At 45.9% G+C, this 144,179-nt stretch overlaps 2 protein-coding genes and 4 pseudogenes across 2 annotated transcripts; 3 read left to right on the top strand and 3 right to left on the bottom strand.

The window, feature by feature from the left end:
- The first annotated feature begins 17,600 nt into the window (after positions 1–17,600).
- On the top strand, positions 17,601–20,978 carry LOC136502722 (GDP-L-galactose phosphorylase 2-like). Its single transcript, XM_066497970.1, has 6 exons — positions 17,601–18,010; positions 18,665–18,765; positions 19,299–19,604; positions 19,691–19,876; positions 20,039–20,299; positions 20,402–20,978. Exons 1-6 carry the CDS (start codon positions 17,893–17,895, stop codon positions 20,726–20,728), a joined length of 1,299 nt encoding a protein of 432 aa, XP_066354067.1. The 5' UTR covers positions 17,601–17,892; the 3' UTR covers positions 20,729–20,978.
- Positions 20,979–25,706: 4,728 nt separating this feature from the next.
- On the bottom strand, positions 25,707–34,715 carry LOC136506136 (probable LRR receptor-like serine/threonine-protein kinase At3g47570; annotated as a pseudogene).
- Positions 34,716–61,402: 26,687 nt separating this feature from the next.
- Positions 61,403–71,389, top strand: LOC136505684 (serine carboxypeptidase 1-like). The gene is made up of 8 exons (XM_066500835.1): positions 61,403–61,853; positions 63,770–63,877; positions 64,021–64,298; positions 64,461–64,724; positions 65,021–65,127; positions 65,256–65,342; positions 70,750–70,855; positions 70,961–71,389. The coding sequence occupies exons 1-8, from the start codon at positions 61,448–61,450 to the stop codon at positions 71,111–71,113; spliced, it is 1,509 nt and encodes a 502-aa protein (XP_066356932.1). The 5' UTR covers positions 61,403–61,447; the 3' UTR covers positions 71,114–71,389.
- Positions 71,390–101,823: 30,434 nt separating this feature from the next.
- LOC136503270 (mitogen-activated protein kinase kinase 9-like) lies at positions 101,824–108,753 on the top strand (annotated as a pseudogene).
- Positions 108,754–126,127: 17,374 nt separating this feature from the next.
- On the bottom strand, positions 126,128–127,221 carry LOC136505356 (uncharacterized; annotated as a pseudogene).
- Positions 127,222–130,048: 2,827 nt separating this feature from the next.
- On the bottom strand, positions 130,049–131,085 carry LOC136502669 (protein RGF1 INDUCIBLE TRANSCRIPTION FACTOR 1-like; annotated as a pseudogene).
- Between the last annotated feature and the right edge of the window lie 13,094 nt (positions 131,086–144,179).

Raw genomic sequence — 144,179 nt, 5'->3', positions numbered from 1 at the left:
GATATGAGGTGGTTGCCCAACCATAAAGACTTCTCTAGAGTGCCTCATGGCCAAGTGAGTTCTAGATTCTACAATCGTCACGATGTCCAAGATCTTTGTAGAACCATGATCGTTGTTGTCTGCTAGAAGAGTTCTTCCATCCTAATAAGGCAAGAGTTTCACCATGCCAACTAGACAAGATGGATCTATTAAAGAAGTGTCAGGTCGAGCACCCAGCTAATGGATGATGCCTCCTTCGGGTGTGATGGATAGATCCAAACCTCTCTGGGCACCATAAGAGGGATCTCTTGCTTAGACTATACGAGGTAGCTGATCGTATTTTGATAGATTGAAGCTGAATTCTTGAGTCTGAGTGGAAAACAAATTGGGTCTTCATGTTAGACTTCAGATGGGATCTCTAGCCCGGACAAAGGTGACATGTTCGAGTGGGAGTCGTGGTTGATGGTGACCTCCTAAGTTTGAGTTGAATCAAAGATTGAGAGGTGCGAAAATTTCTCGGTGAGTTGATCCAGCGTGGTCATCGACACGTCTGGTGAATCTTGAGGCGCTGGTATCTCCATGAGACAACTTTGGAGCTTGCTGTAGTTGTCTACCTTGTAGATCTAGGAGCCAAAGATGAAAGTGACACCCGCTGAGAAAATCATGTTGTCGCGGTCCGCCGAGCTCTCGATCGTGAAGTCACCAAAAGCCCCTACGTGGCACGCCAGCTGTTAGTGTTTGATGACTAGCAACTCATCATAGGGTTACCTAGGATGATGTTCGAAGGGCTTTGGCGCACGCAAAACTCGATAGTAAACGCAAAGAGACGAACGGTTTATACTGGTTTGGGCCCTATTGTCGAGTAATAGCCTTTACGTCCAGTCGTCGTGTAGCCTTTTGTGTTGGATTGATTGTATGATTGTTAGGGTTATTAGGGGGTGCATCGTACCTCTCTTTATATAGGAGAGAGGGTAAGGGCACATATCTAGTCCTATCACAAAATCTAGCTTTCATAGTAAGCTGACTAAGTTGATCTAGAATAGCTTGAAGTCCACACCACCTTGCCTCGCGTCCTTCAACAGATCATGGGCCATCCTAGGGCCCATCCAAGTTGTACCCCTATGGGGAACCCCTAGGACCCTGGTCCATCATCATTGTGCCTTCGAGTGTGCCCATGTACTATGCTTGTCGATCCATAGAGTCGGAGTCCTGAGAGGATGTGGGTAGTTTCTGTGTAATCAGGTGTGGTGCCCGGGTACACTAGAATAGGTGAATACATTTTCTACTCTCCAGTTGAGGGGTAGGTGGCAGGTGGTGATAACTTTGTCCATCCCTCGTAATCCCCCATGTTTGGGTAGGGTGTAGGAGTCTAAATTGTCACATTAGGTTGCTGGCAGATCAGTACTCGGTGGCCTCCCGACCCAGCTCATGCCTAGTTCTATCTCTAACCATGTAACTTGTATGATCATCAACTGTTATTTGCATGGCTATATTAGAACATGCCTGCTCCGCTTAGGATCATTCTTTTATTCTTTGTTTTCCTTTTATCCTTGAGATTGCCCCAAGTGTGTGTCCACTGTCCTGAATATACCATTTTTACCCCTATCATATACTATTGGTTTACTATGCAAGTATGTAATCTTATTGATACCCATGCTAGACTCTTATACCTTGCCCTCCTTTAGAAAATATAAATAAATGATACCCTGAATACTTTTGGGTGAAATGCAACAACGATAGATCCGTGCACTTGCAAATATTTTTCTATAATCATTAAGAGCTATCATAGTTGGCGTTTCTTGGCAGCGTTGCTAAGGTTTACTAAATCTTAGTGACGGTGCTAAGAAATACCAACATGCATTTCTAGTGCTGTTGCCAGGGATGGATTCTATCTTCAACCTTGGTGATGTCGCTAAGAAATGCCAACAAGTATCTAATGTAAATGTGATTGATCTTGATTCATATGAGGAGCTTCTAGATAGATTTGGTAGCATGATCAAAGCTTTAGAAAAAGAGATGGCTAAAACCAAGAAATTGAAAAATGAAAACTCTTTTCTAAAGAAAACATGTGAACAACAAAAGCATCTACTTTATGTTACTACTTGTTCACATGAGGAGCTAAAATTGTCTCATGAAGAACTTAGTGTTGCTCATGATAACTTGGTACAAGACCATGCTTTTCTCACTAAAGAGCTTTCAAATAAAATATCTAAAACTAGTGAGAGCTCATTACATGGATCAATTGATCAATCACATATTGTTGCTAAATCCTTGTGATGTAGGCAAGAAGAATGTATCCACCTCTTGTGATGAATTATTAGCTATGCCATGTTCTTCACATATAGATGCTTGTTCTACTTCTTTGTCTTGTGAGACTAACCTTTTGAAGGAGAACAATGAGCTAAAAATGAAGTGAAGAATTTGAGCAACAAGCAAGAGAGGTGCTACAACACCAAAATCACCTTCGAGCATATGTTGAGCAACAAAAGAAGTTATGTTGATATGAGTGGCATTGGATTCAACAAGAGCAAGATCAAGGGCAAGAGATGGGGCAAGAAAAGATATGAAAGAGAAATGAAGAAGCAAGAACAAGAAAAGCTCTCTCATTTCTTGTGCTTCAAATGCCATGAAGTGGGACATCTTGCAAATGGTTGACCAATGAAGAAAAGCTCAAGTTAAAGAAAGAAGAAGAGAGGCTAAAGCATGTCAAGTGCTTCAAGTGTCGCACATGGGGTCAGCTCACCTCTATGTGCCCAACTAAGCAATTGATGAAGCAACAAGAAGAGCTTCAACCAAAGCCACAAGTTAAGCAAGAAGAGAAGCCCCAAGTTCAAATCAAGATCAACTATGAAGATGGTGGTGATTTGATGATGATGAAGAAGAAAACAAGAAGGGGTGTGTGGGGGTATGGCCCCTGGTACCCACAAGACAAGACATGGACCGCGCCCCAAAGGTGGCCCAGCCCACAAGATCAAGGCATGCACCGTAAGTACTTGATTTAATTTGGATTGCCAACAAGTGACAAGTACAACATTAGCAAGATAACCCTAACAAGAGGTGTGAAGAAGCTTGTCATTGGTTTAAACCAGACTTGGAAACTTAGGGAAATCAATTTAGTTCAAGTCAAGAATAGAAGCTCATAATAGTGAAAGGAGTACATGAACAAGACAACAATGCAAATAGATATCTAGTTTGTATGTTTCAAGAGGTATATAGACTCAAATAATCTTTCAACAAAAATTCACAAGTGGTGTCTAGATCAACTTACAAGTGATATCCTAAAAGTGGTACTCATAAAGATAGAAAATGTTCAAGAAATGTTTTTATTAACAAAACCAACAAGTGGCTCTATGCTAGAAAATTCTTCCATATGGTATCACATTTCTGCATGTGGTATCAATCATACAAGATGGTGGTTCCACAAGTGATCCTCAACTTTAAGTGATCATCAAGTGAAGCAAGTTTCCTCACATACAAGAGCTCAAGTATATCAAATGGATGACCCATGCTGGGAGGTGCCCCACCGATAGGTATCAAGGTCAAAAGATCCTACAAGAGGTATCTCAAGGGCTATAAGTGGTGTCATTCCAACATATGTAGTGGTTTCCATAAAAAATGCAAGATTCAAGTGTCAACCATCTACCCCAATGCAACCCTTTGTATCAAGAGATGCACACCTTTTTATGAAAATTGATGACAAAGGGCGAGAGATTGAGACAAAGATTGGGGATTTGAAGATGGAAAATGGACAAAGAGGGAACAACATTGAAGAATGGAAAAGGATCAAAATTCTTGGACAAGAGAAGCACACAAGTAGGGAGAGCAAGCTCATGAACTTTGTTGTTTGCATTTGATATGTGCATATTCATGTGCTTGCTTGCATTGCATAAGTTTCTAAATTTGATATGCATGCTTGTGTGTTGTATGCTAGTTATAGAACTTGAATGATGATATGATAACTAGCATGCATAGAATGGTAGCTAGACTTGTGTTTTTAAGCAAAAACTAGAACCTTGCTTATAATGTTGATCTCATGGGGTTTCTAGTGTTTTTGTTGTCTAGCTACTCATGCTGCTAAGGATAATGTCAAAAGTGCAACTCCAATTGGTATCACGCTTCAAAGGTTATTCTATACACCTTAGCATCACTTAGTGGTGGTAACACTCCCACAAACTTCATATTTATGTATATCTGCAAACTTGAAACCAAACCATTTGAGCACACATGTAGGGGGAGTCATCACTACCAAGTCAGGATTTATGGTGCTTATCCAAATTCTAACACAGAGCTTAAATGTTGGATAAGTAGGATAAAGTCCAAATCAAGTTAGCAATTTACACTTGTGTGAAGTGCTAGCTTGAAATGAGCTTAATTTATATATCTTTGTAGAGTTGTCATCAATTACAAAAAAGGAGGAGATTGAAAGGTCCTTGTTTGGTTTTGGAAATTGAATGACAATCTAGATGGACTAATGTGTTTAAATGTGAGATACATAGGTGATTAGTCTACAAGTACATCATGTGTGAGCAACCTATGCCATGGAGGTAAAATGGCTTGGATTTGTTGTAAGGTTCACACATGTGATGAAGGAGCTCATTGCATATGAGACATGACATGGAGTCAAGTGACTAAGGTGCAGAAGATCAAGACAAGACTTGGCTTGATGGACCGGTTGCAAGCGTGAAGGACAAGTTGGAGGCTTTAGAACGATGAGCCATGTGGCGGTGAAGCTTGAGCAAGACATGGCACCGATGGACGAAGGCAACGGTGAAAAGCAAGTGAGGTCAAGATCAATGAACCAATACGGTCACGTGATGATATGAAGTGGATCATATCATTTGTGATCTTGTTGGTGCATGTGTTGCATCGACATTGGAGTAGATGGAATGGAATGCGCAAGGCAAAGGTATAACCTATAGGGAATTTTATTTCACCAGTCATAGGTGTGTAGAGAAGTTTATGACCGGGTTTAGGATAAATGACCGTACTATCAAGACGGGCAAACTTGTTGGCATATCGGTCATCTAGTGCCACTCGAGTGATCTAACTTTGCATCATTGCTAGGATCGAGTGGCGGGTGAATTGAGTGACTAATCGTTTGGAAAACATTTGTGAAAATATAACACACATGCACAAGATGGTGAACACATAGTGGTGTTGGCACATTTGCAAAGGAGGAGTTGTTGGAGGTGATTTGGATCAAGTTGGAAAGGAAAAGGAGATGAAAAGAGCAAGTTTGGGTTGTCCGAGGGTCGGAAAACGCAACCAAACTTGTACCCAATTCACAACCCTTCCTAGGGGGAGGCACCACCCTTTCCGGTGTGCATCGGACCTAGGACGGTGGCACCGCCACCCTAGGCAAGGTGCACCGCCACCCCCTGTAGCGTGCCAATTTCAGCAGCACCACCCTTTCGTATTTTGGGCATAACTCTTAGCTCCGAACTCCGATTTCGATTATTTAGGACTTTTCGGAAGGATAATGAAATGCTCTACAAGATTGATCAGGTGGTTTATGGTTTTTAGCTAAAGAGGGCACCACCATGGTCACCAAACTGTCCGGTAGTGGCACCGCCGCTTTTTTCTAGAGAGTGCAGTTTTGGGGGGTTGGCCTAGGTGGTCACCGCCACCCCTAGGGCAGTGCACCACCACCCTATGTATAGTGTCAGGGGATCAACGGCTAGTTCAAATTAGCCATTGGGACTTGAGCATTGGAGGGGCACCGCATTGTCCGATGCCAGACACCACCATGTCCGGTGCCCTTGCAGAAAAGGAATACTTTGCTCCAACGGCTCTATTTGGCTTGGGGGCTATAAATAGAGGTGGAGCTTAGGCTTGGCTGAGGTTGAGCACCTTGGGGATGTGTTTCCCTTATGTGTGCTTGGTTTGAGAAGCCTCTAACTCACTTGTGCTTGCGAGAAGTGCGAATCCATTGAGAGTGAGTGATTCTAGTGCGTTGCATTGTGAGATTTCATCGAGTGGCACTAGGTGATCGAGTTGCAAGCCGGTGGTGCTTGTTACTCTTGGAGGTTGCCACCTCCTAAACGGCTTCGTGGTGGTCTCCGTTGATGCACGCAAAGAAGATTGTGCGGTGCTCTAGAGAAGTGATTGTGAGGGGCATTGTGCTCGCCCCGCGGGAGCCATAAAGAGCAACTCTTGTTGAGCGTGTCATTGAGCTATCCTCACTTTTGGGGTAGGTTCTTGCAGCACCCAACATGTGGGCTTGGTGAGTGATGCCAATTAGCCGCCGAACAACCAATGAGCGGTGGACACAACAAGGACTATCTTGGTGGCAACCAAGTGAACCTCGGGATAAAAATCACCATGTCATCCTCTTCCCATTGGTTTGTAATCCCCATTCACAAACTTGCATTTACTTTCATATATATTATGCTTGTGTAGTTGCTCTTATAATTATTTAGCTTGTGTAGCTTGCTAGTTACCTTTTTGCTTGTGTAGCATAGAAGTAGATCCCTTGCGTGACTAATTGGCTTGTGTAGCCTTGTTAGTCACATTACTTAGTTTGTGTAGCTAAGTAATTTGCGCTCTCTAATTTGACATTAGTTGCCTTGTTATTGAGCATTGCTAGTGAGCTTAGGCTTTGTGCTTTTGCATACTAGTTGTGTAGGAGCTCCCCCATGCTTGAAGTACTATTGGCATAGGTTTGTGTGACCTTGCTCCTAGAATTGGTTATGTGAGCTCTAACTAGCCCGGCACCTTTGTTGTCTTTTTAGGATCTTTGTAAGATGCTTGAAACTTAGATAGAGGGGTGTAGTCTTGGCTAGACCGTTAGTTTTAATTTCGCATTTGTTTCGATTAGCCAGGGCAATTAATTTTAAAAAAGACTATTCACCCCCTCTAGTCCGCCATCTTGACCCTACAAGTCCGCACCGCTCACCTATGAGCACCAGAGCACCGCGAGCAGCAGTGGACAACATGGTGAAGGTGTGGCGGCGCAAACACCAGGGGAAGGGAACCAAGCACACACCCATGCAAACGCTGCTGAAGCAAGAGCACGCGGTGAACGCGCTCGCCACGAGCGTCGTCGCACTGGTGCTCTACTGTGGCTCCTCCGACGGGCTAGTCAACTTCTGGGAAGGCGACCACCGCCTCGTCCACGGAGGTGTGCTGCGCGGGCACAAGAAGGCCATGTTCTGCCTTGCTCCTGCTCAGCAGCTCCGCCGACAACACCATCTTTGACGGGCTATGCTAGCACTGTTCGCCCCCGGTGTTCTTCCACCCAGGCTCAGCTTACACGTAGCGTGTTCGTGCCGAGGGACAGCGTGCGCGACGCTAGAAGCTCCTGTTGTTCCGTTGAGGCGGCGCTTCGACCTCACGACGACGTTGGGGCAGCAAGAGTCAGCTCGGTGCTTGAGCACAGAGAGAGTGTGTTTGGAGAGAGATGATGGGCTTAGGAGTGAGACCGAGAATTAGAGCAAGGTTTGTTTTGCAAAGTCAGCAATGGGCCCGCGTCCAGTGTCTCCTAGGTGGCATGTCCACGTCAGCTTCTAGCGCATGCATGGCGTGTTTTGGACCTTTGGTGCACAGGAGAGTTAGATTCAGGACCCAGATGGTAATATTTTTAGTTTGAAGACCCAGACGGGAATCGACCTGAAGTTTAAGTACTTACGGTGCAATTTACTCTTTTCTCACAGTATAAATTATCCCAAAACCAATGCTACAGCTACAGATAATATAGTCTTCGATGCTTAAAAAACAAATTCCATGCATGGCTTACAATTGTTCTCTTGGATCCAACATATATAACATAATGTACCATGTGTGAATCCATTTGGAGTTCACATATTTCGGGAGAATAGATTTATCTTTTTCATAACCATTTGGATCAGTTAAAATTGTTTGTGTGTGGATATTGTGCATGAATATGAATCGTCCACCTCACTTCATCTGGTTATCCGATGTGATCATTTGTTAAAGACTTGCCATCAACCTACTCCAGGGAGTAGGCAAATACTCCTGTCGTTCCATATTATGAGTCGTTTTGATTTTTTTTATATATCGAATTTGCTATGTATCTGAACAGAGTTTGGAACTAAAGAAGGAGTAACTAGGAAGCAAAAAGAAAAAGAAATGGCACTCTGCAAATGATCGAAGCAAACCTTCCCTGCCAAGGGGAACAAGGGTGAAAATATGTACACCTCACTGGAAAGTTATTTTTTAAAATTTGATCAAATATATAAAAAGTATTAATATTACTTATGACGCTTGGTAAGCATTATTAGTTAAATCTAAAAAAGTTTAAATTGAAAGACGACCCGTGCATTTTTTTAACGGAGGGAGTGTACAAAATATCATACTACAAAGTTACAAATGACACGTAGCCCCTAGTCCTAGTGAAGACTGAAGAAACGATGACACCAAAAATATATTTCGCTGACACACAGATATTCAGGAATCACTGAGCCGTCCAAGCTATTAGAAAGTCCAGTAGAGACGACGCCGGCCCTATTCACGCCCATGCCGAGGCGACCGACGGCTCGGGAGCACCAGTCGTCCAGTCCGCTAGCTGCGCCGACCAACTTGGGCGCCGTGGAGGGAAAATGACCAAACGATCTCGCGTACTCCCTCCATTCCAAATTTACGAGTCATTTTGACTTTTCGGTTCATCCATTTTGTTATGTATATAGACATATTATTGTATCTACATGCATAGTTAAATAGATATATAAAAAATATTAAAGCGATTTATAATTTAGAATGGAGGGAGTACATGCTGCCACTGTCGGTGGACGGTTGGTTCTTGTCTGCATGCTCAGCCATTTACTCTGCCATATACTCCGTTCTTCTTTGACATGTTTTTTTTGTTTCTCACGCTAGTTTTAGTTGTTCATTAGTTTAATTTTACATAGAACTTGAAAAAACAAAGATCTTTCCATAGAATTTCAATTGTCCACACAACAGTGTGCATCTCCAACAAAGGAACTGAACCTTGCATGCCAACCTCGGCTACATATACACTGGTAATTTTCTGAACCCGAAAATAGTGTACCGACGAAATCAAGCATTGAGATTGTTTCTCATCAAGCCGTGATCATCTGAATATCCGATTCCATGCTGTTCCTGTGACTAACGCCACAACACCTGTAATTCTTGATGTTATTAGTAAATTGCATGCTGACTTTGTTTCATTCTATTTTCCTATCTTCTTTGATTTAATTTTTTAATAGATGCCACCTTTTTGGGGTTCTCATACTCGTAATTATACTTTAATATTGGAAGAATCGGTGGGTTTAATTTCTCTTCATGCTATTGGTATCCAAGTTGGCCTAAGGATAGGCTGGTCGCAGATTAGTCTGTGATCAACTTATATATGATGGATTGGTGTGCTATGTAAATTATGTGTGTTATGAAATCTAAAAGATATTAGGCACTTGCATTCCTAGCCAATTATTTTCTGTTTTTCGATCTTCATCACAACATTTCTTTTGCTTGCTTGAGGATGACATATTACTTCCTCCATCACAAATTATAAGACGTTTGACTTTTTTGACCCCCAGTTTTACCACTCGTCTTATTCAAAAAATTTATGCAAACATAGTTTAATTTAAGTCATTCTTGAAGAACTTTTATTAATAAAGCAAGCCACAACAAAACAAGTGATATTTTGCACAAATTTTTGAATAAGACGAGTGGTCAAACTTGCTGTCAAAAAAGTCAAACGTCTTATAATTTGTGACGAAGGAAGTAGTTCATTTTGTTTAACCTAGAAATTGCCACTACTATAGAACTCATTTTCGCCACAAGTTTTTTACGCTGGTTTTGCCAGAACCGACGGTGATAATGCTTCGCCGAAAGCAGATGAAACACAATTGGTGGTGAAAATTGTTTTCACCACCGGCTTGCCAGATGATTTGGTGGTGAAATTCGTGGTTGTTTTCACCACCAAATCATTAGGTGACCTGCCATAGATTTTTGATCCATTACACCACCTACTAAACAATGGGTAGAGAAAGAGGTTTCACTATAGGTTCAAGGATTGAACCAGTGGTGAAAAGAGCGTGATACAAAACCCCACTTCCTCCTCTTCTTCATCATCACCGGATCAAACCCTGCACTAGCGATCATGTGATGCTCTTCAACACAACCAGATCAAATGTTGTACCGGCGGTGATGTGCTCTTCATCACCATCGTCAGATCAAACGCCGCCCAAGCAATGATGAGCCCTTCATCACCACTAGATTATACATCAGTTGATACGCCAGATCGACGATGATGAACTATTATCACCTCTAGTTTTGAACCAGCAGTAATATCACTGCCCACTTTCACGATGATGAAAACTAGTGGTGATGATGAAGTTTGTGGAGTAGCTACGTTGTTATTTCTTATATATTTTATTGTTCAAATGCACCTTTTGATTTCAATTCATTTGCCCAGGGCAACAATGTGTCTAATCAAGTTGGAAGAATAACTAATCGACTATAAAAATGATATTTTGTTAGTTAGTTCTAGTTATAAATCGGATATGACTACTACAGAATGCTCATCATTGTCGCATCGAGGAATTCTCGCCGACAATGCAGTCAACATATTATGTGCAAGGAATAAGGTGGATAACATATGTGACACATATTTTATACTGGTTGAAGCATGTGGTGGCCTATGTCCAGTGGAGAATCGATCACTTATCTCGTATGCTAAAAAATTACAAGGGCACTGATGTGTTTGTCTAGCCTAGATTGCTATGAAATTACATGGTACCGATTGGGGGCTCCCTATCTCGCATTATATAGTCCAGGAGGTAGGTTTATAGTTAGAGTCCCGATCGGTTTACATATGAGTTTTCTAATTGGTTACAAGAAAATCTACCGGATCCTGTTGGACCTTCGAGTATATGTCAGCCTTCAAGCCTTCCTCTGTTGGTAGCTTGCTTACCAAGTTGATGACGTGCTCCGTCTCGGTTGGGCTTCACCTTCAACAACTTTGTCCCTTCTATGTTAGGTTCTTTTCCCGGTGGTGAGGTATCCTGGGTCCATAACACCGATAGTCGGTTTCGCCCCTCGGTGATGAAAGTGGGTGGTGATAACTAGTGTTATCATCACTGACTCCAATCGGTAGTGATAATGGATTGTCACTGTAGGCTTGTATTACCAACTGGTGGTGATAATGATTTTTAAAATTAGACAAAGATCGGTGAACCATGACAATGAGCCCAGTAGCCCACCAGCCCATCTCCGCTCGCGTCGGGCCACCACACCTTTGTATAGCCCTTGCTGCTCATAGGAGACAGAGAGAGGAAAAGGGAGGGAGGAATAAAGTGGAAGGAGAGAGAGATAGAGTTTGTGACTGGTGGGATAAAAGAAGAACACGGGAGACCAGTGAGTCCATCGATCCGAGCCTCCGCCTGGGTGCCAATCGTGGGTGACACGTGAGCAAGTGGGCCTTGCCTATTAGCATCATGAGGAAGCATATGCGAGGACATGGTGTCACTGATTATAACTGCCAGTTCTTAATACAAATTGATGGTGAAAATGATTCATATTACAAACCATCGGTGAAAATCATTACCTACGATATTTATAAAACCAATGGTGAAAATGTCATTGATGAAAACCATTTTTATAGTAGTGTATGCTCATATGAATTTATACAAAATGAAAGTCCTTACTATGGAACAAACTTAAAAACTATTTCCACAGGTTTGTTTGGTTGGGCGGCGGGATAGAGATGAAGTGGGATATCTCACTTAGTCCCAATGTTTGGTTCTGGGACATGTGGGATGAAACCGCCCCTGGGAAGGAGGGGGGGGGGGGGGGGGGCTGTTGGGTGAGGCTGCCGCACTGGAGAGGGAGGGGCTGCCAGGTCGGCAAGGAAGGGGCGGTTAGGTAGGAGTCTATTGCACTAGCGTGCTGCCAATGAAGGGCGGCCAGGTCGGGACTATAGCCATGGATGTGCTCTTTGCTCTGCTTTGGGAGATGAAAGGAGGAAGAACGAAAAAAGAGTATGACGCATAGGTCCACCTTGATGGTTGGTAACATGCGAAAAACAGTCCTCCATCTCATCCTTCCTCACATTGGCGGAGCTACCCATTGGCCACCTTGGCCGCCCCCCTAATTGCCCAAGAAAATCTTTTGAAGAGTCTAGCATACAAGCTCACTCGATTGATTCATACTTCCAAACATGCAGTAATTTCAGCATGTTCATGGTCCATTTTGAAGTCTAGAACTAGAACCAAACATAGGCCTGCATCTACATGCTCTTGATCATAGAGTGATGTTCCTTCTACAAAACAACACAAGCCGCATCCAATCGCCCCGCAGCAACAGGTTGCTGACCTTCATGCTCAGTCGCTCACCAAATGATGCCACTACTACGCTGTAACCGCAAGTTAAATGCTTGTAGACTGTAGCATCACTCCTAGATTGACGGTAAGCTCCGCCACTGCTTTATCATCCCTCAAACTAAACAAAAAGCAAGGATGACCTTATCCCTACTAAACACCAAACTGGCACCACCCCAACGCACAAATCGGGGAGAGAACCACCCCATCCCCTTCATCCAAAAAACAAACACGTCCTAAGTTCGTTAGTCCCTCAAATTGTGTAATGGTTCTTTAACTGCAACGGACTAGTTTCTGAACTTGATAATATGACATTTCAACCAAGACCATTGCTTTGCACATATGTGTTACAACAACAATGACGACCCAGAGCAAAGGCAGGGCGGATCATACATAATTTATCTTGTTTGGTTGTACTTGTATCCACATTAATTCACGTATATTGGGGCAAATTATGGTGGAAAGCTAACTAATTTCCATTTCAATTCACTTCAATACACATACACGTGGATTGATGTGAATACACGTGCAGCTAAACAAGCCCTTAGACCTTGTTTGGATGCAGTAGTATCTATCTCAATTCATATATATTGGGATAGAAAATTAACTAATTTATACCTAGATCCACTCTAGCACATATGGATCAACGTGAACACGATTGTCTCCAAACAAGACCATAAAATAAATCACATATACTGCCTCTGTTGCAAGTAATTGACGTTTGAGAAACAAGGTTTGAGTCACTTTTTAGATTTTGATTGCAAATAACCTTTAAAAAATTCAGTTCTAGAAACTTGAAGATACATAGCTAGGCTAGTGGAACGATGCATTATATTAATCCATCGCAGCGAATAAGTGATCCGTGATGCCCTCCAAAACACACACACACACACACGCACGCACAACAGTGATCCGTGGAGACGCGTATATATATCGTCCATATATTTTTGTTGATAACTTGTTATAATGTACGGCCTCATCTCATGCACGTCTACGTATATGCATGCATTTCGGCTTTCTTATTCGTGCCAGCGTGGCACTAGCTAATACTAAGTTTTATCAGTACATACGAAAGACAACGAGAAGCAACAAATTTCTTACCAGCAACAAGCAGCCAATAGCACTCCCTATCAGTGAGGACAGCAGCTGCTGAAGCCCCTGCGGTGCAAGTGGGCGGCGACGTGGTCCCGTGGCAGTGCACCATGCCTGTGCGGCCCAAAACAGATGGTGGATGCACGAACTCCCAACTGGCAGCCACACGAAAGCCCGGGGCTGCCGATCTCACCACGTTGGGTCAGCGGAGAGCTCTCGTTTTTACGTGGTTCACAAGCACTGCTGCTGCTCCGTCGTCCACCCGGCCGGCCAGCCGTCGTGTCGGGCCCCGTGGGATCGCCGATTCGCCGTCAAGGTTAGCGTGTTCAATTATGTGTACCCAACATAGACAACGTACTCCGTACGATGGATGAGATCATGTGAACGAACGAACGAACGCGGTGTGCTGCTTCGTAGTACCAGCAGCAGCGGTCGACCTCACTAGCAACTAGCATAGCAACCCGATCAAAAAAAAAAAAAAAGCATAGCAACTGCTCGATGGGGTTCAGACGTTCAGGAATTGCTGCCCCCGTCCACAAAAGAATATAATTCTTGTTTTTTTAAGAAATCGAATAGTTTGAACCTTAACTAAATTTATATTAGAAGCTACTAACATTCATGATACAAAATAAATACTATTAGATTAGCTATAGAATATATTTTTATAATAAATTTATTTGGAGACATAAATGTTAATATTATTTACTATAAATTTAGTCAAACTTAAGTTTATTTGACTAGTACACATCCTATAATTGTATTCTTTTGCAGACGGAGGTAGTAGATGCGAGTCGATTATGGTTTTTCCTTAAACCTCAGTCGACACGTATTGTTCTTTCTTGGCTGTTGGATGCATGTCTACTGCTTCATCGTCCACCTCCAGCCATTTTGCTTACTCCGATGTTTGATCTCTCTCTAAACCACATCCCAACCTACTCCGTTGCCGCATATTAATCGTACCATATTGCGGTTTCTGGCTGTGTGCTACTGGTTGATCTTTCGTCGTCGTCATCCAACTTGCCACCTTTAGTTATCTCAGCCATTCGAAAGCCCACACCATCGAAAAATATAAAGAAAAAAATGTTTATCAGGTGAAAATTGTGGAGGTTTTTAGCCGTTTGATGCATGGCTATATAGATTTCGTAAAAGCAATCATTATTTTCTCTAACCTTACGAGCTATGTATGTACCAGATAGATGCAGTGCCATAACATAATGCTCTAAACACATGAAAGCAGTGAGGTTTTGAGGTGCAAGCTGAGTTCTATTTGTTTGAGTCATAAATTAGATTGATCCACGACTTGTTAAAATAAGCGAAACAACAATTTTTCAGTCACAAGACATTCGAGTGATAGAAGACCAATTTCATCAGCCTATTATTGCAGGATTGTTGATCAACTCTCGTGCGGATTTGTTAACAAGGGCTACCAAAAAGGATATTGGTCAATATATGCAAAGTCTATGCTGGTATACTTGGCTATGGACAAAATGTGTAGGAATATACCTTCCACCTCCGGCAATCAAGGCTATTTACAAAATATGTAGGAATTTTCTTTAGATAGGAAGGGAACATTTGAAAAGTGTCCATTATATATTGCTCCGTGCCTTGAGGGTGAGGTTTGTTGCCTCCAACCATTTTGTTTACTCCGGTGTTTGATCTCTCAACCACACCCCAACCTACTCCATTGCCGCATATTAACCGTACCATATTGCGGCTTCTGTCTGTGTGCTACTGCTTGTTATTTTGTCGTCATCATTCGACTAGACACATGTAGTTATCTCAACCATTCGAAAGCCCACCCCATCGGAAATATGTAGAAAAAATGTTTATCAGGTGAAAATCGCGGGGGTCTTTAGCCATTTGATGCATGGCTAGATTTCGGAAGAGCAATCATTATTATCTCTAACCTTGCGAGCTATATATGTACTAGATAGATAAAGTATCATAACATAATGCTCGAAACACATGAAAGTAGTGAGGTTTTGAGGTGCGAGTTCTATTTGTTTGAGCCATTAATTAGATTGATCCACGACTTGTTAAAATAAGCGAACTAGCAATTTTTCGGTCAAAAGACTTTTAGCCTATTATTGTATAGGATTGTTGATCAACTCTCAAGCTAGAAAAGCGGATTTGCTAAAAAGTGCTAGCAGAAGTATATTGGTCAATATATGCGAAGTCTATGCCGGTATACTTGGCTATGGCCATAGACCTTCCACCTCGGGCAATCAAGGCTATTGACAAAATAAGTAGAAATTTTCTTTAGAGAGGAAGGAAATATTTGAAAAGTGTCCATTATATGGCTCTGTTCGGCAGGTTTTTTTGCTGCTGTGACTGATTTGTAGGGCTGATTTGTTGTAAGACAAAAACACTGTTCCATGGCTAAAAAATTAGGATTGATTCTGACTTATAAGCTCAAGCGAACAGAATGGGATGGTTATAATTGCAAAAAATGGAACCTAAACCGTTAGGAGCATTCTTACAATCAACTCCACTAGAAATGTCATCTAGTCCATCACTAGGCCGTTAGGAGCCAGAAAACTCCAAGAATAACAAGTTTCCAGTCTACACTTAGCCTCCTCTTTTCTCTACCACTGTTTAAGATCTTCTTTGGCAGAACTTCTCCAACAGCTTCATGAGCTATTTAAAACTATTTTATGCTAAACATGTATTTTTGAAACATCTTCACATGTAAAACTACTTAAAACATGCTCTTAAAAAGGGATTGGTTTGGGATAAAACCAAAAATTGTTAGGCCTGGCTGCACTTTAACACGATTGCCGCTGCATTTCTTGTGAAAGTGAAACGCCGTAGGATGGTTGCCGGGGAGGGCTGCACTTCTTCCAGCCTCAACTTGCTCTGGTAGGCCCTGGCATGGGCAGAGGTCCAAGTTGTAAGAGCATGGTTTCAAGAAATTCACATGTAGAATTGTTCTGCTAGATGGTTCATCGAAACAACTTTAACTTGATCGGTAGAGCTGCTTGTGGAGTTGAAGCCAAAACAACTCTATTCGTGAAAGCCGAGTTATGCCGCTATGACCTAAAATAAATGTGATGTGTGTGTATATATTATATTATTTCAAATATATACATGTGAATGTCTGTGCACATAGCGTGTTCTTTTTGAAAAAGAAAACAAACAGGCCCTTTGCTGAGAAATTAGCACACGCTCCTGGTCCCAGGAACCCAAGACGCGAAATGTGAAAGCACCGCTAGGAAGGAAAAACTGAACACAGAACACAACACAGCGAGTATTTGTATTTTGTAGTAACAGAAGACAACGAAAAATAACAGCACGCATAGCGTGGCGCCGTGGCCTGGCCGTCTGGCGCTGCTGCAGAGAGAATCGGGTCGTGACACACACGCACCAGCGGACCAGCCGCGCTTCGCTGAAAAACAAGCCAAATCGAACTGTTGCTACTGATTTGCTGTCAGAAAAATACTGTTCTGTTAAAAAAATAAGTGAAAAATACACATTATAAAAGACGAGCCAACGGCGCCAAATGCGTAAGGATGGCAACGGGTCGGGTTCGGATCGGGTGGAGTCTCCGAAACCCGAAATCGAAACCCGAATCCGTCCCGAAAACCGATTCGGGTGGAAATCCATCACCAAAACCAAACCCGCGGATACCCGAAACCCGAACGAATACCCGAAGCCCGAATGGATACCCGAAACCCGCGGATATATATACACATATTCACATGTATAAACAAGAGGCAACAAATAATAAATATTTTCATGAGTCAACTTTAAATAAATTTAATAATCTAAGTAAACAAATTATTATTAGTATATTATAAAACATGAGTTTTAATTCCAAATAATTTATTTCGGATATCCATTGGATATCCACGAATGGAAAACTAAACCCGAAACCGAACCCGATTGGTTTCGGAGCCCCGAACCCAAAAACCATGGGTAAAAAACCATCCCAAACCCGAACCTACGCAACCCGAAACCGGTGGATATCCGCCCCAGACCCGATCCGTTGCCATCCTTACAAATGCGCCACCGCAATCGCCACCTCCCAAACCAAACCCAGCGCAGGCGCAGCGCACAACCCCCAACGCAACGCACCGCCGCCGGTCGCCGGAGCAGAAGACAGGAGAACCCCGGGGCGCAGGCCGCCTCGGCACCAGCTTCCGCGACCCACCGCCGCGATCCCGCAACAGCCTGCCCCCCCTCCCCTCCCCTCGGGGCGTGGCCGAGTTGTAGGCATCACGGCTAGCGTTGCAGCCCCCCGGCGCGGCCCCCCAGCTGCGCAGGTGGAGCCCACGGGGACCATCGCCTCCGCCGTCGCGGCCAGCCCCGCCCCGCACGGCGGCCGCGGGGCGCTGCCCTCGGCCGGAGGAAGCCCGTCCGATCTCCTCTTCCTCGCCGGCGGCGGTCGGAGCCTCCTCCTCTGAGCCGCTCCTCTCTCTCACCCCCCCTTCCTTTCCTAGCGAATGGTCCCTTTCTCTTAGCTAACCCCCGACCCCGACGAGTTCTCACCCCGAGAGTAACCGACCCACCCACCCACACCGGCATGGAGATGAAGCTCACCATCAAGAGGGTGCCCACCGTCGTCTCCAACTACCAGGACGACGCCGACAAGCCGCGCGCCGGCTGCGGGAGGAACTGCCTCGGCGACTGCTGCCTGCCTGGTGGGCCCCCTACCCCGCCGCTCGCAGGCTTTCGCTTTGTTTTACGGTCAATCTGACGTCGTTTTCGTCCGGAATCCGGTTGAAAATCTTAGAATTATTACGATCTTGGATCCTGTCCCATTTTAAATTGTGCCCCCAAGATTCGTGCATGATTCGTTCAGAAAAATCCCAAACTTTGTACAGTAAAAGGTGCCGTTTGTGCTCCACAAAGTTGGGGGCCTTTGCACCTAAACAATCGCAACAGGGTGTTCCTTTTTTTATCTGCACTATTTTTACCCATCCCTCCGGTTAAAAATTGTTACCGCCAGTGGTTTTGGGTAACAACTGGCTGTTGTTATTACCCCGCCTCGAATTGGGTTGGATTAAATAAGGATATAAATAAACAAACGTCTTAGGCAACTGTAGATATTTATCATAATTCTCAGCCGGAACCCCAGGACATCATAACTGCCCTTTTGTAGTATTATGTGCCTATTGTATGCCTATTGTATGCCTCACTTGAAAATATGGTTTGTTTTATAACTCAGTAGAAACCTCACTGAGACATCAGCTCTGCATGTATAAAAAACTAGTATTATTTGCTTCACCTGACATGAAAGTAGCAAATTATGCTGCACTTTTATTTGACTGACATTTGCATCTTTCTTTGAGCAGCTTCCAAGCTTCCCCTCTACGCGTTCAAGTTGGATCCGGCAAAGCACTTGCAGGAGGATGCTGCTTCAACCAAGTTGCTTGTTGATATCCTCCTTAGTGAGGTAAATAAAAGCTTGTGGCTTTTGTTGGACTTCAACTGTGCTAGTTTTAGGATGTGATATATTAGGAATCAAATTATCTACATCTAGTCTAGTAAGAAATATGCATATCTCTTAAGAAGTTGGGGAAACATATTTGGACCATTCTTGTATTGAGGAGTGGAAAACCTGCCAGGCACAAACCAAACGAGCCCTAAGTCCACTTGAGCAGTAGCAAACGCATGCTTGTACGGCTTGTAAGATGATAGTTGCTGCAAGAACAGTGTCTAATATCTTCAAATATGGACCATTCTTATTTTGATTAATATATACCTTACAATGGCACTAGAACTGGCACTGTGAATCTAAATGTCGAACTCTGGTTTCGAATGAGATATGGACAGTTTTACTTTTTGTTCTGTACCACATTCTATAAAAGTAGGAAATACTTTATTGTGAAAGTTTGCTGAAATAGGTGGATAGTGAAGTCTACTTCTAATATTTATCTTTTCAGGATTCAGATTCTGAGTTTAGTATTTTGCTTTGTATTCTGGCAGTGGGAGGACAGGATGGCCCGAGGCTTATTCCGCTATGATGTCACTGCTTGTGAGACCAAGGTCATCCCTGGCAACCTTGGGTTTGTTGCACAACTCAATGAAGGGCGCCACCTTAAGAAGCGCCCTACTGAGTTTCGTGTGGACCGTGTGCTCCAGCCATTTGACCCTGCCAAGTTCAATTTCACCAAAGTTGGCCAGGAAGAGGTTCTCTTCCAATTTGAGAATGGCGATGGTGATGACAGCTATTTCCTGAATGATGCTCCAATCATTGCTGTTGATCGTGCTCCAAATGTTGTTGCTATCAATGTACATCTCTCATTCAGACTGACAATCCAACTTTTATTCTATCTCTCCTATTCTTGTTTCCAATGACTGTTTGCGATGGTTTGCAGGTGAGCCCAATTGAATATGGACATGTGCTTCTCATTCCTCGTGTTCTGGACCGCCTGCCTCAGAAGATTGATCCAGAGAGCTTCTTGCTTGCACTGCAAATGGCAGCTGAGGCAGCTAGCCCGTACTTCAGGCTTGGTTACAATAGCTTGGGTGCCTTTGCCACCATCAATCACCTCCACTTTCAGGTATTAAACTTCTGATGGTATCTAAATTTACTTCTCAGCACAAAATCCTAACCAAATAGGAGCATATTCAGTATTGTGAAGATAGTGTTATTGTGGTAACTCTTTTTTTTTTTTTGAAAATGTTGTTTAGTACTGAATGATAATTTCTTGTTTTCTGTACAGGCATACTACTTGTCAGTGCCTTTCCCTGTCGAGAAGGCAGCTACCCACAAGATCCCTCTTTCTGAGGACACAATGAAGAATGGAGTGACCGTGTCCAAGCTGATAAATTATCCTGTGAGAGGCCTGGTATTTGAGGGAGGGAACACACTGGAGGACCTGGCAAATGTGGTTTCCAATGCTTGCATTTGGCTGCAGGACAACAATGTGCCTTACAACGTGCTCATTTCTGACTGTGGCAAGAGGATCTTCCTGTTCCCCCAGGTAAAATCATTACACAATTTCGTAGCTTTGTCAAATCTGGACCGAATAGCTGGAAATCTCTTTATCATGTTCTAACAAACTTCTATCTGTTCAATAATGCAGTGCTATGCAGAGAAGCAGGCTCTGGGCGAAGTGAGCCAGGAGCTGCTGGACACTCAGGTGAACCCAGCTGTGTGGGAGATCAGTGGCCACATCGTACTGAAGCGCAGGAGCGACTATGAAGAGGCATATGAAACCTCCGCGTGGAAGCTCCTCGCCGAGGTCTCCCTCTCTGAGGAGCGCTTCGAGGAAGTGAAGGAGTACATCTTCAGCGCTGCTGGCCTGGTTCAGTCTGACGAGGAAGCCAGCGAGGGCGAGGGCACCACCACCTTTGCTCCTGTCCCGGTTACCCCTCTGCCTGTCGCTGAAGGCTGCCTCGTCCGCCAGTGAGTCTATGGACTGGCTGTTGTGTGTTCCTGGTCGCCTATAACTGTGCTGGTAATAAAGCTCTGTTGGTACTGTAAGTGCTTGCGAGCGCTGTGCTCTGCTGCTACTTTGCTCTCGTTTGTGTCCTGCTGCTCTCGTGGTGAACTCGGTAATTCAGTGCTCTGCAATATTAAGCAGAGGCTATTGTATTATTTGGGTCGTTTGTTAATTATTATTACTAGAACTAAATGAAATGTGATAAACATTACTAGTATCCGCTCTCTGTTTCTACCTCGTGGCTCTCTTTGTTATGTGCTGCATTTGTGTCGAATCTGTAGTCGCTTACTCATGTTCATGATGTAACATAACATGAACTGATTCTTGATGGTCCTACTAGAAAATCAGGTGTGGGGTGATACGATGAAACTTTCATAGGTCTTGTTTGGATGCGCATGTATTCATCTTAATCTACATGTGTTGAAGTAGATTGAAGTGGAATTAAACTAAATTTCATTCCATTCCACTCCAACACACGTGGATTGAAGTGAATACACATCCATCTAAACAAGGCCTCAAGAGGATTATAAATTTACTAGAAAATTAGGCGCGGCTTTGTGGAGCTGGTCAGTCCATCTTTACAGGTTGGCTCTTGCAAATGTAGGTAGAAACTGAATTGGAATTGAATTGGCCATTGAACGATAAAAGTTTGTGTTGCTTTGTGCATAACTCACCTGTACTCAATGGTTGAGTGAGGAAGAATGAAATTTGTTAACCTTTTTCGATTTTTTTTTCATCTTCAGTTTTCGTCAGGCTGCATTACATCATGCAGACCGACTGTCTACGTAAGTTGAAGCCTTAATGAAACTATGCAGAACTAACAGGAGCCAAACTACCTTATTGGAGGCTTCAGTTTAACCAGAGCACATAAATTTGGGATGGGTGTATCATGTGTATGTGTGTACTACCTACACTGTTAGAATTGTCGATTGCTAGCTTGTATTGGGGTGGTACTTCACGCTGTAGTCTGGAATTAGGAGCAGCAGACCCGTGACCAGAACCATAATTGCCTTGCTGAAATGGCTGTTCCAGGTGAAGCCAGGCCTGGTAATAGATTGTGTCGGGTTCATAAACCCGGGGTCCCTAATGGATCTACTTCCCAGCAAAAGCTTGGCCCAACAGACGACGTTGCGAACGACGCGCAACTCCTGGGTCGGCCCAAATACCTGATGACAGGCCAGAAGGGCGATCCAGTCTCCGACCGGAAGGCCTGACCAAGGAGGAACGACGCTCGCTTTCGACTCCGGCCCGCCTCTCCGACCGGAAGGCCTGGCCAAGGAGGAACGATGCTCGCTTCCGACTCCGGCCCGCCTCTCCGACCGGAAGGCCTGGCCAAGGAGGAATGACACTCGCTTCCGACTCTGGCCCGCCTCTCCGACCGGAAGGCCTGGCCAACGCCTGCCTCCGACTTCGACCCGCGTCTCCGACCGGGGAAACACCGAACCTCTGCTTATAGCTCTTCTCCGACCGGCGTAGTCAGAGCCGACTGGGGACCAACCGACCAGGTACGCCCGCTCGGTAAGGACCCAGGAAAATGGGCAGAGCAAGTAAGGGTGCTCTGCAACCTTCCAGACATGTCAGACCGTACCCTGCACACCTACAGGACAGTACTGTCAGACCATGTCAGAAGGGTGCTCTGCAACCTTCCAGACATGTTAGAACCCAAACAGTGTTGAGGGCGCCGACATTTGCCCTACAGTGTTGTAGGCGCCATCAATTTCCATATCAGGCAAACGCGGTAAGGCCCCCCACATGCATCTGGGCATCCACAGTGTTGTGGGCGCCGGCATTTACCATACCTGGTGAAACACGGTAAAACCTCCTACATGCGCCTGACATGAACAGTATTATGGGCGCCTACAATCATCTTGTACCCGACAGCGTGGGCAACAAGACTTAGTAGCACACATACACACACTCTCTCTCTCTCACTTGTAAGGCCGTCCCCTTCATCTATAAAAGGGGATGCACTCTCTCCAAAAGAAGAAGGATTCGAACAACGACAACAGACGGATCACTCCGATTCACTCTCTGCTAGCTTTAGACACTCTAAAGCTACACAGAGCACACGCTTGGATACTCAGCTCACGTAGGAGCTCCTGTCACTCTCGGCCCTTCAGACCAGAGTCCGACCGGACCTCTTGCACCCCCCATCTTACTCTACTCATTTGTAACCCCACAGCAAACTTCGAGCACCTGGGTTCAGAAATAAAGTCACCGACCGATTCAAACTGAACATAGAGCACGTTGCCTGAACCAGTATAAACCATGTATCATTGAGTGTTAGGCCACGTCCGATCACAACATACGGCAAAACTACAAATATTTACGTGTTGGTCACTTTCTGCACCGACAGATTGTGATCCAGCTGACCAGCCCTAATCCTACCCAGTCCTAAATATTTTTTTTTTGATCGGCAGTCCTAAATATTTTAGCAGTGGGGAACTTGTTCCTAATCCAAACAGGCCCTTAAATGGGCTGGATTGCTAGGGTTGTGCATTTGTATTGGATGCGTAGAGATTGCGTGCATCGTCAATGGAGATTGGGCAACAGGAAATGTCGGCCCACGATAAGTACCATTCTCTGTTTAACTGTAGAGGGTAATATTTCTCAAAAAAAAAAAAAAAAACTGTAGAGGCTAACATTATTGGCTTTTAAAGTTGGGCTCTATTCTCGCAAGACCAACACTTTAGAAACGAATATGATTTCTCTCTCAAAAAAAAAAAACACACACACATAAGAAACGAATATGAAAACAAGTAACTCACGAAAGACAAAAAAAAAAGTTATTTTTGCTTCCTGAGACATCCTCCACCAACACGCACAACGCAAAAACTACTATGCGCGCACTCGTGGTAGAGCGAGCGATCCCTACCGCCCGTGGGCTTTTGGATTTTTTTGACAGGGTGGACTTTTACATGTAACTTATTTATGGATCATCACGTGGGCTTGTATAGGACTGATATACATGCACAAAATTAATGTCGGTCACATTTTTGCATGGGCATGCGACTTCACCATGTGCCAGGCTACGCGTGCAGTCGCGCTCGTGGTGGAGCGAGCGACCCCTGTCGCCCGCAGCCTTTTGGATTTTTGTAACATGGCCCGTGGACTTTTACATGCAACTTACTCATGGATCGTCACGTGGGTTTATATAGGACCGATACACATACACAAAATTAATCTCACTACGGGTCACGTTTTTGCATGGGCATGCAACTCCATGTGCCATCCTAGTCCAGCCAAGAATATAGGGCTAACACCTTTATGCAAATACTATATAAAAATTTTATTATATTCCCATGATAACAATCTATGTATATACTATGTTACAACTTTAGTATTTTTTAGTAGCAACTTTAGTATTACATGGTAGTAACTAATTTGATAAATCTCCTAACACATAATACATATGCTATTAGAATAAAATTCTTCGAAACATATGCAAGTGGAGTAAGTTTTGTTCGTCTTATCATTAGAACACACCGGTGTAGATGAAATTGAAAACGGATGCTCCATTCAAAAGTTATAGCAATTTAAAGTAAATATTTTGTTTTTTGGCTTACGTCAGCTTGACATCACAAAGAAAGCAACATTTACACATTGTGCCTTGGAGGCTTGGACCACAAGTTGGAAAGGGAAAGTGGCGGCCAGAGTAGCGGGGGCTAGTCGGCACATGCTGGGGCATCGCGTGTGTGGAAAAGTGGGTCGCGCACTCACCAATAGCGTGATGGGTCGCGCATTATCTGCGTTCTTTGGAGATATTCTATTTCCTTGGCCTTTTTCTTAGATACTTCCTAGAATGAGAGGGTACCATGGAACATAGAGTGCCTTGAGTGTGGTTTATGTAGTGGAAACGCTTTACCTTGGAGGTGCATGAATAGGACTGCGGAGATAGTTTAAGGCACACGATGTATTTCACAGCATGTTTGATAACCCTCCTCGGCTCATCATGTTTGTCTTTGTCTTATTGGAATTTATGGTTGGGGGTGTGGGTGGGGAGTGGATTTTATTATTTTCAAATATGAAAAGTCCAAATTACTCTCTCCATATTTGGCCTATGTCCAGATAACCCTTTAAACTAACATTTGGTTCAATTTACGCCGTTCAACTATTTTAGTTTGGTCCAGTTTCCTTCTTAACGTGATTTGTTACTTTTGTTTCTCCAGGTGAGTTTTAATATGAAACCTTTTGAGGTCCTAGAGGACATCATAGGTTATGTTAGAAAAATATATCTTAATTTGTTGTCACTATTTTGAAAGCTTAGGAAATATAATAACACTAGAGATGCAATATCATGCAAGATATAATGATGAAAAAATCATAATGTATTTTTAATACAAAATATGATGTCCTCTATCACCTCACAAAATTTGAAACTAAAACACAATTTGTGCATAGCTAAACAAAATAGAAAAATCTTCTTAAGCTGTGAATTGGACCAATAACAGTTGGAGGGAGTAAATTGTACCATGCATGTTAGTTTAAGGGGTTATCTGGACATAGAACAAATTTAAGAGGAGTAGTTTGGACTTTTTCTTTAAAATAAAGAGGTCCGAGAGTGCTCCTTGGCTGTACTTTTTATTAGAGACGACAACTTGCTAAATTCAGACAATACTTAAGGGTCTCACTCTCACAAGTCCATCATCATGTTACTTGACAGGTACAAAGTAAACAAGCTACACACACTCTAGGATCAACTCTCCATTGGGAGCATCATTGTTAATCGGCGTCTTGCATTTTGTTGCAGGCTAGCTTTTAGGAATTGAATTCAATATATCGCAAATCGAAGCAGCATATTATTTCACCCTCAGTTTATATGGTGCAAAAGTTGAAAGACATGTCCAGAAGTAGCTACACGCACAGGCGAAAACTAGGTGGCAAAGTAGACGTTGCTACAGCTGATGTTTTCCTTAATTAGTTTAGATTAGAATCAGAACAGAAACATAAATATACTATGTTGATCAATCATGCATGATCACTGTGCTGCTGTCTTGAGCGCAGCTGCTACCGATTTGTTGCACTCTGCCAGGATCTTCTTCAGTCTCGTGACCACATCACTCATTGCCAAACTTTGGCCAGGTGAGTCACTGGAGCACAGCAAACCTAACTCGAATACCGGCACAAGAAAGTCTTCCAGATTGCAGCTAGACAACCATGGTAGTAGCTGATCATCAACAACACGGACAAGCTCTGTCGGAAACGCCTCAAAAACCCACTGCCTCAGGGTTAGATTTCCGGCAAAAGCAGCGTCCGTCGGTCTCTTTCTAGTGAAGATTTCCAAGAGCATAACTCCAAAGCTGTACACGTCACTTTACCGTGATGCTTTTCTTTGTGCCCCGTACTCTGGTTAAGAAAAAAAAGACAAGAAAAACAAGCCATGATTGATACATTAACTAATCTAAGTTAATCAATGGTCCAATGAGAAGTAGATTGATCGACTGAGCAAGCAGACAATACCTGGTGCAATGTACCCAATAGTTCCAGGCAGGCTCACAGAGATGGTAGAGCTGTCATCACCTACTAGCAACCTTGCAATGCCGAAGTCAGCCCTGTCATGTCCTGATCGAACAATACATTGCTAGGCTTCAAATCACAATGCAAGACCACATTGCAGTGCTCATAGTGCAGATACTCCATTGCCAATGCCACATCGAGCATGACGCCTAGTCTCTCAAGGAATCCCAGCTGATGTGTTGTCCCTTCTTGAGAGCAGTGCAGAAGCGTCTCTAAACTTCCATTCGGCATGTAGGGAAGCACTAGTGCCCTAAAGTCCAGGTTGGAGCAAGTATTGAGTATCCTAATTAGGTTGCGGTGCCGCGCCATGCGTAGCGCACTTCACTCGGCATCGAAGCTTCTTATGGCCTGCTCTTGTTGCATGTCTAGCACTTTTATGGCAACAATCAAACCACTCCTCAGTTGACCCTTGTAAACTTTTCCAAAGCTCCCAGATCCAAGTAAGTTGCTCTCGTTAAAATTATCGATGGCACGAACAAGCTCATGGTAGGAGACCAACTGATGACTGATCATGTCAACCGAACCGGCAGAAACCGTCGTCATACCTTGCTGCTTCTGATTTCTCTTTGTAATTATTACATATATGCAGAAAGCTACAACTCCAGTTACTACAATGATGGTAGTAGGTAGGAGAACTTTCAGCATGTGACCATTATTTCTTCTAGAGCCTCTTGGACTTGGACATTGTGAAAATCCTAGAGGTGGAGCACCACAAAGCCCTGTGTTCCCAATCAAGGATTGCAGGGTGATGTTTGAGAATACACCACCTTCAGGTATCTGGCCTTGTAGCTCATTGAAAGACAGGTTCAAGCTAGTGAGGATGGAAAAATTGGCCAGATAATTTGGTATTGTACCAGAAAGATCATTATATGTCAGGTCCAGAAATTGCAAGCTGGTTAGATTTATGAAAGACATTGGGATTGATCCGGAGAAGGAATTGTGTGATAGGTTCAAGTAGGCCATCATTTGCAGTTGTGCGATCGAATCCGGGAGACTACCAACCAAGAGGTTTGCAGAGAGATCCATGATATTAATTTGCTTCATATAGCCTATATCAATTGGCAATTCACCTTCCAAGAGGTTTTGAGAAAGATCTAGAAGGATAAGGCTATCAATATGAAATAAACTTGGTGGTATAGTCCAGGATAACCTATTATTAGCCAAACTAAAATCTTCTAACACTGTCAGGTTACCAATGTCCCTTGGTATGGAGCCGGAGAATTCGTTGCTATGAAGATATAGTAATAGTATTACCATATTCTTCAGCATGGCAAGATTTGATGGGATGGGGCCGAACATGTTATTTCTTTGAAGACCAAGCCACTGGAGGCCCTGCAGCATAGCCATAGACTCTGGAATTGCGCTGCGCAGCTGGGTATCTGAAAGTTCTAGCCTAAGGAGACCAGTTAGATTTGAGATTGCAGCTGGAAGCTCACCAACTATCTTGTTTCCAATTGCACGGAATGTCTGCAGGCCACTGGACAAATTTCCCATGTGGTTTGCGGTGAGGCTAGCGACGAAACGATTCATCGAGATGTCAAGGTAAGAAAGTTGCTGGCAGTTGGAAAGAGCTGACAGGAAGCTGAAATCCCCCTGCCGGCAGTTTTCTGAAACACTGATTAAAAACAGAGAGTTCATGTTACAGAGTGCTGGCGGTATTGTACCAACCAACCGGTTTATATCCAGTGCCATGTATCCGAATTCAGACAGGTTTCCAAGAGAAGCTGGGATGGATCCGCTTAGCTGATTGGCAGAGAGCAGCAGCAACGAGAGCTGGCTCATGCGTCCGAGCTCCACAAGAATGGATCCCGTCAGGTTGCAGACCGAGAAGTCCAGGCTACTTATTAACATAGTCAGATTGCCAAGCTCTGCAGGAATCGGGCCAGCAAAGCTGTTCCCACCCAACGAAAGGAAGGTGAGACGCGTTAAACTTCCCAGCCACGTTGGCAGAACGCCCTCGAGCAGATTTTCAGTCATGTCAACACGTTCCAGGAACCTGCACGCCGTGAGCCCCGACGGAATCTGCCCGGTGAAACTATTGGACCCGATGGAGAACGCCTGCAGCATCGGGAGGCTGAAGCTTGCGTTTCCAAGAACCGGGCCGGTTAATCCGTGGTTGTAGGTGAGCGCTAGAATATGAAGAGTGGACATGTTGAAGATGGCTGCAGGCACCGCGCCGGCATGTCTATTCACCTGCAGGTAGAGGTACTCGAGCGATGGCAAGGAGCCAATGCAAGATGGTATCGATCCTGACAAGCTATTGTTGCCAAAGTTTAGGTAGGTTAACAAGGGTGTGTTGTTGAATAGATTGTCTGGGATGGATCCGGTTAGGAAATTTCTCTGGAGGTTTATGCGGTTCAGGCTCTGAAGGTTGTGTAGCTCTGCCGGAATTGGACCGGACAGATGGTTGGACTTTAGGGCAAGAACCTCCAGGCTTGTAAGGTTACCTATGGCGGGAGGGATGCTTCCTGACAGGCCATTGAACGTGAGGTCCATGGTTTTGAGGCGACGCAGCCTTAACAGATCATCTGGGAGTGCTCCTGTAAGGCTGGTGTTGGTGAGGTTGAGGACGGTGAGGAAAGAGAGGTTACCGAGCTGGGGACCGACGGCGCCATGGAGGGGAAGATGCTGCAGCTGCACGGCAGCGACGCGGTTCCTGTGCCGAACGCCACAGGAGACGCCGACCCAGTGGCAGAAGGACACGGCGGTGGTCCAGTTGCCGGAGAGATTGCCGAGAGGGTCGGAGAGCTGTGTTAGGATTGATCTCATCCGACTCAGTCCAACGACTGAGTCGAACCCCTTGACCGCATTCTGATCGGGGACACACAACCGACCACTGGTCGGTGGACCCTTGTCACACAACGCTATAAGAGATAGGTGGGGGCCGGGGCGCTAGATACAAGGTTCGACGCCGCAACCGACTTACTGAAGTAACCCTAGAAGGCCCCTTCGATCATGGGCAGCGTTGCAAGTGACGGGAAGCCCCGCCGGCAGTGCCCCCGTCCTCTGGACTCTACCGCGCCCCGTCCTCTGGACTCTACCCTGCTTCCTCCTCTATCTCCTCTGCCGACCCCATAGGTATGGGTCTCTCTCTTTCTCTATCTCCCTCTCTCGATTCATGTTCTAGATCGATTTGAACCAAATAGAGATGAATCCACCCACGAATCTACACCTAGATGATCCTAAGATTCTATCAATGGTATCAAAGCGATGGTTGCTATTGGGTAGATCCAGTTTGGAGTAGAAAATTGAAAAGAAATCTAAGAGATAGAGAAGCAGAGGGTTCGATCCGGTTCGGATTGAAACCCTAACCATAATCGGGGGAAGAAATAGAGATGCAAAGGGTTCAACCGAACCCTAACCCATCGGGGAAGAAGAACAGTGTCTCAACCCGAACCCTAACCCATCGGGAAAGATGAACAGTAACCCGAACCCTAACCTAACCCGAACCCTAGATCGGACCAGCTCTGAGAAGAAGAGAAAGAAGAATCAAGTAGAAACAATAAGGGGAAAATTTTTAGGGAGGCGGCTTACCTCGCCGGCCTCCACTCATAGGAGCACTCCGGGAAAGACTCTGCGCCGGCGCACCGCGACGCGTGCTAGGGTGCCGCCGCTAGACCGCTTGACGGCAACGCACTCACCCGCTGGGGAGCACACGCCGGCGAGGGGACCGACGACAGCACCACCACCCCTCTGCCGACTCCGGTGGCCGCTGCCGCTCTAGCACTCGGTCGCTGCCGCTGAGAGAGAGAAATGGAGAGAGAGCATGGGGTCAAGGGCAACGATGCAAGGCCGCTCGACGGCGGCGCTCTCAGCGTCGGGTGAGCACGCTCACCGGTGAGGGGCCCCGCGGCGGCGCCACCATCTCCGACCGCTGAAGTTCTAGAGTGAGAAGGGAGAGAGAGTGGGCCATCGCAGGCGAAGAGAGAGAGAAAGGGGAAGAGAATGAGCTAGGGTTCCGATCTGCATCAACGACGTAGGGGCGACGGGCCGGAGGCTGGCCTAGGCGGGCATGAGCGGCGAGTCGCTTTCCCGGCCCAGGCCCAGGTTGCGGCCTGGGAGGGAGCTGCGCGCAAGGCAGGCTGGGCCGGTTTTGCCGTCGGGCCGGGCAATAGTAAAGAATTGAGTCTATTTTTCTTTTTCGTTTTCTTTTTCTAGTAAATTGTTATTTCCTAGAAAATAATTAATGGCTCAAAGAAAATTAGTAAAGAGAATTTTTCCGAGGGTAAAATTCATTAATTATGTTTAAGTGTTCACTGCAAAGTTTAATGTTGATTATCTTCTAATTAAATTTGAACCAACAAGAGAATTTGATTTGAAGAGCAGTTATATTTAGTAAATTATAATTACGTTTATTCTCTAATTAAATTAGAACCAACGGGAAAATTCAATTAGAGGAGTAGTCCATTTTTGTTTATGTAATATTATGGTATTGTCATTTTCTGACCAACGTTGATGATGACAATATTATAATAAATTTAAGTTTGAAGTTTAAATCTCTGGTAAATTTTACACCAACGTGATCAATTTTTTAGAGAGTAGATAAGGACAAAAAAATGCTCCTGAACTAATAGAATGCATTTCATTATCAAGTTTTCGCTGCCATGATGTTGATCGTCTTCCAATTAAATTCGAACCAACGTGAGAATTTAATTTTTAAGAGTAGTTATATGGATTTTAAGTTAATTTATGAGTTTTATGTATTAATTATATTTTCTGCCCAACGATGATGTAGAATTGATGTAGAAGCATATTGTATGTTTTATTTTTTAAACGACGAGATCACTCGACTGCATGCCAACGAGCTGCAATGCTGGGCTATGTCAATGAAAAGGCTTGAGTCAAGCCAGTTCAGGACTGATTTTTTGTTAGTTTACTAATTTTCTGATTAAATTGGAACCAACGGAAAGATTTAATTGAAAAATAAAGAAATAAGTGAATGTTTTAGTCGTCATGACTAAGTTTTTGTTATAGTAAATTGTGTATAGATTTATCCCGCATGGGGAGAAGTTTTGGCATAGTACTTATGCTAGTCAATCCTGCATGGCGGAAATAGTTTTGTGATGATTCACATGTTTTGTATCCCACATAGCAAGGGAAGTTTGGGTAGCTCTTATGTTGTTCTAGTATTGACCGTGGCACAATAGAAATACATCGTCATGTTCAATACTAACCAAAAGATAAAAAAAGATGCAAGCGTGACTTGTAAAAGTACTACTAATGAAAGACCTCGTTGAGTTCTTAAAGTGAAATGAGGAAAGTGTACTCTTAAACGGATCAAGAAATAACTTTGTTTACATGACATAATCATGTGAATGAGGTAAGTTATAAGTGCATCCTCGTTCACATGCTTTCTGAATAGTTCTCGAAATTATAGCAGTAAAGTTCATACCATATTTTGAGAGGGAGAATATTAAGATCAATTAAGAAAAATACTCTTCATTAAGAGTGAGATAAAGATCAAGAAAGATACTCTTCATTAAGAGTGAGATAAAGATTAATTAAGATGAAACCGTTGGAGGAGTACAACAGCCACAATAATGATACCCCTAAGCAGAGAAATAGCTAAATTTCTAGATTTTTAAAGTTTCGACAGGAAGATAACGTAGTCAGCCTCAAAGATGTTAAGGTGGTGCTTAAAGCGCCATATGAGGTTTTAACAAATTAATACCCAAAACAAGATATTTGAAGATACACTATCTTTAGAAAAGATGGGAAGATCTGGGGGAGCATGGTATGTAGAGGTATGTAGAGACCTAAGACTTGAAGAGAAGAGAGACTACATGCCTACTCCAGTAACTCAGGAACAACAAGTTTCTCAATACCTGTTGATGTTGTATGACTAATACAACACCTGTTGTTAGCTCTTCGAAGAAGATGAATAATGTAAACACGGATCTTGTTATACAAGAGCCTGTAGAATCAGTTGCCTCTTGGCAAGATGAATAATGAAAACAAGGATCTTGTTATACAGGAGCCTGTAGAATATATTGCCTCTTGGCAATGAAAAGCAACAACAACCCATATAAAAGTGCCAGTAGCTGAAGCCCTAGAAGGTCTCGAAGAATTAGTAAACCAGTTTTTAGATGACTATGAAGTCTATATTAGTGAAGAAATTCAAATGGAGGATGATCCCATCTCATTTGAAGAAGCCATGAGAAGCATTTACTCGTCTAAATGGCAAGAAGCTATGAAAGTTGAAATGAATTCAATGAATACCAATGATGTTTGGGACTTAGAAGAAATTCCTAATGGAGCCAAAACAGTAGGCTGTGAAACGGTCGACAAGACAAAATGTGACTCCAAAGAGAATGTGGAAAGATATAAAATATGACTTGTAGCAAAAGGCTTTACGCGAAGAGAATGAATAAATTACAATGAGAGTTTTTCTCTAGTCTTATGCAAGAATTCTTTTAGAATTATAATGGTGTTAATGGCACATTACGATTTAGAGTTACATCAGATGGATGTAAAGACGACATTCCTCAATGGAGATTTGTATGAAAACGATTACATGGAACAACCCAAAAGGTTTTGTCGTGGAAGGAAAGAACATATGGTATGCCGCCTGTAGAAATCCATTTATGGGTTAAAAGTAAGTATCTAGATAGCAGTATTTGAAGTTGATCAAAACAATAAGAAAGTTTGGGTTTTAAAGAGAATGAGAAGGACAATAGCGTTTATTCGAAGTTCAAGAATGGAAAGTATATTTTCCATATCCTGTGAATAAATGACATTCTACTCACTAGTAGTGATGTTAATCTGTCATTGGAGAAGAAGTTTTGTTCTTAAGTTTTGATGTGAATGATCTTGGTGAAACATCATTGGTTCTAGGAATCGAAATTCACCGAGATTGAAGAAAATGGGGTATTAGGACTATCGCAAAGGTATACTTAAAAAGATTCTAAAGAAGTAAAGTATACATGCGAGTAAACCTACGTCTGCTTCTATAGTCAAGGGTAATAGATTTGGGAACTTTAAGTGTTCCAGAAACCGATATGAGATCGATCAAATAAACATAGTTCCATATGCTTCAGCTGTTGGAAGCTTGATGAGTGTACAAGTACAAGTAAGTACTTACCCTGACGTAGTTTACGTATCTAGGATATTTTTGGCAGAAGTCCAGTCTAGATATAGATCACTGGAATGGAGTTGAGAATGTCTTGCAATTTAGCAAAGTATCATAGGCCTCATGCTGAGTAAGAAAGAATAAGTACTCTCAAATAGTTGAGGGTACAAAAGTTAAGTCTTGGCAAGATGCGTAGTGAAATCCATAGCAGTTGCTAACACTCGCAGTTGGAGTATTATTGTGAAAAAACTCCAAAGTAACAATTGTGGTGTCATCAGTGATGCATACCATAGTATAGCTTGACATGAGGCTTAAGGAACAGACAAAAGGAGGATAAGGGAATTTGTACTCGGATTTAACAATGGTAGACAACAGCAATAACCATTTAAAATCAGTTAACTCCTAAGACAACAGATCAAGTGTGCTGCCAAATACATTGACACTAAATTATATATTGTGAAGGAGAAAATCCAGAATCATTTTGAAAGCATTGAGCACATAAGCACCGAGTAAGTACTTATGGATCCACTTACTAAAGGCTAACCACCCAGTGCGTTCAGAGAACACACAGTCGATATGGGTTTATGAGAAAGCATATGATTTCTGGATACTAAGGGCCTAGTTGTGTATCTGTTTCAAAATAGAGAGGTGCATTATAGCTGTTAAGTCTAATGGCAGCTGACTGTGATGATGAGGCACGCTCTATGCACTGATCTGTGATGGAATGGAAACAAGATAAAGTAAGTAAGTTAAGTTTAAGTCATAAGGTGAGATCAAGGAGGAGAATGTTAGGATTGATCTCATCCAACTCAGTCCAACGACTGAGTTGGACCCCTTGACCGCATCCTGATCGGGGACACACAACCGACCACTGGCCGGTGGGCTCCTGTCACACTGCGCTATAAGAGATAGGTGGGGGCCGGGACGCTAGATACGAGGTTCGACGCCGCCACCGACTCACCGAAGTAACCCTAGAAGGCCTCTCTGATCATGGGCAGCGCTGCAAGTGACGAGAAGCCCTGCCGACAGGGCCCCCGTCCTCTGGACTCTACCGCGTCCCGTCCTCTGGACTCTACCGTGCTTCCTCCTCTATCTCCTCTGCCGACCCCAAAGGTATGGGTCTCTCTGTTTCTCTGTCTCCCTCTCCCGATTCATATTCTAGATTAATTTGAACCAAATAGAGATGAATGCACCCACGAATCTACACCTAGATGATCCTAAGATTCTATCAAGCTGGGCTTTGAAAGCCAGCAGCGCGGTGAGGTCATTGTCGCTGCTGTTGCTGTTGATCGGAATAGGAAACGATGATGCTACAGGTGCTGATAGAGCAAGTAGTAGGACGATTGAAATGCATGTGGTGGTAGCCATGGATGGAGCTGCTCCTGCTCATCTTCCACGGAATTTCATAGTAGGAACAAAGGTGTACGAGTGTGGACATGGAAACAAAGCTACGACCCGCCTGCTGTATTTGTCAATATCAGGTGGCCATCTGGCAGCCTGTATTGCGCCCGCGTGACCCACACGATGCTATATGATAATTCAACGTACAGTCGTGATTCTGAAGAAATGCTCATGGGTAGTGAGTAGTGACATATCTCTACCACAGACAGTTAGCCAAACCTGATAGCACCACAACGAATTTTCAAATTCGCTGTCAGGTCTCTGCGTTTGAACATTGGACCGAACTGACCATGGTTTGCGTGGCTTCCGAGAAGGCGACAAGCATATACTTCTCCTGTCCCTAAATAAATATATTACTAGAGTTGTCTTAAGTCAAATTTAATAAGTAGAGACAGGTCGTGTCCATGGAGTAGGAGCGGTGAGGGAACGGACGGGTCGTCCATGGAGTAGCCTGTAATGTAGACGTAGGGAACTGTGAATCTCCATTCTGAACTTCTCGACAGCTTTTGGAATCACTTCAGTATATTTTAGGGACGATTTAGTTTGCAGCTCAAGCAAACATGTTGCTTCTTCAAATGAACTTGTTCAGGAGCACTAGGCCAGTCCACTACGCCAGATTATCACACTAGGAACGGGGGCATTTTTACTGTAGGGGCGGCTAGGATTGGGGGCGCCCCTACAGTGGGCGTCCTCGGGTCCCAGCAGCCCAGCCGTCCCTATAGATGGCACTGTAGGGGCGGCTGATAACCTGAGCCGCCCCTACAGTTGGGGCTGATCTGTAGGGGCGGTTCAATCACCAGCCGCCCCTGTAGTGCCCATTTGTAGGGGCGGCTGCCACTAGCCACCCTCGCTGTTCGACTGTAGGGGCGGCTGAATCACTAGCTGCCCCTACTGATGGCGCATGAATAAATAGCAGCTACCTCCTTCTTCCACCTCGGGACACACTCTTCTACACAAAAAGGTTGGGAGGCCTTAGGCTCCTCCTAAAAATTGCTCTATTAAGGGGGGATGTTTTGATCTCAAATCCTTCGGTGGCGAGGCTCTAAAAGGTAAGGAAATGCTTCTCCAACTCTGTATTTGAAGTTTAATTCGTTGGTTAGTGAGTAATTTGATTTTTGTTTTTCTCTCTCTTTTATGGAGCTTGAGCTAGTTATGAGTGAAATTGGATCCTAATTTTCACTATACTAGGGTAAATTAGGTAGAAAGTAAGATTGCACCTTTTGTTAGTACATCTTTGTTGATTTTAGTGTAGTATTAGTGAAGTTTGGTGCATGTGTCATGAAACCCTATATCTATATCTAGGATTTTGTTTTTTTTCTTTTTCAATTTTTTCTTTATGTGACTAGGGTTTGCATGTAGGTGAATGTGTAAGATTTTAATTGTTGCTAATGTGTAAAATATCCTCTACCATGGCTACTAATTATCATTTAATATTTATTTTGATTCCTTTCTATAATGTGTGTTTTTAATTAGTTATGGATAAATAGGCCATTAATTAATTATCCTCTACCATGAAATTGGAATGGAGTTTGCATGAAAGGTAGTGGATGAAATATTAAATGTTGCTAATTGTTTTCTTTGAAATTGTTTATTTGAACCAATTAATTTATATTTTAAAATATTTATGCATTAATAGTCAATTAATTAACTATCCTCTACTACCATGGTGCGTGTCTCAGGTATATACAATTATTCTCGAGTAATATTCTTTCTTTGGTTGTTTTGTTTCTATAAGATGGACTACAGAAACTATTGGATGTATAGTTCGTTAAGACACGACGCTCTTTTTTGTGATGAGGTGGTCAAATTCATCAAAGCCGCAGAGAAGCATGCAACGACGTTGAAAGATAATAGTGACACGATTATTTGTCCCTGCAAAGATTGCAAGAACCTTATTGCATTTTGAGATGTGTGTACCATCAAAGAACATCTGATTAGGAGAGGATTTGTTTCAGACTATACAGTGTGGATTCATCATAGTGAAACAGTGGTTGTTGATGACAGCGACGATGATCTAGCTGATGAAGCTGAAACCCAAGCATACTTGTCCCGATTCACAGACGATCTTGAGCAACAAATAGATCGTGACTATGGCAATCAACAAGGTGGTGGCTTTGGCAATCAATAAGGTGGTGGCTTTGGCAATGAACAAGGTGATGATGATGCTGGTGGTGCCAGCAATGATGGCGAAGCACGTGAGGGGGATGCAGATGACGGTGATAACTTGGACGAAATGCTTGGGGCCTTTGGACCAGAAATATTAGAAAAGAGCAAGAGAGGTCTAGAAAATCTTGAGAGGGTGACAAAAGCATCGAAGAAGACTGTGTATGATGCTGAGAAGGGTTGTCCGACATACTTCACACTGCTACGTTTTGTGCTTGAGCTACTCATCCTGAAGGCTAAGTATGGCTGGTCGGACTGCAGTTTCGATGATCTGTTGTGCCTCATGTCACGGTTGCTCCCACGGCCGAACATAGTTCCCGCCAACACATACCAAGCGAAGAAGGTTATAAGTCCACTCACATTGGAGGTTGAAAAAACCATGCATGCCCCAACCACTGTATCCTTTTTCGGCGTGACACATCGTTCGAGACTTTAGATACATGTCCTAGGTGTGGGGCTAGTCGGTACAAGAACAATGACCTTCAAAGTGGGGTGGAAGCCTCCATAGGAAAGAGGAAGAAGGGTGGGAAGAAGGTGGTGCAAGAATCTTAGCCCCTAGAGAAAACTCCATTAGGCAATGATGCAAATAAGAGAAGAATTCAGTGATGACCCACGGAATGTACGGTTCGGCTTGAGCACCGATGGAATGAATCCCTTCAATGAGAGGATGACCGACCATAGCACATGGCCAGTCATCTTGACCATGTACAACATCCCAACGTATTTGTGTCAGAAGAGGAAGTACCTTCTCCTCACCATTCTTATCTCTGGCCCCAAACAACCAGGTATTGATATAGACGTGTTCTTGGAGCCTCTGATGCAAGAAATGGAGAGGCTATAGAGGTATGGGGAGCCGATGTACGATGCATTCCGGCGGGAGGACTTCATATGCAAAGCAATAATATTTGTTACTACCAATGATTACCTCGCGCTGTTTGCCCTATCTGGATAGTTCAAAGGCAAGACTAGATGCTTAGTCTATTTGTATGGTACTAAATGGGTGTTCCTAGATGGATCTAGGAAGATAGTTTACATAAGGAACCAACGCTTCTTAAAGACAGGTCACAAGTACCACAGCAAATTGTACCTAAGATACTATAGCAACATCCCGGAGGATGAACCCCCTCTAGAGAGACGTCATAATGGAGAACATGTGTTCAGAATGGTCCAAAACATACACGTCGTCTATGGAAAGAAGAATCTAGATGGAACGATCAGCGATAGAAGCACACCTCCCATCGAAGGCGTACCATTCAAGAAGCAATCGATCTTCTTTCAGTACCTACCTTATTGGCCAGACTTGGAGGTCCCCCATGCCATTGATGCGATGCACGTGCAGAAGAAAAGGTGTCAAGGGGAAAGTTGTCACGGTGGGCAAGCTAGTTTATGTAAGTGTGTCAGTGTTCGTAAGACTACATTCATGTATGTGTGTGTGAGACTACATTTATGTATGTGTGTGTGAGACTACATTCATGTATGTGTGTGTGAGACTACATTCATGTATGTGAGACTACATTTATGTATGTGAGTTTGAAACTACATTTATGTGCGTGTGTGTTTGAGACTACATTCACGTATGTTTGTGTGAACAATATGTACTAATAATTTATCAAATTATAAAATTACCAAAATAAAATTTGTATATCTCCATGAGTTATTCAACTTTGGTATTCATTACTTTTTCAGTTGAAATGATTTGGGGTTCCAAATTATGGTTTCAACTTGTCTTTTTTCAAATTAAAAAAATTTAAAGGTTCAAATTTAGTCAAATGACAAGATAACCAAAATAAAAGTTGTAGATCTTGATGAGTTGAACAACTTTTGTATTCATCACTTTTACATCTGAAATCATTTAGGGTTTTAAATTTTGGTTTGAACTTGTCAAATTTCAAATTTTAAAATGTGTAAAACATTGTCACATCCAAGTTTGATCAAACTTAAATGCTGAAGCATGATTTTAGAAATTTTTAGGAAAAAAACCATCACATTTGGAGTTAGTATGAAGGAGAACAACTAGTTACAAAGTTTACCCATAGATTAAAAAGAGAAATCACACTGTTCTAGCCTTACATGATTATAGTGAACAGTGTGATTTTTTTTAATTTATGGGCCAACTTTGTAACTAGTTTTTCTTCCTCATACTAACTCCAAATCGGATGATTTTTTTTCCTAAAATTTTCTAAAATCATTCTCTATCAATTTATTTTGTTGGTTTTGTCAATATATACATATGAAAAGTTTGAGCAATTTAAATTTTGAATTTAAAAAATATGCAACTTCAGACAAGATTTTGGTACCCCAAATGATTTCAGCTGAAAAAGTGATAAATACCAAAGTTGAATAACTCATCAAGATCTACAACTTTTGTATTGGTTATTTCTTCATATGATAAAGTGGTAATGACATTGTTCACAAATGTGACACATCTCTCGTAAGGTTTTATAAACTATATGAAACATGTGTAAGATTAGTGAACAATGTGTGCTAAGAATTTGTTAAATGAAGAAATGACCAAAATAAAAGTTGTAGATATTCATGAGTTGAACAACTTTGGTATTCATCACTTTTTATGTTGAAATCAATTTGGGTCTCAAATTTTGGTTCGAACTTGTCGTTTTCAAAATTTTAAATTTGAAAGGTTCAAATTTTGTCAAATGATAAGATGACTAAAATAAAAGTTGTAGACATTAATGAGTTGAACAACTTTGGTATTCATCACTTTTTATGTTGAAATCATTTTGGGTCTCAAATTTTGGTTCGAACTTGTTATTTTTTAAAATTTAAAATTTGAAAGGTTCAAATTTTGTCAAATGACAAGATGACCAAAATAAAAGTTGTAGATCTTCATGACCTCTACAACTTTGATGTTTATAAAATTTTCATTTGAGATCATTTGGTGTCTCAAATAATTTTAGTAGTTTTGATTTTAATTTTTTAAAATTTTAATTTTTTTCCCATTTTTAAAGGTTCAATTTTGTAATTTTAAACTGTTGTAGTTGTTTTAGTTATTGTATATGTAAATATATCTATAAAAAAATAATTATAAAATTTTGTACTTTATTATTTATTATTTACACGTGAATAATTCATTTTGATTTAGAATTTTGAAAAAAATTTAACTGTAGGGGCGGCTTATAACCTCAACCGCCCCTACAGTGGCTCTGAGGTATATTACAGTGACCGTCGCTGTGGTCTCAAAGTGTTGGGCGAAATCGGGCTGTGGACGCCGTCAGGCTGCTCAATTTCGCCGCCGGCGCCGCCTGCACCGCCACACCTGCACCGCCGTCGCCTGCCCCTCCCTGACCCCTCCACCGCCTCCTCCACCGTCTCCCTGACCCCCACCGCCGCCCCCGCCCCATCCACCGCCGTTCCCCAGGCCGCGATGGCGGCTAGGGTTTGGAAGCGCTCGCCCGCGGCATGCGACCGCATACAGTACACCATCCTCACCGTCCAGCCCCACTCCCACTCAAATCCTGTTTCACTCCTTCGGTTCTTCCTTGTGCATTCCCACGTTTCAGGCTTGCGGCGTCTCCATCTTGTTTTCTTGGATCTTTTTATGTTTTCCCCATCTGTTCTTTTGTTGCAATCCGGCCGCCGGATATCCTCCGGCCGTTTCACATTGACGCCATTATCTTTTTTTCTCATATATAGTGCCCAACTCTTGTTTCTGTAATCCGGCCACCGGTTCCCCGTCGTTTCCCCCTGCATCCTTTCGGTTCTAGCTTTTCCTACATCCAGTTATCCCAAAAGCTTTTCCTCATGCTCATCTAGTTCTCTTCCTGCATGTTCTCATGCTCATCTCATATTTTGCATACAGATTACGCCGTTGTATTTCATCAATTTGTCCAGTCTGCCGTTTTTGCATACAGATTAGGTGGTCAACGCAGTTTCTACTTTTCAATCACAGGTGAGCTACTGCTTAGTTTTTGGTAGCACGTTATCTTTCTACAAGTTTTTTCATTTTGGATAATGCGAATTAACTTTGTAACAGTTTTTAAATCGTGGATAATACGAATTAACTTTGTCCTACTTTTATAGAACATGTTAGCTTATGATAATATTTTGTTCATCACGAACATCGTAATTAATCATTTTTAGCAATTTTTTCCAACTTGAATATTTTAAATTATAATTGTCACATAGGAATTAATTTATCTTCACTGCAATTTGCTTTCAAATAACAAAAAAAACTTTTTTAATTAGACGTCTCAGGTAGGAATAAGATCTTTATTAATGGCATCATGTGCAAGCACTATCACTTTAGCAATAAGAGCTTGAAGATTTTTAATTGGACCTGCCATATAGGAATAGTTATATATGCATAGCTCTGACTAGTAGAAGGTTATATACGTAGCTCTGTTTACCGATTACCTTTTATTTTACCTTTGTCCCTTTTTATCTCTATGCATCTCAGTGACACTTGAATACCTCTCATCAGAGAAATCACATGAATATTCTATTTTTATCTTCATGTTGTATTTGTTAAATTTAGTCAATGCAACAATTCATGTCGTATTTGTATAATTTAATCAATGCATCAATAAAAATGGAAAACCAGTTTAAACGACTTCTCTATGAAGGTTTGGGAACATTCCCAATCATTTCCTTTGTAATAATTTATCCTATCTTGTTAGGTATGTAACAATAACCAGGACTGTATAGTTCTTAATTAGTTTGTTTTCCTTTTCTGATTTCATATCATTTTAGCTTCATGCATATACACCCTGTTTTTCCTTCAGTGTCCTAAAATGAAGGTTCACATCAACTTGATTGCTTTGCTAATTAAAAAGGCTGACGGATGGAATTGGAGGCCCTGTCCCAACGATCATTTTAGACCTGAATGTCGCGGTGAAGATAACAGTGTAGTTCGCTAGTGAAAAAATAACTTGAGTCAACCATGGCATGGAAATACATGACATCAGCCCACATGTGAGTTTAGGTGCAATGAGGTCTTAGCTAGCATAAATGACTTCGTTGGCAGTACCCTAACCAATTCTGGAAAGAAGGTCTAATAATATAATTTGTCCAATATTGAACTCCCTAACTGATTAAAAAAAATCCAAAAAAAGCCATTGACAAGTTTGGAATCTTTTTTTTGAATTAGGCTGCAAAAACAGCCAAATTCCATATTGAGAAGTGTATAACCATTTGCCCAGAACCCAATTAAGGTTAATTGCTTCCCTTAATATGATGAAGATTCAGAATTTAATTTTTCTAAATACCATTAATTTCTTACATATCATTTTATTTATTGCATTCTCTGAGAAGGACATTCTTTGTGATATTTTAAGATATCTTGATACTAAACCAGCTAAATATAGCACTACCCTCACCCAAAATGATCTTTTCATGGCCTATGTTGGGCTTATATTTCTGTCAATCAACATACGAAGTAGCAAAATTTTTTCAAGATTGCAATTCTTGTAATTTCAGCAACATATGGAATTTGGCTGTTTATGCAGCTGCTACCTGCTTATAAAAGAGGAAAAGATGCAACCTTCAATCTTTGTGTAGTTCTTTGAAAGTCCAGTGCACTATAGTATCTGTGTTGATACTTCACTTTTTTTGTTGGGGTTTGGAAATGGTGTCATATGTTTAGATACCTCATTGGATCACAGCAGGCAAGTTTGTTTGAGCACAACTTTCTGCATCAGTAGTATTTTAAGAAAGCCAGTAATCCTATACCGTTTGGCACTGTCATGTAAACTTCTTCAGTCACATAGTTCAGTTTCCATGGTCTGTACAGAAAGTTGATTATGACCAACCTTTTTAATTAGATGATAAATGTATATAAGGACATTTGTACATCAGGAATGAAGGACCCAACAGATAAGAAATGGACCTTTGTACGTTAGGAATGCATATTTACGTCAGGAATGCATTTAGTTGGTGCTATTTATTTAGTTCGATTGCAACATTCCATCTCCTCTCCTCTGTTATGATGCCATAGAAGCTCCAAGTGTATGATCAAAGTACCTGAATATAGGACTGCTGTGTGTCTAAAAAAGCAGTTTAAATTAGTTATGATGTATCTTCTATTATGGATAAGTGGAATTTAAAGAGCTGTGGGTGTCATGTTCTACATTTTCATCTCTGGCACAAATGATGAACTGTACCATCTTGTAGTAGGCATATATTTGTCTATGTCCATCCTTGTCCATCTTGTTTGAGTCATACAGCATATGCAGTGGTTGGCCTAACTGTGAATTTTTTGCTTATCTTTTCTTCTGTCCATCTTGTTTGAGTCATACAGCATATGCAGTGGGCTAGTCCTGCTTTCTCTTTGTTTGACTACTACTACTACAAGTACTACTACTACTACTACTACAAGTACTACTACTACTACTACTACTAGTACTACTACAAGTACTACTACTACTACTACTACTACTACTACTACTACTACTACTACTACTACTACTACTACTACTACAACAACTACTACTACTACTACTACTACTACTACTACTACTACTACTACAAGTACTACTACTACTAGTACTACTACAAGTACTACTACTACTAGTAGTACTACTACTAGTACTAGTACTACTACTTGTACTACTAGTACTACTAGTACTACTACTTCTACCACTAGTACTACTACTTCTACTACTTATACTACTTTTTTTCTTGCATCTCTTAGAACAAGGCACGAAATGTCGCGAACATCAAAGAGTGCATCCCGATGCCCCGTGAATGATGAGCAGCCATCCCATGGAGAGCAAGAACTAGATGACCAGTGTCGGGTTCATAAACCCGGGGTCCCTCGAGGACCGGCTTCCACATCCGGGCTCGGCCCAGGAAAACAAACATATATTTCATGGGACGGCCCAAAAAACTAAAACACAGCAGGCCAGAAGGGCAGTCCGGTCGTCGACTGGAAGGTCTACCCATAAGAACAGGCGCCCGCTCATCAGCTTCTTCGGCCCACCTCTCCGACCGGAGCACTTGCTTCAGGCACCAGCCGTCTCCAAGCAGTCTCTCCAAACGGAAGGCTTGGCCCAAAACACTGCTTCCTACTCTGACCCCGTGACTCCGACCCCACGACCGGGGCTCGCGGGAAGCCTGCTCACCGCTCTTCTCCGACCGACGCACTAAGGGCCGACTGGAGCCATCCGACCGGGGGCTCCCCGTTCGGAAGGAACCAGAAGACATGCGGAGAAAGGCAAGGCATGGCTCATAGGTCAAAACCACTGTACCAGGGACCATACCCTGCGCGAAACAGTGCTCTGCAGCCACCCTGACACAAAGTATTGTAGGGGCCGCTAGAAACTCCCATACGGTAAGCCCCCCATGTGTCTCTGGACATCGATCGCAGTATGGGCTCTAGGATCTGCCATACCGAGTGAACATAGCGCGGCTCCTCACATGCCACCAGGACATCCAGAAGTATTTGCAGGTACCAGCGTCCATCCTTCCTGAAGAAGATATCTCGACCCCCCGTGCACATCCTGACATCCTACAGCGACATCGACAGTATTGGGAGGCTTCAACCATTATCCAGTTTTCATCACCGTAGGCAGCAAGGCTTAGAAATATCTGTACTCTCTCCCTCTCACCTGTAAAGAGCCATCCCCTTCATCTATAAAAGGGGATGCGCTCCCTCCAACCAGGGGAGATCGACTTCTTCAAGCTCAGGACTCACTAGACTGACACCAACCCCTTACAACCACAGCACCTCCGAGTTCTGACCGCAACCCTTTCGGTCGGAGCCTTCCGAACCTCTTGTATATCCCCTTCCTTTCTCCTTCTCGTTTGTAACCCCACTACAGACTTCGAGCACCTGGGCTCAGGAATAAAGTCGCCGACTGACCCCGACTGGACGTAGGACACGTTGCCTGAACCAGTATAAATCCTGTGTCATTGAGTGCTAGGCCACCTCTAATCACAACGTACAACAAAATTACAAATATTTACTAGTTGGTCACTTTTTGCACCGATAGTTGGCGCCGTCCATGGGGAGGACGCTGTACGTTCAACACTCTTTTGGTCATCGGTTGGCCCATTTTTCCGCCACCCCTGCCGTGGCGGGCTCAGACGATACGATTTGTTTTGGCTCGCTGGAGTTCCCCGCACCCTCGCCTGTCGGGATGCGGGTTTCACTCGTCTTCGAGCCAGCCCAGGCCTTCCGCTTCGGGAGCCTGAACTTCGTCGTCGACCAACTCGGCGTACTCCACCTCCGCGAGGAGGCTCGTGACCCGGCACCCGTAGGAGGGACATCCTCCATCGACTCCGGGACGCGCAACTTCAACGGCGCGGCATCTGCGCTTCTTTCCAAGCAAACTCTCTGCTCAAACCTCGCTGTAAGTAATATGCATACTACTCGCTCTTTATTCGCTATCTCTCACCAGTCACCTGGAGGAAATGTACCGCTCACGCCACAAACGCCATACGATTGGTTCCCCCACGGCCTTGCGTCCTCCGTGGATGCCTACGCTCGGGGGCTCCATAGGATGCTGGCACCGTCCCCCTCACGTCCGAGTTTGTGGGAGTGGCGGGCTTCGTTCCTGCCATTTCCCACAAACTCCCAGATGGTGATGGCGAGAGCGACGGTTCAAGCATCGGTGACGTGGCACCCCGCCACTGTCCATCCCGGGATTGCGCTATGGCAGACGCTCCGCGACAACCGCCAATGGTTGCGGAGTCTGTGCAAACTCACACCCCTCCGGACCCACATGTAGGAGCCCTCACGTCTACGCAAGCACACGCTAAGGAATTACGAAAACGACAGCAGAATCAGCCACCGCCTGCACCGGCACCGTCGGTGCAGCACGTTGCGCCCCACGCGCCTAGCCTGGCGGGTGGCGCCCAGGGTCACGCTCGTCAGGTTCAGCACGACATCGTGAGCGAGGGGAACGATGTCCCACAATTCGCCTGGGTCGGCCAGAATATCGCTGCTGCAGCAATGCTTCTCCGTGGTGTTCCCGAGCCCGTCGACCCTCAGGAGCTGGACAGTCTACCGGAACCTCCAGGTTCTAGGAGAGGCCGCCGCCACCGAACAGGCGGAAAGCTCCGCACCACGACTCCGACCCACGCCCTCTCTCCCCACCGGAGGGACGGGGATGCACTAGCCGGATCGATCCATTCGCTCGCCGCCACAGCCGGCAGGCTTGGCTCGGGGAGCGGCAGCCGCGCCACAGTCCAACCAGGCGTCTGTCCCACACCAACCGCACCAGGACGCTTGTAGCATCGCTGGCAACCATCATCGGGCCCAACACGGCAACGACATCCGCCCTACGACAGCATGCGACATGGACCCTGGCCGAACCATCGAGGGAAGTGGTGAAACGCGCCCCAGGCGCGATCGCCGGCCGGATAATCGGAGCCCCAGCCCTAAGGGCCCTAGGCCATGGGCCTTCAGCCGGCGCATCCGGAGAGCACCATTTCCACAGCGTTTTCGGCCTCCCGCCAACATCACCAAATACACCAGGGAGACGAACCCAGGCATCTGGCTCGAAGACTTCCGGCTCGCCTGTTGAGCCGGAGGGGTGGAATGATGACTTTTTCATCATCCAATATCTTCCCATTTGCGTGGGGGAACACGTTCGGGCATGGCTCGAATTCCTTCCACACGATAGCATCCGCGACTGGGCAGACCTCAAGAGGGTCTTCGTCGGGAATTTCTAGGGGATGTATGTCCGCTTGGGAAACTCATGGGACCTCAAAAGCTGCTAGTAGGAGCCCAGCGAATCCCTGTGAGATTACATCTATAGGTTTTCCCAACGTTGTAACTCCCTCCCTGATGTCGTCGATGCTGACGTCATCAGTGCTTTCCTCTCCGGGACAAACTGCAAGTCCCTGATCCACAAGCTTGGCTGCCTAAAACCCCGCACCACCCACGATCTGCTCGACGTCGCCACCAACCATGCCTCTAGCGAGGAGGCGGTCGGAGCGGTCTTCAGCGGAGGCCGGGACAAAGGCAAGCCCAAGCGCGCGGATCCAGACGAAGGCCCCTCCACTCAGAGGGGCAAGAAGAACAGGAAGGACCGGCGCCGGTCGGACGACACCGCGTTGATCGCCGTAGCTGAACGCGTGCCCAGACAGCCCCAACAGGGACTGCCTGACCACTTCAACAAACTCATGGATGGTCCATGCCCCAATCACGCCTATCCGTCAAGCACCTCTACAAGGAGTGTGAGCTCCTCAAACATTTCCTCCGACAGGCCGACGCGCCAAAGGAGGGGGACGGCAAGGAGCCGACAGTCAGGAGGGGTGGCGCAGCAGGCAAGGACGGGGATGGTTTCCCTGAACCTGAGGAGTGCATCATGATCTTCGGCGGGTCCGACGCCATCTGTTCCAAACGCCAGCATAAGGTACGCTATAGGGAGGCATGCGCCGCCGAAACGGCCGTCCCCTCCTTCCTCAGCTAGTCGGAGTCTCCAATCACCTACGATCAGAGGGACCATCCCTCCCACATCACAAGACCAGGACGCTATCCGCTCATCATCGACCCCATCGTCCACAATAAGCGGCTTACAAGGGTGCTGATGGACGGCGGCAGCGACCTCAACATCCTGTACATCGACACCCTCGATTCCATGCACATCCCCCGATCGGAACTCCACCTGGCGGGCTCCCCCTTCCACGGGGTAATCCCGGGAGCACAGGCATACCCGCTCGGGTAGATCGATCTGCCCGTCACATTCGGCAGCCGAACTAACTTCCGCTCGGAGGTTCTCACCTTCGAGGTGGTGGACTTTCTAGGGTCCTACCACGCCATCTTGGGGCGGCCATGCTACGCAAGATTCATGGCAATCCCCAACTACACCTACCTCAAACTCAAGATGCCAGGACTGAACGACGTCATCACTGTGAGCAGCGTGTTCTCGCACGCCTTCACGTGCGACCGCGAACACTACGAGCTCGCCACTGCGATCGTCAACTCGTCCGAGCTCCCACGGCTCGGGGAGTCATCGGTCTCGGCAGCCCCAGACTGTAACCAACCAACTTCCTCATTGGCCTTTCACCCGCTCGAAGAAACCAGGGCGGTGGAAATCGACCCCACCAACCCAACCAAGACAGTTTGGGTTGGGACCCAGCTTCCAGCCAAATAGGAAAGTGAGCTCGTTGACTTCCTACACGACAACCGCGATGTCTTCGCATGGCAGGCGTCTGACATGCCGGGGATACCCCGGGAGGTCGCCGAGCATGCACTACACCTTACCCCAGGCTCTAAACCCACCAAACAACACCTACGTTGCTTCGATGACAAAAGGCGCAGGGCCATCGGTGAGGAAATCGCCAAACTCCTGGCAGCCGGGTTCATCAGGGAGGTCTTTCATTCCGACTGGCTTGCCAATCCCGTCCTGGTCAGAAAAAAGATCGGGAAGTGGAGAATGTGCGTCGATTATACTGGACTTAACAAAGCGTGCCCAAAAGATCATTTCCCATTACCACGCATAGACCAGATAATTGACTCCACCTCGGGTTGCGAAATCCTCTCCTTTCTGGATGCTTACTCAGGCTATCATCAGATCGCGATGAAATCCTCTCCGATCAGCTCGCAACCTTGTTCATCACCCCTGTATGGTGTGTACTGCTACGTAAACATGCCTTTTGGCCTGAAGAACACTGACGCCACCTACCAAAGGTGCATGCAGCAATGCTTCGCTGACCAAATCGACCCGCTCGACCAGCCCGATCAGGCCGAGCAGCCAAAACCAACGATCGCCATCTATGTTGATGACATAGTGGTCAAAACAGCTCAAGCTTGCGACCTGATCGCAAACCTGGCCGCGACGTTCGCAAACCTCCGAAGGTTCAACATCAAGCTGAATCCCGAAAAGTGTGTTTTCGGGGTTCCAAAGGGGAAACTGCTTGGATACATCATATCCGAGCGCGGCATCGAAGCCAACCCCAAAAAGATCACGGCCATCTCCAACATGGGCCCCATACGCAATGTCAAGGGCGTGCAGAGACTCACCGGTTGCGTGGCTGCCTTAAGCCACTTCATCTCCCGGCTCGATGAACGGGGGATGCCGCTCTACAAGCTCCTCAAAGGACGAACGCCTTCGTCTGGACTGAGGAAGCCCAGCAGGCTCTCGAAAGCCTCAAGATGTCCCTAATGTCGGCCCCAATCCTCGTTGCTCCCAAGCAGGGAGAACCCCTCCTCCTTTACATCGTGGCAAGTAACCATGTGGTGAGCGCCGCCCTGGTCGTAGAGAGGGAGGAACCGGGACACCAGCTCAAAGTGCAGCGACCCATATACTTCATCGGGGAAGTGCTTACCGACCCTAAGGTCCGGTACTCCCAGGTGTAGAAACTCCTATACGCCGTACTAATGGCGACTAGGAAGCTCCTACACTACTTCACCAACCACGAAGTCACAGTCAGTCACTTCATACCCGCTCGGAGACATCATCCGCAACCATGATGCCGCGGGACGAATCTCTAAGTGGGCCCTTGAACTCATGGGCCATGACATCAGGTATACCCCCCGCACCACAATAAAGTCTCAGGCTCTCGTGGATTTTGTCAGCCAAATGGACGGAGGTCCAGCTACTGGCCCAGGACGTCTCCCACGAGTACTGACAATGTACTTCGACTGGATCCGTAATGGCACCCGGCTCAGGGGCTGAAGTGGTTCTGATCTCCCCAGATGGGAGTAGGCTACTGCTACGCCATCCGCCTCCACTTTCCAGCTTCAAACAACACCATGGAATACGAGGCCCTTATCAACGGACTACGCATCGCCATCGAGCTCGGCGCTACGCGACTCTACGTCCACGGCGACTCGGAACTAGTCGTTGATCAAGTCATGAAGGAGTCCTCCTGCAAAAGTCCCCTCATGACAGCATACTGCCAAGAGGTGCGCAAGCTCGAGGACAAATTCCAGGGAATCGAACTGCATCACGTCCCTCGAAGGGACAACGACGCCGCCGATTTCCTCGCAAAACTGGCCACTAGGCGAGATCCGTCCCCTGAGCGGAGTCTTCATCAACGACGTCCACGAGCCATCCGTCCGCATCCTGGAAGATCCGACCCAAGACACCCCCCTGACGGCCAGCCAGGCGCTCGGGGGTTCTGATCCCAGTACCTCTATAATGACGTCACCCACGGACGTCGCCGTATTGGTACTCGATCAAACAGATTGGCGAGTACCACTGCTCGCCTACCTCCTCGAGGAGGTTCTCCCACCTGAAAGAACTGAAGCCCGATGAATCGCTCGACGCGCCAAGACCTACGTCGTGCTCGGTAACGAACTCTACAAATGAAGTCCGTCAGGAGTACTCATGAAGTGCGTTCCCGCCAGCCGAGGAAAACAGATCCTCCTCGAGGTCCATTCCGAGATCTGCGGACATCATGCGGCCCCAAGGTCCCTGGTCGGAAAAACATTTCGCTAAGGTTTTTACTAGCCCACCGCGCTACAAGATGCAGAGGAGGTCATCCGCAGGTGCGAAGGATGCCAGTTCTACGCTCGGCAAACCCATTTACCAGCACAAGAGCTCCAAACCATCCCAATCACCTAGCCATTCGTGGTCTGGGGCCTCGACATGGTGGGACCTCTCAAGAAAGGTCCAGGCGGTTTTACCCACCTACTCAGTAGCAATCGATAAGTTCACCAAATGGATAGAGGCCAAGCCCATCACCAGCCTCCGCTCGGAAGAGGCGGTCAAATTCTTCCTCGACATCATCTATCGATTCGGCGTTCCTAACTGTATCATCACTGACCACGGGACTAACTTCACCGGGAAGAAGTTCCAAGACTTCAGCAATGGATACGGCATCAGAATCGATTGGGCTTCGGTCGGACATCCACGAACTAACGGTCAGGTCGAACGCGCCAATGGCATGGTCCTCCAAGGACTCAAGACGCGCATCTTCGATCGACTCAACAAACACAGCGGGCGGTGGGTTGCAGAGGTCCCAGCAATCCTCTGGAGCCTACGAACGACCCAAACCGATCCACGGGATTCACACCTTTCTTCCTAGCCTACGGAGCGGAAGCGGTGTTGCCCTCCGACCTCGACCACGGCGCACCAAGAGTAAAAGCTTTCGACCGCAACCAAGCCGCAACGGCTCAACAAGACGCAGTCGGCCTGCTCGAAGAGGCCCGCGAGACAACCATCATCCGCTCCGCCCGCTATCAACAAACCCTCCGTAGGTACCACGAAAGGAAGATCAGAGGAAGGATTCTCGAAGTCGGTGATCTCGTGCTACGAAGGACCCAATCGACGAAGGAAAAACACAAGCTATCTCCACCCTAGGAAGGACCCTATACGGTAACCGAGGTAATCCGACCAGGCACCTATCGACTGGAGGACAACAACGGCAATGTTCTCAACAACACTTGGAACATTGAACAGCTACATCATTTTTTCCCTTAGAACCGGTTTAAACACCTTCGGTTCCTGTAAGAGCGCCCCCGCCCGAACACTTTCAACCCGGGTCGCTCGGGGGCTCCATAAATATACAAATATTGAGTACTACCTCTCTGTTTTGGTTACTGTTGTATGGAGAAATTCCTTCCTACCCTAACGAAAGGGTAGTTCGTTCCTTTAAATTTACCTTACGTAACTTTGCTTTAGAACATTCCGACTGATCACACCCCGCCTTTTCCTACGGTTACGACCGACCGAGCCTCACGGGCCATGCCCCGAGCTCGTGAAGTTGCGACCTACGGAACAAATGGGCAGGTACGAGAAAGAAGGAAATTTAAAACAAAATTATGCTAAGGAGAAACTAAGGAATGGAAGGGAACAAGCTTCCCCGAACGGAATAACTCCATCATAGAAAACAAAATACCATTATAGCTGTTAAGCACACGAACGTTTTATACGAGGGCTTCCCCCACAAATTTAAAACTGCTACGGCCACTCAACAACTTCACTTAAACGCCAGAAGAGACAACCAGACCTCCCTGAGTAGATCGAGTCACCCAGGATAGATCCACCGGCCTCCTGAGCCGATCGATTCACCCAGGATAAGCACCTGAGATACAGGTAGGAAGCAAAGGGGCACCCCATGCGGGCCATGCCGACTCCGTCTCGAACGATGAGCACGGGTCCCGGTCAGACATTTCTGACTAAAGCTCTCTGGACCCTGTCTCTCAGGTCATCAAGGTAAGCATATGTTCATTAAATACAAAACTGTTCACACGAGGGCTAACCCACGATTGACAAGCGCAGGTCCCGGATGGATGTTTTCCGACTGGAGCCCGACAAACCCCGTCTCTCCAGTCTTCAAGGTAAAACACTATCAAAGCCCCTCTATTTCAATTTAAAACATTCATACATCCATACGCGCATTTCATAAAACATTCATACATCCATACGCGCATTTCATAAAACATTCATACATCCATACGCGCATTTCATTCCATACGCCTGAAACCCCCAGGACGGTTAGGGCATGAACCGCCCGGGGGCTCAGGAACTAAGCATCGCACATGCAGCGAAATGCACCAGAACGCTTCGTGTTGCGCCACGAAGCGGCGGCTTGCCTCATTCGATATGAGCAACCGAACAGAGCCAGGGGAGAAAACCGTAGATGAGCACCGTGCGGCCTTTGCCTGGTCTGGCAAACCTGGGTCATCTCAACCTTCTCGTTCGATCCTGAACCTCTCGCCAAGCCCACAGAATCTCCATCGAGGGGAGGCAGTCAGGCCACCCGGGTCGCTCTGCGGAGCGACCTAGGCATCTGCTAGGTTGTAGGTAAAGGAGTAGTGGAATGCCATAAGAGGGCTATGCCGACCCCGTCGCGAACGACGGACTCGGATTCCACTCGATCACACCCGTTAGCGAGCTCACCGAGCTAGTCTTCGAGCCCGAGCGATCGGGACAGGCGACGAAACTCAGCCCCTCCGGTTGTGAGGAACCGGATGGGGTAGCGCAAAACAACTCACAACCCCCACGAAGGTCCGACAGGGCTCGGGGGCTTAAATGCCATGGGACCGCGACTCCAAACTCAGCGTCGACGGGATAGGCGACATCCGGCTACGGCTCTTGGGACCGCGACTCCTAAACTCGCATCGACAGGATCGGCGACATCCTGGCTACGGCTCCTGGGACCGCGACTCCTAAACTCGCGTAACGGCTTCAGACGGCTTCACTAACTAAAACTAACTCTCTCGATCCACAGGCGAGCACCGACGCCTGGGTCTACTCGCGACTCCACCTTACCCGATCCCACTGGCGCGCACCGACTGCCAAAGATCGAACTCTGTTACATCCAAAAACTAAAACTCCTTGCCCGATCCTCGGCGCGCACCGACGCCGGGATCAATAAGTTCTGTCTCAATCCAATCCCCGCGCTTAAAAACACCTCGGCTGCACAACGACGCCATGGTTAAACAAAATCATGTCTTAAAACTCAAAACACGCGCACCCACAGACACAACACAAAGACCCCCCCAGCCGGTTCCGCCCGAACCACCCGGGGGCTCGGGGGCTACACCCGCAGGTGTGCTCGCGCGCACCCGCCAACAAGACAAAAATCCCCGGGATGATTCGGCTCAAATCACCCGGGGGCTTGGGGGCTCCTGTTGGGTTCATAAACCCAGGGTCCCTCGAGGACCGGCTTCCACGTCCGGGCTTGGCCCAGGAAAACAAACATATATTTCATAGGACGGCCCAAAAAACTAAAACACACCAGGCCGGAAGGGCAGTCCGGTCGTCGACCAGAAGGTCTACCCGTAAGAACAGGCACCCGTTCGTCAGCTTCTTTGGCCCACCTCTCCGACCAGAGCACTCGCTTCAGGCACTAGCCGTCTCCAAGCAGTCTCTCCAAACGGAAGGCTTGGCCCAAAACGCTGCTTCCTACTCTGACCCCATGACTCCAACCCCGCGACCGGGGCTCGCGGGAAGCCTACTCACCGCTCTTCTCCAACCAGCGCACTAAGGGCTGACTGGAGCCATCCGACTAGGGGCTCCCCGTTCAGAAGGAACCAGAAGACATGTGGAGAAAGGCAAGGCATGGCTCACAGGTCAAAACCACTGTACCAGGGACCATACCCTACGCGAAACAGTGCTCTACAGCCACCCTGACACAAAGTATTGTAGGGGCCGCTAGAAACTCCCATATGGTAAGCCCCCCACGTGTCTCTAGACATCGATCGCAGTATGGGCTCCATGATCTACCATACCGAGTGAACATAGCGTGGCTCCTCACATGCCACCAGGCATCCAGAAGTATTTGCAGGTACCGGTGTCCATCCTTCCTAAAGAAGATATCTCGACCCCCCATGCACATCTGACATCCTACAGCGACATCGACAGTATTGGGAGGCTTCAACCATTATCCAGTTTTCATCACCGTAGGCAGCAAGGCTTAGAAATATCTGTACTCTCTCCCTCTCATCTGTAAAGAGCCATCCCCTTCATCTATAAAAGGGGATGCGCTCCCTCTAACCAGGGGAGATCGACTTCTTCAAGCTCAGACTCACTAGACCAACACGAACCCCTTACAACCACAGCACCTCCGAGTTCCGACCGCAACCCTTCCGGCCGGAGCCTTCCGAACCTCTTGTATATACCCTCCTTTCTCCTTCTCGTTTGTAACCCCACTACATACTTTGAGCACCTGGGCTCAAAAATAAAGTCGCCGACCGACCCCGACTGGACGTAGGGCACGTTGCCTGAACTAGTATAAATCCTGTGTCATTGAGTGCTAGGCCACCTCCGATCACAACGTACAGCAAAACTATAAATATTTACTAGTTGGTCACTTTCTGCATCAACAACCAACTTACTCAGGAGCAGTTCAATAATGAGTTAGAAAAGGGTCTAGAAGTGATGCTTACTCAGGAGGACCTTGTCGATGATGAGGATCCAGTGGGGGGAGCCCAGGGAAGAGAAGGCAGAGAGGATGCCCAAGGCGAAGAAGGGGATGATGATGAGGATGAGGATGATGACACCTCATCAGGGGGATATGTAAGTCCCAAGGATCCTTTCCCATGAGAACCTAGACGGAGGCCAACGGAGGACGAGTTGGACAAGGATTTTGATCCGAACGATGAGGTACGGATAAAGCCTTACAAGCTTGTAAATTTGGCTAATGCTATGGCTATATGTTACCTCTGCTAACACTTTTGACCTGCCGTATACATAGGTCGTCCCTACTCAACCTCTGAAAAGACGACATCGACCTCTGGCTCGTCTTGCCGGACAATACATAGTGGGGCAAAGGAGATCAGAGGAAGGAGCCACAGATACTCACAATGAGGCCTCCGCTCCACAACCTCAGGACACAACCACGACTGAGACTGCCCAGCCAAAGAGGAAATGAGGGGGGATTAGAAAGCCAAACCAATATCAAAACAAGGCATGCTATGTGATAACGGAGGTCGGGCCAGATGGGCAGATCCTTGAGCCATATACATACAGGGCGAAATTCTGTAATCACATTGGGTTTGTAGTTAGAGATAAGTTGAACCCAAGTATCCGTGGCTAGAATCTTGTACCTATGAGCCAAAAGGTAGACCTATGGGAGAAGCTGAAGTAGAACTTCAGGTTTCCAGAGGGAACGCACAAGTTGGTACAAGAAAATGCTTTTAAGATAATGGAGCAGAACTTCCGACATTGGCGGTCGGATCTGAACAAGAACTTTATCCAACAGAAGTTAACTCCTTTCCATGAGTATGGCAACATAACTCCTAGTCAATGGGAGGAGCTCGTGGCTGAGAAGTCTTTAGAGGCATCATTGGCCCTCAGTGCCCGTAATAGCGAGCAGGCGAAGAAGAACCAACACTACCCTCGTCTAGGCCCTGGTGGCTACGCTGGCAAGCAAGAGGTCTTTAGGAAGATGGACGCAGAGGCCGAAGCTGCCGGGAATATGGAAGTGCCAAAGTTGAAGCCATGCCTCAAATAGTGGATATACACGAGTGTGGATTCATCCGGTAGTATCCTCAAGTTTGCTAAGCCAGAGACCGGAGAGGTAGTATCAAAGATACTGAAACTTGCTGAAGACAAGGAGAAGGGCGCATTCAACCATTCTAGAGAGAGGGATGAGCTTACCATTGCCTTGGGAAACTCCGAGCACACAGGACGCACCAGGGGGCTAGGGAAGAGGATGTCCTGGAAGCACAGATTCGTAGAGGAGAGGCACATGTACAAGAAACATGGTAGAGACCGAGAGTCTAATATTGAGCGCCAAGTGAAGGCTCTAGTTGAAAAGATGTTGGTGGAGAAAGGACTATCTACGATGGAGCCACAGACACTAATGAGGCCGCCCAGAGAACTGGTGGTAGTTGGCAGCCCTTCGGATGTTCCCAGCAGTCAAGGTTCCAATACAACCAGAACCCCTATTGATCGCATATGGGCGCCAACCAGTTGCAAATTGGTGGTTCCGATGGGCAGGCAAAACGTGATCATTGAGGTGGCAACGGGTGTGGCACATCCTCCGAGCGGCACGTGGCACAATAGGGACATCCCACAGGACTACACTCGGGTTGAGGTGCATACCGTGAAGCTCGAGTTCATAACTTGGAAGATAGAACACCCTACTCCCGAGGGGCTCATGTTACTCAGAGACGTCATGAACCAGTTCATCCTCTGGCACAGACGGGACATTGTATTGACCGAGTCTTCGCCAACTCCGACTGAAGTTTATCCTCTGGAGCGACCCGTCGAGGATGGGGAGGTATACTCACCGGCCCATGACCATGACCACCACACGCTAGAGGCTTCTCCACCTCGTACCGAGCAAGGGCATGATGACATGCCACATCCTTTTCCACCTCGTACCGAGCATGGGCATGATGACATGCCACGTCCTTCTCCAGCTCATACCGAGCAAAGGCATGATGAGATGCAACATCCTTCTCAACAAGCGCAGCCGATACATGAACAACAAGTGTCTTATGAACAGCAATTGCCTCGTGAACAGCCGATACATGAAGAACAAGTGGCCCCTAGAGCAGGTGATGCACAAGTTGACAAGGACATGCCCGAATGGGAAGCTCGAAACAAAATCCCAATCAAGATAAGGCCATCATATGTGGGCATTAATGACGTCTTGTCGGTGCACAAGTGGATGGCCCATGGCTAGTTCAAGCCTAAGAACCAAGTAAAAGAATTCAGAGCACCAGCTTCTGAGGAGGGCACCACTAGCAAACTGCACAAAGGGTTTAACAAGTATCCAGCTGTTGATAACCTCAAATGGTCAAATGATTGCCCGGATAAATATAAAAAAGGCAAGAACTTCCTACCAAACCGAGTCATACAGTGCTTGCCACGTGGAATGAGAAAGTTCCACGATTGGTACTTGCGTGCTCAGATAACAGAACTAGAAATCTTACAAGCATGGATCCCTGCCGGCACATTTGGAGCCCCAGGTGGGCAAATTGCCATTGAGTTTAAGGATATCCAGGCATGCTTCCACCTTGGACGAATGGAAATGAATCTAATTCGCATGTGGTGCCTGTAAGTCCTTGCCCTCCCGATATGATATGAATGTAATCTTTTGATTTTGTTGTAACTAACCCGCGCCGTGATTTGTAGAATGCAAGCGGACTTTGTGAGAAAGAGGCCAGATCTGAAACACGGGTATATAGACCCTTCACCTATAGCATCAACAAATTTTAATTACCCTAAAGAGTGGAAACTAGATTGCAAAGAACTAGGAGCTAGAAAGACACTTAAGGAGAAAGAGGACATCAGAAACAAGAAAATATTGGAAGAGTCCCTCAAGGTTGCGGCATACATTGCCCTATGTTTTAAAAATCTCCAACAACACGATACTATATGGATACCATACCACTTCAAGTAAGTTTGACTGTATACTTAGCTTTGTTCAATATACTTTGTTCGATGCAAAAGAGCTTATGTGTTCCTTCTATGACTAAATTCATGCAGCGATCACTGGATTTGCATAGGCGTCTGGCTCTCACATAGCATGGCATGGGTCTTTGATTCAACGGATTTCCCAGTCGATACATACAAAGACTTCATAGCTATTGTCAAGACGTATACATATCGACAATCCTCATTTTAGCTACTATGTTTGTATACATACTTGTAAGGTTCAATGTGGGATACTAACAAGTTGCATTTGCTAAAATCATTGGAACAGGGCATTCAGGCACTATGTCCAGGAACATAAGGGGAGGCATCATCCAAATAGGAAGGAAAAGTTGTATGTCAAAACTCTATGTGCGGTAAGTATCATTTACTTTGATAGTTCATATATTACGTGTCTATCAACAGCATTACTTAACATCTCCATATGCAAAACACACAGTGCCCCAAGCAGAAGCTTGGGAGTCTACATTGTGGATACTACACATGTATTATGATGAGTACCATCGGTGGCTACAACAGAAACCCCAATCTGATAAGTTTGAACCTCTTCGCTCGTAGTATGAAAAGTTCGCATATGTTGTGATATACTAAACCTAAACTTGTTCTCTTGTAGTTGGAGAAAGATAAAGACACGAGAAGGAACCCATACAAGGATGATGAGCTCTTAGAGATGGTCGACGACCTGTGCAACTTCATAATGGACCAGATTGTGTACCATAAAGGCACTTACCATCATCTTCTTTCCGACTTAGGTAGTAATCCTCTATACCAACACCTTCGTGAGACTGATAGGCTAGCCCTAGGCCATTGATGACAATGTAGACTTGTGGTATGGTTTGGATCAGACTTTGGAACGGTTTGGACTTTGTTTTGTATGTGGACTTGTGGATTTCTTAATGGACTATGTTATAATGATGAACTTCATAATGGACTATGTTGTAATGATGGACTTTTGTGAATTATGACTTGTGATGATGTTCTAAATAATGGTCTTGTGTTTGTGAATGTATATATGTATATTTGTGGTGGTCAGATTCGAATTTGAATTATATATATGTGGTAAGATTTGAATTTGAATTATTTTTTTTTGCTGGAAAATCCACTGTAGGGGCGGTTCTTGATTGAACCGCCCTTACAAATGCACACAACAAGAGTGGTTGGTGATACAACCGCCCTTATAGAAGTCCACTATAGGGGCGGCTGATATTACCAGCCACCCTTATAGAGGGCACTGTAGGGGCGGCTGAAAACACTAGCCGCCCCTACAGAGGGCACTGCAGGGGCAGTCAGGAAACCGCCCCTACAGAGGCACCCTATGTAGGAACACCCTGGGAAGGGCGGCTGGCGCAGCCGCCCCTACAGAGGCTCTAGAGCCGCCCCTACAGTGGCTTGTTCCTAATCCAAACAGGCCCTTAAATGGGCTGGATTGCTAGGGTGGAGACACGTGCATTGTCAATGGATATTGGGCCACAGGAGATGTCGGCCCACTGCTTACTGTAGAGGCTAACATTGGCTTTTAAAGTTGGGCTCTATCCTCACAAGGCTAACACATAAAAAAACGAATATGAAGAATAAGTAACTTACGAAAGACAAAAAAGAGTTATTTTTGCCTCCAGAGACATCCTCCACCGACACGCACGACCCCTACTCGGGAACATCAACATTGATGGCTTTGACATTCATTTTGAATCATAGTTTACCGTGGTAACACGTACACTTCCGTCATAATGATGAAACTTTAGTAAAAGAAAAACTCTGACCTTGCTTTGGCATGGACAGGCGAGAAATATTTTTAATCCTAGCCTGAAATTCGTTTCCACGGGAGTCGAACTCAGGACCTCTAACCAACTTAGCTAGAAGTTCTTTTTGCATCATAAGCTGCAGTCAAACCTTGTCATGTCTTTAGAAACTACTCGTCGTGTTGCTACAGGTTCCTGAGGAGGTAACCGGGAATGAGGTTCGCTGTGCCTAGGGTACGGTGATGGGCCTAGCATGACTGGGTGATTCTAGAGATATATAGAAGTGAGGAGGCAGCCACGACTGCGGTCTGGAGAGACCAAACTCTAGTATTCTGTTTATATATGCTGGAAAACCGAAAAAAAGTGTTGGGTTGGGTTTGGGCTAGCCTATTTGCAGAGGTGGATCTCTTAATAGGTTCACCTGTTACAATGGTCCTTATTTTTTAGAGATGGACCTCTTAAAAGACCTAAGTTAATGGATTTGCATAATAACCGTATATAACCCATGTCAATATATAGTAATAGATGGATTTTCACATGCAGAATAGACAACCGCGCGCCTGTAAAAATCATTAGCATAAGAACAGCGTGTGTAGTTTCAAGAGATAGTTGCACGCCGGACCTACCATAGTTTTCAAGTCTGGCTTCCCATGTACCACGGCCAGAAGAAAACCTCGTTAATTAATTTGACCAGAAAAAAAGAGTCAGGGTGGATGATGAGCTGTACCGCCATGCCTCTTTTCTTTCTATAATGTATATATCCTTTGCTATACACTTTCTTAGCTAGATGCCTGGTGGTCAAAATGGTGCTTCTGATAAGTATTAATACCTTATGCCATGGGCGTGCATCAAACCCAACATACAAATCCACTTTTGTCGTAGTAGCTCCGTTGTCTCGTTAGTGTGTATCACGAGGGCCTTTTTATGGCATGCCTAATCGTCACCACATTCGTTTCTTGCTTTCCATCTTTAACTATCTGTGAGGTAAAAAGTGGCAAGTGATAATGTGGTTAATTGGTAATCTTGATGTATACTACCACCATTATTCTAGAACGTCAACAACGTAGTGGTTTTAGGCCAAGAACACAATCAACAAATTAAAGCAGATGAAAGACACTGAGATAGTAATTCCTCGATATCTTTTTTGTCATGATATATATATATATATATATATATATATATATATATATATATATATATATATATATATATATATATATATATATATATAAGGGATTTGCAAAAATTCAGTTGCCAAATTTTAGCTTCCTTTCATGTGACAATTATCGCATTTATTTTATACTAAAATTATAGCTTTAATTACTTTGTTACAATTTATATAGGCATGAGAATAATTAAACTTTGTAGACAAAACCACAAATCTGACAAAATTTGATCAGTGTTGGCACAAAGACAATTAACAATTTACAATTGTTTCTAAAGTCAGTTAAGGACAAAAATTTGATGTGAACTGAGTCTAGCTCAACTGGTTAGGTTCCTTATGGTAGAACTTTGCCCACACGGGTTCAAGTCATCGACTTGGCATGGCTGCTCGTATTTTTTTGGATTTATTTTAGGATTTAACGGCGTTATGCTTTCAGTGGTAGGCGACATTTCCGTTGACAGTGAGACGCTTGTGGTGACTTTATCAATCTCGAGATGTGCTGGCACAGTCTTTCGGAGGTGTTCATAAGGGTAGGGTTTGCGTACGTGTATTCATAGAGGTGAGTCTGTGTGCGTGTTGAGCGTCTACGTTTGTACTTGTGTAATTCACAAAAAAAGACAAAAAAATGATTTAACAAAGATAAATAACACAATTTACTTGTACTGGGTGATTGTACAAGAGTGTTGTCTGAAATCGTCCACCTAACATATAGGAAAAATGTATATATAAAGCTTCATTGTTTTTGTCTCTCCTTATGTATTCAGTCTCTCATCATGGCAAGTATAAATAAACGTGACCCCTAGCCCGGCCCAACCACTGCAAATCAGGGACAAACACATGGCGAACACGATTGCTTTTTGGCACCTGCAGGTTCTCGTCTTCGTGGCCGCCATGGCAGCGGCACTGCACGCTGCCGACGCGCGGTCCACGCTGGAGGCACAGCTGTGGCGGTTCATGAGGTCTCGAAGGAGCAGCGGCGGCCATCGTAGCGGCACGAGTACAAGTCGTAGTACTACGATCGTCGCTGATGACATGGCCGTTGTTGCTAGCCGCCTGAAGGGACGGATAATGACGACGCTCCACTCCGGCGACGGCAGCGGAGACGATGACCTCAGGCGGTTCAGAGAGGCCGACAAGATCGCCGCGCTACCGGGGCAGCCGGGTGGCGTCGACTTCGACCAGTACGGCGGGCGCGTGACTGTCGACGCGGACAGAGGCCGCGCCCTCTTCTACTACTTTGTGGAGGCACCGCGCCACGAGGCTGCCAGCAAGCCGCTGCTCTTGTGGCTTAACGGAGGTATTATTGTCTATGACGACCCTATGTGTGTGTTACAAGCACATGTTGTTTCCTTATAATAAGTCTATTGCTATATATTTGATCGAAGAAAAAAATCTAAGTAATATTAATTTAAACTGTATATAAGAATAACAAGTAGATTTGATCATAGAAAATAAGAGCCCGTCTAGTCAGCACTCGAGTGTTTCGCCAACTTTTTCTTCTTCACACCTTCGTTGTTCTTCCTCCTCGCCACTGCTACCACCTACCGCCTTGCCACGGCCGCACTAGGGTTTTGCCGGAGCTCCACTGTTGTGGCCGCGGCTGTGGAGCTCTAGCGAAACCCTAGCGTGGCCGTGGCGGCCTACTTCTTCCCCTCCCCCTCCTTTCGTGGCGAGCTCCGGCCATGGGTGCCCCTGCCCCGACTTGGTCCGGCTGCCTCCGCTGCTGCCAGCACCCCTAAACCACCCTACCGCCTTTCCCATATCATCTAACCGGCTTGCCACCCCAAAAGCCTCCTTCTAAGTCCGCCGGAGTTGGAGAAAAGAGGAGGGGGGGTGGGGGGGGGGGGGGGGGGGAGGCTAGAGAGAGAGGTCGCCGGAACCTTACGCATCTGCCATCTTCTTCTTTGTCTCTGGAGCGGGCGTGGGCACAAGCGCAGGAGGGAGAGGGGGACGTGCTGGAGAAATCGAGGGTTCCGACACTTGGTTGTTGGACAGCCTTCCTAAAAAATAACATAAAAATTAGTTTAAAGGGCTTATCTACATGACCTTTATATAGGTAGGTGGGGTAGGTGTCATGCCAAACTAGCTCTTAGTTACCATACATATTATCATTTTTTTCCTAGTGCTTTTATCTAAGAATTTGTCTAGTTTGGAGAGATAATGTTGGTTGGGATCGTCCTATCTCATGTTGGATGATTGAGAGAATGGATCCATCCATCTTTTTTTATTTGGTTGGAGGGTTATAGTTGTTGATGTGATAAGATATCTCACACATGTGGCTCACCTATGTGTCTCTCTCCCACCTACACTAGTTCCGAGTTGGACAAACCTATAGCCTCATTATTAAGAAATAGACTCATAGAGAATATTATGCTCCGAGACGATTTTGTCCCACCTCTCTGAACAAAACACCCATAAAAGTAGGGCCTTGCAATATCCTATATCACCTTGTTCCACCAACCAAACACAAAGGAGTAGTAAGTATTTGTGCATGACAAGTCTAGGACAAAATGAGGAATCCATGACAGAACTTTTGAAGTAGTGTGTGTAGAAGGCATGTTTTGTTTATAAGTAGAGGCAACCAGGGGTTGAGCAATCATTAGGGCGTCCGCAGCGGTGTGCTCAAAACGCTAGCTGAGGTGGTGTCCAAATAAATAAAAAAAGGAACCTGATGTGCATGCCGTGGAACCACGTGAGCAGCAGAGACACAACGTTGTTCATCGAGAGAAGTGTGAGACTAGCGCTTGCCTTCTCGCTAGCTAGTTGACAGTCCGTTGGACACGCCCCTAGGTCATGAGAGCACATTCTAGTGCTTTTTGGTTCATTCGCGCACAATCGGTCAAAAGAAGTGTACTATATATAGTCAAAACTCCATTTCACCTTTTCTGCTGTACCTCTTAAAGCAAATCGTATGCCGCAACTGCAACAAGACTAATATATATGCAACATATGAGTGCGTCTATGATAATATTGTTGTAACCCTTTTCTCTTATTTTGCTTTTAATTAAGGCCACCACACCTGTCCACACGGACCTTAGTGACCATACCATAGTTCTAGTATGCCACATTCATATAATCATATTATAATTTGACTAGCTCTTGACTACTAATTATATATGTCATTATGTGACTGAATACTGAATGGACGTCTTAGTCACCAATTAATGTATATGTATATGTATATGTATATATGTATCGATCCACGCCATGCAGGACCTGGTTGCTCATCACTTGGCTACGGAGCTATGGAAGAAATCGGCCCTTTTCGTGTAAACAACGACAGCAAAACCCTCTGCACAAACAAGCATGCATGGAACAACGGTAAGTTAAATGACCTCATCGTACACTACTCCTCAGCACATGCTGAAGTGCAGAACGTTATATTGAATATTTTTTGTTCCTACAAAACAAATTGATCTGATGTGTTACCAACAATGGTGAAAAAAATATGTAAAAATGTGCAGTGGCTAACGTCATCTTCTTGGAATCACCGGCGGGTGTTGGGTTCTCTTACTCCAACACTTCTTCGGACTATGAAAGCAGTGGAGACGAGAAGACAGCTAATGATGCGTACCTATTTCTGATAAACTGGCTGGAGAGATTCCCAGAGTACAAAGGCCGGCCGTTCTATATCTCAGGCGAGAGCTATGCTGGGCACTACGCACCGCAGCTCGCTGTGACCATCCTGCTACTCAACGCACATAACAACAGCAAAACCATCATAAACCTACAGGGTATCCTGGTATGTACATGGCCTTGTTTTTCATTATTTTCAAAATTGGCAACGGCGTTAATAATTAAGCTTGGGTTGTTTACTACTACATGTCCCAGCTGGTCTTTTTTTTTGTTTCTTTTTTTTTATTTGAGTGAGACTGTGAGAGTGACCATGATCTCTCTATTCTAGGTTGGAAATCCGCTTCTGGACAACTACTGGAACTCAAAGGGACTAATTGACTACTTCTGGAGCCATGGTGTGATGTCGGATGAAGTCTTTGAAAATGTCTCTAGGAACTGCGGCTACTCTAACAATCCGGATACGGATGATAGTGCATCATCATCATGCACAGATGCTTGGCACGTATTTGATAAGGGAGAAATTGATCCCTACAACATATATGCTCCTGTTTGTGTTGACACACCTCAAGGTGCATATTATCCGAGCAGCTACGTAAGCACCAAATATAATGTTGTTTTCCTACTTATTGACTGCTACTAGTTAATAATAGTACTATAGCTAGAAATTCCTCAGTCTCAATCACCTATTTATTTTTAGCTGGAGAATACTGATGTAATTTGATAGAAATATGATGGAGAATATCAAATTTCAACCAATTCAAATGTAGACACTTCCTCCAACATTTAGTACTGCAATGATTTTTAGACACTTGCAAGTGGGTAATAACTTGCTTTCCTAGATGACCTGGTTCAGTACAAAAATTATGTGTCGACTGTTTTCCATTACAGTTACCCGGATATGATCCATGCAGCGATAGATACACCAGTGGCTACCTCAATCATCCAGAAGTGCAGAGTTCCTTTCACGCCAGACCGACAAATTGGTCATTATGCGTGTATGCATGTAACATCATCTTTGGTTACTTTCAAGTCGCATGCCCATCTCTAAATAATTAACAAGGAAAAACAAATGGCCTTCTGTTTGACCACAGAACTTAGTGCAACTCTTGTGAAATCTTTGCAGAAACTTGACATGGAAAGACGCACCTGATTCCATGGTGCCAACCCTCATCTGGCTAATTTCGAAAGGGCTGCCTGTTTGGATTTTTAGGTAATGTCGTTGTATTAGTCAAGAACATATATATGCATAAATCCCTGAAAATATATGTATAATAACTATGGACCTTTCTTTCAGCGGTGATTTTGATGCTATATGCCCACTTCCTGCTACAAGGTATACCATCCATGACCTTGGCCTCCAAATCACAACCCCATGGCGCCCATGGACAGCACACAATGAAGTAAGATTTACTGCAGATTTCAGAACAATATGCACACATACAAGGATATATAGCTTGAAACTTTGAACATTATGTGACGATGGTTGCACACTTGCAGGTAGGAGGCTATGTTCAGCAGTACACAGGAGGGTTTACATTCCTCTCTGTCAGAGGAGCTGGACATGCCGTTGCCTCTTCCCAGCCCGAGAGAGCATTGGTGCTGGTAAATTCCTTCCTGAAAGGAGAGCTCCCACCAAACGAAGAGGAGTAACGATCCGTAAAGGAAGAATGGTCGGTCCTGCCGACGCCAACTTCAGATAATCAAGTCAGACGGAGTTAATTATTTAGCGCTTGCTACTTAGTATATATAATAGCTTGGTTGATGCTGATTTCATGTTGAGCGATAAAAGCAAGTACTTTAAATGGTCAGTGTTTATGTGAATCCATGGACTGTGCTGGTATTTGGAATTGTGAGAACTAGGAACTTAAGAGTTACATTAGTATATATAGTAGTATATGTACTTTGTTTTTCAAAGTTCTATATCTATTTTTTATATGGGTGCAACTTGCTCTAGACTCAGTTACAACTCATTTGAAACATGAGAGGTTCCCTTTAAACTAATGTGCTTTTAATTTTAATAAATGGCCGCACAAGACTTTTCTCTTTAGGAAAAAAAGATTTATTTTATCGGACCGTTTGCAAGAGTTTTACACCGAACCATCAAACACGACAAAGTTTAAGCCTCATCCAGTGGAATAAAGAGAATTCCTATTTAGCATCGGAAGATGACATAGTTTCTTATATAGCACCGAAAGATAAAATGTTTCAAATATAGCACATGGTTCATTTTTTGTTTCCTAAATAGCAATACCGTTATATTTGACATCTAAAACCAGCAACTGTGAGTGGAAAAGACCTTTTTACCCATGTTTCATATGTAGCCAATCAGTATGTTAATAGTAATACTTTATTGCATAGATTATTTTTAACAGTACTATTTTTTGACATTGAACTTTGTTTGACCAGTACAATTTTTTGGTACATGAACATTTTGTGGCATTACCATTTGAGTAAAATGCACCTAGGGTCCTTAAACTTTTCATGAGTTCTCAGTTGGGTCCTCAAACTAAAGAAGTGACTATCTGGGTCCTCAATCTACTACTAATTCTCACTTGGATCTTCGAACTAAAAAACGGACCATATGGATCCTCAATCTGCCATTGCACTTGACTAAAGGTCCAAAACACCGCCACGCCACCACCTACATGAATGTGCTGATTGAAGTTGCAAATAAAAAAACTCCCTCTCCACTTATCTCCCCTTGAATCTCCCTCTCTTGCGTCCACCTCTCTTGGTTTGTTCCATGGACACTGAGCGTCGGCCTCCAAAGCGCATGTGTAGCCACAACACCAACGACGGTGCAGGGGAGCACACACCGTTTGATTCTTTCCCTTAATCCTATGTCTATGTTGATAAAGCTGTTAGCAACCACCAAAGGTTAAGATCTAGATGAGTTTCTTGCAACCACTTTCACACTCCACTAGTTTGATTCTTTCCCTTTCAAAGGCAAGATCGAACCCTGCACAAAGTTGCCTATGGTGTTCGCAAGCACAAAAGCTCACCAGACGACGATGCTTAGCTGTCTAGACCTTCAAGAGTAACAAATGCTTCATGAGTTTCTTGACTTTCCACAAGTGTTCAATACTTTTGTTTACTCTCTTTTGCCCATTAAAGAAAAATCACTCGACCCTACACTTGATATAGTAAGAATCACACTATTGCACAAAAGCAAGGGCTGGGGAGAGCTCTCATAAGGTCAAGAATGCTTCCAAATGTATCACAAATCAGTAGCCCTCAAAAGAGACAGCAAGGGTGGGTGGGGTATAAAACTACCCATGCACAATTTTGGTGAAACCCAGGTCATTCGATTTCATATAGTGGGCCATCCAATTTTCATGAAAGTAGCCGTTAGAGCCTAGCTTCTCAAGTGCAGAACTCACGCAAAATTTTGCGTAACTTCCACAGAAATTAAAGAGCAACACTTCCAAGAACCCCCGCAAATCTATATGAGTTTGTATCAAGCAAAAACTAATATTTTCTACTCACTATTTTTTCGTTGGGAAAACTGGTGTCGACAAAGATGCTTGGCAGTCCTCCGAGGGGTATCCCACGAAGGTAGATTGATCGGTAGAGGTGCGCGTAATCAAGAACAAGAAGGCAACAGAGACACAAGAGTTAGACAGGTTCGGGCCGTCAGCACGACGTAATACCCTACTCCTGTGGTCTGTTGATTTATATTGGCTATCGTATGATATTACGTGTGTTTTGAGAGGGTCCCTGCCCGCTTTATATAGTTTGGGGGCAGGGTTACAAGTCGGTTAGATCTAGGAGATAACCGGAAAGTAATAGCAGATTATAGGAATCATGGGATCGAACGTATCCTAACAGATCTCGTAGTATCTTCAGGATATCGCCCTTGATGTCTTGCGATACACGCCAAGCAGTGCCGTACACCATAGGCCTTCGTCTTATGGGCTGGACCACCTCTGGGAGCACAGCCCATGTAGTCTACCGTGGGTATCCGGGGTCGTACCCCCCATAGCTAGTCCCCGAGCGCCTTGTATCCGCTGTGCAACGCCGTCTTGAGCTTGTCCGAGCAGTCATGAACAAAGCCGAGCAGTCAGACTCATGGTCCAACCACCCTAATGAGTCGCCGAGCAGTTGTGGACCATAGACGACCAGCTTAATTGTCCTGCCGAGCATGAGCTTAAGGCTTGCCAGAAGGATGTAAGGAGCTCAAGTTCAAAATCGAAAATTTCCTCGCAGTGGACCAAGTGTGCCCACTTAGAGTCTGACCATGAGAAAGGGAGATAATCTTCTTCAACTTCAGGGGACGTGGAGTCTTCAAGATTAAAAAAACACACTCACCGCAAGGTGAAGTGTGCCCATTTAGTCCCCGAGTCTGGCAGTAGGTGACGTGGTCATGTGGTGCTAGGGTCAGAAAGTAGAAGAAAGGCATAAGACTAGCCGAGCAGGTAACCAGTCCCCAGGCTGAGCCCTAAAATGAAAAGCGCATATTCACCGCAAGGTGAAGTGTGCCCACTTATTCCCCGAGCCTGACAGTAGCTGACGTGGTCACGTGGTGCCAGGGTCAGAAACAATAGTAACCAGAAGAAGTCCCCATTGTGGTGAGAAACCAAGTCACAATGATGACGTAGTCCCCGAGCCACAAGCAGAAAATATCAGATAAATCAAGAAGTGCCGATTACTCAAATCGTGGAGAAAAAGCCAGAGTAATGGCTATACAGTAGAAATTACTGAGCCTTGATGGTATTGCAGAGAAGTCGGTGAATATTCGACGTGCAGTACCAAGTTGCGTCAAAAGAATGGGTGACATGGGCCGCAGTTGCACAGAAGCCCAGATAACGGCCCACCACGCCGCTTTGAGGAATTCGAAAGGGCGCAAATCAACATGGTGTTGTTTCACAAAAACCCTTGAATGCGAAAAGTGGGTATGGTTTCTTTATAACCACGCTGCCGCACTCCGCGCTCCCACCTTTGCCACTTCGCCACTTCGTCTTCCACCGATTCGCATTCACACGCGCTCCGCCACTAGGGCTAGAAGGCTTGCATAAAGGAACCAGTTCCGATCCAGATCCGAGGGATGGCGCCGAAAACGGGAGGTGGTAACCCAAAGAAGGCGGCCGCTGGGGCGAGCTATGACAAGGAATGGGTGCCGTCACTCATGGGGGAGCGGAGCTCACGGGATGGTGGAGGCGGGCGTTCTTCCTGACCGTGTCACCGCCAGATGGCGTCCGGCCGACGGTGAACCCTATCCAATGCCGCATACTAACGAAGTCGTTGTCTTCGAAGACTATTTCTGGCGTGGATTAGGATTTTCGGTACATCCTTTCTTGTGAGATCTGTTGGAGTATTGGGGAGTGAGTTTGTGCAATCTTCACGCCGAACACTATCTTGCACATTTCCGTGTTCATCCACTTCTATGAGGCCTATGTTGGCATTCCTTCCGCACTTTAATCTCTTCCAAACACATTTTCTGGCTGAAGAAGAAAGGAGGGGGTGGTTCCAAAGTGGTCGGCGGTGTGTATCTATAGCTACGCGATGGCAATGGCGAGCGGAATACATTACTGTACCGCTGAATACCCTCGTTGAAGGGGTGGAATGCCAGGTGGTTCTACATGAAGCAGAGTCATCCTGCCGGCAAGATGCGACGTCGACCCAGATTCCGAAAAACTAGAGAGCTGGTCGGAGAAAACCGACCCAGTGCTGATATGGAGCAGGTGAAGGAGCTCCTCGAGCTGATATAGGGCATGAAGATGAATGGAGTGGTGGTGGCGGTTGAGCTTCATAGTGCGCCGTGTCCACACCTACAAGGAGAGGGTCCATCTAGGCTTTGACTTCAAGGGAAGACACTGACGACACCCGAGGAGAGGATGGAGAGACTGACGAGGGAGGCTGTGCTACACCGGGCCGCTGATCTATTCGCTCTAAATGTTCCGTACAACGTGCTAGAGCAGCCGAAAGCCTCACACTGCATTTTCCTACTTATTGACTGCTACTAGTTAATAATAGTACTATAGCTAGAAATTCCTCAGTCTCAATCACCTATTTATTTTTAGCTGGAGAATACTGATGTAATTTGATAGAAATATGATGGAGAATATCAAATTTCAACCAATTCAAATGTAGACACTTCCTCCAACATTTAGTACTGCAATGATTTTTAGACACTTGCAAGTGGGTAATAACTTGCTTTCCTAGATGACCTGGTTCAGTACAAAAAATTATGTGTCGACTGTTTTCCATTACAGTTACCCGGATATGATCCATGCAGCGATAGATACACCAGTGGCTACCTCAATCATCCAGAAGTGCAGAGTTCCTTTCACGCCAGACCGACAAATTGGTCATTATGCGTGTATGCATGTAACATCATCTTTGGTTACTTTCAAGTCGCATGCCCATCTCTAAATAATTAACAAGGAAAAACAAATGGCCTTCTGTTTGACCACAGAACTTAGTGCAACTCTTGTGAAATCTTTGCAGAAACTTGACATGGAAAGACGCACCAGACTCCATGGCGCCAACCCTCATCTGGCTAATTTCGAAAGGGCTGCCTGTTTGGATATTTAGGTAATAATGATGTTGTATTGGTCAAGAACATATTTGCATAAATCACTGAAAATATACGCATAACCATGGACCTTTTCTTTCAGTGGTGATTTTGATGCTATATGCCCACTTCCCGCTACAAGGTACTCCATCGGTGACCTTGGCCTCCACATCACAACCCCATGGCGCCCATGGACTGCACAAAATGAAGTAAGTTTCACTGCAGATAGTGCAGAACAACATACACACATACAAGGATATATGTAGTCTGAAACTTTGAACATTATATATATGACGATGGTTGCACACTTGCAGGTAGGAGGCTATGTTCAGCAGTACACAGGAGGGTTTACATTCCTCTCTGTCAGAGGAGCCGGTCATGCTGTTGCGTCTTTCCAGCCCGAGAGAGCATTGGTGCTGGTAAACTCCTTCTTGAAAGGAGAGCTCCCACCAAACGCAGAGGAGTAACGATCCGTAAAGGAAGAATGGTCGGTCCTGCCGACGCCAACTTCAGATAATCAAGTCAGACGGAGTTAATTATTTAGCGCTTGCTACTTAGTATATATAATAGCTTGGTTGATGCTGATTTCATGTTGAGCGATAAAAGCAAGTACTTTAAATGGTCAGTGTTTATGTGAATCCATGGACTGTGCTGGTATTTGGAATTGTGAGAACTAGGAACTTAAGAGTTACATTAGTATATATAGTAGTATATGTACTTTGTTTTTCAAAGTTCTATATCTATTTTTTATATGGGTGCAACTTGCTCTAGACTCAGTTACAACTCATTTGAAACATGAGAGGTTCCCTTTAAACTAATGTGCTTTTAATTTTAATAAATGGCCGCACAAGACTTTTCTCTTTAGGAAAAAAAAGATTTATTTTATCGGACCGTTTGCAAGAGTTTTACACCGAACCATCAAACACGACAAAGTTTAAGCCTCATCCAGTGGAATAAAGAGAATTCCTATTTAGCATCGGAAGATGACATAGTTTCTTATATAGCACCGAAAGATAAAATGTTTCAAATATAGCACATGGTTCATTTTTTGTTTCCTAAATAGCAATACCGTTATATTTGACATCTAAAACCAGCAACTGTGAGTGGAAAAGACCTTTTTACCCATGTTTCATATGTAGCCAATCAGTATGTTAATAGTAATACTTTATTGCATAGATTATTTTTAACAGTACTATTTTTTGACATTGAACTTTGTTTGACCAGTACAATTTTTTGGTACATGAACATTTTGTGGCATTACCATTTGAGTAAAATGCACCTAGGGTCCTTAAACTTTTCATGAGTTCTCAGTTGGGTCCTCAAACTAAAGAAGTGACTATCTGGGTCCTCAATCTACTACTAATTCTCACTTGGATCTTCGAACTAAAAAACGGACCATATGGATCCTCAATCTGCCATTGCACTTGACTAAAGGTCCAAAACACCGCCACGCCACCACCTACATGAATGTGCTGATTGAAGTTGCAAATAAAAAAACTCCCTCTCCACTTATCTCCCCTTGAATCTCCCTCTCTTGCGTCCACCTCTCTTGGTTTGTTCCATGGACACTGAGCGTCGGCCTCCAAAGCGCATGTGTAGCCACAACACCAACGACGGTGCAGGGGAGCACACACCGTTTGATTCTTTCCCTTAATCCTATGTCTATGTTGATAAAGCTGTTAGCAACCACCAAAGGTTAAGATCTAGATGAGTTTCTTGCAACCACTTTCACACTCCACTAGTTTGATTCTTTCCCTTTCAAAGGCAAGATCGAACCCTGCACAAAGTTGCCTATGGTGTTCGCAAGCACAAAAGCTCACCAGACGACGATGCTTAGCTGTCTAGACCTTCAAGAGTAACAAATGCTTCATGAGTTTCTTGACTTTCCACAAGTGTTCAATACTTTTGTTTACTCTCTTTTGCCCATTAAAGAAAAATCACTCGACCCTACACTTGATATAGTAAGAATCACACTATTGCACAAAAGCAAGGGCTGGGGAGAGCTCTCATAAGGTCAAGAATGCTTCCAAATGTATCACAAATCAGTAGCCCTCAAAAGAGACAGCAAGGGTGGGTGGGGTATAAAACTACCCATGCACAATTTTGGTGAAACCCAGGTCATTCGATTTCATATAGTGGGCCATCCAATTTTCATGAAAGTAGCCGTTAGAGCCTAGCTTCTCAAGTGCAGAACTCACGCAAAATTTTGCGTAACTTCCACAGAAATTAAAGAGCAACACTTCCAAGAACCCCCGCAAATCTATATGAGTTTGTATCAAGCAAAAACTAATATTTTCTACTCACTATTTTTTCGTTGGGAAAACTGGTGTCGACAAAGATGCTTGGCAGTCCTCCGAGGGGTATCCCACGAAGGTAGATTGATCGGTAGAGGTGCGCGTAATCAAGAACAAGAAGGCAACAGAGACACAAGAGTTAGACAGGTTCGGGCCGTCAGCACGACGTAATACCCTACTCCTGTGGTCTGTTGATTTATATTGGCTATCGTATGATATTACGTGTGTTTTGAGAGGGTCCCTGCCCGCTTTATATAGTTTGGGGGCAGGGTTACAAGTCGGTTAGATCTAGGAGATAACCGGAAAGTAATAGCAGATTATAGGAATCATGGGATCGAACGTATCCTAACAGATCTCGTAGTATCTTCAGGATATCGCCCTTGATGTCTTGCGATACACGCCAAGCAGTGCCGTACACCATAGGCCTTCGTCTTATGGGCTGGACCACCTCTGGGAGCACAGCCCATGTAGTCTACCGTGGGTATCCGGGGTCGTACCCCCCATAGCTAGTCCCCGAGCGCCTTGTATCCGCTGTGCAACGCCGTCTTGAGCTTGTCCGAGCAGTCATGAACAAAGCCGAGCAGTCAGACTCATGGTCCAACCACCCTAATGAGTCGCCGAGCAGTTGTGGACCATAGACGACCAGCTTAATTGTCCTGCCGAGCATGAGCTTAAGGCTTGCCAGAAGGATGTAAGGAGCTCAAGTTCAAAATCGAAAATTTCCTCGCAGTGGACCAAGTGTGCCCACTTAGAGTCTGACCATGAGAAAGGGAGATAATCTTCTTCAACTTCAGGGGACGTGGAGTCTTCAAGATTAAAAAAACACACTCACCGCAAGGTGAAGTGTGCCCATTTAGTCCCCGAGTCTGGCAGTAGGTGACGTGGTCATGTGGTGCTAGGGTCAGAAAGTAGAAGAAAGGCATAAGACTAGCCGAGCAGGTAACCAGTCCCCAGGCTGAGCCCTAAAATGAAAAGCGCATATTCACCGCAAGGTGAAGTGTGCCCACTTATTCCCCGAGCCTGACAGTAGCTGACGTGGTCACGTGGTGCCAGGGTCAGAAACAATAGTAACCAGAAGAAGTCCCCATTGTGGTGAGAAACCAAGTCACAATGATGACGTAGTCCCCGAGCCACAAGCAGAAATATCAGATAAATCAAGAAGTGCCGATTACTCAAATCGTGGAGAAAAAGCCAGAGTAATGGCTATACAGTAGAAATTACTGAGCCTTGATGGTATTGCAGAGAAGTCGGTGAATATTCGACGTGCAGTACCAAGTTGCGTCAAAAGAATGGGTGACATGGGCCGCAGTTGCACAGAAGCCCAGATAACGGCCCACCACGCCGCTTTGAGGAATTCGAAAGGGCGCAAATCAACATGGTGTTGTTTCACAAAAACCCTTGAATGCGAAAAGTGGGTATGGTTTCTTTATAACCACGCTGCCGCACTCCGCGCTCCCACCTTTGCCACTTCGCCACTTCGTCTTCCCCGATTCGCATTCACACGCGCTCCGCCACTAGGGCTAGAAGGCTTGCATAAAGGAACCAGTTCCGATCCAGATCCGAGGGATGGCGCCGAAAACGGGAGGTGGTAACCCAAAGAAGGCGGCCGCTGGGGCGAGCTATGACAAGGAATGGGTGCCGTCACTCATGGGGGAGCGGAGCTCAACGGGATGGTGGAGGCGGGCGTTCTTCCTGACCGTGTCACCGCCAGATGGCGTCCGGCCGACGGTGAACCCTATCCAATGCCGCATACTAACGAAGTCGTTGTCTTCGAAGACTATTTCTGGCGTGGATTAGGATTTTCGGTACATCCTTTCTTGTGAGATCTGTTGGAGTATTGGGGAGTGAGTTTGTGCAATCTTCACCCGAACACTATCTTGCACATTTCCGTGTTCATCCACTTCTATGAGGCCTATGTTGGCATTCTTCCGCACTTTAATCTCTTCCAACACATTTTCTGGCTGAAGAAGAAAGGAGGGGGTGGTTCCAAAGTGGTCGGCGGTGTGTATCTATAGCTCCGCGATGGCATGGCGAGCGAATACATTACTGTACCGCTGAATACCTCGTTGAAGGGGTGGAATGCCAGGTGGTTCTACATGAAGCAGAGTCATCCTGCCGGCAGATGCGACGTCGACCAGATTCCGAAAAACTAGAGGAGCTGGTCGGAGAAACCGACCAGTGCTGATATGGAGCAGGTGAAGGAGCTCCTCGAGCTGATATAGGGCATGAAGATGAATGGAGTGGTGGTGGCGGTGAGCTTCATAGTGCGCCGTGTCCAACCCTACAAGGAGAGGGCTCATCTAGGCTTTGACTTCAAGGGAGACACTGACGACACCCGAGAGAGGATGGAGAGACTGACGAGGGAGGCTGTGCTACACCGGGCCGCTGATCTATTCGCTCTAAATGTTCCGTACAACGTGCTAGAGCAGCCGAAAGCCTTCAACTGCATGAACCCACCTCCTCAAGTAAAAATCTCAACTGTTGTTCCTGGTGCTTTTTATCCCGTGCCGATGCCGAGCAGTGGACTGATTCGCTTGTGGAAAGATCCATTTGTAGGAACAGGCGGTGTACTTCTCAGGCGTGCCAAGGAGCGATTGGCTGAAGGAAGTGGATGCCATGCCGACCACTCAGCCGGAGGAAAGTGCCGTCAGCACCTCATCCGAATCCGGAGGCGCAGGTGCTGGTCGGAGGGAGAGTCCCCTCCCAGTATCGGTGAAGGTTCGGGGGGAAAGGGCGACGACAAATTAGCCAGCCCGAAAGAAGAGGAGAACGGCGGATGCAGCTCCCCGCAAGACGGGTGACATCTCAATTGTTGGCGATCAGACCCCTCGGATGCAGAGTGCGGCGATATACGAGTGGTCGGACGATGACGAGGCTCCAGTAGCTCCCCCTCCGAGCACTAAAGCGTCATCGCGCAACACGCGCACGGAGGTGCAACCGGAGGGAGGGGAAGGAGTCCCCGAGCAGCAGGCGGCGAAGACACCGATAGCGGAGGACGCAAGACCTCTGGCCTAGGCCATGCGAGTTGACCCCATAGCAGTGCCTGGGTGCTCGGGGAGGCAGCACCGGTTTAGAATCGTCTACCGGGAAGCTGATGTGTAAGTATCTTCGCCTTGGGATCGGTGGCTATCCGATTTTTATAGTTGCGGTGATCGATGAGCTAATCTGATGCAGAACGGGGCATGCGGAGGACCTAAATCCTTCAGGCCAGACTAGCGAGCAGCCGAGGGCTGTTCCCGGCGTGGAGACATTGCGGGCAGACTCCGTCCGAGAGTCCCTGAAACATCCTCAATTTTCCTTGAAGGGAAAATCCACAGAATGAATTTTAATATGATAAAACCAAGAACTGATTCCATCATATTATCATATTTCAGTCGATGTCATAGTCATACATCGTAAGATTATAAGAATACAAGATATTACATTACTGGGGAACACACCTATTACAGAGTTAATCTAGCGGAAGACTATCGAGTGAAGGCTCCTCCTTCACGGGCATCATCAGAGTTGGCGTAGTGCAGCATAGATTCCATCTCTGAACCAAACTTGAGCGTAGGCACGAGACCCCCTAATCCTTCTAAAGTCAGCATCTCTGAGAAGCAGGAAATCTGCACACCGCTAGATGTGTGCAGGCCATGGTCAGCATCGATGTGCTTTAGTGGAAAAGATAAACAAGGGATCTGGTGATCCTAATATTTGGCTATGGTTTGCATCCTTAGCGCATGAGAAGTAAGTAATATAGTAATAATATCTAGTTTTTAACACATTCACCACCACACCATCCGTATCCATCCACCAACCATCCATCCCAAACCATCTCCACACCACCACACCATATCTCATCTCACACACTTAGGTCGACAGGCCAACTCCCTTTCGGCCTTGTCTCAACGGCCCGCAGCCCCCAAGGCTCACGACCAGAAAAATACCCCAACCCTGGAGGGAGGAAAGAAGGACTCATCTCCTATCTAGTTTAAGCGAAACCCAGGAAAGGTCCATAGCCGACAAGTCGGCATATGTATCGATCGATCAACCATACACTCTGCAGAGGTTTCACATACCCACAAGATAGCCATCCTTGACGGTGCCCCGTCTAGGCAGATTCCGGCTGCTTGCTAGCCTAGAACGATGCCACCCTACCTCTCAGCCCTGGAACATCCCAAGTCTAGTCTGGGATGGCTGATACTGTGAGTCGTAGACAGAGCTGGGGCCCTCCGAATGTCAAGAGCCGGGTCCACAAGGCCTCCTGAAGTCTCGGAAGGGTGTGGGGGAAACCGCGTGCCCCGTACCTCCTTGCACACATTCGCTTAGCAGTTGTAACACCCTCGGTGTTTGGCTTCTACTAATTGCATTTCGTCTCATAAACATGTGCATCATCTATCTCATCATGTCATTTTCCCTGAAACATACATATGAAACATTCGCATATTCTGTTTGTTTCGTACTGGATTGCTTGTGAATGGTAGTAGTGCAACATATGAATGCAACATGAATTTCCCATGTCTTGAAGCATGGCAACATGGTAGTAATGTGACAAGTATAGGATAACAACAAGGTCATGCAACATGTGAAACATTGTATTGAAACATATGTATGAATTGCTTGTTTTACTTTCTTTATCACATGTGATCAGTAGAAGTGGTATAACAACTTTGTAAAATGGTTGACCATGGTCTAATACACCTTAACTATACTTAGTTTACTTGTTGGAACATTGTTCATGTAGACCAAAATGACCAAAATGTCCTCAAGTGCAAGTTTGACTTAAATTGACCCATGGAGTGTCATCGTTTGACTGATTCAAAAGTCCAACTTAGAAGCTTTGCATGGCTGTGCACTCTTTACAAAAGTTGTAGCTAATTTATCAAGGAACAAAAGTTGTTTTATGGCCAATTCATGAAAATGTGCGGAACATGCTCAAACATGGCCCACAAGTCAAAATTACATGCTGATTTCACTGAAAAATTTGTTTAAGTCATAAACTGCATTTTCAGTTGGATCAGGCCAACTTGGGCTTCATATAACTGCTGATCCATGGCGAATTAGGAAATGGTCCTTGAAAGGAAAATGTAGCTGGATGGTACCTCTACATTTTTCATGTACACCATTTCTGCAAAGCATCATTGGATTAGCCGTAGTAAGGCGTTGAATTCATGCTGTCAGGCGATCCAAGTCGACTGAATACGCGCTACAGTGACCGACCGTTTTCAGAAAACGCCGGACGCGTGTGCGCCGCGCGTCGTCAGCCGGCTGATCGCGCTGCCACGCGCCGTGCGCCTCCTGGCGTCGTAGCCGTGTCTGAAGTCACCCCGCGCGCCTGCCGAACGCACTCGCCGTCCCATTTCATTTTTCCTCGCCTCCCACCGCGCGCAGCAACCGAGCCGCAGCCGCCGGCCATTGCTCCGCCTTCGCCTCGCTTGCTCGTCGCTGCTAAAACGCGCCGGCCATCTCGCTGCTAGCGCCGCCGTGATCTCCTCTGTCACCCCCACCCCTGAGCCAGGTCGTTTGTGCCTTGGTAAGGATGAATCCGTCATTTCCTTCCACCACAGCCATGGCGGAAGTTCGCCGGAGTTGGCGCTCCACGCGGCCAGCTGTCCGTGCGACCTTTCCACCCCTCCTATGCCTGCAGCTAGGTCCGGTGAACACCACCGAAGCCCGTAGCGCCCACCGTTAGGGCTGCGATGCCGTATCGTCGCCGGAGCCGGCCGTGCCGTGGCCGAGCGCCGCCGTGCTCGTCGCCACCCCTCCTAGTTGCGTCGATAGATGCAATTAAGGGTTCCCCTAGGTCCGCTAGGTTGAGGCGAACCCGTAGGCACCGTTGGTCTCGCCGGAGAAGCCACCGACGGCGAGTCCCGCCGTCGTCTTCCTCCGCCTCCCCTGTCTGTCTCGCTGACAAGCGGGTCCGCCTTGTCAGCCGCTGAGGCTCAGGCGGGAGTCCAGCTCGGGCCACGCCATCGGCTTTGGGCCGCGCCTGTGCGCTCATGGGCCGCCGTTCCTTGGGCCAGCCCACCAGTAGCGGTTAGGTTTTTATTTTGTTTTGTTTAACTGTTTTTCACAGTTTTGGTGCACCATTTCAAAAATAGGTAACTCAAGTTTGATAGATCCAAATGATGTGGTTCTAATTTTGTTGGATTCCTGGGCATGTATAGTAATTAACAAAAATATTATATGAGCACATGTTTTAGAGATTTTTGATGAATTAATTAGGACTTTGAAATGTGTTTTTGGATACATGCAAACTTGTTTGAATTTTATCTTGAGTTTCTGTGGTCCAAAAATTATGAAATTTTATGGGCAGTCTGTTATTGCTTATTAGAAGCTCTGGTAAAAATGTTAGAACTAATGCATGTGTAGTTTTTAAGTTATAGAATTTCCTTTTATTAATGGGTGGATCTTGTGTGAATTTTCATAATTTTTCTATAGATCCAGTGAAGGTAAAATTTGGTGAGTAAGGTTCTTATGCTAGAATGATGTTAGGAAAAATGTGAAATCTGTTGCTTGACACTTTTCATTAGGGTTTCCTAATTATGCTCAAATTAGACATGTCATCTGTTATTTTGGATACAGCAAGTTATGTTGGTCCTATGGCTTTGAAATTTTTATGATGGTCTATGTGCAGCATGAGATAGCTACTGTAATTTTTGTAGATTTTTATGAATAGTTTTACTATATATTGCTTTAATCACCTAATTAATTAAATAAATTAGAAAAGAGTATTAAATAATTTATTTAGAAGTTGGCACTATACTTTCTAGTGTTCCTCTGGTGTGTGAAACAAGTTGGTAAACTTTGTTTGGTCAAATTAGGCTTTTGCGTCATCATTAAATAATTAAGTTAGTAGCCCTGTCAATTCTGGACAGATTCTAGATTTACTGGAATTCAGTTTGGTTAACGTAAGAATCATGCTGTGATGTTTACAAATGAATTGTAGAGAATTTCATGAGCTTTCCAGAATGTCCTCTTGCAAGTCATTTGGATTTATAGAACTCTGGTTATGATTGAAGTAAGTGACTACTTGTTTGCATATGAAGCTTTAACTGTAATTTTAAGTATGTATTTACTAGCTCTAAGTTTGTGGTAATGTTCCTAGGTGTTAGGCCTTTAACTGAAGATGAGCATCTTTATCTTAGGTTATGCAAGTTAGGTAAGTTGCTCTTGTTATTAAGTTAAGTTGGATACATGCTTAAAGTGATTTGAATAGAGCTAATTACTCGGTAAACGAGTGTCCAGTGATGCTTTCGTATACACTCACTGCGATTCATTCATCATGAGCATCATGTCATTCCTTATGCATCCATGATATTTATCTTTTGCATCGGCATGCAATAGGTGTACCGGAAGGAGTAACCCTGCTGGAATTCGAGGAACTGAGCGAGCCGCAGCAGCCGACGCCGGAGATTCAGGAGGAGCAGCCTTCAGGAGAAGTGCCAGACGAGGTCGCCGTTGAGTGCCCTGACCACCGTCCTTGCAACTTTGTGAAAGGCAAGCCCCGGAGCATATTAAGCCTCCTATTTTCCTAACTATAGTTACAGTATTATTATTACATATATTGTTGCATTAAGTTTAGGTGTTGGATGCAAACACTTGCTGCATTGGTTACCCATTTCTTGTCCAGATATTGTTACCCTGAATCCTATGTAGCTCAGGCTCGAGTAGTGCTTAGCCCTGCTTAACGCGGTAGAAGTCGGGTGATTTCCTGTCACCTGCGAGATATAGGAAGATACATGTGGCACGGTTGGCTATATTTGCTATCGTGGAAAAAGAACCAGTCTTAATTTGAAATGAAGACCGGACGGAGGCTTGCCGGTTTGCAGTGACTCCATCTGTGTCGCTTAAGGACTGATTCTTGGAGCCTTTCCTGTTCATGTTGAACGCATGCCTCTCTCTTAGTTGGCCGGGTCTGGAGACCGACCACGAAGCCAAGTAGCTCAACTCAGGCCGGGAGTCGATAAGTATAAAGTGCGCCTTGGAAGGGAGCCGTAGGCGTGAGTCCAAGGGCAGGTGATTTAAAAGTCTTGATCGTCCTGGCAGAAGGGTAATCCCTAAGAGTGCTAGTGCTGATCAAACCCGCGAAGTTGGTTCCTGAGTTGTACCAAAGGTAACCCACGGCTACCCTTGCAAAGTATGCCAGGGTGAGAGTTAGGAATACCCCCTCAGCTGAGTTGTAATTCGATTCGAATCGCCGTCTCTCCCGGTTAGTGAGAACTTGACGGGCTTATCTCCAATGTAGATACACTTAATAACTTAATGGTTCGGAAATGATGATATGATGATGACAGCCTTATTATACCTGCTATGGTTAATATTGTTTGCTCCTAATAAGTGAGTGCTCTAGTACAGGTGCTAATCTAGTGGACAGGTAAATAATGATAAGCTTGATGCTAAGTTTAAATTGGTTACTATAATCATAAGCTCTTTTATGCAACTGTGTCAAGCTAGCCCACCTGAAAAGCCTTGCATGATCCTTGGTGTCTTTTATTTCTGTTTTTTGTCGGGTAAGTCTAGCTGAGTACCTTCTCGTACTCAGGGTTTATCTCCCACCTGTTGCAGATGACCAGTTCTACTTTGGTTGCTGCAAGTACTACCTTCTCCTAGCTGGGGATGAAGACTAGACCGTTGGGCGCGGTCTCTACTAGTTCTCGTACCTGATAATGCTTTTGTGGGACATGACTCAGACCTGGCAATGTAACTGAAAACTATGATGTGTTGTACCAAACTATGTTGCTTCCGCACACTCAAACTTGGTTTGTAATATTCTATTTAACTCTGATGGATGTAATCCGAATGCTACTTATGAAATGTTGTAACGGATGATGTGTTGTGTTGAATCACTACGATCTTGGTTTGTATGTCGAGAGTTGGTTGAAATCCTTCGTGGTTTCCGGACTACCGGGATTATGGGAGCTTAAGTACAGAAATTTGATCGCTTCGGTGATTGTTTTTGTACTTACGTTCTTATAATTTGGTCGGTTCTGTTACAGCTGGCATCAGAGCAAGATTCGACACTAAACATGTTATTTGTGTATTTAAAACAAAAGTATTTGTAAAAATCCTAAATTAAATACTAAGTATTGCCAGTGGTCATATCCCTTATGCCCAAATAAGGACTCTTAGGTGGCTTATTAAAGTACTAACTTGGGGGTTCCTGCTTGTTTCTGTTTCGTCGTCCATACGGCGTGCTATTGTATGGATGCCATCCGCTTGGGTGGTAATGTATGGATCCAAATACCTCTATGCTCTGGTAAGTGGAGAGTTGTGAGAGCATGACCGTCCAACCGTCGGTCTAGGGGAGAGTAGTTGTGGTTGCTCGCATACTTACATGTTCGATCATGTATCTATGAGAGTACTTAAATGTGGGTATCTCTGACGGGTAGCTGTGATACTAGAATATATGCATCAGGGGATGTATGTATGAAAGTATTTAGTTTACTGCTTGTTTTCTATGCTTTTTGGGAAAATTATTGGGCTGAAATGAATTTTTCTGCAGGTACACTAACAACGTATCGTTGTAGATCGACTAGCTACCGTGTATGAGAGAATGTATGTATGCCACCGTATATTTCGCTAGCCTTTAAATTTTTCTAGGTTTGTGAGGACGTATGGATCGTGCATGCATCATGTTCAAGCATACATGGCATTTCTAGCATTATCCCCTCCCTTAAAAATTTGATTGTCCCGACTAATTAAATTTCGTATCCCTTAAATGATCCTCCCCTTACGTTGCAACTTTTTGGCTACAGATGGCGCGCACGAAACTCACTGCTCGCAAGTCCGCTGGAGGCAGGGCGCCTCGTCACCGGTTAGCTCCTCGTGAGCCCCGTCCTGAGCCTACGGCACGGGTGACTGCTGAGAGGAATGCGGCTCAGCACCGTTTGGAGCAAGTAACACAGGAAAGGGACCAAGAGACCCTTGAGGTTCAGAGGTTGACAGTTGCTCACCGCAACTGTGAGCGTATGTTGGTTCACATGCTGAACCAATGGAATGAAGCCTGGCATGAGGAGAATGTGTTGAGAGCGAGGCAGATTGAGCTAGAGCAGCAGTTGGCAGCTGCAGAAGAGTACAATGACAATCTCCATGAGGAGGTTCACCTACTGCACAATCAACTTCACCCTATCCTGCCACCTGATGATGAGGATGAGATGGGTTTTGGTGTCATCATGGCTGAAGGTGATGAGGACATGGAAGTCAATGGACCTGAGGACGCTCCACCTGATGAGGAGGAAGATGAGGAGTTAGAGCCTGCTAGTGATGAAGATGGAGGAGAGATCTTCGACACTGACTCCGAGGACGATGCGTAGTTTAGCTTACTACTTAGCTAATGCGCTAGATCTAGTCTTTTGTTGATCCTCATGCATGGACAAGTTAATCGTTCGGATGTAATATCGAACCCTATGTTACCCGTTATGTAAGTTGGAACCACTATGGCTTGGATGTGACCTATCGAACGGATTATGCTCCACGTATGTGAGCTTTTGTGAAATTTCACCTTTGCGGTCTATGGATCTCGTTGTTGGTTAAGTTCATCGCATTTATGTGTCAATTGATGCGCTTGATGAGTTGTGTGATTGTGATGAATGATTGTGCCTCTGTTGATTATTTAAATGCACTCTCTCCGTTGGAATCAGTTTGGCATAATTATACAATTCATCTACAAAAGTTTCCACATCGTCAGTGCTCATTGACTATACATTTTTGCAGATGGCTCATAACCTTCATCGCGGTCGTGGCATGGGAAATGAGGAACAACCACCTCCGCCACCGCCCACACCAGCTGAGCTAATGCAGACAGTTGTGGAAAGTCAGCGCATGCTAGCTGAGGCTATGCGCCAGATGGCTAACCGTGAGGATCGGCATGTCCGCCAGGGACCCGAGCCGAACCAGTACAGCAGCTTTAAGGACTTCATGGACACAAAGCCTCCTATCTTTCGTGAGGCAGAAGAACCCTTACAAGCGGATGAATGGTTGAGCACGATAGAGCAAAGATTTGGATTGCTCCGTTTGACTGAAAGCATGAAGGCTACGTATGCAGGACACCAGCTCCAAGGCCCTGCAGGCATCTGGTGGACCCATCACATGACCACCTTCCCTGCTAACGTTGAGATAGTTTGGGACTAGTTCCAGGCAGCTTTCAGGGGACACTTTATCCCTCCTGGTCTCATGGCCATTAAGCATACTGAGTTTATGAAGCTCACCCAAGGCAATAAGAGTCTCAATGAGTACCTCCAGGCATTCAACAACCTGGCAAGATATGCTCCCGAGTTCGTCGATACTGACGCCAAGAGAATAGCTAGCTTCAAGAGGGGACTTTCCTCAAAACTGATGAAGTCAATGGGCAACTGCAAGTGTGTCACCTTCAATGAGTTTATCAGTGACACTCTGACTCAGGAGAACAATGACAAGATATATGCTGCTTCCAAGAACCGTAAAAGGAACTTTGAGGCTGGTGCTTCCCAGTCCAAGGCTCCAATGGTATCTAAGGCCCCGTACCGTCCACCCAATGCTAATGTCCGGTACCGCCCACCTCAGAAGAAGAACCAAGCTAAAACCGATTTCCGCAAGGGGTATACAATTTCCTTGCCGAAGAATACCTCGGGGCAGGGTAGCTCCAATGTTCCACCAGCAAACAGGCCGTGCTGGAACTATAACCAGCCTGGTCATTGGGCAAATAGATGTCCCCATCCTCCCAAGAATGCTCAAGGAAACGTCCGTCAGGGGCGTGTTCACTATACTACAGTGGAGGAAATTCCTGCTGGTGAAGTAGTCACCGCTGGTAAGTTTCTTGTTAATGATCACCCTGCAGTTGTGCTCTTTGATTCGGGTGCTTCGCATTCCTTTGTGAGTTCTACTTTTGCATCTAAGCATCAGATGAATGTGATTACAATTGTCAAGGGGGGTTATTATATTAGTGCTGCTGGGAATAATATCATGACTAACAAAGTAGTTAAAGATGTAAAGATTGAGATCGGGGATCGAGAGTTCCTTGTGGATCTTGTAGTTCTACCGGGGGTAGGAATCGATGTAATCCTAGGAATGAAGTGGATGAGCGGGAATGGAGTGTTGATCGATACATCAACCCGTGTGGTTATGTTGAGGGATCCTGTGGATAAGAAAGGTTTTCTAGTGCAGTTACCTCGTGATATTGCTATCCACAGTACAGCCAATGCTACCTTAGCCAAAGCCATTAAGGATCTACCGGTTGTCTGTGAGTTTCCAGATGTCTTTCCTGATGACTTGCCTGGATTACCTTCGGACCGTGATGTAGAATTCAAGATAGAACTCATTCCGGGTACGGCTCCTATTTCTCAAAGGCCCTATAGAATGCCGCCCAATGAGTTGGCTGAGCTGAAGAGTCAGTTAAATGAGCTTTTGAAGAAAGGTTTGATTCGGCCTAGTTCCTCTCCTTGGGGTTGTCCGGCGATCTTTGTGAAGAAGAAGGACGAGTCTCTACGCATGTGCGTGGATTATCGGCCCCTTAATGCTGTTACTATCAAGAACAAATACCCTCTTCCTCGCATCGATATTCTGTTTGATTAGCTTTCTAAAGCTAAGGTATTCTCTAAGATCGATTTGAGGTCTGGCTACCATCAGATCAAAATTTGTCCTGAAGATATACCAAAGACAGCTTTCTCTACTCGTTATGGCTTGTTCGAATACCTTGTCATGTCATTTGGGTTGACAAATGCTCCGGCACACTTTATGTACCTGATGAATTCAATATTCATGCCGGAATTGGACAAATTTGTCGTCGTGTTCATTGATGATATCCTGGTATATTCTCAGAATGAAGAAGAGCATGCTGAACATCTGAGAATTGTTTTAACTCGGTTGCGTGACAACCAGCTTTATGCTAAGTTCAGCAAGTGCGAATTCTGGTTGAACAAGATACCTTTTCTAGGTCATGTATTATCTGGTGATGGAATTTCGGTTGACCCTACTAAGGTGCAAGAAGTCCTAGAGTGGAAGGCACCTACTACGGTCACCGAAGTCCGAAGCTTTCTGGGTCTGGCTGGCTATTATCGGCGCTTTATTCTGGATTTCTCAAAAATTGCCAAGCCCATGACTCGGCTACTGCAAAAGGATGAGAAGTTTGTGTGGACTCCGAAGTGTGAAGAGGCTTTCCACACTCTGCGGACCTTACTAACCTCTGCTCCTGTATTGGCACAACCTGACATCGAGAAGCCTTTTGATGTCTACTGTGACGCATGTGGCACCGGTTTGGGGTGTGTTCTTATGCAGGAAGGCCGAGTAATTGCTTATGCTTCACGCCAGCTTCGAAAGCATGAAGTCAACTATCCTACCCATGACTTAGAACTAGCCACAGTTGTTCATGCCCTGAAGATTTGGAGACATTACTTGCTGGGTAATGTGTGCAACATCTATACTGACCATAAAAGCCTCAAGTACATTTTTACTCAACCCGAGTTGAATATGCATCAACGACGATGGTTAGAATTGATCAAAGACTACAACCTTCCAGTGCACTACCATCCTGGTAAGGCAAATGTTGTTGCTGATGCCTTAAGCAGAAAGGCCCATTGCAATTCCTTAGTTAGTGAAGACTTTCATCTGTCACACCTCCTTCATCCTGTAGTACTTCACAATATCACTGTGGATTGCTCTCTTAGGAGTCGAATTATCGAACTCCAGAAGACTGATGTGGGTGTGTTTCATATCAAACGGAAAATGAAAGAGAAAGAGACCAAGCACTTTAAGGTCGATGACAAAGGAATTCTCTGGTTTAATGATAGACTTGTGGTACCCAAAGATAAAGAACTTAGAAAACAAATTATGGCTGAAGCCCATTCTTCTAAGTTATCCATCCATCCTGGTAGCAGTAAAATGTATCAAGATCTCAAGCTGTATTATTGGTGGACCAAGATGAAGAAAGAAATCGCAGCTTATGTGGCAAGGTGTGATAACTGTTGCAGAGTCAAGGCTATTCACATAAGGCCCGGACTATTGCAGCCACTCTCTATTCCTGGCTGGAAGTGGGAAGAAATTAGCATGGATTTTATTGTTGGACTACCCACTACCAAAAAGGGTTGTGATTCCATCTGGGTTATCGTGGATCGTCTAACTAAATCTGCTCACTTTATTCCGATCAAGTCTACCTATCACCCGCACAACTATGCTGAGGTTTATTTTCAACAAGTGGTACGTCTCCATGGTGTACCCAAATCCATTGTTTCTGATAGAGGACCTCAGTTCACGGCTCGATTTTGGGAGTGCTTACATCAGAATCTTGGCACTCATCTAATCCGCAGTTCTGCCTATCATCCGCAAACATCAGGACAGACTGAGCGTGTTAATCAAATTCTTGAGGACATGCTTAGGGCTTGTCTTATTTCTTGCAAAGGCTCTTGGGAAGACTGGTTACCTCTCGCTGAATTCTCTTATAACAACAGTTATCAAGAAAGTATCAAAATGGCTCCTTTTGAAGCTCTTTATGGCCGCAAGTGTAGAACTCCTTTGAACTGGGTGGAACCCGGAGAAAGAAGATTCTATGGTATTGATTTTGTAAAAGAAGCCGAAGAGCAAGTCCGAGCTATACAGAAGAATATGACTGCGGCTCAGGCTAGACAAAAGTGCTATGCTGACAAAAGAAGAAAACCTATTGAGTTTGAAGTAGGTGACCATGTTTATCTAAAGGTATCCCCTATGAAAGGAGTCAAGCATTTTGGAATTAAAAGGAAGCTGGAGCCTCGATATGTTGGACCCTACCGCATTATCGAGAAAAGTGGAAGAGTAGCCTATAAACTCGATCTACCCCGTGAGATGGGAGCTATATTCCCGGTATTCCATGTGTCCCAGCTGAAGAAGTGTCTTCGTATTCCCGAGGAAAGAATAGCAACAAGGAAAGTCAACTTGAAATCTGATCTTTCTTATGAGGAAAAGCCCGTGCAAGTTCTGGATACTCAAGAAAGAGTGACTCGTACACGAGTGGTTAAATTATACAAGGTAGTTTGGAGTAATCATAGTGAACGGGATGCAACCTGGGAACGGGAAGATTATTTAAAGGAAAACCATCCAACTTTCTATACAAAATGGTACACTTTCCAAATCTCAGGATGAGATTTTTCTAAGGGGGGAGGGCTGTAACACCCTCGGTGTTTGGCTTCTACTAATTGCATTTCGTCTCATAAACATGTGCATCGTCTATCTCATCATGTCATTTTCCCTGAAACATACATATGAAACATTCGCATATTCTGTTTGTTTCGTACTGGATTGCTTGTGAATGGTAGTAGTGCAACATATGAATGCAACATGAATTTCCCATATCTTGAAGCATGGCAACATGGTAGTAATGTGACAAGTATAGGATAACAACAAGGTCATGCAACATGTGAAACATTGTATTGAAACATATGTATGAATTGCTTGTTTTACTTTCTTTATCACATGTGATCAGTAGAAGTGGTATAACAACTTTGTAAAATGGTTGACCATGGTCTAATACACCTTAACTATACTTAGTTTACTTGTTGGAACATTGTTCATGTAGACCAAAATGACCAAAATGTCCTCAAGTGCAAGTTTGACTTAAATGGACCCATGGAGTGTCATCGTTTGACTGATTCAAAAGTCCAACTTAGAAGCTTTGCATGGCTGTCCACTCTTTACAAAAGTTGTAGCTAATTTATCAAGGAACAAAAGTTGTTTTATGGCCAATTCATGAAAATGTGTGGAACATGCTCAAACATGGCCCACAAGTCAAAATTACATGCTGATTTCACTGAAAAATTTGTTTAAGTCATAAACTGCATTTTCAGTTGGATCAGGCCAACTTGGGCTTCATATAACTGCTGATCCATGGCGAATTAGAAATGGTCCTTGAAAGGAAAATGTAGCTGGATGGTACCTCTACATTTCTCATGTACACCATTTCTGCAAAGCATCATTGGATTAGCCGTAGTAAGGCGTTGAATTCACGCTGTCAGGCGATCCAAGTCGACTGAATGCGCGCTACAGTGACCGACCATTTTCAGAAAACGCCGGACGCGTGTGCGCCGCGCGTCGTCGGCCGGCTGATCGCGCTGCCACGCGCCGTGCGCCTCCTGGCGTTGTAGCCGTGTCTGAAGTCACCCCGCGCGCCTGCCGAACGCACTCGCCGTCCCATTTCGTTTTTCCTCGCCTCCCACCGCGCACAGCAACCGAGCCGTAGCCACCCGCCATTGCTCCGCCTTCGCCTCGCTTGCTCGTTGCTGCAAAAATGCGCCGGCCATCTCGCTGCTAGCGCCGCCGTGATCTCCTCTGTCACCCCCACCCCTAAGCCAGGTCGTTTGTGCCTTGGTAAGGATGAATCCGTCATTTCCTTCCACCACAGCCATGGCGAAAGTTCACCGGAGGTGGCGCTCCATGCGGCCAGCTGTCCGCGCAACCTTTCCACCCCTCCTATGCCTGCAGCTAGGTCCGGTGAACACCACCGAAGCCCGTAGCGCCCACCGTTAGGGCTGCGATGCCGTATCGTCGCCGGAGCCGGCCGTGCCGTGGCCGAGCGCCGCCGTGCTCGTCGCCACACCTCCTAGTTGCATCGATAGCTGCAATTAAGGGTTCCCCTAGGTCCGCTAGGTTGAGGCGAACCCGTAGGCACCGTTGGTCTCGCCGGAGAAGCCACCGACGGCGAGTCCCGCCGTCGTCTTCCTCCGCCTCCCCTGTCTGTCTCGCTGACAAGCGGGTCCGCCTTGTCAGCCGCTGAGGCTCAGGCGGGAGTCCAGCTCGAGCCGCGCCGTCGGCTTTGGGCCGCGCCTGTGCGCTCGTGGGCCGCCGTTCCTTGGGCCAGCCCACCAGTAGCGGTTAGGTTTTTATTTTGTTTTGTTTAACTGTTTTTCACAGTTTTGGTGCACCATTTCAAAAATAGGTAACTCAAGTTTGATAGATCCAAATGATGTGGTTCTAATTTTGTTGGGTTCCTGGGCATGTCTAGTAATTAACAAAAATATTATATGAGCACATGTTTTAGAGATTTTTGATGAATTAATTAGGACTTTGAAATGTGTTTTTGGATACATGCAAACTTGTTTGAATTTTATCTTGAGTTTCTGTGGTCCAAAAATTATGAAATTTTATGGACAGTCTGTTATTACTTATTAGAAGCTCTGGTAAAAATGTTAGAACTAATGCATGTGTAGTTTTTAAGTTATAGAATTTCCTTTTATTAATGGGTGGATCTTGTGTGAATTTTCATAATTTTTCTATAGATCCAGTGAAGGTAAAATTTGGTGAGTAAGGTTCTTATGCTAGAATGATGTTAGGAAAAATGTGAAATCTGTTGCTTGACACTTTTCATTAGGGTTTCCTAATTATGCTCAAATTAGACATGTCATCTGTTATTTTGGATACAGCAAGTTATGTTGGTCCTATGGCTTTGAAATTTTTATGATGGTCTATTTGCAGCATGAGATAGCTACTGTAATTTTTGTAGATTTTTATGAATAGTTTTACTATATATTGCTTTAATCACCTAATTAATTAAATAAATTAGAAAAGAGTATTAAATAATTTATTTAGAAGTTGGCACTATACTTTCTAGTGTTCCTCTGGTGTGTGAAACAAGTTGGTAAACTTTGTTTGGTCAAATTAGGCTTTTGCGTCATCATTAAATAATTAAGTTAGTAGCCCTGTCAATTCTGGACAGATTCTAGATTTACTGGAATTCAGTTTGGTTAACGTAAGAATCATGCTGTGATGTTTACAAATGAATTGTAGAGAATTTCATGAGCTTTCCAGAATGTCCTCTTGCAAGTCATTTGGATTTATAGAACTCTGGTTATGATTGAATTAAGTGACTACTTGTTTGCATATGAAGCTTTAACTGTAATTTTAAGTATGTATTTACTAGCTCTAAGTTTGTGGTAATGTTCCTAGGTGTTAGGCCTTTAACTGAAGATGAGCATCTTTATCTTAGGTTATGCAAGTTAGGTAAGTTGCTCTTGTTATTAAGTTAAGTTGGATACATGCTTAAAGTGATTTGAATAGAGCTAATTACTCGGTAAACGAGTGTCCAGTGATGCTTTCGTAAACACTCACTGTGATTCATTCATCATGAGCATCATGTCATTCCTTATGCATCCATGATATTTATCTTTTGCATCGGCATGCAATAGGTGTACCGGAAGGAGTAACCCTGCTGGAATTCGAGGAACTAAGCGAGCCGCAGCAGCCGACGCCGGAGATTCAGGAGGAGCAGCCTTCAGGAGAAGTGCCAGACGAGGTCGCCGTTGAGTGCCCTGACCACCGTCCTTACAACTTTGTGAAAGGCAAGCCCCGGAGCATATTAAGCCTCCTATTTTCCGAACTGCAGTTATAGTATTATTATTACATATATTGTTGCATTAAGTTTAGGTGTTGGATGCAAACACTTGCTGCATTGGTTACCCATTCCTTGTCCAGATATTGTTACCCTGAATCCTATGTAGCTCAGGCTCGAGTAGTGCTTAGCCCTGCTTAACGCGGTAGAAGTCGGGTGATTTCCTGTCACCTGCGAGATATAGGAAGATACATGTGGCACGGTTGGCTATATTTGCTATCGTGGAAAAAGAACCAGTCTTAATTTGAAATGAAGACCGGACGGAGGCTTGCCGGTTTGCAGTGACTCCGTCTGTGTCGCTTAAGGACTGATTCTTGGAGCCTTTCCTGTTCATGTTGAACGCATGCCTCTCTCTTAGTTGGCCGGGTCTGGAGACCGACCATGAAGCCGAGTAGCTCACCTCAGGCCGGGAGTCGATAAGTATAAAGTGCGCCTCGGAAGGGAGCCATAGGCGTGAGTCCAAGGGTAGGTGATTTAAAAGTCCTGATCGTCCTGGTAGAAGGGTAATCCCTGAGAGTGCTGGCGCTGATCGAACCCGCGAAGTTGGTTCCTGAGTTGTACCAAAGGTAACCCACGGCTACCCTTGCAAAGTATGCCAGGGTGAGAGTTAGGAATACCCCCTCAGCTGAGTTGTAATTCGATTCGAATCGCCGTCTCTCCCGGTTAGTGAGAACTTGACGGGCTTATCTCCAATGTAGATACACTTAATAACTTAATGGTTCGGAAATGATGATATGATGATGACAGCCTTATTATACCTGCTATGGTTAATATTGTTTGCTCCTAATAAGTGAGTGCTCTAGTACAGGTGCTAATCTAGTGGACAGGTAAATAATGATAAGCTTGATGCTAAGTTTAAATTGGTTACTATAATCATAAGCTCTTTTATGCAACTGTGTCAAGCTAGCCCACCTGAAAAGCCTTGCATGATCCTTGGTGTCTTTTATTTCTGGTTTTTGTCGGGTAAGTCTAGCTGAGTACCTTCTCGTACTCAGGGTTTATCTCCCACCTGTTGCAGATGACCAGTTCTACTTTGGTTGCTGCAAGTACTGCCTTCTCCCAGCTGGGGATGAAGACTAGACCGTTGGGCGCGGTCTCTACTAGTTCTCGTACCTGATAATGCTTTTGTGGGACATGACTCAGACCTGGCAATGTAACTGAAAACTATGATGTGTTGTACCAAACTATGTTGCTTCCGCACACTCAAACTTGGTTTGTAATATTCTATTTAACTCTGATGGATGTAATCCGAATGCTACTTATGAAATGTTGTAACGGATGATGTGTTGTGTTGAATCACTACGATCTTGGTTTGTATGTCGAGAGTTGGTTGAAATCCTTCGTGGTTTCCGGACTACCAGGATTATGGGAGCTTAAGTACAGAAATTTGATCGCTTCGGTGATTGTTTTTGTACTTATGTTCTTATAATTTGGTCGGTTCTGTTACAGCAGTAGTGGCATCGCTCTACCAAGTAGTCCGACCGTCCCGCACCGTATAGGGCAAGTGGGATGTAAAGGATTCCCGGTGAGTTTGAGTACTAGTAAGTCCTTAGGGATGACCAAGCCAGAATGTCTTCATCAGGGTTTCCATTTTACATGCCACCATAGCACCTCTACCCCAGGCTCCACCTCTCCGAGGTTCACACCCAAGTCCACCTCCAATTACCATTTACCCGCCACATGTATTCCATATCCAAGTGCCTAGGTAGCACCACATGGCAAGACTCGCCCTAGGCTCATCGTTATTCCAGCTCGGTCGACACAACCCTCACTCTTCACGCACGCAAGACACACACAGCATGCTCACAGACCACCAAGTCTGGCACCCATAGCCAAACCATTCCCAGGGGGTTCACCACCAGCATCACATCCCCGACATAATGCGAAGTGGAGTTAATAATAAGTATAGTGGTGTAATATGCAAGCAAGCAAGCAAGTAAGCATATATGTAAGCGAGCGAATGCGCAAGGCAGGGTGACATGGTAGAGCGGGTTGCATCAGGGTAATAATGGCTTAGGTAGCAGCATGCATCAAAGTACTAGCAAAGGAATAATTTATAAAGCTCTAGCAGTTCTAGATATTATGCAATGTCTAATAGATTCTCTAAAAGAGGGTGCTTCCATGACACCTACGGTGTAGAGGTAGTAGTGGTACAATTCTCCATTTGTTGGTGTTCCATTAGCGGGGTCACCTCCTCCTGCGTTGACTCCATTCTGCAGTCCTTGTCGTCGTCCATGTTCTCTTGGTCTGATCGTCAGCTACTCCGCGAAGCGACATGCAAGGCAAGAGAGCACTCAACATTCGAAAAGACAACAAGACGTAGGAAAATCCAATAACACCAGTGAGGCAATAAGAGATACACGGCTTAGCCCTCTCGGCGGTTGTCCGATTTCCTCGGGCCAAAGAATCACATGTGGTGGTTTGCTAAGCACAAGCTTAAGTCATGGCCAAGCTAGTATGGCTTTAGGATAGATAGTTTAAGCCAAAGCTTATCCATAGCAACACCACGGCTCATGTCCTTCGATCCGGGCGTCATGGAAAGGACGGGAATTGGGGGACGGGCCCAACGAAGGAAGAACGACGGGGTTCGGCTCTTATAGTCTTATCCCATAAGTCACTATTGGATACTAGAAGCAGACAAGAATGAATAACACTATTGTGACTTGGCTCCAATGTACTTCGGCTCGTCCGCTATGGTAGAAAGCGGTAGCGTAAAGAGATTGGACATCAACGGGTTCTCTCGATCCACTCAACATAATAACATCGGGAGCTGAGAGGAGAGTTGCTTAGCAAAACAAAAGAAGCGGGGGTTAGCTAGGCACATCCATGTCATGTTCTCAGACACATCTTCGGGAAAGATGGTCTTAGACGGCCGATCGAGTCGACACGCACGGGTCCGAGGTACGACATAGACTATAGCTTCGTTAACTAAAAAGAGATAGTCCGATCTTTGATCCAATCGCCATGGACAAGGTGGAATCGAACAGAGCGGGCTAACAGGGCAATAATAGCAAAGAACGGAGGTCTGCTCCTTCCAACACACATGCCACGACAGAAGACAGGGCATCAGAAGGAGCGACTCACTAAAGAATACAAGTGCGCAAACCACTCATAGGGTACCCGACCTAGGTGCACTGGCACTAAGTCATCTCTTTGATTCATAACAGTGCGGTGGTCACCGTGAGAATCAAAGAAACACGATGGTCGAATGGGGTACAAGCATACAAGGGCTTGTGCACGAAGAAGCAAACAAAAGCGAAAGAGAGGCGTAGCTCCATGGTCATGGCGAGGCGAACTCGCGGCCACAAGCTACACCAATGAGTTGGCACCCATCGTTCCATGATTGTTATCTCCAGGTCATCTCCCATAGGACTTGGTCATGGAGGGCTCAAGGCGTGTGGGTGATATCCGCATCGATGTTAGTATCGACATCAAATCCATCACGACCATGTTCTAGGGCCGAAGGCAGGAGCTAACACTCGTGGTACTATGAAGTCAACTAAAAAGTGAGGGGTCGAGCTACACTCGGCATCACGGTCACGGCGAGATGGATCCCATGATCATAACGTCTGAACGAGGTACGATCCCTCAGCCGGCTCGAAGGCTCGTCACACAGGTAACAACACCAACAATCAGCAATAAGAACCAAACATGACCGAAGACGCAACAACTCGACATGACTGCGGAGTAGCACATTCCATAGCGAGGGGGATGGGTAGACCTGCACAAGGGCACGGTGCAGACAGATATAGATAGATCAAGATCACGTATTGTAAGTGTATGAACGAGTATAAGAATGAGCAGGAAGGGGCTTTCGTCGATGTCGGGAATGGCGTTCGACTAGGATTCGACTTCGCGGCATAGATGAAGATGGCCAGAGGCGGTTGTGACTTGTCCCAGAGGGTTGTGGCTTCTTCTGGCCAGCTGAGGCCAACTACGGCCTGCTGTGGCTAGCTGTGGCTTGCTGTAGCTTGCTGTGGTTGGCTGAGGCTGGCTACAAGTGGCTATGGTTGGCCAAAGACTGGCTATGGCTGGCTAGGCATGGCAGCGACTGGCTAAGATGTGCCTACTGCTGTCAAACACCGCAAGGGTTAGTGAAGAAGGCGTCCGGCAAGATGGTGGGGTCTTCCTGCTGGTCTAAAGGAGAGGCAGGTCGGAGTGGTCGCCGAGGTGGTTGGAGTGGTCGCCGGGGTGGTCGGGGTGGTCGGAGTGGTCGCGGAGGTGGTCTCATTTTCGGCATGACGTCAGCATGGCGTTATTAGAGCTAAACTACGGCTGACAGGTGGGACCAGAGCTCTTGGGTCACTGTCATGAGGGTCCGGTTAACGGTCAATGCTGACCGGTCAACGGTCATAGGGGTTGGGCCCAGTATGGGCTTCGATGGGCTGGGCTGGTCTGGCCCGGCCCGGACACGTGTCGGGCAGGTAGGCTATCCACGTGGTGCTGTTGGGCTCTTGATGGGCCAGGTCTGGACTGTGCACGTGGGAGCGGCTCATGGTGGACCGGTAGGCGCTGGTCCATGGACCGCGCACTAGGTCCGTGGTGGACCATGTCTAGTCCCCTTTTTCCCCCTCATTGGTGCATGTGGATCAGGCTCACATTGCTGCATCACTTTGGGGCTTTGGTCTATGGCGAGCGCGGTGGCGAGAGATGAATGGGGGCTAAACAGCTGCCTCGACCGCGGCACGCGTCTCACGGGCGAGCGACTTCGGCTTCCAGACTTCGACGGTGCGGCAACTCAGCAAGGCAGGGTCTGGGGGTTCCTGGCGTTGAGCAGGACGACGGGGCTCAAGGGCGCGGCGGGCAGAGCAGAGCCGAGTACCGCGGCACGTGCGGAGGCGTCGGGTCACGGGCGTGTGCAAGGCTATGCCTTGGCCATGACGGCAGCGAGGCAAGCACGGTGTGGTGGCGCTGAGGTCATGCGGCGGCCGTGGGTGGCTACCGGTGTAGATGCGATGTGCGTGTATGGCCCTAGTGGTGTGTGGCTATGCCTATGTAGGTGCAACAGTCCGCGGCCGGGGCGATCTCGCCCTCACGCTGTGGCTCAATCGACACGCGGGGCGCAGGGGCATCGCGGATACGTGGTGATCGGCTGTCGCGACATGATCAGAGCAGCACGATGGCTGGACAAAGGAGAACGGCACAAAGGACGGGCAGGCAGGCGGTGAAACAGGGGATGCTCACCGGGGGCTTGTCGGCGGAAGGTCGCGTGGTGCAGGTCGGGCCCGGTGCAGGCAGCGCCGAGGTCGCGTTGATGCTGTATGCACGTGCTCACAGTTTAGCGCAGGGCTCCGGCCGGTGATGAGGGGCTCCGAGGGGTTGTTCCGGCGTGCAGGAAGTCGTGTGGTGCGGGTGGCTCCGAGATGACTTCGTGTCGTGGCCATGGCGAAGGCTCTATGTTGTGGCGGCGGCGTGGTTGGTTCCGTCGCGACCTTAGGGTGGCAAGGCCATGGCATTCTGGTACTAGGAATGGAGGCAGAGAGGAGACAGGAAGAAGCGGCGGCGGCTGGAAGGAGCTCCAGAGCGAGGCAGCGTCGGGGGTCTTTATAGCACGCCAGCTAGGGCTTCTAGGAGGTGCCATCCATCCTCGACGTCTGTGCCAGGGAGAGGGACACGCGGCGCAAATCACGGGCACCTAGGCCAAAGGCGTGGTTGGGACGCGGGTGTAGGGGCGCTGGTGTGCGAGCGGCGGCGGCGTCTGGAGGCCAGGGCGCGTGCGCCCTAGGGTTGGAGTGGGGGCTTCGGCTGCTGGCCAGACTGGGCCAAAGGGGGCAGGGCCGCTGCCTTGGCTGGGCCAGCGGAGAGAGCAGGCCGTGCGCGCGCGTGGGCCGGAGGGGAGAAGCTGGGCCAGGCTAGGTTGCTGCGCCAGTTGGGCCTGGAGAAGGGGTGACGGGTTAGGCCTCCAGCGCAAGTGGAAGAGGCCGGCTGGAAGGTGAGGTGGTCACGGGCCGAGGAGGCGAGCTGGGCAGACTCTGCTACTTGGGCTAGTTTGGCCATTTCCTCTTTCTCCTCCCTGCTCTATTCCTTTCTATTTCTATTTTCTACCTTCTAAATAAACCAAGGGCTTCTATGTGGGGTCCAGTCAAGGGTTGGCAATTTACGGGCATTGAGTTGATAAGGATAGTTGGTTGACTATAGATATTAGGTCAAGGGGTTCAAAACTAAGGAGATGAACTAAGAGAGAGGTAGAAGGATTCATGAGAGATTCCAGAAGGAGTCAAAAGAATTTGTTACGGACTTGTGCTCTCCAACACAAAACCCTAAACTAAATAAGGAACTCTAGCAAGCTCCTAGAAGCATCACTATATGTATGCAATAATTTATTTATAAATTGTTCTCTGTTTGACCTAGCATCTACATGCTTCACATATTGCAGGAAAAATTTTAAAAAGTTTGTATTTTTGGCTTCTCCAAAAACCCGGGTTGTTATAGTCCCCGGGCACTCTTTGGTCTACGGAGGAGTCGACCACCGCTACTGATGGAGTTGGCGGTGGAGAGCGGTTGGCGACAATGGTGATCGAGTCGATGGAGCCGCTAGGTGCAACGGCGGGAGCCGCCATGTCTTTGGAGGCAGAAGCGGGAGCTACCGACGTCGTGGCCGAATAAGAGGTGCAGAGGCCGGTAGCGTCGGAATCGGTGGCGCAGAGGCCGCCTGCATTGGAATCAGTGGCATAGAGACCGGTAGCATCGAAGGAGCAAGCGGTGCACCCGAAGATGCCACTGGGCATTGTTGGTCGCTTTGTGCGGCCACCGAGCCCCTAGGGAGCACCACCGGCTATGGAGGAAGAGGATGAGGTCGAGGAGATTGAGCGTGAAGAATCATGACCTCAAGACTTCCGCATCCTCCGCAAGCGGGGGGACAAAGTCATAGTCATGGAAGAGGAGGACACCACCAGGGAGGTGAAGAGGCTTCTGTCCACCCTTTCCATAGCTAGGAAGCAAATTGAGGTTAGTATTGCGTTAGTGGTGTCGTCTTTGGCGTTGGCGAAAATGGCCCTTTATAATCTTGGTGCTTTGTAGGGCATTGCGTGAACTATCGTACAACATCAGCAGTTGATCAAAAGGATGGAGCCCCTCATTGAGGAGAACGAGAAGCTGAAGGAGGCGGTGAAGCTGATGGAGAAGAACGTCCAGAGGGCCCAGCGCGAAAGGGATCTTGCTGAATCAAACGCGAAGGACCTAGAGTACCAAAAGGGCGCCTTATCCGAGTAGTCAAAAACCATCTCCGAGCAGCTGAGGAGCGTCTCCGAGCAGTTGGGGCGCACCTCCGAGCAGCTAAAAAGCATCTCTGAGCAGAAGAAAGGTACTGTAAATCGGTGAATTTGCTCTGCATTACCAAACAGTCTTGATGTTGCTATCGACCGTTATGTTTGTAGAGCAAGATGCATAGCTCAGCCGGTTGCGAGAAGTCATCGGTCAACTCCAAGAGGAGAAGGAGAAGGCGTCTGGGTGAGTGAAGAAACTAGCCGAGGATCTAGAAGGTGAGTAGTTTGTGTTCGGAGTTGTTGCTAAATTGATTTCTTCGTTTGACGAATCCCTTTGGTGTCTGCAGAATACTATCGAAGGACCAAGGCGTAGTTTGACATGCTAGAGCTGGAGGCAAGGATCCAGAGGGGAAAACTTGATGCCATGGTGGCCGGAGTCAGACCAATGCTCGACTGTATCGACATGGAGGTAGCTGCTTGGCCCGACGATAGGCCACCTCGTCCGGACCCCTTCATCGATAGGTGCAAAGTGGCATGGGAGAACTTCAAGAGCTTCAACTAAGACGCCGCTGTCTCCATCATCACGCACACCCTGGCCGTGGTCCTGTCTCATTACCTTGCCATCAATCTTCAAGCGATAGGGGGCCGGATTCGCTAGAGGGACGGGCGTGACAAAGCAGGAGCAGCTGAAGGATGAGGTGGAAGACGCGGCGAAGAAGCTGGCCGGCGATGTCGATCTGTTCAGCGAGATAGACGGTGAGCGCCAAGCGTAATAACCTGAGTGGAGAGGAACTTGTATGGAACAGCTGGAGAGGAGAGTTAAATGCGCAAGGGCATAAACAAACATTTATGTATTTGTATAAATGTTGTAAGTAGACGTCGTATGCATGGTTATGTGGTTTGCTAGGACTTTCGGCGAAAAAGAAACGTGTTGTTAACCCTAATGCGTTTATATGTAGTATAAGTGGCATCCGAGCAGTTAGTTCGTTACTAGGCTCTTGGCCTTGGCTAGCCCGTATTCCATAACGTCGAGCGCTGGTGCCCGTGCACGTGTAGGAGGAACAGACGTGACCGAGGAACCACAGCTGACCACCCATAACGCAGAGCGTGAAGCCCGTAGCATGCATAGGGAAAAATCGGAGACAGGGTTTTCTCCAAAGAACATAGAGCGGAACATGTGTTGCTCGATGGTTGGCAGAATATCTTAAAGATATTTTAGTATGGAGAAACGGGGCGGAGCATTTGTGGATATCACGTATAATTGTCGATGTTTGTTAAGGAGTAGCTTGGAGCTGGTAATCGTGAATGGAGATTAAACTGGAACGGAGAAATAATGGAGACAAATTATGGCGACGAATACTTCATTCGTTATGGAGTGAAGAGTACATATCTAGAGCGTTTTAAGGATAGAAACGTATAAGTTGCTTGACGTGCCATGAATTGGGGATATCAATTCCCTCCATATCATATAGGCAGTAAGACCCTGGTCGGGTAACCTCTTTGACGACGTAAGACCCTTCCCAGGGGGAGGAGAGCTTGTGCATTCCTTCGATTTTCTGCTTTCTGCGAAGAACGAGGTCATCGACCGCAAATGAACGACCTTTGATATTGTGATTGTAGTATCTTCGCAGGCCTTCTAGGTATTTTGCTATGCTAATACAAGTGATCAGGTGTTCTTCTTTGGCCCTGTCGACATCCTCTGTTCGAATAGCTGCGGCTTGCTCTTCATTATAATGTTCCACCCTAAGTGCTCGGAAGGCAATGTCCATGGGAAGTATGGCCTCTAAGCCATAGACCAAAAAATATGGAGATACACCGGTGTTGCGACTAGCTTGAGTGCACAATCCCCAGACCACAGCTAGGAGCTCTTTGAGCCATCTACCCAGATGCTTTTCCTTTTTCTAGTATAGTCTCCTTTTAAGGGCATCGATTATCATGTTGTTCGCCCGTTCGACCTGGCCATTGGCTCTAGGATGGGCAACAGAGACGTATTTGATGGAGATGCATCGGTCTTCATAGAAGTCCCAAAAATGGTGACCAGTGAATGTAGTTCCGAGGTCGGTGATAATGCTGTTCGGGAGACCAAATCTATGGATGCTATCTTCGAAGAGCTCGACTGCCTTCTTTGCAGTGGCCGAAACAAGCGGCTTGTATTTGATCCATTTGGAGAACTTGTCAATGGTGACGTATACATACTAAAAACCACCTGGTGCAGGTTTGAAAGGCCCAATCATGTCCAGTCCCCAGCATGCAAAAGGCCAAGAAGCTGGGATGGTCTGCAATTCCTGCGCTGGCACGTGTATTTGCTTGGCGAAAAATTGACATCCTTCACAACGTCGGATGAGGTCTTCTGCATCGGAGATGGCCATGGGCCAGTAATAACCAGCTCAAAAAGCTTTGCCGACCAGGTTTCTGGAGGCCACATGATTGCCATAGGAGCCATAGTGAATTTCAAGAAGTAATTTCACTCCCTCTTCTTGGGTGATGCATTTCTACAGTATCCCTTCCTTAGTGCTTTTCTTCATCAAGTTCCCGTCTACCAGCACATAGTGCTTGCTGCGACGAATGAGGCAGTTAGTTTCGGTCTTATCGGTGGGTTCGACAGTGCTGGTGAGGTACTTGATGAACTGCTCCCTCCAATCTATAGCCGACGAAGGTACTGCAAGCACCAGCTGCTCGGCTGGGGGGATTTCTTGATCTTCCTTCTCTTCCTTAATAGATGGCGTAAAGAGGTCTTGAACGAAGACCATAGGTAGAATCGTAGCATGAGAAGAGCCTATCTTAGATAGGTGGTCAGCAAGCTAATTTTGGTCTCGTACCACGTGGTGGTACTCGATACCGTAGAACTTTCCTTCGAGTTTCCTGATCTCAGCGCAGTATGCGTCCATCTTCTCACTGGAGCAGGACCAATCTTTGTTGACTTGGTTGATGACCAGCGCGAAGTCTCCGTATACCATGAGGCATTTGACACCGAGCTCAATAGCTATATGAAGTCCGTGGAGACATGCTTCATACTCCACGGCATTGTTGGAAGCTGGGAAATGAATTCGAAGGACGTAATGGAGCTTGTCCTTAGTTGGAGTAATGAACCAAATGCCAGTGCCAGCACCATTGATGTTGAGGGCACCGTCAAAATACATTATCCAATGCTCGAGGCAAGCAGCGGGGATGGGCTCTTGGATCTCGGTCCACTCAGCTACGAAATCAGCCAGCGCCTAAGACTTAATGGTAGGCCTTCTTCTGAATTCAATGGAGTAAGTGCCGAGCTCGACTGCCCACTTGATGATGCAGCCGTTGGCCTCTTTGTTATGGAGGATGTCCCCTAGAGGAAACTCGGTGACCACGACAATCTTGTTGTACTTGAAGTAATGGCGGAGCTTGCACGACATGACCAGAATGGTGTACAACAGCTTCTGAACCTGATGGTAATGAGTTTTGGACTCATTAAGAACCTCATTGATGAAGTAGACCGGACATTGCACCTTATAGGCATGTCCGACCTCCACGCACTCAATGACGATAGCTGTGCTGACGACGCGAGAGGTAGCAATGATGTAGATCAATAGGGTTTCGTCTGGTAGAGGCGCTGTCATAATCGAAGGCTTTGTTAAAAACATCTTGAGTTGCTCAAAGGCCGTATTAGCCTCCTCCGACCAGGAGAAACGCTTAGAGGCCTTGAGTAGTTTGAAGAACGGTAGTCCTTTTTTGCCAAGGCGTGATATAAAGCAGCTGAGAGCAGCCATGCACCCTGTGAGCTTCTGTATATCCTTTACGCAGGTTGGCCGTTTCATATTGGTAATGACGGAGACCTTGTCAGGGTTGGGTTCGATACCACGGGCGCTGACGATGTAGCCTAGGAGTATGCCGGATGGAACTCCAAAGATGCAATTTGAAGGGTTCAACTTCCATTTGTATCTTTTTAGGTTGGTGAATGTTTCTTCGAGGTTGGCGATGAGACTGTCGGCGGTTTTGGACTTGACGACCACATCGTCGATGTAAGCTTCGATGTTGTGGCCTATCTATTGATTAAGGCACATCTGAATGGCCCCTTGGTAGGTTGCCCTGGCATTTTTTAGTCCAAAGGACATGGTGGTATAGCAATACACACCAAAAGGCATGATAAACAACGTTTTGGTCGGGGCGTCCTCCTTGAGAGATATCTGGTGATAGCCGGAGTAACAATCGAGGAAGGAGGGAGTTTGTAGCCGGCGGTGGAGTCAACAACCTCGTCTATCCGGGGCAGACCAAAGGGGTCTTTAGGGTAGTGTTTGTTGAGATCGATGTAATCAACGCACATTCTCTATTCTTTATTCTTCTTTTGAACAAGGACTGGGTTTGCCCGCCACTCAGGATGATACACTTCTTTAATAAATCCGGCTGCTAGGAGCCATTTTTTTTCTACCCTAATAGCCTCCTTGTCTGGCGTGAATCGTCGGAGTTTCTGCTTGATCGGCTAGGCGATCGGCAAGACATTTAAGGAGTGCTCGATCTTCTCCCATGGTACCCCCGGCATGTCTGCAGGTTTCCAAGCAAACACATCGGTGTTGGCACATAGGAAGGAGATGAGCGCGCTTTCCTATTTGGGGTCAAGATGAGCCCCAATCTTGATGGTCTTGGTGGGGTCATTGAGGCCAAGGCCAACCTCCTTCGTTTCCTTAGACTTGGTGGAGGCACGCGGAGGCTCCAGCGCTGGGATCTCCAGGTCGTTAGTGGGCGCCGTCTTGGCGTCGTTGACCATGCTGGCCATCTAGATGGAGAGGTCAGTGGCTTCGGCGAGGGAAAGACTCTCTGTTTCGCAGGCGTAGGCGATGGAGAGGTTGGCACGTAGAGCTAGAACTCCTGCAGGCGAAGGCATCTTTAGTACCAGATAGGAGTAGTGCGGTATGGCTATGAACTTGGCCAGAGCTGGCCAACAAAGTATGGCGTGGTAGGTGGTATTGAAGTCAACGACGTAGAAGTTGATGTGCTCGACACGGAAGTTGTTAGCCATGCTGAACTGTACTAGGAGGGTGATCTCTCCAAGGGGTTTGGATGCCCTGCTAGGTACCACACCCTAGAAGGAGTCGGAGGGAGTGAGGTCTTCTATTCCAAGGTCCAACTCCTTTAGAGCTCCGGTGAAGAGGAGGTTCAGAGCACTTCCGCTATCGACGAGTACTTTCTTGAAGAGTACTTTCTTGATGGTTGCATCGAGAATGAGGGGGAAACTCCCTGTGTAAGGGATGTCCACCCACTGGTCGGCCCTATTGAAGGTGATGGGGACCTTAGACTAGGGGCGATAGCTGGGGTTGGTGATAGCGTCTCCTATGTTGACGACGAGCACCTGGCGGGCGGTGAGCTTTCGATCTCTACTGCTCTTGGCGGCGGCGAGGCCCCAAAAAAAGTGGTGACCACTTTGTCATGATCCTGGAAGGCATTGTTGCTGTCCCTAGGTGGTCGGCGACCCCTGGCTCCGTTTTCATTGTCGTCGTCCTTCTTCTTGGTCTGGAACTCCTTAGCCAGGCCAAGGCAGTCCTTCATCTTGTGCTTGCTATTCTTGTAGAGGGGGTATGGGCCCTCGAGAATTTTCTTGTCCTGCTCATCGTAGTTGCATTTGGCGTGAGGTTCGTCAACGGTGGCGATGATGTTGTCTGGTCGGCGGCGGTGATATTAACCAGCTCTGGACCCTTCCGGTCGATCATGACCACTGTCCTGATGGTGGCCACGGTCATCGTGGCAGCGGTCACTGTGGCATTGTTTGTCGGGGCGCTCATCGCTGCGGCGAGGTGGGCGGTGAGTGCTCGCATCCTCATTGAAGCGAACTTTGGCCTATTCAGTGTCGGCGTACTGATCGGCTGTCGTGATCATCTCGCCAATCCCCTTTGGTGGCTTACGATTGAATTTGGAGCGGAGGTCACGGTGATGGAGTCCTCGGATGAAGGCGGTGATGAATTCTGCTTCCATGATGTTGGGAATAGAATTCCTCATCTCAGAAAAACGTCTGATGTAGCTATCGAGGAGCTCGGACGATTTCTAGTAGATGCGATTCTGATCGAGCTTGGTGCCGGGCCGAGTACACATAACCATGTAGTTGTTAGTGAAGACCTTCTTCAGGTGTTCCTAAGATCCGATGGAATCTAGGGCAAGGCTACTGAGCCAATTCATTGCAGTTGGTGTGAGCATGACGGGAAGATAGTTTGCCATGACACTGGTATCTTCCCCGGCAGCGCGAACAGTGGTGGCATAAGCATGTAGCCACTGTGTGGGGTTCATCCGTCCCTCATAGGGCTCGACCTCGGTGATTTTGAAACCATGGGGCCACTAGAGTGTTCAGAGTGCTCTCGTGAATGCTCTAGGCCCTTCGGGATCGTCGCCGTCATGATCTGTAGCATTGCCAGCGTTAAGTGGCTAGAGGGTTGCGTCCGAGTTACCAAACTCTTGCTCCTATTCTTGACGTTGGCATACTTCCTCTTCATGGAGAGAGAAACGGTGCCCATCGATATGACGTCGCGCATCCCAAAGATTGTTGATGTGTGTTCGGACATCTTGGTCGACTTCTTGATCATGTTGGCGAGGGTAGTCGATACGGTCCCCCCTGGCTTCCCCCTAGAGGGGTCGTCCATCATCACGACGCTGGTCGGTGAAACGACTTCTACCGAGGCGGCGATTAGATCTTGGCACGGTGGATCGGCGATTCAAGCTTGTCGAGTAGGAAGGTCCCAGATCCTGGTGAATCTCATGGACCTGGCAGTGTGCAACTTTGGGCATTGCAGTGACCTTGGCGACCTCTAGAGTTTGCTCGAGCCGAGCAAGCTCGTTAGCGGCCATGACCAAGTTGGCACTTGGGGTCTTGTAGACGTCGTGGCCGTCGACACGGACGAATTCGTCGTCGAGGTTGCGGCGGAGTGGGCGTGGCCTCCCTTGCAAGTCGAGCTATTCATCGTTGCGAACAGCCTCGGCTAGCACAATGGTGGCCTCAGTCGCTCAGCGCTGCGCACGGTTGGCATTTCTGTTGACATGAGCCACGCGGTCCTCCTCAGTTTCTCCATCCCGCGAAGGGCTGTCGACGCTGACATAAAAAAATCCCGCCCCCACAAAAGGGTGGGAAAGGAGGTTGGACGGCGGCAGTTTTGGTGACGGTCTCCATAGAGCCCTAGGACTTGGAGTCTAGATTTTCCTCTAGGATGGTGTGGAGGGATGCTTCGGGACATCAGCCGATTTGTAGCATATTGACAGTTGGCGAGAGCTGGTCAGCGATCTAGTTGGCGAGAGGATAGATGTCTCCCACCTGGTCGGCGAATTTACCCCTTATGGCGTCCTGATGGATGGCGGTCGTAACCCCTGGAGTTTCCTGATCAGCCTCCGATAGACCAGAATTGGAGGGTGGTCGGCGCTGAGCCAGAGTGGTCAGAGCCGATTCCGCGATGGAGAGGCAGCCGACGAGCTTCTGGCCAACCTGATCGATGGATGCGATCAGATCGTCATTGTTGATATGCTTCCTCGGGTAGCGGGGGAGTAGACGGCGAGTTGTTGGTGAAGATGACCTTGGAAGCGGTTCTAAGATAGGATCTGCTGTTGCAAGTGTTGGTGTGAACGGTGCAGGATCGATCTACACCGTCTCGATGATCTCTCCATCTCCGTCAGCATTGATGACCCAGGAGATCGATCCGACTATGAAAATCTGGCCGGGCTTTGGGGAGGACGAAGAGCCTGCAAAACATACCATCTTGTTTGTCATAGAAACAGCATGCATGCCCCTACCTGCCATGCCAACTGTCGACAAAAGATGCTCGGTAGTCCTCCGAGGGGTATCCCACGAAGGTAGATTGATCGGCAGAGGTGCGCGTAATCAAGATCAAGAAGACAACAGAGACACAAGAGTTAGACAGGTTCGGGCCGTCAGCACGACGTAATACCCTACTCCTGTGGTCTGTTGATTTGTATTGGCTATCCTATGATATTGCGTGTGTTTTGATAGGGTCTCTGTCCGCCTTATATAGTCTGGGGGGTAGGGTTACAAGTCGGTTAGATCTAGGATATAACCGGAAAGTAATAGCAGATTACAGGAATCATGGGATCAAACGTATCCTAACAGATCTCGAAGTATCTTCAAGATATCGCCCTTGATGTCTTGCGATACACACCGAGCAGTGCTGTGCGCCATGGGTCTTCGTCTTATGGGCTGGACCGCCCCTGGGAGCGCAGCCCGTGTAGTCTGCTGTGGGTATCCGGGTCGTACCCCCACAACTGGATAACCCAGTTTTTTAAACCAGTCATCCAAAATTTCTTGCTAGGGTCGGTGGCTTTGTATGTCTCTAAATTCTTGCATAGGTAATCTTGAGTACTAGAGACTTTTCAATGCACAACATGCTGCATCACCCTTGATAGTCCAACATATACCTATGTACTAAAGGATAATTAATTCCTTTGAGCTTATTTTTTTTCACATATGTCATTTCTTCTTAACGTCTCCTCTTAAGGGATGAAACCATCCTTTTCCCCATTCATTGAGTAAATCTATCTTGAGCACATTACTTGAACAATTTCAACACATACAAATTCAATAATTTAAAAAATATAAAGAAAAAAAAGAAACAATCAAACTTGTCTAGTAGGCCTCATGAGCCGACATTGCAAAAACGGATCAGTATTGCAAAAGAAACAAGCCCGCATCCCCAAAAGAAAGAAAGAAGCCCACGTAGAAGGTGAGAGGAAGAAAACTAAATATTACACCTTGGTGGAGGGAAGATTTCCCATTAGAGAAACGAAGGCACGCCGTCTAGGCGACCCCTCAGAGTGTCCACGTATGTTCTATTTAGTTGGTGTGTTAGATAGAAATTCCATGACTCAGATGAAGCGCGTCACAACCAGCCTTCCTCCATGCATTCGGTAGTGGACAGATGAAGCAAGTGGACGCATTCAATCAAGTAGATGAAAAATTGAATGACCATGCATGCAAGGACAATATAAACTATAGATGTACTTTGCATGCAAAAAGGTACTACGGTAGGGGGATTTACATCACTATGCTTTCACGTGTCCTTTATATAAAAAATTACTATGATAGGAGGAATTTACATCACATGTGCCTTCTCCCTTTATATTAATGAATTTACTATCAATAGATACTAGGCAGTAAATTTCCATGCATGCACGAGTGTCTCCCTAAGCTATCCAGAAATTCACTCAGTAAATTTAAAAGCACTCGATATCTTTACCTACGCAGAGTAGGTCGAAAGCAGGTGGACACATTTAATGCCTCCCCTCCATGCTACCATCAGATAAAAACAAGTCGGGCAGGTGGACACATTTAATACCTCTCCTCCTTACCATCAGATAAAAATGATTCACCGACCATACAGGAACATTTGTACTCCGTCGGGTCACTACCGGCCCGCCGCACCAGCTGAGGGTGACGGCCTCCGTGCCGGTGGCAGCTCCAGCGCCGGCGCCAGAGGAGCTGCGGCTGACGAACCTCGATTGGATCGGAGACCTCATCGAGGGCAGCTTAGCCAGGGTTTGCAAGGCATGCCATTGCCGCACCGGCGTGGTCTTCGCGCTCAAGCTGTCGTTCGACCCGGTCCCGCTCATCGTGGAGGAGACCGAGGTGCTCCGCCGCACTGCTGGGGCGCCGCACGTCGTCGACTTCCACACCCTGCTCTACGGGCCCAGCGGCAAGGGCGCCTTCGTGCTAGAGTACATGGACGCCGGGTCTCTCGGCGATCTCCTGCGGCGGCGCGGGGGGCTGGGAATCTCGAAGGCAGTCGTCGCTGAGGTGGCCGCGCACTGCATCGTGGGGCTGGCCCAGCTCCACTCCCACAGCGTCGCATTCCTTGACATGAAGCCCGACAACCTCCTCGCCAACACCCGCGGGGACATCAAGATCAGTGATTTCAACCTTTCCAGGATCCTCTACGGCGGCTCCGGCGAGCGCCTCTAGGTCCCCATCACCGGCGGCACTAGGATGTACTTGAGCCCCAAGCGGTTCGCGCCCAATGCCCGTGCCGGGCCACACGGCGCCATGGTGGCAGATGTCTGGGGCCTCGGCGTCACTGTCCTGGAGCTCTTCTTAGGGCGACTCTCCCTCTTGACTGGAGTACAGAAGTCGTCTGTTGAGGAGCTGAAGTAGGCCATCTGCGACGGGGAGCCCCCGTCTGTGCGAGAGGATGCAGAGGCGTCGATAGAGCTGCGCGGGTTCGTGGTGGCATGCCTGCACAAGGAGCCGGCGCGGCGCGCCATGGTGGCACAGCTGCTCTCACATCAGGCGCGACGTGGAGGCGTCAAGGCGTGCGCTGCGGGAGATCATCGTGGACACTCTGTAGACTGTAGTAGGTTAAGGAGATGCAGTTGGTCTGTGTAACTTGATTATTGATATTAACTGTGTCTCCTTGCTGATTTGACTGTACTTATATATATATATATATATATTTTTTTTTACAACCGGTTTCCATTCAACTTGAATGCAATTTTTTTTGCTAGCAACTGGACCTGGATGCATTGCAAGAATGATTTTTTTTTCTCGGTCACGCGAAAGATTTGTGCATTTTTGTATTAAGAAGAGAAAGCAATGTTTAGTACAATGGGTGGGCTCTAAAGATGATCAACAAAGCATTTGTCCCTCCCCACTACCCTGAATCAGCCAGCTGACTACTTGCTGGATTAAGCAACCCAGGCCTTTAGCCCCGGCTTCGACCCAAAGCCCAGCTTGGTGCCTGATCAACGCCAGCAACTCTGGCAATTGCGTAGCTGCTCCTCGGAAGCATCTCTCATTTCTTTCCTTCCATAACTCCCAAGCGATCAGTGCAAATATGGAGTCTGCACCTTGCTTGCAGCTAGGGACATTCTATAAGTGCACTAACTTACCTGCCGTGTGTCATGTAACCAAAGACATACTGATATATATAGCTGGTAGACTATTCTAATGCCTATGGACTACTTTTCTGCAACATTGTGGTTGCTCTTAGATTATGTTTTCGATGGTGTTTTAATGACACGACTAGGTAAACAGTAGCCTACTCACAACATAAAAGCAGGCAACCATGTGGCATATATAATGTGTCTGCTGGTTGTGCTTGGCAAGATAAGAATCGGTAGGCATGCGAAGTTGTAGGAGGAGCGGGCGTCTCTGCGCGTGTAAAAAATCTCTGCATGTAAAGGAGAGGCATTAAATGTGCCCACCTGCTTTCGACCTACTTCGCGTGTGTAAAAAATCTCTGCATGTAAAGGATGGCATTGAATGTGCCCACCTTCTTTCGACCTTCTCCGATCATAAAAAAATATATTGCCATGCATGGTGTAAAGTAAGTACTATTAGTTTAGTTATAGAATATGTCTCTCGTGAATTTAGCTGGAGAGATGTGTGGTAATACTATGATCCTAAAAGTCATGACCTGTTTTTACTTACTAATAATACATTTTTATTTTTTTTGAACTTACTGATAGTAAATTTCTATTTGTATAGGACAACAAGCATTAAATATTTGTCCACCTGCTTACACCAAAGTGGTGGACGATGGCAGTAGATGGCCTGCAGTACATGCTCTTCTCGTTTATCCACCTACTGCATTCAATGCGCATGTGCCCACTTGGATGAGTTGTTGGCTCATCTACCAACGTGAATGGTTGAATGCATGCAAGGACAACAGAGTGATTCATCTAGGCCGTGCAGCTTCTATCCAACGTATCACTCAAATGAAGCTTACGTGGACACGCTAGGAGGCTGCTTAGGCGGTGTGGCCTCAATATGAAGGCACGCCGTCAAGGCAGCCTCCCAGGGTGTCCACATATGTTCCATTTAGTTGGTGCGTTAGATAGAAATTCCATGACCCAGATGAAGTAGCGCTTCCATGACCCACATGAAGTCGTACCTCCATGCATGACCATGCATGCAAGGACAATATAAACTATAGGTGCCTTCATATCTCTCCTTCGTGTGGAGCCACCGCTGCCAAGCGTGGAAACCTCGCCTTCGAGGTAGAGAGGTAGGGCGCCAGCACACTGCCGTGCTGGGGTGTCGCCGTGCCGCTATAGGCCATGAGCCGGATGGACTGTGAGCGGTCGTGGGCAAGCGGCCGAGGCCGGATGGAGGACCATCGGACCACCAGAGCCGAGCGACGCTAGGGTTCCCGATGCATGGGGCGCAGCGGCGCTTCGGCATACAACAGTGTCGGGGACGGGAGGTCGACGACGGGATTGTGGCGGTGGGAATGCGGTTTTTTGTTCATTTGAGAAAGGATGTGGTGGGATTTGGTGATGCGCTGACGCGCCGGGCCTTCGCGAGTTGCTGGTGGGCCGGATGGGAATAAACCGCGTCCATCTGTGGGCTATTTTGATGAGTACGATGGCAGCAGTGTAGAATCTTATGTCTAGAGTCTTTTTAGGATAAAAAAAGAACTTTGCTCTAAAATACCATATATGTGTATACATGCTAAATTTTTTCTAAAGATGTTGGATATGGTCGAGACTACCCAATCGTAGTTGTATGTATATGCACCCCTAGCTTTGTTAGTCAAACATTTGTATATTTTAAACCATTGATCTCCATCAAAATTATATAGATTCATGCCACTATTTATTTGGTGATTCTAGAAATTGATTTTATTATTATACAGTGGAGGTAATATATTTTTAAATTCACTATGAGAAATGATTTCATAATATATAATTCATATATTGTGAAACAAAAAAATATTTAATGATGGTAAAGGATCATAATATTTGACTTAGAACAAAACTAATGTAATATGTCAAATAGATAACAGAAGTACCCTTGCGTCAGGAGTGAAGGTGTAACACCTCAAGTGTTACGAGCTCACTAAGCACTGAGATTATGACCTGAGAGATAGATCTATTAATATAGTGAGTTAGTTACGTAAGTGCCTATATGTGTTAATGAAAAAAATCATAATACGAAGAGTAGAATAAGTAGTTCTAAACATTGGCACGGAAGCAATTTTTATAAATAAAATAAAATATAACTTGTATTTAGTACTTGAATAAAATTTGGAGCGCAAGTTTAATAGATGAAAATGCAACTTTTGTTTCGGTAAATAAAAGTCGTTCGATAGTATTTTGATAGATCATGTTTGTGCATTGTAGTGCACATATTGCTTGGAGATACGCCATCCATAGGTGTCATGCGTGTCATATGGTGCACGACTGACTCATTCTTGTTCTGGAGTTAATGCTAAACTGTGGCTTTGTGCTTCGTGTCGCCTGTGGTTCATGCCTGCCATGACCCGCGTCTCCCCGTACTCTTTTTTGCACTCTTTGTCGGAACCTTGTCCTATAGCCGTATTAGTCATTAATGGCCTCGGACATCACTCGTGAAGGGACCATGACGCCTAAGAGGAGGGGGGGTGAATTAGGCAACTTAAAAATTCTAACTCTAAACTATGGCCTCTTTTTCTAACCTTAGCAAAACCTATGCAAAAGATAAACTATCTAAATGTGCAACTATAGTTTTGCTAGTGTGTTGCTATCTCTACCGCAAATGTAGTAAAGTAATCAATGTAAATGCGGAAGCTAAAGAGCAAGGTAGAGATATGCAAACTCCCGTCGACGACTCCAGTATTTTTACCGAGGTATCGAGAAGCGCGCAAGCTTCCCCCTAGTCCTCGTTGGAGCCCCTCGCAAGGAATCCCTCGCAAGGGCGAAGCTCCCGATCAGGTAACTCCGTGGATAGCCTCGGGCCTTCCCCACGTGCAAGTGGGTCTCCGACGTGCCTTCCGGCAAGCCTCTCCTGGATGCTCCCCGCTGTCTTCGCTATCAAGTTTCTGGCCAAAACGCCGCGGGCCTTGTTCCCTCCAGTACACAGTGGCGGCCACACCACAAACTCGGTTGGTGTGATCTCGCAAGACTTCAAGCCCCTCTGATGTACAACACTTGTGCTCGCAAGCACAGGGTAGCAGGAGGTATGCAAACCTCACTAAACACTAGGCCTAAACCTAGAGCAAGCGCATAAGCGGTGGTCTAATCAACCTAAGCACTTCGCAAAGCACCTACTCTAATCACCTAATAAAACACTAAGCACTATGCAAGTGGAGATCACTAAAATGGTGTATCAACACCCTTGGTATGTTTCCTCAGCTCCACACACCTCAAATGGCCGGTTGGGGGTTGTATTTATAAGCCCCACTAAGAAAGTAGCCGTTGGGGTCGAACTCCTGCAATTCTGCTACTGACCGGATGCTGAATCGTCCTGACCGGACGTGTCCGGTCGTCCCAACCGTTGAGCTGGCAATGTGCTGATCGGACGCTGGCCAGCGTCCGGCCGCCTACCACCGGACGCATCCGGTCCTAGATTTGCCGCTCTAGAACCTTACTGTACTTGATCGGACGCTGCTGTCCTACGTCTGGTCGGTTGCCGCTAGCGTCCGGTCGCCTGTCTACCGAGCCACTTGCCCAACGTCCGGTCGCAGCGTCCGGTCGCTTATCCAGCGTCTGGTCCAGTGTCCGGTCACCACAGTGAGCTCATTTCTTCGCGATCTTGCGTACGGCTTGGTTCCAATCTTCATGCTTGGACTTTGCTTGATATCTTGGGTCTTCTCTTGTGCTTCTAAGGTCTTTCTTGAGGTGTTGATCATCGGATCATCATGTTGCCTTCGTCCAAGTTACGTCTTGCACCCTATTGAACTACAGAACAAACACTTGCAAATTCATTAGTCTAATTTAGTTGTGTTGGTCATCAAACACCAAAATCCAAAGTAAATGGGCCAAGGGTCCATTTTCGTTACAATCTCCCCCTTTTTGGTGATTGATTCCAACATGACCAAAGCAAGCAAATAATAAGAATTTGGAAGTTAAAAACTACCTACTTGCTAGGATGCAATGCAAAGGGCAAGTTTATGTGATACTTAAAGATACCAATTGAAATCATATATGATATTAAGGGATACCAATTGAAATCACTTGTACGATACCAATTAAAACTAAATGAAAGCTTATCTTGCCCTTGCAAAAAAAAATCCCCATGTGGCATTATGGATTCCTACAAATTTTACAAATACTTAGACTAGTCCATAATCCACTTTCCTCCCTTTCTCGGACCATTACCACTTGTAGACATCAACTTGATGCTTGCCTTTGGTCCTTCAAATTCTCCCCCTTTGGCATCAAACACCGAATAGGAAGACATTAGTAGCACAAGGGAGGGTTAAATTTCGTGATCCTTTGTGTATAGAGTGAAATGGATCACAAAATTTGACTCTCACATTATATAGACTAAGCTCCCCCTAAATATATGCATACATATGGTAGAAAGCAAAGCATATGCATAATTAGCAATTTATTGCACAAGAGAGTTTAATCTATATAATGCTTGGAGAAAGCATATAAATATGAAATGAAACCAACATGATGATGCCAGTTGAAGAATGATGCTTAACTCCGGGGACTCCAATTTCCTTACAATGAGACTACTACACATGTGATAGGTTTGAAAAATTGATACCATTGAAAAAGTGTTAGTCTCAAGGCATCCAAGTTGTAGAATTACTCCCCCTAAATATGTGCACACAAATGTGGAATATTTGTAGGATTTGTGCACATTGATTTTAAAGTCAAAATACAACTTGAAGATGATATTTGTGAGAAATTATCTACAATTTGGACTTTGGCACATATTAGATAGACAATTGTAAGACAAGCTATGTGCCATGCACCTAAACAATTTTAAACCATGTAGGTTTGCTCCAAGGGTTAAGAATGAAACTGAGCAAGCCTACCATAAGATATACCTAATGTATGCATGACAAAATATTTAAGCATGTAATTGCAAACATAGGCATGAAAGATAACTAGATGCTTTAAAAATATACCAATTGAAAAATAATATCAATTGAAAGCAATGCTATTTGAAGAAAATACTAATTGAAAGCAATAACATCTAGTTACCTAACATGGAAGGGGAATTTGGGTCCATAGTATTCACTGACCCACTTGACAATGGCTTTGTCCATCATGATGCACCCCATGAAATGCACCCATACTTTGCCAAGTCTCCAAATTCCCCAACGTCTGATGGACTTCTCACTTCCCTTTCGGGATCCAAACCTTTTTGGTACTCTTCATGTTGGAGATAATTTCCTTTGGCACCCAAAAGCGTTTGACCCCATTGTTGGCTTGCTTATTCACCTTAATGGCCACCACCTTGTCATTTTTCTTCTTCTTCAAGAGATAAGGTGTGGAGGCCTTCTTGTCCACCTTGTTGGTGTAGGTGTTGGAGAGCTTGCTTGTTTGCTTTTTCTCCTTCTTCTTTGCTCCTCCCCCATTCTTCACCTTGCACTCATAGGACTTGTGACCTTCCTTGTGGCACACGTAACAAACCATAGTTTGTCCTTCATCAAGCTTCTTCACTCCCTTGATGGTGTTATCTTGATGAAGTTGGGTTTGCTTCGCCTTGCCTTTTACTTGAGTCAAGTCCTTGGTGAGGCGAGCTACTTCTTGCTTATGTTGCTCATTCTCCTCTACAACCTCTTGTGTGCATGTATCTACAACAACTTTCTCAATACAAACTTGGTTGCACAAAGGTGAGTCTAAACATAAATTATTATAAGAAGTAGATGCATCCTTTTTAGACAAGTTAAAGATAGAACTTTTCTTTTTAGATGCCTTGGTGGGGGTTGTGCTAACGGCTTCAAGATTGGCAACTTTATTAGTTAGCTCATCACAATGTTTGCACATGGTTTCCATTTTAGCAAGCAAACTATTATGCTTCTTGTGAGCTAGCTAACTTTTCTTTTAATTTTTCATTTTTCTTTACAAGTTGCTCATCATTGATTGTGCATGCATTTGTTGTTGCACTAGCCTCAAGTTTCTCAATTTTAGTAGATAGTTCAACATTGAGATTAGCAAAGTTCTCATATTGTTCAAGCAAGGTTTTGTATGTTTTTTGTGAACTATCTAGCTTTTCTTTTAAACTTTTGAGCTTCTTTTGTTGACTAATGCAAGCTTTAGCATAATTAAGATTTTATTGCACAATTTCATGATAAGAAGGCATATCATCATCACTATCACTCTCACTAGAGGAAGAGCTTTCGTTACCTCGTGGCATAAGGCACACACGAGAAGAGCTTGATGATGAGTGCTTGCGGCCTCACCTCTTGTGATGGGGTTCTTCTTCACTTGAAGAATCATCCCATGACCTTATTGACATCAGAGCTTGATTCTTGCACGCCTTCTTCTTTGTCTTGGGTGTGGGCTTGTTTGGACAAACTTCCACAAAGTGCCCCAACTCGCCGCATCCATAGCATCCTCTCTTTCATTGCTTATTTCTTTGATTTGTGAAAATGAAATCTTAGCTTTGGATGGGCACACCCTTGACATTTAGCCTTTGGATCATCTTCTCCACCTTGTTGATAAGTTTGATTGATTCTTCATCAAGGTCGGAGGTGGAGGAGGAAGATTGATCATCATCACTTGAATCTTCATCATCATCATCGTCATCTTCTTCTTCATCTTCACTTGAGGAGCTTAAGCTTGAGCCTATCTCAACTTGCTTGCCCTTCATCTTCTTTTTCTCGCTACATGCGAGAGCCTTGCCTTTGCTTGATGAAGAGGCTTCTTCTTGACCCATCTTACATGACATTTCAAATGCCACTAACTTGCCAATGACTATGCCCGGGGTCATGTTGCTCAAGTCCTCCATGTTGTGAAGGATGGTGATGATGCTTGCATATTTCTTTTGTGGTAGTACGGAGATGATCTTCCTCATGATGTCTGCATCATCTAGCTTTAATAATCCTATAGAATGGAGCTAATTGATAATTAGATTCAAACGAGAATTCATATCACAAACAAGCTCATCATCATTCATAGTAAAGGAATCATAGTTTTGCTTTGCTAGACAATGTTTTTGCTCATGGACATTGCTTGTGCCGTCATGGAGCTCTTGGAGTTTTAACCAAATTTCATGTGTCGTATTTAAAGTGAATACTTGGTTAAAAACATCCATACCAAGTGATTCAAACAAGCAATTTTTAGCTCTAGCATTGAAGTGCATTTCTTTTTCATCACTCTTTGTGGGTTTTTCGGGATTCTTGATGGGTTTCATCCCGTCACGAGTGACTCTCCATACACCCAAATCAACCGCCTCAAGGTGACAAGCCATTCTAGCTTTATAGTACGGGAAGTTAGTGCCGTCAAAGTGCAGAGGCCTAGCGGTATCCATCCCAACCACTCTAAATAGCGCCGGCTCAACGGCGGTTAAGCCAAAGGTCCAAATTGAGCCAACCGGCTCTGATACCAATTGAAGGGACCGTGACGCCTAAGAGGGGGGGTGAATTAGGCAACTTAAAAATTCTAACTCTAAACTATGGCCTCTTTTTTTAACCTTAGCAAAACCTATGCAAAAGATAAACTATCTAAATGTGCAACTACGGTTTTGCTAATGTGTTGTTATCTCTACCGCAAACGTAGTAAAGTAATCAATGTAAATGCAGAAGCTAAAGAGCAAGGTAGAGATATGCAAACTCCCATCGATGACTCCAGTATTTTTACCGAGGTATCGAGAAGCGCACAAGCTTCCCCCTAGTCCTCGTTGGAGCCCCTCGCAAGGAATCCCTCGCAAGGGCCAAACTCCCAGTCGGGTAACTCTGTGGATAGCCTCGGGCCTTCCCCACGCGCAAGTGGGTCTCCGACGTGCCTTCTAGCAAGCCTCCCCCGGATGCTCCCCGCTGTCTTCACTATCAAGTTTCTGGCCGAAATGCCACGGGCCTTGTTCCCTCCAGTACACGGTGGCGGCCACACCACAAACTCGGTTGGTGTGATCTCGCAAGACTTCAAGCCCCTCCGATGTACAACACTTGTGCTCGCAAGCACGGGGGTAGCAGGAGGTATGCAAACCTCACTAAACACTAGGCCTAAACCTAGAGCAAGCGCATAAGCGGTGGTCTAATCAACCTAAGCACTTTGCAAAGCACCTACGCTAATCACCTAATAAAACAGTAAGCACTATGCAAGTGGAGATCACTAAAATGGTGTATCAACACCCTTGGTATGTTTCCTCAGCTCCACACACCTCAAATGGCCGGTTGGGGGTTGTATTTATAAGCCCCACTAAGAAAGTAGCCATTGGGGTTGAACTTCCACAATTCTGCTACTGATCGGACGCTGAATCGTCCTGACCGGACGCGTCCGGTCGTCCCGACCGTTGAGCCGGCAATGTGCTGATCAGACGCTGGCCAGCGTTTGGTCGCCTGCCACCGGACGCGTCCGGTCGTAGATTTGCCACTCTGGAACCTTACTGTACTTGATCGGACGCTGCTGTCCTGCGTCCGATCTGTTGCCGCCAGCATCCGGTTGCCTGTCTGCCGAGCCACTTGCCCAGCGTCTGGTCACAGTGTCCGGTCGCTTGTCCAGCGTCTGGTCCAGTGTCCGGTCACCACAGTGAGCTCATTTCTTTGCGATCTTGCGTACGGCTTGGTTCCAATCTTCATGCTTGGACTTTGCTTGATATCTTGGGTCTTCTCTTGTGCTTCTAAAGTCTTTCTTGAGGTGTTGATCATTGGATCATCACGTCGCCTTCGTCCAAGTTACGTCTTGCACCCTATTGAACTACATAACAAGCACTTGCAAATTCATTAGTCCAATTTGGTTGTGTTGGTCATCAAACACCAAAATCCAAAGTAAATGGGCCAAGGGTCCATTTTCCTTACTCGAACGTGCGAAAAATTCGGTTGATTCATTTATAGTGATTTCTTGCTAGAACCTTGGTGGACCGCGCCAGGACCACTGACCGCTCTGCCTTTATAAGCAGGGTCTGGCTTAGCCGTTGGTACCACCACTCGGTGCACTTTAGCTCACCTAGCTTTTCCTTTTGAGCCAGCTTTTCACTCAGGCCTTCCTTACAACCATCGCCAGCGAAGGCAGGAGCCTGTGTTAGTAGTTACTGCCTGAACACTGAGGGTTTTCCCAAGATCCTGTATGCCACTCTACAAAAGCTCGGAGTCAAAGATCGTCCTGAGTATGAGGGTCATGAGTATGAAAAGCATGGCACTGAGCAGCGTGAAGTTGCCGTCTACATTGGGAAGAGTAAAGAGTTCCCCGGTATCACTGAAGCCTAGAATGTGACCGCAACCGGATTTCGTTTTGTCGACACCTACCAGGTTGTGGCCCATAAAGCCTTGTGTTACCTTTGCCAGATCTATGAAGAGCCCATTGCCCGTACCCCCATGAGGTTCTTTCCACCTTTGGAAAAGAAGTGACGGGCACGGAGGGCTCGCATGGAGGCTTTGTAAGGGCGGGATGCGTAAGAAGATAGTCCTACCACGGTGCACTTGACCATGTACTTGCTTGCTCTGGATGAGCAGTATGGCCGACAAGCCTCGGAGCTGAGGAAGTGCCTTCGGTGAGCCGAGGAAGCCAAGATCTTCTCCAGGATGCTCCAGGTGCAGCTTGCCGAAGCGCATGCCAGTGCGGTAGCCGCTGAGAGTCGGAAGACTGCCATGTTGGAAGCTCTAAAGGAGGCTGAAGATCGACATGCCCATCAGTTGGGAGAGGCCTACCTTGTCACTAGGGCCAAGCGAAGGATGCTGGCTGCTGAACGGCAGGATCCCTTGATCGTGGACGGGATCCCTGTCCACCCGCCAGAAAGAAGGAGAACCGGTGTTGTAGTACTGCCAGCTCCTCCACCCTTGGAAGTGTTAGAAGTAGAACCCTTGATTCCTCTCAGTCAGCCATTGCCAAGAGAGGAGGCAGATCCATAGCCAGGGCGGTAGAAGAATCCACCGAGCCCGAGAATGAAGATGCGTGGTCTAAAGTAGATTAGTTGCCTTGGGATCATGTACCCGTAGTTAGTAGTGTCTTTCATCGTTGTCCACTAGTATTGTAATCTTTCCATTGTATTTCGTCCATAGTTGTTGAGGTAGTCCGATCTTAGGAAAGGTGAACGATGTGTCGAGAATGGGAGAGTGAGTGACTGTATGTTGTACCAGCATAAGGACATTCGGAATATGCATTTTATTTATTTCGCTATGTTATTGCGTCCATCTACCTTAAGTCTCGTTAGAAGTGCTTAGGGTTTTCGAGGGCGATGTTAAGTGGGTTACAAGAGAAATTACCATTCGGATGCCAATAGACCAGCCGTGATTGAATAACATAGGACACTGTATCGACTAATTGTGGATGTCCCAGCAAAACACTTGAATCTCTTTAAATCAGATCCGTTGTTGGATTTGAAGTCCATGTCCCTTGTTGCGAAAGGAACCCTTGTTGTTTGAATCTTCCCTTGCAATACTCCTCTGATTCTATGGTCTATGACCCCACCGTCTTCATTGCGTGTAAGTTGGTAGTAGTTGCCTGGTTAATAGCTTATGGTGCCACGATGAAACTGAGGGCCCCTGTGGAACAGCTGCCACATGGTGACGCTGCTCACCAAGCGCTGGTATCGAGGTTATTGACCAAGTACCTTTACCAAGTTACACCGCCATACCACTTTTGATACAAATATTTGGGTGTTTGAACTAGAAATCCATAATGAGTTGATGAAATAGTGTTCGCTCAAAGTAAACAAGAGGAGGTGGTTTTGGAGGAAACATGTATGTTGCGATCTCACTTCATACAAAGGTTGGCGCATATTGTGGACAAGGAAGGGAAGGAAAGAAGAACACCTGGGAAAAGTTAGCCTTGGGTAGTAGGGAGTGCTTAGAAAAGCCTGAGTGGATGTCAAGTCCCAAGCACTATGCCCAGCTCGACCACGCTACGCACGCCGGGTCGCTATCACCGCATACCCCGTGGACGCCGCCGGTGTCGGGCCCATTAGCACCCTGTCCTCGCATGGCCGTGACATCATGCCGCACTCGTCGTCCTCATGCACTATGCGCTTCTCCTTTTCTCGGCCTCTGGTCTGCTCTTGATCCTCACCCTCGTCCCCATACCAGACCCCCCTCTCTTCTTTCTTCTTTTGGGGACATGGCCGCCTGCACGCCTCCCTCGTCGAGCGAACCCTCTCTCCTCTCCTTTATCCCCCCCTCCGCTCGCTTGCGCAGGGAGCGCGCCATGGCCGACTTTATCCCCACAGCTTGAACCGGCAGTGTATCCCATCCATGCCGTCTCCACTTCCGGTGCGCTACGCCCCATCTCCGTTCGCCACTATAAGATGCCCTTGGTCCTTGCTCTTCTTCTTCTTCCTCCCCATCCCTCTTGAATCTGAAGCAGAGCTACGAGATCCAGTCATCATTGTGAAACTAGGTTCGTCTGACAGAGGTGATGGTGTAATCTGAGAAGAAGGGATCTGGTTTTCGAAAAAGTTCAAGTCTACCGCTGGTTAGTTTGGTCTTAGGGTTCACGATGTTTGACTTCTCAGTCTCCTATTTCTAGATCTGTTGGTCATACGCCATGTTTTGGATAATCATTATCTTGTTGTTTCTCCATTGCCCTCATCTATCCCGACTTCTAGAGTAAGCCTTGGTTGTACTAGGTTGCTCTTAACCATGTAACTTTAAATCCCGGTGTAATTTAGTGTTCGACGCCGTGTAATCTTTTGTGTAATTCCAGATTTACGAAATGTGTTGTAGTTTCGCCTAAGAGGAGTGGATCCTAATTTACTCTTTTGTAAACCCTCACGTTAGGAGACGTACTTGTGTTGTGGTTTTTACTCTTTCCACCTATAATGTAATCCTAGCCAATTTTGTGCTTTGAATCTAAGTGTGTTAGTTGCTTGAGCCCAACTCCATCAAATAATTATTTCCACTAACATGTCATTGATTTGCTGGCCTAGAATAGGCACCATGTAATGACAACCAACCTCTATTTTAGTTTACAACATTATAATAAAAAAAGTCACGTTACCTTTCCTTTCCATATTTTCCCATTTAATGTACCAAATAGACCAACCTTTTGTAGCAACGCGATGAGAAAACATATTAGACATATGAGCCATATTTCCCAAGATTTTTCCTATACCAAGCACATCACCCGCTGCGAAGCGCGGGCAGCAGTGGCTAGTTTTAATTATGCCATAACACTTAGGAGACAATCCTATGTAGGAGTATTTCAGAGGAAGCGCGATAACGAGCGACCAGCCAAGTGCGTGACCCAGCTCCACTTCATCTTACTTGTTGCTACCTCGCCTCAGCCATGTCGTTTACCTCACGCCCTGCCTGCCGCACCCCTTCCTTCCTCACCCACCACCCACAAGCGGCTCCCTCGCTGTCATGCCGCTCAACGCCTGCCCCAGACGCTCGACCTCGCCCTCCCCTAAACACAAGGCAATGCGCCGGCGACATCCTCCTGGTCCTCACCCCCGCCTTTCACCACCGGCGGCCAATGGCTCCTACGCCTCACCACGCCACCCACCTCCCGCCCCCGTCCCTGCTGAACTCCGCCCTCCCACAAACACATGGCATCGGTGAGCTCCGCCGCAGCACCCCACTGCCAGCCGCGCCCAACTGCCGTCTTCGGCCGCCCCGGCGAGCGGCACCCCCACTACCCCGCCCCGCCCCGCCACAGTCTTGCCCGCCTCCACCGCCGTGTCATGGTCACTGCCCTTCGAAACCTCCTTCTAGAGCTGCCGACGGTGCCAGAACTCTAATGGTGGCGAGGTCCCATCTTCGACGCCGACTGTGAGGGTGGGGTGGGGGAGCGACGGTGGGCCGGCCTACGTCGCGCGGTCATGCTCGACAGGTATATCTGGGCACAAAGCCCGAGCCCGTGAGCCTAGCACAGAGCCCGCTATTTAGGCCCGGCCCGGCCCGAAGGTCAATGGGCCCTGGCTGGCACGGCACGGGGTGCAGGCCGTGCTTGGGCCAAACCCTAGGCCCACAGGCCGGCACGGCATGGCCCGCAAGCAGGCAAGCAGGCCGGCGGCCCAAGAACGGCCCCCTCCCCTCCTGGCCTCCTCAGCTCCTCCCTAGCTCCCCATATAACCGAGACCCCCCCCGGCCGGCCCCCACCCCCACCCCCACCCCCACCCTAACCCTAACCCCATTCGCCTCGCCTCCCAACCGCAGGCCGCAGCCGCACTCGACACCCTAACCCTAATCCCATTCGCCTCCCAACCGCAGCCGCACTCGACACCCGCTTGGTCCATCTTCGCCTCCTCTCGTCGATCCATCTTCGTCGCCGGTGCGACCGTCGTCCTTGGATCCGGTGATATCGCCGCCGCTCCATCACCCTAACCCTAACCCCATTCGCCTCGCCTCCCAACCGCAGGCCGCAGCCGCACTCGACACCCTAACCCTAATCCCATTCGCCTCCCAACCGCAGCCGCACTCGACACCCGCTCGGTCCATCTTCGCCTCCTCTCGTCGATCCATCTTCGTCGCCGGTGCGACCGTCGTCCTTGGATCCGGTGATATCGCCGCCGCTCCATCACCTCTCCCTGAGTTCCCTGCCCCCTCAGTCCCTCTCCGTCTTCCTTTTTACTCCTCCTCTGTTTGTCGATGAACATGTGAGTCCGCCTCCCCGTCTCTCTTCCACCGTCGCTCGCCGTCCTTCTTAATCCCGTCTTGCCCTTGTGTGGCCCTCGTCTTCTCCGGCGCCGGGCTCCGGTTGCTCAGGCAAGTCCATCCCCATTCGTAACCCTAACCCTAGCCCCTAGATCTATACGTTTCTCAGTGTTTTGATTCTGTTTTTGGGATCATTTTCTCATCCGGCTCCGGTTGCGCAGGCAAGTCCATCCCCATTCGTAACCCTAACCCTAGCCCCTAGATCTATACGTTTCTCAGTGTTTTGATTCTGTTTTTGGGATCATTTTCTCATCCTTTTCTTCTTTGCGTGTTCTTTTTCTTTGTAGGTCTGCTGCCGATGCCTCGTCGTCAACTAGCCTTGGCGTAGACGGACGACGGGCAATGGCACCGTGGCCAAGCCGTAGCCGCGCACCGTTGAGGAACGGTGCTGGAGTTCAGCCGTCCGCGACCGAGGGCCCCATGGCGTGTGACCCGCAGGGTGACGGTGCCATGTTCCCTGTGACTGGCGACGATGACTTGGTCGCGGCTGGGTTGTCCCCGGAGCACGACGACGACGGCCGTGACCCCTTTGCGGTGTTTGATGACGCCACCCGCGGGACACAGCCGGCGATCGACGTCGATGCCGTCGATGCAGGGGCAACGGGGACAGGGACGGTGGACTCCAACACCCACTCCAACTACACTGGTGTTAATGGTAATGCTGATGGTAATGGTACTCGTACTCCTTCCTCTGGTGCTGTTTCTAGACTTGGTAAGCGCAAGTCTCAGTGCTGGGGTGACTTTGAGGAGGTTTATGAGAAGATTAATGGTGTCGATGTGCGTGTTAGAGCTATATGTAAGATGTGTAGAACTGTGTTGAGTGCTAGATCTACTGCTGGTACTGGTCACATTCTTAGGCACCAAAAATCTTGCAAACAGAAACTTGATAATGCTTCTAGGGTTCAGTCTCGACTAGCTTTTAATGCTGATGGGTCTTTGCATAATTGGAACTATGATCCTGCTGTTGCTAGAACTGAACTGTGTAGATTGATTGCTAGGCTTGATCTTCCTCTTGGTTTTGGTGACACTGATGCATTTGAGGAATATATTAAAAATTCTCATAACCCAAGATTTGTTAGATCATCTAGAAGAACCACCACTAGAGATCTGGATAAGTTATTTGCTGAACGTCGTGCTATGATTAGGAACTGTGTGCATGCTTCTGCATCTGTTGCTTTGACTTCTGACATATGGTCTGGTAATGCTAAAGAGGATTACATATCTGTTGTTGCTCACTATGTGAATGCTGATTGGGAATTGCAAAAGAAGATTGTTGGTCTTAGGTTGATTCAAGTTAAGCATTCTGGTGAAAACATTTCTGCTTTCATTGCATCTGTTGTTGAGGAGTATGGCTTGGTTGATAAAATCTTTTCTATCACTTTAGATAATGCATCTTCTAATGCTAAGGCTGTGGAAACTTTGACACCCATGTTTGCTGGTTATCTTGGTTGTGATCCTGCACCTGATGATCCTGCACCTGGTTACAGTCTTGTGCATCAACGCTGTGCTTGTCACATTATTAATCTGATAGTCAAATCTGGACTAAAAAGAATCAAACCTTATATAGAGGATTTTAGAACTGCAATTAATTTCTTGAACTCCTCTAATCAAAGAATTGCTATGTTTAGAAACTACTGTGAAGCTAAAGGTATGAGACCTAGAAAATTTGGCTTAGACATGGATGTTAGATGGAATGCTACTTATCTCATGCTAAAACACTTGGTTCCTTACAGTGAAGTATTTTCTGTGTTCATAAATTCAAATTATGGTTCTGCACTGTTGTCTCCATCCCATTGGCACATGGCTGGGAAAATATTGGAGTTCCTGGAAGTATTTTATGACTCTACTGTTACACTGTCTGGTGTTTATTATCCTACCAGTCCTCTTGTGCTGCACCATGTTCTGGAGATTGCAACCCATTTGCATGCATGTGAAAGGGATGTTAATCTTAGACCCTTTGTGTACCCTATGCAGCATAAATTTCTTAAGTATTGGAAGGACATTCCTCTCTTATACTCATTTGCATTCATTCTTGACCCTAGAGCTAAGCTGAGAGGTATGCAAAGGGTCCTCCATTTACTTACTGAATATACTGGTACTGATTACACTACTTACTATGCTGATTTGAAAACTGAGTTGCATAAAATGTTTGAGAAATATTTGAGAAAGTTTGGTGCAACCAGGTCACAAAGGGTTGCTGGTCCTACCCCACCCACTGGTAAGAGAAAACAGGCTTGGGGGGTAATTTTTGGAGGATCAGGTCTGCCTGGTCCTTCCAGTGGACTGCCTGTTCTTCTTCTCACTCTACTGCTTCTGAACTTTCAAGCTATTTGGACAGCGACTGCATAACTGCTTATGAGGATGGTTTTGACATTCTTCTGTGGTGGAAGGACCACAAACTAACCTATCCCATCCTGGCTATTATGGCCAGAGATATCATGTCAGTTCCTGTTTCCACTTGTTCTTCAGAGTCTTGTTTCAGCTTAGCAGGGAGGATCCTAGAAGAACGGCGCCGGAGCTTGAAACCAGAACATGTTGAGATGCTGACCTTGTTGAAGGACTGGGAGCTAGGAGAGAAGAGGGAACAACATGAAGCTGCTGATACCAAGGAAATTGAAGATGCATTCGAGAATCTGTTCCTGGATGAACCAGAAGGTGAAGATGATGGATCTGGTGGCTGACAGCGGCATTGGTTGGCTGGGAGTGTTGGAGTACTTTTGTGTGAGTTGAGAGTGGATGTGTCGCTCACTCACTTGCTTAGTTTTCATTTGAACATTTGAACAATGGTCTGTAATAACTATGCAAGATTAAGACATTTGGAGCTGGCTGCACTCTTTTTTCCTGCCTAGGGTTTCTCACAAGGGTGAGTTTTACCTAGGTAGGTTTTTAATGAGGCAGCATTGCACAAAACAGCTCTTTTTGATATTTAAATGGATTGAGATGTTTATTTGGAGGTGTTTTAGATTTAACGGGCTGTGGGCTGGCATGGCCTGTTATTTTTGCCGTGCCTCACGGGCCAGCACGGCACGAAAAATGGCCCACAGGCCCGTGCCTGGGCCGAAGGCCAGGCCCGCAGGCCGATGAGGCATGGCCCGCAGGGCACGGCGTGCCTCCTTGGCCCGATAGCCATCGTGCCGTGCCGGGCCGGGCCGGGCCGGCCCGATGCCCAGGTATGTCCACAGGTCGTATATTAGATTTTGAGATTTCAGAGTATATATAGCATGATGCAAAGCAAGCTTGAACATTCTGATAGTTGAAACTTTTTGTGCGTGGTTAACAGCTATACAATACAAGCACTATACAACTTGACACTTTTTGCGCGTCAGCTGATAACGTAGCTAGCCACTAGGAGAGTGTGATGAAGTCGTGGAGTGATGCAACGAGGCTGGGCGGCCAGTGCTTGGTGTCCCTGACGTAGGCGAGGTCCGTGTAGTGCGGGTCCAGCAGCGTCGCGATGGCGAACTGGTTCTCCGCCAGCAGCGCCGCGTGCTTGTCCGCGTAAAGCGCCGCCGCCAGGGCCGCGTGGATCTCTGCAAATAAACCTCATCAGTAATCCATCAGGTAGTTACCAAGCTAGCTAGTTCATCACTTCGACCTGACTGACAAATAGACGACCTCGACCTGGGTATCCCTTGAGCGCGATGGAGACGTCCTCCATCTCGGCGATGGACTCGTCGCGGTCGCCGATCTCGTACAGCACCAGCGCCCGCCCCACCCGCGTCTACTCCGATAGCGCCAGGTCAGCGTACTCACGCACCACGCGCGTGAACGACGCCAGTGCCTGCGGGAACTCCCCGCGCGCCTGCAGCTCCCGCCCGAGCTCCAGCAGCCCCACGGCCTCCCCGACGCGCCGCGACAAGGCCGCGCTGGCCGCGCGCTCCGCCTCCGTCACCACCGGCGGCGGCCCACTGTACCCTGACAAAGCTCCCGCCTTCTCGTCTGCAGCCCGCGCGCCGGCGGCGGTACTGCCACTGCTGCTGGCCGCGAGGAGCAGGACCCGACGACACCAGCAGCTGCCGCCTCCCTGTCTTTGCCGATGCGATTGCTAATGGTGATGGTGACGGCTGGGAGTAGATGGCTGGTGGCGGAGCCGGGGTCGCTGCTCCGGTGGCTACCGGCGGCGTGACGGGAGGTTGCATGGGTACGGCAGAGGCGTATACGTGGCGCTCACATGCCAACGTTTCGTCGTCGTGGCAGGCGAGGAAGAGAGAGGGATAAGGTTTGCGAGGCTGCTCAAAATGAGGACATGGATTGAAAAGAATTGAAACAGAGGTTCGTCTGCTCTTGTCGTCGGCTCGCGTTCGTAGAAAGGAACGGTCAGAAATGATCGTGAAATGGACGGTTCACGGCAGAGCTTGCTGTTGCGCTGCGCATGACAGACAATTGCTCGTGGCACAAGATTGAGCCAACAAAGCGGCACAAACTGATCTAGTAGCTGAATTTCAGAAAAAAAATCAAAATCCGAGGTCAACATCCCGTCAATGTCAGAGAACTTAAAATAAATATTTAGACGTCTAAACAATATCAAATAAAAAAGTTATCAACTATAAAGTTATATATCTTACTGAAAATTACAACTTTGATGTAAACTGTGTCAACATATCGGGGGTCATTTGGAAAAAATAAATAAATTATAAAATATTGTAACTTAAATGAATATTTGAGCCTTTAAAATATATTATTTAAAAAAATTATGAACTACAAAGTTGTAGACTATCGGCGTGTTCGCTGGTGGGTTTCTGGGCTGATTTGGGCTGACTGGTGCTGATTTTTTGTGAGAGAGAAACACTGTTGGTTGGTTGAATAAGCCTAACTAAAACCAACAAGCGAACAGGGCGTATGTCAGCTCTACAGCTTTAATATAAAGTTTGTATTCATATGACTTCATTTGAAAAAGTTATTCCTTTTTATATAGGAGATAGACCAAATGACAGGTGGTCCTACTATCACGTCAGCAAAACCATGAAAGAAATCATTTTGAAATAGTTAAGAGGAATATCTTGTCTAGTTTCAAAAGTTCAGGTGTGTATGTTGTCCGGTTATTAAAGTTTAAGTTATTCTTTTTAAAAAATAGTGGCTGATTCAGGGGTGGTGAATGAGACTGTAGCTCAAATAGAGTCCATTATCATTTCTTCTCCTAAAATTTGGGAGTTCAGGATTGAAATAGAGCAAGGAGGGGATTGGGCATATTTATATCTGTTGCAAGCCTGCAAAAGGCGGCAGCAAGCTGCATGCTGATCTTTTGTTCTCTCCTCCGGCGATGGGCCATGGCCAATGGCCAGGCCACCGCCATCCACCACCCTTTGCTACTCGCCTGCTCGCCTGCTTCACCTTCCCTCTGGCACGCTGAAGTTTGTTGGGGCTCCGAGACTACTGCATCTGGGCCACGCCTGGGGCAAGATAGAATTGGACCAAAATTATTAGAGTGATATTTGGATTTTGTTTAGGCCAGGCTTAGGGGTCATGGCGCTAGACCCAAATCCGCCCCTGTTCCTGCTGGCTCGTTCACCATCTCTGTCAAGGTTTATTTAGTGTCGTAGAAATAGAGAAAACTTTAGTTTCGAACTTTATTATTTCCTATGTATGAGATACTTGAATTCCACAAGGAAGGTTTCCTTTTATTTGCTAGAAATAAATACCGTCACCAGTTGCCAAATCATACACATGTAGACAATGGTAAAATTTACTATAGTTAATAATGAATATTCTAGAAGCATAAATGAGATTCTCAAATTCTACATTACAAAAAAAACGATTGTAAAAAAAAAACCGAATAGACAACGATTAGACACCCAAAAGATAATACCTCCATTCCAAAAAAAAATAGATAAGGTCTCCTAAAATCAATTTACAAAGATGGGCCTCCGAAGAGATCCACTTCTAAAAGTAATAGGAATTTCCTGAGGTGAGCCTCATAATAGGCCCAAAAACATGGCAAGCTAAGCCCTTCCCATAATCATTCATCGTATATATTGACAACACTTAGGGTTCCTCATCCCTCACTTCTCTCTTTCTCTCACAAAAACACTTCTCCCTAGTGGCACACTTCTCCTAGCAGTGCTCACATGGGGGCCCACCCCACTTCGGTAGCCGCATCGGCACTTGTGTGGGGCCTGCTTATATGGCGCATGAACCATGAGAAACCCATCATGAGTCCGACTTCAATCACATCTAAGAAAGCAAGCATTGAACACATACTAGGAAGGCAAACGATCAATCTTGCAAGGTATAGGAAGTTAATCATCAAGGTAAAAGCTCAACTATGTTCTCATTTGATTCTAGTGATAGTATATACATAGGATACAATAGCTAGCACATATCAAGTTATGCCATTATAAAAGAGAAATATATGCTTAGGGGCTTGTCTTGATACTCAGTGGGGTTGGACAATGGGCTTGGTCATTGGGAACAAAGTCAAAGTTGGTCTTGAGAGTCACCTCCTTGGGTGCGTCAACTCCTATATGAGTACAAGGTACATATACGGAAACATGATGCTCATGATTGTTATGACAAGGTTAAGAGTGGTAGAGCGAGGGTGAGTGGATGTAGGCATCTCAGGTTCCAAGTCACATAGAATGTGCTACATTTGTCTGCCACATGGGGCCGTTAAGAAGGGTTAACGCCTAGCTCAAAATCCTGCATTTTCACGTTCTGATAGACAACCTGACGTGATAGGATGGACTTTCCATCCGTGTGAACTTGAACTGACCTAGCTCACCAAGAATGGATTGCCTTGTAGGTCCGTATGTATTGTCCACATATGCACATTAGAGCCAGAATCTACATCTATAACTCGACTAGTTTTGCAAATATGGATTTTGGATTATGATTATGCACATGATGCTAATGATCAACCAAGTGCAATGACGGGTCATGACACTACATAATCTTGTCACTTGTTCTTCGTGATTTGAAGTAAACCTCGGGGTAGAACTACTTAAGAGAGATAAAGGCTATGACTACACTATGTGCTTCCAGTATAACAATTGCGTGCTTTGAGAGAAACAACCATTAGATGGTCTAGTAAAATGTTTTCGAAAGGCTCGCAATTTGAAGAAATCAACCCTACATAGCATTGGGGTCATTCATTCATTCATTTATTCTACCCATAGCAAACATTCTCTCATCTTATTTGCCCCAACATTTAATGGATATTGTCATGAGCTTCACATTAGAAGAATGGCGCACGTTGGGGAATTCCCTTGCGTCGGTGGCGAGCAACCCTTTTTGGTGGTGGTTCTTCGTTATTCTTGTCATTGCAGCTGTCTTTGTCACTTGTAGTACTTGAACCAACATCATCGATCCTAGTCACATGATCCTTACCATTGGATTGAGGGCTGTTTTCAACCATGGATGGCATACTCATTTCCATATTTAAGCCTCTAAGCTGTAAAAGGTAAGGATTTTATTAGATATATGCAATCCATTAATTATGGAACTTATTTCTTATTTTTGTACTTTTGAGAAAATAACATCCTTAGATAGTTTGTGATAACTTACATTGCATCCAAGAGAGCAGAAGCGAAAATGCATCAAGTAGAGCACGATTGCATGTCTCACAGCTATGTGTTGATGACGAAGGTGCCTTACAAATGGGGACACCAGAAGCACGCAGTTGTGGGCGCTCATTCAAGAATACGACCCTTGCACTATTGATTACATAAGTTTGCACATCGCTAATATCAAGGATGTCCTCAATCTCTGAAACCCTCACAACATCATGATAGGATGATCGCCTTATCTGAAACATCGAATTATTTGAAACTTAAATACTTCCATCTTTTCATAGATCATACGTGTGCTTGGTCAAAGGACCCGTGGCCTATGAATGAAATCTATTTTTATACACCCAAATTCAGAACACATTTTATGTAAAGTTTTATAACATTTCTTAATTATGAGGTGGCATAAGAAGCAACAAGAGAAAAAACATCTAAATCATAAAGTTTTGAGTTGTATGACATGTATGATATGAAATGTTTTACCTTTCCATTGACTACACGACTACACATTTCTTACCTGGATTACACGATGAGTGGAATGATCTCTTGAATGGCAATAGTTGCAGAAAGCAGCTGGTGTAGCCTCACACTGGGTGCAAAATAGGGTACACTCGTTGCGACTAGCAAGAAGATGGTTTGCACAAGTCATAAAGAACTGTGTTGCAAGCAATATCTGTAGCCACGAAGGGACTGTCTCCCTTTTCATTGTAAAATCAGTAGTCTATTATGTTCGTTTGTGCTAATGTTGGGGCCTGTAAGTGAATGGAATGGTTGTATTTATAGGAAAAGAATAGTGAGAAGTACATGAGTTTTTGCTGTAAATTTGCTGGCACAAATAGGCGTTTTGCATAATTGTGGTGGTAAGAACTGAAATGCCAGCTAGAAAATAAGAGAAACAATATAATAATAAGAAGTACATGCATTTTTCCTACAAAACAGTGGGCGCAGTATGATGTTTTGCATAATCTATGGTGGTAAGAACTGAAATGCTAGCTAGAAATTAAGAGAAACAATATAATAATAAGAAGTACATTTACTTTTCCTACAAAACAGCGGGCGCAGTATGATGTTCTGCATAATCTATGGTGGTAAGAACTGAAATGCCAGCTAGAAATTAAGAGAAACATTATAATAATAAGAAGTACATTTACTTTTCTACAAAACAGCGGGCGCAGTATGATGTTTTGCATTTCTGTGGTGGTAAGAACTAAAATGCTAGCTAGAAATTAAGAGAAACAATATAATAATAAGGAGTACATTTACTTTTCCTACAAAATAGCGGGCGCAGTATGATGTTTTGCATAATCTGTGGTTCCAAGAACTAAACTAAAAGCTACCAGTGACACAGAAAGAATAATGAGATGTACAATCTCTTTTCCTATAAAACCGTTGGTGCAATGTGAAGTTTTTCGTAATTGCAGTAGTTCTTAGTCATAATATGTGGCACTAAGAATTGACTGTCATCTAAAGTTATAGGAAAAATAATGTCGGGGTTATAACCTCGGGATGTCTCAAGGCACCGATTAGTTAGCGGGCAGAGCGGCCCATAATATATCAGCTAGCAAAGGCCCGAACGACCGAGGCCTAGTTGAGCCAAGCGAACCAGGCATGACTCCAAGGCTAGGGTCAGCCACAACCGCTTCCTTCTGTCTCAGCCGCATAACGAGCGGAATACTCATGACCTCTTAACCTTCACAACCCCTAGGAGGAATGGAGAGAGGTCAAGCCCATCCAAACGCGCCTGCTCTGGCAAAGTTAAGCACGCTACTCTGACTCCGTAAGAACCGAGGGGACAGCGGTCACCTCAGTCTGGTCAGACGCCATCCCTGCACCACGCCGTGCAGATAAGACAACACCGCACGATAGTGACAACCAGTACGACGATCCACCATCCAAATACGGTCCAACAGGACACATGTATGATTCTTCCCACCGCAGGATGGAATCCACGATGAGGCCGTGACTTAGAGGCCATCCAGACTGACGGGAGCCATGACCCCGAAGATCGGGATCGTGGCCCCCAGTTCTTCAAACCAACAAGGTGATCGCGACCTTGGGGAGGCTACCAACTCCTGTACGATGCCCTAGAAAACTAGGGAGCGATGATGAAGACCACGGCGGGGGCCACATCGCACAGGACAGCTGGCGAACAACCACCGTGCCTACAGTGCCACCATGCTCGGCACAGTAGCACCACGTCACACCATGCCATGACGTGGCCATAAGACCATGATGATAAATACTCCTAGATGTGCTCCACAAGACGGCGTAGCTTGTAAGCCAAGTTAGCTAGGACATCCCTCAGGCTCACGATCCTTCAGTCGGGAGAACCTTCTTCTTTGTATACGCCTTGGCCCCGAACTCTATATAAGGGTAGCCAGGGCACCCATCTGGGGGATCCAACTTTCATTCATTCTTACACCGTAGAAGGGCTCCTGAAGCTGCTGCTCGGGCAACCCGTCTCCTAGCTCTAGATCTTCTACCTCATCCACCATTCTTGCACCCCCCATTGTAAGAACTTCAGAGCATTCAAACGAGGAACACACACTTGATCATCTCTGAGACTGGACGTAGGGCTCCATCCTGAACTAGTATAAATCCTCGTGTTTTTTGGATGCTACCATTGTGCCAGAACCTCCTAAGAAATCGGGCCCACGTGCACCTATCGTTGTCTTACCAGACCTCGGATAGCGTTCACGAGTTCCCAACAACTCAACAGGTCTGTCGGGTGTCCTCGGGAAACCCGAATCATCCACGATTCTCTTTTCAAATAGGATCCCAATCACAGACATTGCAGATTACAATAGTTTATTCAAATATATACATCAGAGTAAAGATAGCGGAAGTCTTAAGATAACATAGTTTACAAACCAGTTGTTTTCAAACTTACAATACCATAAGTGTCATACAACCATAGTAGCGGGATAATATAACATTAACTTTATTTATCATACAAACTAGTGCCTTGTCCAAAGGCCATTCATCACTCCTCATCGTCATTGACTTCAAACACAGACATGCAGCAGGGACCAAAACAAACCTGCGCATGCGACTCACCTGCAACAAGGGTTAACAAACCCTGAGTACAAAAGTACTCAACAAGACAACTCGACGTAAAGGGGTGTAAGACTTTTAAAGATGCAGGGGTTGGGACAAGGTAAGGATGTAGCAAGATTCAAAAGTTCTTTGCCAAAAGCTTACTATTCTTATTCTATTTTCAAGTTTTACCCCTAAGTTCTTTTAGTTCATTATATCAACTAAATGTACATTTCCCATATTCCATTCCTTCTCATTCCATTCTTTTCTCATATTTTAGTAATTCACCAGTCCTACATTGCTTCTGTAATGAATCGAGTCTCCATATCCACGGAGCACCGACAATTCGAATTGATTCAAGTCCCAGCTGGGGATTCCTTATCACATGACATATGTAGAACTTAATCTTGCATATATCAACCTCGCTACCGGATCCTCCTATACTAAGCTGTCTCCACGCCACTCGAGAGCACAGCACACCTCAAATCCGGCCACATTCCAGCCACGAGGGTACACGCTACTCCCGCCATCTCTCCACTCCTAGTGCGTGGGCATTCGTCTTAGCATCGGATTAGCCAAAGTAGGCTTACCGGAGTATGTGACCAGTACTATAAAGTGTCTTGTTCAGAAGATCCACAATGAGTGGCCTTTAAGCAACATAGTCAGCAACATTACCCAACATTCAAGATAAGTCACCCGACTAGTCTCTAGTTCATTCTATCTTCATTCTTTCTTTGGCCAGTATGCCATCTTTGATTGTATCGAAACTTTTACCTTGAAAACCTACCATAAGCATACTAAGCATTCTACGCCTTTGTAAATGAAATCATCTTCAAGGATGGTAAACAATTAACAAGGTAGGCAATGCATCAAGTAGGTAACATTTGAATAATCAACTTAATGCAATAGGTAACATAGGAGATAAACTTTTCAAATTAACAAGGTAAGGGTTTAATGCATAAACCGGGGCTTGCCTTTGTTGACGATCTTAGGTTCCGGATCAGTACCACAATTATCGAATCCCGTGACAACCGGGGATTCTTCCACAACTTGCTCAACTAGAATCGGTTCACTCTCGGATTCTACATGAAATAATAGTATATGCTTCAACATGATGATAATGTAAACCTGATGCTTTCGTGGTGCATGAAATATAACAACACCTTGAATACAACGGTCCTTCATGGTACAGTTACAAGCCAAACTAGCCAAACCATATTCGTAACGGATGTGACCACGCCAGCACCGACCATTTCAGCGAGCTCTCCGACCACTTCGGCAAACTCTCTGACCACTACAGTGAACTCTCCGACCACTACGGTGAACTTGCCGACCACTACGGTGAACTTTCCGACCACTACGGTGAACTCTCCGACCACTACGGTGAACTCTCCGACCACTACGGTGAACTCTCCGACCACACTGATCTTGAAACCCTACTAGTCACAAAACATGACCAAAACAAGATCAAACACTAATCAAACACTTAGGGTTTGCTTTTATTTCTTTTTGAATTAATTTGGAAATAAGCCCAAAAATGAACTTGTTCCAAATGACTTCAAAATTTTATGTAAGCTTCCTCATGACAAATTAGTGTTCCAACACAAATCTCAAAATTTTTTGGAATCATACAGTGGCCTACAAAAATCATGGAAATTGCATTTATCAATTAATGGACTGAATATTTGAACATTAAAAATTTATTCAAATTTCAAGTTTCATATTTTTAAACCATACTAGAATATGTACAGAAGCTACACACAAATTTTTAGAATTTTTGGAGCTATGATTATTTTCCTACAAATTCCCAAATATTCAGCATTATTCAAAATCAGAAAATATCAAAACTTACTATTCTCTCTCTCTCTCTCTCACTGACAGCCGGCCCCCACCTGTCATCCCCAACCTTTTGGCATTGACCGTGGCTTCGACGGCGCTGATCGGCGCTAACTCGCCGACGGTGAGCCCAACAGCGACGGCCAAAGCACTAACATGTTCACAAGAGCTAGGCGCATCGATTAGTGGCACTTTGGAGGTTGATTACGACATGGAACAAGGCTGACACCGACCATGGCGGACGCGGTGGCACGGCAGCGTTACACCAGCGAAACAAGGCCGGTAACGGTGAAACAAAGAGTTCAGGAAGCATCAGTGGCTCACCCCAATCGTGTTGAAGCAATAAGCGAGACCGGAGAAGCTACGGTGACACGTTTTGATGGTGACAGGGATCACGGCGGAGCAGACCTCGTCGACGACAGCGTTCCGGCGACTGCAGTGGGCAAAATGAGCAGGCAAGAGTGGAATAAGCACTACAGCATCGAGACGAAGCCATAGGGTCAACAAGCAAGGGCAACGGCTCACCAGATGATGCTGGCCACGGTGAATCGGAGTTTCCGTTGAGGTCGCCGGCCGCGAGGAAGATGAATGTGGACAACGAGCTCTCGGCGAAATCAGGTGGTAGCAACAGCTCGATCAGATGCGCGAGAAGCAGGCGGAACTAGAACACGGCTTTTACGGGGCTTGCTTGCACTGAGGAGATGAGAGAAGCTCGCCGGAGTTGAGACGGCGGCGTCGGGAAAACAGAGGGAAGGAAGAAAATCCAACGACGTCGTCTGGGTCTTATAGCTCGGCTAGGAGCGTGTGGACTCGACATGCAGCATGCTCCCCACGCCAACGCAAAGCCAAGGGCGGTCGCAGGCGCGCCTAGAAGGCCGGAGAAAGGACGCCGGCGGTGAGGCGGTGGCGTCCTGTAGTTATCCTGATTTTTTAGGTATTTACAGATTTGCCACTTCATCTATTTTTCAAATTACTCACAAATTTTCTAAAGAAGTTGAAGATCTCCAAATATGAAAGTTGCTCAACTTTTCAAACTCTACAACTTTGCTTCAAGGAACATTTTCAAATTCTGCCTCCATTTTGAAATTTGAATTTGGGATGCATTTGAGCATTTGAATCATTTCAAAATTACTCCAAATTTTATATGTAAACTTGAAAAACTTTGAATACCAAAGTTGATCCTTATAAAATAATCTTCAACTTTGCTTTTTGCCACTACCCCAAATTCCAAATGGATTTTGAATTAGACAAAAGGGGCAAAAATGACTTTTATGATTTGAATTTGAATTCAAATTTGATTTGTTTTCCTTTTACTTTAACTTTGATTTTTGACCAGTAACATGGCCCATTAGGGTTATTTGAGTCAAATGACACATGGCCTCACATGATCACATGAAATTTGACCCTTGTGGTCATGATCTTTATTTAGGGTTTTGAATCACTTCACATAAAATAACAACATTACGAAATAAAGCTTATTTAGTGAATGCATTCAAAATTTTCTAGTTTATGAATGCTTTGCAATGCATATGATGACATGTCAAATTTTAGTGCTAGGTCAAAACACCAGAGGTGTTACAACCCTTCCCCCTTAAAGAAATCGCGTCCTGAGATTTAAAATCTAAGGCTAAGTAATGGAAAAGGAAATGTGTCAAGCTAACACATCATAACTTTATTCGAAAGGCTAGTGAGGGGGTTTTCCATTCTGTTGACAAATGAGACAAGTTACAATATAGACAAGGTATTGCAACTAGATAGAAGCGAAGAAGTCAGGAAAATTTTCTTCTGAGTAATCCTCGGACTCCCAAGTAGCTTCATCTTCAGTGTGTTGATTCCATTGTACTTTGTAGAACTTGATTGTACGTCTTCTAGTGACTCGATCTTTCTGATCTAAGACTCTAATAGGGTACTCGGCATAAGTCAAATCAGGTTCTAGTTCTACATTACCAAAGTCGATCACTTGGTCAGGTACTTGAAGACACTTCTTTAACTGAGATACATGAAAGATATCATGCATCGCTGACATGTGAGCTGGTAGCTTGACGCGATAGGCGACCGGTCCACATCGTTGTTGGATCTGAAAAGGGCCAACATAATGGGGTGCCAACTTTCCCCGAATCCCAAAATGATGAACTCCTTTCATCGGCGATACCTTGAGGTAGACATGATCTCCCACTTTGAATTCTAGCGGTCATCTCCTCTTATCAGCATAACTTTTCTATCGGGATTGAGCTACCTTCATATTGGCTTGTATGAGTTTAACTTTCTCTTCAGCTTCCTTGACCACATCCGGACCAAAGAACCAACGTTCTCCAGCTTCTGACCAATTTAAAGGTGTCTGGCATCTACGGCCATACAGTGCTTCGAATGGTGCCATTTTAATGCTCTCTTGATGGGTATTGTTATATGAGAATTCAGCTAAGGGAAGGCATTCATCCCATTTAGCACCATAGGAAAGGACACATGCTCTTAACATATCTTCAAGAATTTGATTTACCCGTTTAGTCTGTCCATCTGTTTGCGGATGATAAGCAGAACTACGGATAAGTTTGGTTCCCAAAGACTCATGTAGACTTTTCCAAAACTTGGATATGAACAATGACCCTCTGTCAGAGACAATGGTCTTGGGTGCCCCATGCAGACTGAAGATTCTATCAAGATACAGCTTTGCATACTGTTCCGCTCGATATTTATCTCTGACCGGTAAGAAATGAGCTATCTTAGTTAGGCGATCAACAATAACCCATATTGAATTGTAGCCTGCAGATGTCCTGGGCAATCCCACGATGAAGTCCATACAAATATCTTCCCACTTCCAGGATGGAACTAGCAGTGAATGTAATGGACCTGCAGTCTTCATATGAACCACTTTGACTCTCTGACAAATATCACACTTGGCCACATATTGAGCTAGTTCTATTTTCATTTTGGTCCACCAATATCTCTTTCTCAGATCATGATACATTTTGTTGCTACCCAGATGAATGGAGTATCTTGTAGAATGAGCTTCATCAAGAATCTGCTTTCGCAGCTCCGGATTTTTGGGTACTACCAATCTATCCTTGAACCATACAACATCTGATTCATCAATCTTGAAACATGTTGGTTTTCCAGATCTGACTTTATCCTTGATATGGGCTATGCCCTTACTTTTCCGTTGAGCATCAATGATCTGATCTTTGATAGTGGACTCAACTGCAATATTGGACAGGGAACCTTGTTCTATGATTTGTAAATTCAGATGCTCCATCTCTTGACACAATGTTCGTTGCATAGGTTCTACCATCAGACAATGACAATGACTCTTGCAACTCAGGGCATCGACAACCACATTAGCCTTGCCCGGATGATAATGCACTTCTAAGTCATAATCTTTGATAAGTTCTAACCATCTTCTTTGCCTCATATTCAACTCTGACTGAGTGAAGATGTATTTCAAGCTTTTGTGATCCGTATAGATATAACAGATATTGTCCAACAAATAATGTCGCCAAACCTTGAGTGCATGAACAACAACAGCTAATTCAAGGTCATGGGTGGGATAATGTTCTTCATGCTTCTTGAGTTGTCTAGAAGCGTATGCTATGACTTTGCCTTCTTGCATAAGAACACAACCAATACCAATTCCAGATGCATCACAATAGATATCAAATGGCCTCTCAATATCAGGTTGTGCTAATACTGGTGTAGTTGTTAGCAATTTCTTCAATGTCTGAAAGGCCTCCTCACATTCTGTCGACCATACAAACTTAGTTTGATTTTCAATAGTCCAGTAATTGGCTTCGCAATTCTGGAGAAGTCAGGGATGAACCGACGATAATACCCTGCCAACCCCAGAAAACTACGAACTTGATGAACAGTGGTAGGTGCTTTCCAGTTAATGACTTCTTCTACCTTGCTCGGATCAACAGCTATACCTTCAGCAGATAGTACATGACCTAGAAATTGTACTTCCTCCAACCAAAATGCACATTTACTGAATTTGGCATATAGCTGGTGATCTCTTAATCTTTGTAGAACAATACGGAGATGTTCCGCATGTTCCTCTTTGCTTTTAGAATAGATAAGAATGTCATCGATGAACACCACTACAAACTTATCCAGCTCGGGCATGAAAACTGAGTTCATCAGGTACATGAAATGAGCCGGGGCATTGGTCAGCCCAAAAGACATAACTAGATACTCATAAAGACCATATCGGGTAGTAAATGCTGTCTTCGGCACATCTTCTCGTCTGATCTTAATCTGGTGATAGCCCGATCTCAAGTCTATCTTCGAGAACACCTTAGCTCCCGCAAGTTGATCAAAAAGCAAATCAATTCAGGGTAAGGGGTATTTGTTCTTTATGGTGACTTCATTTAACGGCCGATAGTCAACACATAACCTTAAGGTTTGGTCCTTCTTCTTCACGAAGATAGCAGGGCATCCCCAAGGTGAAGAACTGGGTTGAATGAAACCCTTGTCTAACAACTCCTGTAGTTGCATTTTTAATTCTGCTAGTTCTTTGGGTGGCATCCTATATGCTCTTCTGGACACAGGTGTCGTTCTTGGTTTCAGATCAATTCTAAATTCTACATCTCGGTCTGGTGGCAGACCAGGCAGATCATCGGGAAAGACATCTGTAAACTCACATACCCCTAAAATTTTCTCGGCTTCTTCAACAATAGTAGCACAGACTATTTCCACTGTACTCTTAGGAAAGGGAAGTTGGATGAGAAGTTGGGTTTTGCTGTCAGGTGCATTTACCCTTATGGTTCTATGCAGGACATCTATGATAGCCCCGTGTTGGGTTAACCAGTTCATACCAAGGATCACATCTATATCTTGATCCTTTAATATCAGCATATTGGTAGGGAACTCATAACCTCCTAAATCAATAGGTACATGCTGAACTATCTCCCTTGTACAGATTCATCCCCCGGGCGACTGTATATGATAAGGTTCTTTTGTTTCCCCAATAGCTATCCCATGCTTCACAACAAATGTACGATTGATGAATGTATGGGATGCACCAGAATCAAATAAGGTAATTGCAGGATGCTTAGCAATGGGAAACATACCCATCATTACTGGTTCTCCTTCTGGAGTAGATTCCACCTGAGTATAGAAGACCCTTCCAGTTTTCTTCTCAGCCTGACCCTTCTGACTATTCTGAGCATTGCCCTTGTACTGATTCTGAGCTTGAGTAACAGGGGCTTTGGGTGCATCAGGATTATTCTTCCTAGGATACGAACATTCTTGGGAAAAGTGTCCGGGTTTACCACAATTATAGCATGGATAATTATGATTCTGGGGAGTAGCATTGCGGTTTGCATTATTTGTATTATTTTGTTGCTGCGGTGCTTGATGAGGATAAGGCGTATTAGTTGCAGGGCAAATAAAGATTTGCTGCCTGCCTTAGCCTTGTTGTGGGCGGAATGGTGCACGGCCATGATTTTGAGGATGGTAGACTATCTTTTGACGCTTTCCACTCGGCGATCCGAAAGCAGATATTTTCTTTTTCTTCGCCTCCTTATTTCGACGGTAATTCTCCTCTGAAGTGATAGCAATGTTGATTGTCTCATGATAAGTTGCATTACCACAAGTTGTCATCATGGTCTGAAGTTTAGTGTTCAGGCCTCTAAGAAAATGATTCTTCTTCTTCCTGTCAGTATTCACATACTCTATAGCATACTGCGATAGGTGATTGAAGCGCCCAACAAAATGCATCACCGGGTGCTCCCCTTGCTTAAGGGCCAAAAACTCTTCTAGCTTCATGGTCATCACACCATCTGGAATATAGTGTGCCCTGAAGGCATCCTTGAACTCCCTCCAGGTGATTTGGTGACCAGCGGGCTGTACAGCTACCAAATTTGCCCACCAGGCACCAGCAGCTCCTCGGAGTTGCTGTGCCGCAAACCTTGGTTTCTGAACCTCGGTACAGTGAATCAGCTCAAACTTTTGCTCTATAGTCCTTAACCAATCGTTAGCTTCTAAAGGCTCTTCTGCCTTAGAGAACACAGGCGGACGTGTATCAGTAAAATCAACATAGGTTGACTCGTCATTTCCATTATTACGCTGGCCATGATTAGGGTATGGTGCCTGTTAGTTCTGAGCCAATTCCCTTAACAACCTAGCATTCTCTGCCGTTGCATTGACGAGTGCGGCTATGGCATCTGCCATAGTCGAAGGCATTGGTGGAGGATTTGGGCACTCATCATCGTCATGCGAGCCACTAGCACCAGTTCGGGTGATAGGACGAGGCATCTGTTAGAGAAACATGTTTACTTACATTATTCTTTATTGAAAGCATTTAAAAGGTTCCATGCTACAAAGGGTTACTTATTTAAATTACATGTCTTGTATCCCACAAGACAACCCTGGTTACTAGGGAAGCAGTAAAGGAACTATTACTACTCCGAGCTCTCAGTCATCGACGTCCGTGCCCATACCGGATGAAACCTCATCTTCATCTGAGAAGTACACTAACTCCTCAGGATCCTCCTCCTCTTCTTCATTCTCGACTTCTCCTGGATCTACAATCATTTCTTCATCTGTAACTTCACCATCCCCATGAGGTGGATGAAGTTGAGCGTACAACAGGTGGACATTCTCATGAAGAATGGCATTGTCCATCTCCAGGTCCTCTACGTAGAACTCCAACTCATGGACGCGTTCATTGGCCGCATCCTCTCGTGTCCAGGCTTCATTCTGCAGCTCCATGGTCATGGTGATGCCCCTTTGCATTTCTGCCAGCTCCTCTTAATCTTTGGCATGAGCTCAACGAAGAGTGTTGAGCTCCTTGGTAAGGTTCTCGATGTTGGCGGGATTGCTTGAAGATCCTTCATCTCCTAGGGTCTTGGGACTTCCTTCACCAAGCTCATGGTTTCATGGTGCCAACTGGTGACGAGGGACTCCATGAGGTCTGGTGGACTTGCGTGCGGTTACCTTGGTCTTTGCCATAGCCTGTAGAATTTAGGGTAGGACTATAAGAATAGCTTGAGGATAATGGAGGTTAGCAAGAATGGGATTTGACAATACTTACCCAACCACTATTAAGGGGAATTCTTATGCAAGGTGCTCAAGCATGATGCATGAATCGATCTTACGGATCTAGGTACAAAAGATTTATATAATCATAAGTACTAGATTTTTAATACATAGGACAAACCTAATCATATTATCTGCCACAAACTTTCAAATAAGACAGGATTGAGGCTAGATCATAGGTAAGAAGAAAGAAATTTGAACTTTAAAATATCAAGTTTACTTTCTTTGATCCAAATCAATTTGAAGGTTTTCCAAAGTAACCTACAATGATCTTAGATGGGAACTGCTCCGATACCAGCTATGGCAGAACCTCCTAAGAAATCGAGCCCATGTGCACCTATCGTTGTCTTACCAGACCTCGGATAGCGTTCACGAGTTCACAACAACTCAACAGGTCTGTCAGGTGTCCTCGGGAAACCCAAATCATCCACGATTCTCTTTTCAAACAGGATCCCAATCATAGACATTGCAGATTACAACAGTTTATTCAAATATATACATCAGAGTAAAGATAGCAGAAGTCTTAAGATAACATAGTTTACAAACCAGTTGTTTTCAAACTTACAATACTATAAGTGTCATACAACCATAGTAGTGGGCTAATATAACATTAACTTTATTTATCATACAAACTAGTGCCTTGTCCAAAGGCCATACATCACTCCTCATCGTCATTGACTTCAAACACAGACATGCAGCAGGGACCAAGACAAGCCTGCACATGCAACTCACCGGCAACAAGGGTTAACAAACCCTGAGTACAAAAGTACTCAACAAGACTAACCCGACGTAAAGGGGTGTAAGACTTTTAAAGATGCAGGGGTTGGGACAAGGTAAGGATGTAGCAAGATTCAAAAGTTCTTTGCCAAAAGCTTACTATTCTTATTCTATTTTCAAGTTTTACCCCTAAGTTCTTTTAGTTCATTATCTCAACTAAATGTACATTTCCCATATTCCATTCCTTCTCATTCCATTCTTTTCTCATATTTTAGTAATTCACCAGTCCTGCATTGCTTCTGTAATGAATCGAGTCTCCATATCCGCGGAGCACCGGCAATTCGAATTGATTCAAGTCCCAGCTGGGGATTCCTTATCACACGACATATGTAGAACTTAATCTTGCATATATCAACCTCGCTACTAGATCCTCCTATACTAAGCCGTCTCCACGCCACCCGAGAGCACAGCACACCTCAAATCCGGCCACATTCTAGCCACGAGGGTACACGCTACTCCCACCATCTCTCCACTCCTAGTGCGTGGGCATTCGTCTTAGCATCGGATTAGCCGAAGTAGACTTACCGGAGTATGTGACCAGTACTACAAAGTGTCTCGTTCAGAAGATCCACAATGAGTGGCCTTTAAGCGACATAGTCAGCAACATTACCCAACATTCAAGATAAGTCACCCGACTAGTCTCTAGTTCATTCTATCTTCTTTCTTTCTTTGGCCAGTATGCCATCTTTGATTGTATCGAAACTTTTACCTTGAAAACCTACCATAAGCATACTAAGCATTCTACGCCTTTGTAAATGAAATCATCTTCAAGGATGGTAAACAATTAACAAGGTAGGCAATGCATCAAGTAGGTAACATTTGAATAATCAACTTAATGCAATAGGTAACATAGGTGATAAACTTTTCAAATTAACAAGGTAAGGGTTTAATGCATAAACTGGGGCTTGTCTTCATTGATGATCTCAGGTTCTGGATCAGTACCACAATTATCGAATCCCATGACAACCGGGATTCTTCCACAACTTGCTCAACTAGAATCGGTTCACTCTCGGATTCTACACGAAATAATAGCATATGCTTCCACATGATGATAATGTAAACATGATGCTTTCATGGTGCATGAAATATAACAACACCTTGAATACAACTGTCCTTCATGGT

This window comes from Miscanthus floridulus, chromosome 14 (genome assembly GCF_019320115.1).
Source record: "Miscanthus floridulus cultivar M001 chromosome 14, ASM1932011v1, whole genome shotgun sequence".
Classification (NCBI taxonomy): Eukaryota; Viridiplantae; Streptophyta; class Magnoliopsida; order Poales; family Poaceae; genus Miscanthus; species Miscanthus floridulus.
Note: the sequence above shows the minus strand (reverse complement) of the source record. Positions and strands in the feature narration are given on the sequence as shown.

What these genes read in the sequence shown, in the direction of transcription:
- LOC136502722 (XM_066497970.1), top strand. Translation starts at nt 17,893, where the DNA reads ATGGAGATGAAGCTCACCATCAAGAGGGTGCCCACCGTCGTCTCCAAC. An exon ending in CGGCGACTGCTGCCTGCCTG is followed by an intron (nt 18,011 to 18,664) that starts GTGGGCCCCCTA and finishes TTCTTTGAGCAG; the next exon opens with CTTCCAAGCTTCCCCTCTAC. An exon ending in GGATCTTCCTGTTCCCCCAG is followed by an intron (nt 20,300 to 20,401) that starts GTAAAATCATTA and finishes TCAATAATGCAG; the next exon opens with TGCTATGCAGAGAAGCAGGC.
- LOC136505684 (XM_066500835.1), top strand. Translation starts at nt 61,448, where the DNA reads ATGGCAGCGGCACTGCACGCTGCCGACGCGCGGTCCACGCTGGAGGCA. An exon ending in CAAGCATGCATGGAACAACG is followed by an intron (nt 63,878 to 64,020) that starts GTAAGTTAAATG and finishes AAAAATGTGCAG; the next exon opens with TGGCTAACGTCATCTTCTTG. An exon ending in CATGGACTGCACAAAATGAA is followed by an intron (nt 70,856 to 70,960) that starts GTAAGTTTCACT and finishes GCACACTTGCAG; the next exon opens with GTAGGAGGCTATGTTCAGCA.